Source organism: Chelon labrosus (assembly GCF_963514085.1).
Source record: "Chelon labrosus genome assembly, chromosome: 19".
Lineage (NCBI taxonomy): Eukaryota > Metazoa > Chordata > Actinopteri > Mugiliformes > Mugilidae > Chelon > Chelon labrosus.
This window is the reverse complement of record NC_140352.1, coordinates 25,879,834-26,024,012: the sequence shown is the minus strand read 5'-3', so window position 1 is coordinate 26,024,012 and position 144,179 is coordinate 25,879,834. Positions and strand designations below refer to the sequence as shown.

The 144,179-nt window shown below is 42.3% G+C and overlaps 3 protein-coding genes across 7 annotated transcripts in view; 2 read left to right on the top strand and 1 right to left on the bottom strand.

Annotated features, from left to right (window-relative positions):
* Positions 1–11,694, bottom strand: part of LOC311504542 (NHL repeat-containing protein 3-like) — a 12,234-nt gene extending 540 nt beyond the window's left edge. Inside the window, exons 1-4 of one of the 2 annotated variants that reach the window (XM_084567714.1) lie at positions 11,655–11,694; positions 11,209–11,519; positions 2,626–2,828; positions 1–875 (exon numbers count right to left, since the gene is read on the bottom strand). The exon at positions 1–875 is cut by the window's left edge and continues 540 nt beyond it. In XM_084567714.1, coding sequence (XP_084423840.1) covers positions 276–875; positions 2,626–2,828; positions 11,209–11,452 — 1,047 coding nt within the window. In that variant the 5' untranslated portion in view covers positions 11,453–11,519; positions 11,655–11,694 and the 3' untranslated portion in view covers positions 1–275. Of the gene's footprint in view, positions 876–2,625; positions 2,829–11,208 lie in introns of both variants that reach the window. The other variant, XM_084567713.1, reaches the window with a different exon arrangement.
* Positions 11,695–34,057: 22,363 nt separating this feature from the next.
* nrbf2b (nuclear receptor binding factor 2b) lies at positions 34,058–40,224 on the top strand. The gene is made up of 4 exons (XM_084568103.1): positions 34,058–34,250; positions 37,150–37,234; positions 37,495–37,535; positions 38,353–40,224. Exons 1-4 carry the CDS (start codon positions 34,080–34,082, stop codon positions 39,043–39,045), a joined length of 990 nt encoding a protein of 329 aa, XP_084424229.1. The 5' UTR covers positions 34,058–34,079; the 3' UTR covers positions 39,046–40,224.
* Positions 40,225–40,374: 150 nt separating this feature from the next.
* tmem67 (transmembrane protein 67) lies at positions 40,375–85,305 on the top strand. Of its 4 annotated transcripts, none has more exons than XM_084568101.1 (28): positions 40,375–50,787; positions 64,013–64,101; positions 64,187–64,277; positions 64,407–64,506; positions 65,264–65,327; positions 65,443–65,514; positions 65,600–65,662; positions 65,996–66,150; positions 66,265–66,373; positions 66,522–66,608; positions 66,844–66,909; positions 67,017–67,170; positions 67,243–67,363; positions 67,458–67,563; positions 79,888–79,944; positions 80,043–80,141; positions 80,984–81,082; positions 81,393–81,479; positions 81,587–81,686; positions 81,784–81,923; positions 82,017–82,157; positions 82,256–82,336; positions 82,423–82,539; positions 82,617–82,733; positions 82,837–82,941; positions 84,659–84,761; positions 84,841–84,983; positions 85,065–85,305. In XM_084568101.1, the coding sequence occupies exons 1-28, from the start codon at positions 50,583–50,585 to the stop codon at positions 85,143–85,145; spliced, it is 2,952 nt and encodes a 983-aa protein (XP_084424227.1). In that variant the 5' UTR covers positions 40,375–50,582; the 3' UTR covers positions 85,146–85,305. The 4 variants fall into 4 exon arrangements, with proteins under 4 accessions (XP_084424227.1, XP_084424226.1, XP_084424228.1 ...); XM_084568100.1 differs by having other exon boundaries at positions 82,834–82,941; XM_084568102.1 differs by lacking the exon at positions 80,984–81,082 and having other exon boundaries at positions 82,834–82,941.
* The last annotated feature ends 58,874 nt before the right edge of the window (positions 85,306–144,179 follow it).

Here is a 144,179-nt window from a genome sequence, read left to right as displayed (position 1 = left end):
TTGATTTAAACACCGGATGTGCACAGTGGCATGAAAGGTTAAAATTAGGCTACTGTGTGGAAACATGGCACCAAGGTAAAAGAAACAGGCATCCTGACTTAAATTTCAAGTACAATACAAGACCACTAGCTTTACCTTTTTTTAAAAAAATAAAAAAAATAAATCAATGTGGCATTTACAGTCCATGTTGTATACCTGAAATTGCTTATGATTGGAATAGTTTCTGTCATTTAAATCATGTAATTTAAATTCTTCAGTTAAAACCCAGAGTGGGTTTACAAAAACTTTGCAATCAGATTGAAGGGGATAAATTTCTGAGCCTGTTTAGCTCCAATCTCACCCACGTACAGAGCCCCAGTCTTCAGATCCAGGTCTAATAGGTGTGGCTTCACCTCATCAGCCAGCTGGATCACACTGACCACTCTGCACTGCCCAATCAAACCCACCGGTGGTGCATTCAACAGCAAGATCTGATTAGTGTTGAGCTGGACAACAATAAAGTATTTCTTGTCTGGGGTCAGGCGGATTGAGTAGGGTGCATCCTTTGTGAAGCAGCTTCCCCACATCCCAAGCCATTCACCAGTGATGGAGTTAAAGACCTGGATCCTCTTGTTTCCCCTGTCGGCCACCCACACCCTCTGGGCATTGTCCACAGTCACACTGTGGGGGATGTAGAAGTGTGCCAGGGCTTGTCCTTTTTCTCCGTGCACCCACAGCACCTCCAACTCCTTGGACAGCTTGATTAGGCGGTTGTTTATCCCACCATCACCATCCACAATATACATTTCCCCGGAGTCATGAACAAAGATCTCCGCTGGCTGGTCAAACTGCAGAGGGTCCAATCCAGAGCCTGCTTTCCCTGGTGTACCAATAACCTGACACATAAAAGAAAATATTCAGCTACGTGCACTGTGTAGTAGCAGCAAGCACTGTATAGTAACAAAGCTTTAGGGGGAGGTTTGGGGAGCAGTGCCAGGGTGAATTGAACATCAAGACTGTACAGACACATCAGCCTGTGCAGAATGTCTAAAAAATAGGGTGTTATGTTAACATTGAGTGTTCAAATCAGTGCTCTAAAATTGAGAGCACTGAAAATGAGTGTACAACCTTCGACAACCTTCCAATGCCTCATAGACCAGGGCCAAGGGTACTGGTAAAGTGACTCTTGGGAAGCCAGATACTGTGCATGCATTACTGAATTCAATTGGTTAATAGAACTAATAGGTTATATTAAATAGTGAAGTAGTAGAAGAACTTCAACTTCAGCTACATATTTTTCACTGATGACGGAATGAAAGAAACATAGCTTTAAACACAGTATTCTGCCCAGTGTACTTATTAATTCTCATCCTTTAACTGTAACTTTATGAGCACACTGCATAGTACTGCTACCCAGGTATTGCCCCCACACCGAACTAGTGTTCCAAAAGGAAACAGCTTCTATCTTTATTATGCTGTAGTCCAGTCAACTCACCTTAGAAACAGAACATAGGCACAGAAAGCTGTGCAATATTCCTAAAATTGTTTTATGTAAATGTGATGTGTATGCTCTACGGTGCTGAGAAAGTGTGCCTGGTTTTGTACTTTCAGTTTCTGTGTGGTGAGCCAAATTAAAGCCGAGTGCGGCACCACTACTGTTTGCAGTCGTGTCTGTGATGAGGATAATATATTGTTTTTTGTTCTTGTTTTTACCCTGGAAAGCACCTTGTGCACCATTGGGTGCTGGAAGGTGCTATACAAATAAATATTGATTGATTGATTGATTGATAATTCAATTAAATAAAAACTTATTTAAATAGCACCAATAACAAATTGTCTCAAGAGCTTGAAACTCTAAGTGCGCGCACTAAGATGTTGGAAAATCTCCCTTTCAACAGGAAGAAATCTTGCACAGAACGAATCTTAGGTAGGAGAAATGCCTAGATAAAGCCTACATGCAACATATAAACATGATATAAATTAACATGAACAGAACAGAACAGAACCACAAGATCCATAGGTGTCAGCAGCTTTGTTATACACTGTTTCTTAGGATGCTTTCACATCTACTTTGTTTTTCCGAAGCTGGGAGTGTTTCCCTGCCAGGTAGGTTCATTTAGGCTGGTGTGAACACAACCATTAGGTAAAAAATCAAAACAGCTGAAATGTCATCGCTCCCCCGACATTACACATGGACTGCTTATAATTATATAACCAAGTAGTTTACCTGATCCAGAATAGGCTGTTGTATGCCTCTTGTCCTTCAGCAGCGTTTGATAACATAGCATATAGATGCTCAATCAAACAAGACATGTTCTTCATACTTGTACAATGGTACGTGAATCACAGAACAGCAATAAATGGCAGGGTCCACACATGCTGCACATGTTCCATTTTTTGATTTGATTATTTCCTAAAATCCAATTTTCCATGGCATGTCAGAAGTTTGTCTTGTTTTGTCTCAATTGCACTGTGAACACGAACCGAACCAAAGCTAAATGCAACATTGTAACATAATGTATTACTCACTGAATCTAAACGTAATATAGATGTGAAAGCACCCTCACACAAAATATTTCAAAAGAAACAAAGCTTGTAGAACCAATTTCTGCAGGCACCAAATCAAAACCTTGAAGAAACATTCACCTGCAGAAGCCTCCCTGATGGTGAGTAGCGTTTGATGCAGTGGCCAAACGGGCCGTTCCCCACATCTGTGATCCACACAGTGGGGTTTGATGAGGCTGCATCTGCTAAAAATATTCCATGAGGCATCTCCAGAGTAGTTGTGTTCCAGGAAATGAGAAAATCTCCATCTGTGGTGAACACCATTACCTTGGGCACATTGTCACCTAGAGTAAAGGAAAACACAGATCAAGTTCTGTAATGTAAAACAGGCTCCATCTGTTCATAACATCACAATGTACATTGTGTACATTATGATGTTATCATAATACTATCAATACTGAAAAAGTACTTAAAGGTGCAGTAGGCAAGTCTTATAAAACCAACTTTCTGTCATATTTGCTGAAACTGACCCTATGTTCAAGTATAATTGCATGAAGCAGGTCATTTAAAAAAAAATTCGGCTCCTTTGGCCCCACCTAGAGCCTGTAGCGCGATTTGCAAGACATCCAACGCTCCACATTCAGATGCACCAATCAAGTCCAGGGGTGTATTTAACAGAGTGTCAATCACTGCTCATGGACACGCATTTCATAGTGCCCTCCCCTCCCTCCACCACCTTGCACCACTTGTCCGTGGGCGTGTAGAAGGAGCCGGGATGTAATCCTCGTCTGAGGCCTGTGCCTCAGCTTCACTCTCAAACGTCTAACCACATCAACAGGTAGCAGTCATATATCTACCACATAGCAAATTGATAAATCTAAACTGTGGAATAAAACGCCACAATGAATGCTTCTAACTGTTACTGATAGCAAACATCACCGATGTAGGCTACTTTCAGAAACATCCTAACCTTGGTTTTGTCCTAAAGTTGACTATTGCTAAATATTTTGACCTAAAGTATAACGACTGTATCGTTGTACTTTAGGTCAAATTATTTAGCAATAACGAAGGGTATTATAAAAACTACGTCGGTGTGTTCCATGCTAGTTTGTTTACTCGCTCTCTCTCGGTTCTCTGCTCGTGCACAGTATTCCAGGGCCAATATGCACGCGCTCTATCATGCCCAGCTCTCCCTTGTGGGGGGAGGGGCTTGGGAGACCGTTTTGGGCTTTAGCGGAAAGTGGGGAGGGACTGAGAAGTTGTCGATGTTCAAATTTTTTGGCTAAGTCCTGGATATTCGCAATCCTGCCTACTGCACCTTTAAAGTTAATGAAATTTGAAGGAAAATTAAATGCTATTGAATTGCATTATTATCATTTTAAAAAATTAAAGTGACAGGTAAAAATATATTATGACTGGATTTTTATGACCCTGTCAGTCAAAATGACAGACAACGAAAAAGTCTAGCACAAGCTCTGGACTGTGTGGTAAGTTTTTGGGTGAAGAATGCAGCTGCTTTGGCATGACACTGGCAATGAACAAAATGATGTCAAAAAGTTTTATTTTCTTTCATTGTAGCCTACATTGTCTTTGGCCACTATAGCCCCAAACTCATTGTTTTTCCAGGCCTACAAAGTAGCTTAGTCTAGGCCTACTAGTTAAACAATTAATAGCCTAAAAACAAAATCAGAATACTGCCCGCTGAGTCACTTTTCATGTTGGTGAGTGGTGGCTTTACAATTACATTATTGGATTCTCTTGTAAAGAGGCGCACAGCTGCACTGGGATAACATAGGCAATAGACAAAATTATATAATTTTTAAAAGTGTGATTTTCTGTCATTTATGTACATTGTACGTAACCACCTACACAAAAACTGCCTAACACCTTTTTCCAGGGCCAAAAAGTACTAATTACCCCACAAACAATAATAGTCTAATAATAAAATTAGAATGCTGCACGCTGACGTACTGTTGTTGTTGGTCAAGACTATTTAGTTCAGAATGGAAGACATAAAAGTACTAACCTAGGCTTATTTTCTCATCCAGTCAGTGTACACAATGTCTTATAAATAGCTACTAGTGACAAGGATGCTAGCTAATTTCACCTGCGTTTACAATACAAACTAACTTGGCCATAGAACATTAGCCATAACATTAGTGACTTTTTTGTTGACACCGCCATATTGGCAGGAAAACTCTGAGAAAAAATGAATGGTGCCATTGTACCAGATTAGGGAAAGATTAGGGCCAGCTCTGGTTGCAGTTTGGCTGTGTTATGGGCCTTACGTGGCACACATGTTGGATGCCAGATGTGGGCCACATAAGGGCCGCAATTCATTCATGCATGTGGGCCAAGTGCAAGTGGGTTGTGTAGCCCATCACTGGGCCAGACCAGTTTTGCTGATTACAGGCCATCAGAGTTTACTGCGCACTTTAAACAGATAGAAATTGCAATAACAAGTAACTGTTTAATCCTGAATTTCTTTCTTATTGTGAGTAGTTTTAGTGCTAAATGAGCAACACCCATTTGTAATCCACGTTATAAATATTAGCCTTGCCTTTATAAAAAGAAATCTGTAATCACATCGTGTTAAAAACATGATAAATTAAAGCTGCAAGCAGCTTTGAACGGGCCCTCGCACCCCACGCCCGTCGGCGAACGGCAAGGACGGGGTCACTGCAGTTCTCAGGGGATACAGAGGAGTAACAATGCACCGTGGCACGATAGCTAACAGTTCTCCAATGAGAGGCAAAGTCTTCTTGCTTCAAGGATATATTTTTATTTTATTTTATTTCTCTATCGGTGTACATTACACTTATATTGCTTACCTTGTGTGCAAACTACTGTTTACTGTAGTAGCCTACTTATATATTTTTTTTACTACTGGCTGCTGGTACAACAATACATTTCACTGTGCATTGTACTATGTATAACTGTGCATGTGACAAATACAACCTATCTATCTATCTATCTATCTATCTATCTATAACAACGAAAAATAATCTCCGCTAACTTAATGCTAATGTACAATGCGAAACACCATAGACAGGCTAACGGAACTAGCATCGCCATAGCGGCGGCAACATCAAACGACCGCGACCTTATACAAACTGCGGTTGCAGCAACACACATAACTATGCATTTATAATACTCACGGACATATGTTCTCTTAACTCTTGAACGATCGGTAAGGCTGATATTTAGCTGCAAAACGACTTCTTCTCTTGAAACTACTACAATCGCAATCGCCACACTGCCACCCTCAGGTGGAGACGTGCATGCCAGAAGCGGCAGCACAGATAGTCTCGGCTCTTTTGAATGTATTCTCTCTGTGGCATCAACAAACAGTTGTATAATTATTCTCTCTGTGGCATCAAAGTATTTTAAAACAGCTACACCCATCATTACACGTTTAACCAACACACACACACACTGAAAGCCAGCCACCAGAGAGAAATACTTTGGCTCCATCTGCTGGACAAAGTAGCAAACTACGTGCGCTGATGATAGAATCAGTGAGACGGTGAAAAAATTCACTTTCACTACCATCACTGGCCAAAGTTTAACGAAAACTCACAATTTTCGCAGGGAGTGATCATGAAGCTCATAAGTCTGTCCTGACAAAATGTTACGAGAATCTAAACATCCTGACAGGAACAGCAGCTCATACAACAGACACCAGATAAATCAGACAATCCTGTTCACAATAGGTGGCACTACAATAATCGTATGAATATTGACATATGGATGTGTTCAGTTAGGGACTAGTAACAATACTGTAAAGTTTGATGCACTTTGGACTGAATTTGGACTGAATTAAAGCACGTTTAATGCAACTTCCCTTTTCATGGCGCGTCATGAAAACTTTCAGGGGCCAGGAGACCCACGCCACTTCGACGAAAAGTCAATAAGCCTATTTTCTTTTTCGTTCATCTATCTTTCAACTACCTAATTCCAGATTTTGAAGTCAATCTGATACGGTTTAATGCCTGAATTACAAACTCTAAAAAAACGATTTTTTTGTCCAATTTTCACTGTTTTAATCAAAATAGCAGACTTCCTGTTGGGTTTAGAATATGGCTCCAATTGACTTTTTTGTGCGTCCTGGGATGTTACATATAAGTGACATATTTCCAGATTTTTAGACGCAACGGGCTTCAGGGGCTGGTCCGTAGATGGTCCGTAGGTGGCGCTACAGAGCCATTTTGCCACGCCCATGCTCGAGCCCCTGATACATTAAAGTTTTCGGGCGAATGAATCTTTCTGCAAATTTTCAGGACTTTTCGTGCATGTTTAGACACCGAAAACATTTTTTAAAAATCCAAATAATAATAATAATAATAAAAAGAAACAGTGACTTTTTTGTGCGTCCTGGGATGTTACATATAAGTGACATATTTCCAGATTTTTAGATGCAACGGGCTTCAGGGGCTGGTCCGTAGATGGTCCGTAGGTGGCGCTACAGAGCCATTTTGCCACGCCCATGCTCGAGCCCCTGATACATTAAAGTTTTCGGGCGAACGAATCTTTCTGCAAATTTTCAGGACTTTTCGTGCATGTTTAGACACCGAAAACATTTTTTAAAAATCCAAATAATAATAATAATAATAAAAAGAAACAGTACGAAAACAATAGGGTCCTTGCAACTCCGTTGCATGGCCCCGTTGGGCCCCTGCACTTCGTTGCTCGGGCCCTAATAAAGAGGTTGAAAACGTTACTTATTTCACATGACACAAGTATTTGTAATTACTGTTACATCTGTTAACCTAATAAAGCATACAATACAACTTGGAAATGTGTTGTCTATAATATTGATGTTTCCCTGAATGCATTTGATCCTAACTTGTTAAACCACTGCTTGTATAACAGTAATATTTTTGTTATTAAAATAGAAAAGACTAAATATAATTTAAATTAATAGCAAATGTTGGACTTGCTGACATTCATCAGTTTTCAAAGTTAATATTGTGGTCATTTTAGCACAGTTTTTGTTTGTTACCTTTCTACATAAACTACAATTCTGTATTCTATCTCATGTGTTGAACACCATTGCCTTTTATTTTTTAACTTGTCCATATTTGAAGTATCCGAGTGTGGGCGGAGCCCACTACAGGCTTCATTTTTGAATTCGGAATCCAATGGGTGACGTCACGATGGGTTTGTCCATAGTATATACAGGCAATGACTTCTCCAGGATGTCGATATGCAAATTATATGCAAACCACGCTCTACTTGCCCCCCCCCAACCCCTCCCTCTCGACGCCAAAACAGTGACAGAAAGTTGAAACTGAAAATCAGTGACAATGAAAAAAAACTGACATCTTAAAAAAAATCTGTCTCTGGAAAAAAAAATGACATGAAGAAAAAATCTGAAGATTGTCATTGAAAAATACAATAAAATCCAAATAAAATAAAATAAGATTTTCATATTTGAATTATTTCCGCGACCCGGATAAGCGGAAGACGACGAGTACGAGTACGAGTATTTGAATTATTTTAAAATTATTTTCTTTTTTCAGTGCCAATACTTCACAGAAATACTTCTGGTGACGCATCTTGCTTTGCTATGCACTCGCGGCTGTAGGATCTTCTTTCCTATTGTGACTTCCATAAGTGCACTCAATCATACTCTTGTAGGCAAAAAATTGTTTCAGATATACCAGTCCATTTAATTATTTGTAAAACAAAAGCATAAAGCGGTCAAACAAAGAACTCAAAACTCCCGCCAGCCTGCGATCAAAACACAAAAGACTTCCTGTGCGCCACACCTGCATCAATTAGTGGGCACCTTAAATATGCTTCCACTATCCCCCACAGCGCCACTCAGGTGGATAGTGAGAATGGCTCCTCCAACTTTCATAGGTCCAAGGGTGGACTGGCGTACGGGGACATGAGAAAAAGAAAAAGAAAGGGGGAAAAAAGTCTATCGCAATGGCCAACAGCGTTGTGGTCCGCTGTGGGGCTGGGTCGGACGGCTATTGTTGTGATAGGATATGTGGGCCGAATACTACACTCCACAAGTGGCCCACATCTGTCTGCCAGACTCAAGACAGTGCATTTTTCCATTTAAAAGTGCTTGAGTTTACAATATTCGTGTCTGAATACGCTGGCCGTCTGCATCTATTATTTGATTCAGTCGTCCACGAAAATCCATTTAAGACCAATATTCACAAAGTAATGACACACAAGACAAAAAACAAAAACTGTCGTTGCTGAGTGAGACCGAGTTAGACAATAGTCACAGACGAAGACTCGCACACTAATGACTCACACGACTCAAGACCAAAATTGTCAGTGTGTGAGACTGAGGAAGACGAGGCAGTCACAGATGACGACTCATCGACTAATGGTGAGTCGCAAAACAAAAACTGCCATTACTGAAGAAGCCCAGCCTCAGAATACATTAAAACACCAAAAACTGTGGAAAAATGTTAACCTGCGATCATGTAGAGACCACAGACTGAATAAATATGGACAACATGTCGCCACTTCCTTGCACTGACCAAACTGTCGCTATTGGGGACATGGACAGTATCGATGACCTGACCACACTTCCGCCAGACTCACTCACAGACTTTCAACTCTCACACTTTACGGAGTGGTTAGCATGGCAACTGGTAGTCGCCATCATGTCACATCCTGTTTGTATAGCGTCAAACAACTAACTGGGGAAAAAAAACTGACACTTGAACGTGCATCAACATTAGTAGTTAACATTACATTAACTACCCAAAGTAACAGAAACCATCCGATTATTATTATTATTATTAGTACGTGTATTAAAGTGCTTTAGTTTGGCCCAAGTCCCATCCACTAACATGGAGGAGGTGGAGCTTGTGACCTATACTTCAGCCAGTCACCAGGGGGAGCTCTACCTGCTTTTGGCTTCACTTTTAAATAGCAGCGCTGCAGTCCATTCATACTGTCCATACTTCCACATACTGGAAGAGACAGAAATGACATGTCGACGTCTTCAAAAGGAAATATAACCTTGAATGACTTATGTAGTGATGTGGCGCTGTATAGAAAATAAAATTTACTTGACCTGCAAGGGCACCCACATAATCTAATGGTAGGAGAAACACTGGTGTTTACCTTGTTAGTGTAAAAAATGAAAAGAATAAATGAATGAATACATGAAGTATACAGTGTATCGTTTCTCATCTATATATTACATAAAAAATAATGATGACTTTCCTACTGTCATTCAGTTTGTCAGGGACATTTAATGACTATGACAGCGGTGAAGTTGGAATTTTCAGTAGAAGAGATGTGCATTAGTATTTTGTGGTGAGTATGTCATCAAGCAACATTTGTAACTGTGTAACGTTTTAGATAAATAAGTGTATTACTTTTGCATAGTTGGTGTTGTTGGTGATAGGATATTTAATAATAGCACTACTTAATGTTTCTTTTACGGTTTCTTCATGCCCCTTGAAACAAATTTTGGCTCAAATAACGTGGAGGACTCCAAAAAGGCTGGCTACAGATTTGGGTAATACACACCACTGTGCTGCCCTATGGGTGCTGTAGTTTCTGTTAAATAGAGATAATGAGTGTTGTTCATGGAGAGTATACTTCAGTACTACAAGAGAAGGTATGACATGCAACATTGAGTCACTAATCATTGTGCAGTACAAAATGAACTTACATGAGGTCACAGGCTATGGCTGGCTGTTTAGAATGCTCAGTAGATATCTTGGCCATATACAGTATTATAAAAGGTTACATAAATGCATAGCTGTTACTGCTTCACATGCCGTGGCTAACATCAATTTAGTTTTTAATTTGGTAAGCTTTCATTAAACGCATTCCAGGCTTCCTGCTGTTAACATATTTAGATAGAACACATCTTTATCCTCTTGTAGATTCAATTTGAAACACGTGCAAGATGATATCACACACAGTGCTTTGGAATGACAGCAACACAGACACCTAAACCTAGTACTCCTTGGTATTGTGATTTGTGCAACAGCACAAATCAAAAACAGCTGCAGATTATTCAAAAAAGCTTTTAATAAGTATCTAAGTATCTGGGACTGGTTTAATTGTCTGGTTTGTCTGTGGATGACACTTATTTAACTGTTCAATTAAATATTGATCCCCTTAAAACTAGGACTTGTAATCGACTGATTACAACAAGACATGATACAATGAAAGTAGGGGAAGATTTTTGGTGAACCTCCATTATATAGAATTTTACATAGAGTTAAAAAGTATTAATGTTAATAATCTGTAAAAATAGGATAAAGCAGCATTTTAAAAGATAAGTGTTGTAGTATGACCAGACGGAGTAGTGGATGTGTAAGGTGAGTTTAGTGATCTTACAATGAATATATGTAGATTTATTGATCGATATTAAAAAATATTTTCCAAACAGTGTGCTGGAATATAAGCAGCAAGAGCTTCTTGATGTCTGAGGTCATTTGACACTGCACATTCGTACTGCCAGGTGCTCATAGAGACCAGTGTTGACCAGAAGTCTGAATGTGCCAAGTTGTTTATAACTTTACCGAACTAAGAACTGGTAGACTACTTACATTGTCCACTAAGAGCACTGACAGCAGTTGACCTTTCACGGACCAACCGGCAGTTTTAGGTTTGTTCCGTGTAATGTTGAAATGCTACCAAGGTTTTTTAGCATTGAAATTATGCATTATTTCCCAGTGTACCTAAATCCATTACACAAAGAAAAGGCTTGATATAGCGTAGTTGTTTTACCTCTCTGTGCCACATACACCACACCAGCATATGGGTCGACAGCTACAGCAAACACTTCTCCGGTGAAGAGCTCATTGTTCTTGGGCCAGCTCAAGTCTAGTTTATACAGGGGTCTGCCGTGCAACCGCTGGTCATGTCGAAGGCTGGCGCTGCTTGGCTGATGGGTACCGTACAAGACCATCACGAGCAGGACCAATGAGGCCATACTGGAAGCCACCCACCACGTATGGTCTATCTTTTTCATCAGCGTCGGTGGTAATTTCGCTTTTGACTTGTACTGCGTACTCGTCTGGTTGACCGACGTAATCTGCCTGGAACACCGCAGGAGAGCAGACAATCGCATGCGATAAGCCACTTTTCGATCTAGGTGCTACTGATCTTGTTTTAATGTTTAAATCCAACACATTTGATATTTGTATTATTCGCTGACAACACACAGAAATCACCTCCACTGAAATCCCAACTGAGAAATGAAAGTCTTCTTTTTCTTCCTCCTTTGTTTTAAATGGCGGTTGGCAAACCGGTTTAAAGGTGCATTACCGCCACTAACTGGACTGGAGTGTGGAACATGCGCTTCAACAGAAAAAAAACTAACTAATCTAAATTTGACTCTTTTGAAACTATGATGATGTTACTTCTGTAACATCAATGACTGAAATAGATCATCTCTCTGTGTACTGTACTTGGTGCAATGAAGCATAACATGTTCAATAGTTTCTGGTTGGTTGCAATGTGAACACATGTTCTATTCTATATAAAACGTTATAAGTAAGTAAGTTTACTTTTCTCCCACCCCAGCTTGCTCTTGTATATAGGTGTCTTCCTGTTTCATTATTATCCTGGTGCTCCTGCCAGACTGAATGTGAATATGATATAATTACTGACTTGATCTGTCTACTTGCTCGTTTTTGAACTATGTACCATATAGCTTTTGAGTTGTCCTTTATTTTTTGCTGTAGCTGAAATCTAGAAGTGGCATGAGGAATAACCAGGGAGAGGGTAAAATGACAACCGTGATGCTAAATTGAAATTGACTCAAGCCTACATATCTTGCTTTTCCATCACATATCTTGCTTTTCCAAAACTCATAATGTTCAATTCATTATGCTCCCAGTAGTCATTGTTGAAAGTGAATCATTATGTCCCTTGAGATTAATCCAGTATTCAATCATAAGCTTCACTCTTCTAATCCTGAAAAGCATTTCACCAGTTTTCACCTGCATAGCTGCTACTGGAGATGTTGTAACCTACATTTTCTCAGTGCCTGAGGTTGCAGTTCCAACCGAGCCTATCCCAGCTGTCATCAGGCGGGAGGCGGGGTACACTGGAGGGTGACAATTTTTCAGGACTCCAGTATGGGAGTCAATTTCTACTGTGGCCAAGAGAGCTCAACGAACTGCAATTTTAGAAAACACGTGCAAATAGACTCACAACACCAGAGGTGGCAAAAGTATTCACATTCTGTACTAAAGTAAAAGTACGGATACTTGTGTAAAAAAAAAAAAAATACTCTGGTAAAAGTAAAAGTACGGATTCAACTCCTTTACTCAAGTAAAAGTAAGAAAGTACAGGCTCTGAAATGTACCTAAGTAAAAAGTAACAATTATTTTGCCATTAATGAAACAATTCATCTGTTGATAATTTTGCAAAATGAAAAAGTTCTAGCAGAATAATCTAGACTTAATTGACCAGATGTCCTGCATGAGCATCTGGATAATTTTTAATAATAAACTGAGGGTTACTGGGTTGTTGTTGTTTTTAAACAGCTAGCTTGTGTTAGCTACATCAAAACGGTGTGTTCCCATAGCATTGCTAACGTTGTAAACTAGCTTCCAAAAAATCCTCAAAAAGCTAATGATAGCAACAGAAACCACACCATTCATGAATTTGTTTTTTTCATATAGGACCAGTAGTTCTCAAATAGCGGGGTCAGGTGGACTTTCAGTATTACTGTCTTTATTGATGCTTGAACGATAAACAAGCCTCCAGTCACTAGGTGGCAGCAGAGCTCAAACTAACTAACAGATGCCTCTTCAAAACAGTAGAAGAAAAACACAGGAAGCGCACCGCGACTTTCCATCGACGGGTGCAACTCATGCGACTTTCCTTCTCTATTTTTTTAACAAAACTTTATTAAGAATTGCAAAACAATACAATTCGACACAGCAACAAAGACTACCGTCCGGGGAGTTACATACATAAAGGCATTTTTTACACATTGCATTATAAAAAGACATTGTAGAGAGCACATAGATTCAAGGTCTTGTTAGCTTTTATGTTATTAGATTTTTCAATAGTTTTAATATACTCTTTGCCTTCGTTCTTAAATGTAAGAAAAAAAGGGTTTTGATTTGTGTATCGACATTTATGAATGTGCCATTTGGCCAAAAGGATAATAAAATGAATGATGTAATATTGTCTAACCTTGGTAAATGGAAAGACAGTGGAGCCAAATAGTACATTTTCTAAACAAAGGGAAAAATCTAGGTCAATAGAAAGGGAAATCAAATTACAGACATCTACCCAGAAACGGGTGGAAAAAGGGCAACACCAAAACAAACAACATTCTCTCTATTTCTGTGAGGATGCTCAAATTTAACAGAGCAAATGGCTCAAATGAAAGAGCTGGACTTGCCCTCTAACATGAGAAGCATCATAATAATAATAATAATAATAAATTTTATTTAAAAGCGCTTTTCAAGGTACTCAAAGACACTTTACATAAAAAGAACATCAAATCAGCAAAAACAAATGTGAAATATGACACTAAAAACACAATAAACTGAGCTAAACATTAAAAGCAATTTTAAAAAGGTGTGTTTTTGTCAGAGATTTGAAGGTAGGAAGGTCGGTACAGTCGCGGATGTGTTTGGGGAGATCATCATGAAACTTCCTTACAAGCTAAGGGAAAGATGGAGGAATGTTGCTTGTGACCTACTTGTGATCTAAAAAATGGTTGGAGAGTTTGTTGATCTCGTTACTTTTATTGAAAAGCAAGTCAAAATTGCCTCAGATCCTTTTTGGCAACATTCAAGACCAGGGGTGGGCAATTATTTTTTACAAGGGGCCACATGAGGAACCTGAACTGTGTTGGAGGGCCGAACCAATGATAACATAACTTTATTCTGCTCAGTATTCATTTTCTCCCATTGTAAAAATCAGTAAATCATATATTTTGATTAGCTGCTACTGGTTATCAGAAGAATAAGGATATTCTAGAAATATTTATAAAAATATATGAAACTTTGGTGTAAGTCAAATAGAAAAATACTCCTATAGAAGTAGCAAACGGTAAAGACAAAAACAACCTTTACATCAGTGTTTATTTTTAACTAAGTAAACAAACAATGAAAATATATTTTGCAGTATGCTAAAATATGCAGTTGACCAACTTTATACAAATAGCAATACTTTCAATAACATGACGAAAGGCAGACTGCATAAAATTTGACACATGCAGTCAAGACATGGAGAATGCACTGTATTGAAAACTATCAGCAGTGCTTCAAATAGAAGAGTCAGAAGTCGAAGCGTCAAACTGAGTACAAGAACAGGAGATTATATATATATATATATATATATATATATATATAAAAACAGCAACATATCTGTTCGCTGACACACCATTCTTCATTCAGTTAAAACCACAAACCAGCATGCTCCATCACTGTACTTCCAGGGACTTCTCTGAGCCTGTGTCAGTTAATTCCTTCACAGGAGGGAAGGGAAAAAGTTCACAAATATTAACAATTAGCACACAAATTAATTGCATGTAAGCTGGCTTAGAGTTCATGGCTGAGGATGTCTCTGTTCTCTAATAGCTGCATCCCTGACAACAGCTTTTTATTTATTTAATGAAAATGTATTTTGCAGTATGTTAAAATATGCAATTAACCAACTTTATACAAAAAGTAATACATGTTTTTTTTTCAGTTCATTTTACATGTAGCACTTTACTTCAGTTCAGTGAGAGAAATCCAGTCTGGCTTGAGCTTGAACAAGTGCACTGAAATCTGGCTGAATGTCTGAGGTGGATATGTGAAGGACAGCTGAGAGGTGATCATCAGTGATAGAGGATCTGTATCTGGATTTGTTGAACTTCATCACTGAGAATGTCTGTTCACATACATAAGTAGATCCAAAGAGGACTAGAATTTTCTGAGCATGCCTCCTCAGGTGTGGAAAGTTCTCCTCTTTGATAGAAGAGTAAAAATCCAGTAGTGAGACAGACTTAAAGTGCTGTGCCAGAAGTGTGTCAGACTGCAGGTCAGTGAGTTCCATCTGAACATCACTGGGTGCATTATACACAATGCAGGTGAAGGGAGAGGACATCATGTGCATTTCACTCTCAACTGTTTTAAAGTCTTGAAATCGCCTGGAAAACTCACCATGCAGTGCTTCTAACACTGATGAGTACCTGTGGAAGTGATCAGCTGATGGTGCAGCTTCCTTCAGTGTTGGCAAGTGGGTGATAATGTTGTCCTTCATTTGGCTTGAGAGAAGCTGCGACTTTCTAATGAAAGCTTTCACTGCGCTGTACATTTCATGCACAAAAAGGCCCTTGCATTGCAGCCTGACATTTAGTTCATTCATTAGCGCAGTCACATCAACAGCAAAACCAAAGTCTGCCAGCCAGTCTGTGTCTGAAAGCTGAGGGATGTCATTCCCTTTCTTCACACAGAACTCCCGAATCTCCTATCTCAGGTCCCAGACATTTCTCAGCACTTTGCCCAGGCTGAGCCACCTAACAGCTGTGTGGTAGCTTATGTCACGACGTTCAGTCTCATTTTCCTCCAAAAGTGCAACAAACTGTCTGTGATTCAATGCTCTTGCCCGGATGAAGTTAACTATTTTAGTGACAACATCAACAACATGGTTCATTTTTAACACAGACTTACACAACACCTCCTGATGTATAATACAATGCAAAAATGACAATTTCTGCTCAGCGTTCATTTCTGTCACTTTATCCTGCATTCTCCTCAAAAGTCCAACATTTTTCCCCGTCAGATTTGGACAACCATCTGTTGTCACACCAGCCAGCTTTCCCCATTCGAGTCCCAACTTGTCCATACATGCATTTACCTCCGTGAACAAATTACTTCCAGTTGTTGTCCCTTTTGTGGCATGGGCAAGGAGAGGAGGGTTGCGACAACGCCACCTGCGGTAGTTCCACCCGCAGGAAATCCTAAACTTCTAACTTTTAGGCTACCTTTACACGGAAACTATCTGAACCAAAAGCGCAAAAGTGGCGTTTCGTTTTCACTTTTAACTCCGCATTTAGACGAGCGTTTCTGAAACAATTCTGTGTTCAAACGGAAACGCAAAAGTGTGGGAAATTTCATACACATAGATGCAGTATACCGCCAGATGGCTAGGTGGCAACACTCCCAAGAGTGCCTGCGTAGAGGTATTTACTTTTCTTCTACTTTTCCACGCTTAGCGCGCGAAATACATTAACCAAAACAATCACTTGGATACAAATTATTGCGGCTAGGGCCTGTTGAACCTCCATCGCGGAGCTCGACATGTTTACTTGTTTTTCCGGTCCTGTCGCATGCTTGTCACGTCATTTCTATTCGACGAGAAACGCAGTTTTGCGTTATTCACCCTTTGCACGGTGACGCGAGGGTGGAGCGTTTTTAAGATTTCCACTCTGGAGGGTGGTTTCACTTTTTTGCGTTTTCAACCCCCAAAAACGCCGTCACCATCTAAACGATATAGGACATCCGATAAAATGTTTTGCGCTTTTCACCTCCAATCGTTTCCGTGTAAAGTGCCCCTTAATTGTTTACTTCAGTAGGACACACAGGTTCAACAATACCACATGGGCAAGAGACGGTTTCAAATTAAGAAAACACTTTATTAAACAAAATAAGTAATAATCAAAGTTCCCACACACCAGTTACCCACAATAATACTAATAATCATCAAATAAAATTAGCACCAGGCAAGAGTAAAAGTCAAGGGAGAGGGCTGGGGCTTACCAGGCGGCAGGGATAAATCAAAAGTAGAAGGGTCCTTTACATAAAACACCCGTGACACTGCACTCACACATCAAAAACAAAAAGGGATTCATGAAGGGAACCACCACCAAGGACTGGACTGCCGCCTCTGGGCCACCGCACCTAACCAAAGACAAGCAACCAATTAAAACATGCCGAAAAGTGCTATACAGGACTGGTGCGGAGAAAAACAAACACAAAAATACAACAAAAACACTAAATAATGCAAAATAATCAATTACATCAAACATGTGAAATTAATTAAAACAGTGGAATGCCCCTTAAACAAATCAGCCCTATGAACGTAGCAATGCACTGAGGAGCCAGGCGGGCCAAGCCAAAGGTGGCTCCAATAACTTTTGGTCACGTTAACTCAGGGCAGACATAGTCATTGAAATATCACGTGAACTGAAGTCGCGACAGCGAGCCGGAAGCATCCACAAATTAAATAGAGCCAAAACAGCAGCGCAGATCCAGGGCACAGTGGCTGGATATGGGCCAACGATTTACCAGGGCCTCTACAAAAAGGACATACAGTTTAATGCACAAATTAATACAATTACAATCAACATTTTTAAAATAAACCGATACACCACTCTGAGAGCTACATTAACGCCCCAGAGACAACGGAGGGATAACGAGCCATGCTGCGCGTCAATCGCCCAGCTACACCAAAACACCAGAGAATAATCAGCTAAGAGGCAAGTGACAGAGCCGCTAAACAGCAAGCAATTGAGGACATACCGAAAGGAACAAGCAAGCGCATCCAGGAAGGGCTTCTGGCGAAGCGATACGTCCCCCACGGCCCCAGCAGCGGTCGCGCTATGAAAAGCGGAGATCGCGTCACCAAAATGCCCGTTTTATGCACACTTGAACAATGGCAGACCGGCAAAGTGCGTTACCTGAAGGCGAGGATTGTGCAACCACAACAGCCGCGCCGACACCCACGCTGGTCACGCCGAACAGGCCACAGTCACCGCAACGAAGCGGAAGAAAGAGGAGGGAACAGGTGTGTCTGCACCTCTATAAGGGCGCATTGTGCCGCCCCTCAATCAATACACTCTATGCGTTAGTATAGCGCCATCCAGTGGCAGGGAGGGAGACAACCTGTCACACTTTCATTGGCTGCATGGCTGCCAGCTCCTCCGTGATCTTGAAGTCCGCAGATATTCCACGTAGGAAGATGAGTAGATCACAGCTCTCATCCAAAGCCAGGGAAAAATAGTCAAAGTTGACCGCTCTGTTCTTCAGCTGAAGCTCCAGATTCCCCGCGATGTCCTTAAACCCCCTGTTACCAGTGGCGGTTCTACATTGAATTACGCCCTGGGCGCGAGACCCCCTCCGAGCGCCCCCCCCCCCCCCCCTAGAAGTCCCAGAGAGCAGCCATTTGGCTTTTCTACCTATAAAACCCACAGGGCAGCCGATCGGCTGGAAGGCTTTTAGCTAATATCCTAAATCACCTGTGAACCCTCCTTTGGTTATGTAAACGAGGCAGTTTCCTTGAAGTGGCTCAGCATGTCCCCTCCTGTGGTGCCCCAGTGATTGCCTTGTTTACATAACTAAAGGAGGGTTCACAGGTGATTAGGATATTAGCTAAAAGCCTTCCAGCCGATCGGCTGCCCTCTGGGTTTTATAGGTAGAGCAAAAAATGCTGGGACTTCTAGTGTTAAACCCCCTGTTACCAGTGGCGGTTCTACATTGAATTACGCCCTGGGCGCGAGACCCCCTCCGAGCGCCCCCCCCCCCCCCCCCCCCCCGCGAAAAGAACATTCATGAATTGCAAATTTAAATAAACATGCCCTTACATGCTAAATGTCTGTCATTAGACGCTATATTAATCTATCTTTCAGGGAGGAACAATTAGCTCCTGGGTTACTGGCTCGAATGCTTGGCACACTTTTAGTTATGACTGGTTAAACTACGTTATGACACAAAATAGAGTTTTATTAGAGATTTATTTTTTTCCTTTTTTTTAAAATTTTTTTTTTTGTCCTGTCCAGCATCGAAACAAGCAGAATAATGGTCTGTTCATTATATTGTGCTGAGCAAATTTTGTTTTGCCAAGGGGAGCTTTATGGATGATAAGGCTCCTCTTGATAATCGAAGTTAAACTTATTTAAATTTTATTTTATTATTTATACATGTTGATGGATGGACCTTTACATAATATTGCCGAACCTGACAGGGAGAGAGAAAGTGAAGAGAAGATAGATAGAGTTGAAAGGGGGGGTGGAGAGGAAAAAAAAAAAAAAAAAGCGATACGCCACGCAGCAACTGCTACACCTGTTGAGAAACACAACAAAGGACATCGCCCGGCCTCGGCCGGAGAGCAAGCTGACAATACTGAAAGGCACACAAAAGAGAAAGATTACAGAGAAAGATTACATTGGAGTACATAGCAACCATGGCACAAAAGTTTCATACACTAGTGTTTAAGTCTACACATACATGTTTGTATAACACAGCAGATAACTAAACCACAGTAGTCCTTAATGTTCACGGTTTGTATACACGGTTTAAATGTTCACCGTTTAAATGTTCACCAGAGGATGCAGTGACTGTGTCACCATGCAGAATGAGGGTGAAGAGTGTTTAAAGATGGCTTAAAGATGGCTGTGATGGTGCAACCATTCCCCCAGGGAGAGCAGAGGATTGACAGGAAGCCCCAGGACCCCGACCACCAGCAGCAACCCCAGGGTGCGTGTCCCCATCACCTCACCACAGAGGGACATGCCTCCATCCAGATGGTGGCATAGGAGGCCCCCGGCCAGAACCCCCCCCCAAGCCACGGCGAGCAGGCCCCGGCGGCCCAAGAGAGGCAGCCACCGACCTCCCCAGGCAACCGGCCACCCGGGACAGGCACGAAGCAGGGTCCACGGCCCCCCGAGCCCGAGGGCAGCACCCCCCACCCCCACCAGACACGAGGCCCAGCCGACGCCCACAAGGACCAGGCCGCCCCAGACAGCCGCCCGGGATGGGCCAGCACCCGCCCCCGCGCCCAGGCCACACGCCCAGGGACCCCGGCAGCACCCACCCCCTCCCCCCCTCCCTTCCTCCCACCCACCCAGCCCTCCCCCCGCCAGCTACTTGCACACCCACTCACTCATACACTTCCATCCATCCCACTCATCCCTCCTCTCATTTCCTCACTCATTCGCTCCCTCCACCAGGTTCTCCCACTCATTCCGTGCACTCAGCTTACTCTCAGCCACACCCATCCCCCAGGGCCCTACAACCCCCCGCCAGCACCGGCCAGACAAGCACCAAGACAGAGCCCCACCCCACCGGGCCCCCCCCCCCAAGTAGTCCCCCAACCACCGCACGCTACCACAATACCGGGACCAGGCCACCAAGAGGTGGGTCCGTGGTAACTATCCCCGGCTATCCCCCGCCCGCCCCCCCAGGTCAAGCTCCGCCACCGCCCCCTTCCACCCTACCAGAACGAGGTCCCCACCGGATCCAGCAGATCCCCAGCGATACAGCCGGCAGGTACCGCAGGCCCATGGGAAAGCCGCCAGCCCCCCCCCCCCGACCCCGGCAGGGAACAGGAAAACAGGATGACCCAATCACCCCCCCCACCCCCAACTATAGGTATTTGTAAGATGTGTGTTGTTTGCGATTAAAATTGGGAGGTAGTGACCACACTGCGCTGGAGGCGAGGCCACACAAGCGGTCCTATCCTCCTGAACGGCCCCGCCCACCAGACACTGCATAGCCCACCCCCCATGAGTGATTGTGTGCCGTCAGTGTTCCATATGTTTAATGACTAGGTGTGATTAAAACTGAGGAGCATGTCATCCCAGGGCGCAGCAAACGAGGGCACTTAGATGCCCCCCCCCGGCTGAGCCCCCCATGGTGTGCATGCCCCCAAAGCCCTACATGTGTGAGTGAGTTAAGCTGGAGGAGGGGAGGGGCCCGGGGATGTGTGTCTGGGGTCGGATGACCTCCCCCAGAAGACGAGCCGCTACCGGCTTTAAGGTTCCCCTGTTCCCGGAGGCCGGCACGGGACAGGAGCGGCCTCCCCCACGACCCGAGCCCACACCGACTGCTGCTAGAGGGCCTTGAAGCGTCCCAGTGGGCCTCTGCCCCGTCCGCCCCATATCTCAACACCCCCCAAAGCAACCCAGCCCAACCATAGCGGCAGCACATTGGCCGAGAGACCCAAACCGGGAGGAGGATTGGGGCACGGGGCCCCGCCAGGGCCAGGGGAGCCCCCGTCGCCCACCCGACCGGTACCAGCGGGACAAGGCAGCGCCCCCCCCCCACCCCGAAGTACACACACCATACTTCCCTAAACACACGCTCCCCCCTCTAATCAGCCTATACATACATGTCTACATCTTGCACACCAACCCACCTGCGCCTCACACAGCCCCCACCCAAACTCACCCACACACCCGCACACACCCACCTAGCTCTCGCCTACCTATCCACATACACGTCATGCAGCCCCTCAAACACACACACCTGACTCTCGCCCACCTATCCACATACACCCCCCACCTCCCCCAAACGCACACATACACACCCGTACACATACACAGCTCTCGCACACCAATCCCCATGCACCCCACACAGCACTACCCCCCCCCCCCCCCGCCCTCCTCCCCCCAGCCTCCCTTCCCTACCCCCCCCCCCCCCAATCCCCACCCTTCTGGGTGCGGTCCGGGTCCCGGGGCAGCGACCGACACATGGGCGTGCGCCGGCCCACCCCGGACGCCGCACGACCGGGCCAGCCCCGCCCCCCAAGCCCCGGCCAAGCCCCCCGCCCAGGAAGGGAAGGGGAGCCACCCCCGAGCCACGGGGCCCAAGGCCCCCCCCCCGCCCCGCCCAGGTCAGCCCGGCCACCCAGCCGAGGCCGATGACCGCCCCGATCCCGGCCCCACCAGCAGCGTGCCCGCCACAGCCAACAGGGGGGCCCAACCGCAGACCCCCACAGCCCCCAGCAGGGCAGAACGCACATCCCCCCCTCCTGCTAGGTGACGTAGTTAATCAGCGGGGCCCAGAGAGAGTAGAAGTCGGCCGATTGGAATTTGTTACATGCGGACATGGACTCCAGACTGATATGATCCGACAGGAGATTTTTAAAGTGGTTGATGCTTAGATTGTTTTTAGTCTTCCAGTTCAAGAGGATAGTTTTCTTTGCTATGGATAATGTGGTGAGGACCATGTGTGCCTTGTTAATCTCTATATCGATGTCACTTAGATCACCTAGAATACATAGTTTGGGGCAGGTGGGTATGTTACACTTAAGCCATGTTGATAAGTCCTCACAAACCTTGATCCAGAATTTTTTAACAGGGTCACAGAGCCACAGAGCATGTATGTAGTTATCTGGTAAGTTACTTGTGCACTGCGTGCAGATATTTGATTGGTTAAGACCCATCTTGAACATCCTTTGACCTGTATAATGAGTTCTATGGAGGATTTTGTATTGTATAAGTTGCAGATTTAGGCTGTTGGTCATATTAAAGTTGATTAAGAGTATTTCTGACCAGAACTGGTTATTGGGATTGATGTGTAGATCTGACTCCCATTTTCCTGTTGGTAGGGAAATTGAGTCATCTATTTTGGTAATTAATCTATATATTTTTGATAATAGCTTTGGAGCACCAATACTACTGAGTTCTGTGAAACTTTGTGGAAGTTCCAGGCTGGTTTGATTGAGGGGAAATTTTGTGCTTATTATGGATTTGATTTGTTGATATTCTAGATATCTATTACTGCTAATCCCGTACTGTGAAGAGAGTGCTTGTAAAGGTAAAAAGTTGCTATTATGAATTAAATGCTCTAAGTGTTTAATTCCTTTATTTTTCCACTGGGTAAAATTAATCATATTTTTGTTTAGTAAGATATCGGGATTGTTCCATATAGGGGTGAGCCGACATGGTGTCATTGAAGAGTTCGTTTTTTTTAGAAATTCCCACCAGGCTGTCAAACAAGTGCTGATGTTAATGCTCTTAAAGCACTTATGAGACCTAATATTTGAGCTAAAAAATGGTAAGTTAGAAATTTCCAGATTGTCACAAAGTGTTTGCTCTATGTCCATCCATGTTTCATCTAATGTACTGGGTTTAAGCCATTTTGAGATATACTGTAACTTATTTGCTAGGAAATAGTGATTGAAGTTAGGTAAATCTAGTCCACCCCTGTCTTTAGTTTTCTGTAAAGTTTTCAAGCTGATTCGAGAGGGTTTATTCTTCCAGAGAAATTGGGAAATATGGGAATCTAGTGATCTAAACCACATATAAGAAGGTTTTGTAGGGACCATAGAGAATAGGTAGTTGATTTTAGGCAAGATCTTCATTTTTATGGTGGCAACTCTCCCCATGAGAGAAATGGGTAAGGATTTCCACCGAGCGAGATCGTCTTCAATGGTCTTCAGTAATTGGTTGTGATTTAACTTAATTAAATCTGACAATCTGGAAGAGATGTTTATACCAAGATATCTAATGTTACCCGACTGTAATGCCATATTGGGTGTCCCTTGAAAACTACAGTTAATTGGTAGGATTATACTTTTTGACCAATTGATAGAGTAGTCCGACAGAGATGAGAACTTATTGATTAATGAGAATGTTTTGGAGAGAGATGTACGTGAGTTCTGAAGGAATAATAAAATGTCATCGGCATAAAGACTTATCTTATGTTCTATCTTTTTAGACCCAATACCTTTAATATTCTGATTTTGTCTGATGGCCATTGCTAAAGGTTCAATAAAGATGGCAAAGAGTGATGGGGAAAGAGGACAACCCTGTCTGGTGCCTCTCTGCAGATTAAAGCTAGGCGACGTGTGATCATTTGTTCTGACTCTTGCATTAGGAGAGTCGTATAAGATTCTAATCCAGTTAATAAAGGATGGACCAAAACCAAATTTACTTAAAGTAGCTAGTAGAAATTTCCAGTTAACTCTGTCGAAGGCTTTTTCCGCGTCCAGAGATACTATAAATGTTTCTAGGTTATTAATGTTGGAATAGTCTATTAAATTGAGTAATCTGCGCATGTTAGTAGAGGAATTTCTGCCTTTTATAAAGCCTGTTTGGTCAGGGTGAATTATAAGAGGAGTTATTTTCTCTAACCTTCCAGCTAAAGCTTTACATATTATTTTGAGGTCAGCATTTATCAGTGATATAGGGCGGTAACTAGATGGCAATGTGGGGTCTTTGCCTGGTTTTAACAGTACGATGATACTTGCAGAATTCATGGTTGGTGTTAGATAGTTTACTTCTTTAATTTGTGCAACCATTCTGAAAAATGTTGGCGCCAGTAGTGTCCAAAATTCTTTATAGAATTCTACTGGGAAGCCATCTGGTCCGGGAGCTTTATTGCAGGACATGTGTTTAAGGGCTTCATGTAACTCTTCCACTGTGAGGGGAGAATCTAGAGCCATTACTTGTTCTTCATTTAGTTTTGGAAGGTTAATGTTGTTCAGGAATTGCTGGATGTCACTGTCTGATGGGTCTAGTTGAGATGAATATAGTGTTCTATAGAAGTTTCTAAAAGTATCATTTATTACGTTGGGCTCATGTGTGATATTACCTGCTGGGTCTCTAACTGATTGAATTGTTGATTTTTCTTTGTTAATTTTTAATTGGTTGGCTAAAAATTTCCAGATTTGTCACTGTGTTCAAACTTCTCCAAGCGTAATCGTTGTACTATAAACTGTGTTTTCTTATTGATTATTTCATTTAATTCAAGTCTAGCTTTCCTTATTTGCTTAAGCGTCTGTTCTTCCGGTAATGCGTTGTAGGCATCCTCTAATGCTTTAATTCTTACTTCTAATTCCGATATATTTGCCTTTTCTTTCTTTTTTTTATGTGATGCAAAAGAAATGATTTTTCCTCGCATCACTGCCTTCCCTGCTTCCCATAGAATACCTGCTGAGATGCCTGGTGTGTCGTTGTTTTCTAAATAGTTGGACCATTCTCTGTTAAAATAGCCGATAAAGTCTGGGTCTTTAAGCAATGCGGTATTAAACCTCCAGTTTTTAGAGGGCGGTGTGATTAATTTATTCCTCAAGTTGAAGGAAACTGGAGCATGGTCACTCACCGTTATGGGATGAATCTGAGTATCATAGATCTCGCTTACTAAAGAGCTGCTAACCAGGAAGTAATCTAGTCTAGAGCATGAGTGATGAACTGAAGAAAATAAGGTATGTTCTTTAAGAGTGGGGTGGTAAGAACGCCACACATCACAAAGACCCAGGTCCTCTATGTATTGTTTAACTATGTTAGCTGATTGCCAGTTCCGATAGTTACCTGCATTACTGAACCTATCAACTGTGGGGTCCAGTACCATGTTGAAGTCCCCTCCAATGATCATTGCGGTGTCTGTGTGCTCGGAGAGTGATGTGAAAACGGAGTGATAAAAGGATGAGTTGTCAACATTTGGACCATACAAATTAACTAAGCACAGTTTCATATTCTGAACTGATAGTTTAACTATTATAAATCTCCCTTCAGGATCTGCATCCATGTTGATTACTGTGAATTTTATTTTCCTGTTAATCAGAATGGCAACACCTCTCTGTCTAGAGTTATAGCAGGCTGAGAAAATATGGGGAAACTGAGCTGTAGAGAGGACATCCACTGATGTTTTTGTCATATGAATCTCCTGTAGGAACACAATATCAGCATTTAAGTCTTGTATCTATTGTGAATTTTTAGTCTCTTCTCTCTGGTCCCAGCTCCGTGCACATTCCACGTGATGAATCTAATCATACTCATGCTCATAGTGGTGATGAGTGTTGGATGCTATAGATGTGTGTGTGGGTGTGTGTGTGTGAGTGAGTGAAAGTGAAAGAGTGCATGGTATGAGTGTGTGTCTCTCTGTGTTTGTGTGACCCTATGTGTGTTATGTGTCTGTGTATGTGGATCTTATACAGAGACTGGTATGTTTCTATGTGTATATTGTTTGAGATAGTGAGGTGGCAGCCTGGGGAAAGAAAGTGGGGGAGAGTGTGCAGAGATAGAAAGAAAGTAGTGCAAGAGAGAGAAGAGAAAGAAAGAGAAAAAGAAGTGTATACGGAAACCATAAAGAAAATAAAAATAAAAAAATAGACTAGATAGATAGGCATAGACTAGAGACTGACAGTGTTATTGACAATAAATGTCACCATAGGCCTTGTGTATTGGACCAAAGAATCAGACTAACAAATCTTTCTAATGTAACCTGCGTGAGAAAGGCGAATACATATCTAGTTTAGTAGAGCCAAGGGGTGGTGTTCCGGTCACGGTGTAGCTGCCCATTTACATAAAGTTTGTCCACCGAGATGACAGCGCGGGCTCCTTCCTCCAGGAATCTTCTCCTGATGGGGAACAAGATCTTGCGACGCTCCAGAATTTCTTTGGGGAACTGATCATTCATGCTGAAATTGGTCCCCCGGAGCTCTCTTCCGCATCGCTTCACCTCTTCTTTTCCCTTACATGCTAAATGTCTGTCATTAGACGCTATATTAATCTATCTTTCAGGGAGGAACAATTAGCTCCTGGGTTACTGGCTCGAATGCTTGGCACACTTTTAGTTATGACTGGTTAAACTACGTTATGACACAAAATAGAGTTTTATTAGAGATTTATTTTTTTCCAAGTGCTCGTGCCGCCCCCTTGTGTCATGAAAAAATGCCGCCCCGGGCGGCTGCCCGGTTCGCCCGTGCCTAAAACCGCTACTGCCTGTTACAGTGCGTCGGGAGAGGGACACGTCCCCAAATGCGCCCTTTTTTTTCCCGGGCATATTAGCGCTGCAGAGTCCACCAAACACTCCTTGATAAACTCTCCGTCAGAAAACGGCTTACTATTTCTGGCGATTTTGTGGGATATGACATAACTTGTCTTGACAGCCGCATCTCTGGGTGTGCAAAGATTTGTAAAAAAATCCCTGTTGGTTTTGCAGTTTAGCTAGCAAAGCATTTGACTCCCTCGCGCGCTCTTCATCGGACAAGTTATTGTATTTCTCCTCGTGTTTGGTCACGAAGTGGCGATTCAAATTGTAGTCCTTGAACACAGCGACCTGTGTACCACAAACTAAGCACACCGCTTTACCTTTGACTTCTGTGAATAAGTATTTAGCAGTCCATGTCTTTTGAAAACGCGGCATTCGGTATCGACTTGGCGCTTTTTGGCGTGAGCTGACATTCTGAAGGCCAGCTGGTGTAGTGGAACTACACTGGCCACATCACTCTGTTCACGCACGCAAGTCTTGGATGCATAATAGCCACGCACCACGTCACATAAATAATAAAAAAAAAAAAAAAAAAAAAAAACAACGGCATACTTTTCAAAATAAAAGCAACACGATTGTAAAGCATGAACGGCATAAATTATATAATATTTTTTCAGTCATGTTCGGATTGACCACACCCTTACGCGGGCCGGACAGAGACGCCCAAAGGGCTGGATGTGGCCCGCAGGCCGTAAGATGATCAGGTCTGTTCAAGACTCACTATCTACCAAATCCAAATCTTCCAAGACAAGCCATTTCATACAAAGGAAGAAGGAAAGCAGTTTTGCTACTAATGTCACCACAATAAAGAAAGGAGACATGACTCAATGTACAGGAAATAAAATCAAGCCCTCCTCAATTCACAGTTGTTTGTTTTGTTCACAAAGTAGTCACTCATTGGATAACTGCTCTCAGTTTAATGAAATCACATCGAGATAAGATTAATTTCATCAAGGAAAAAGGAACATGTTTTGGTTGCCTGAAAGTAGGCCACATGAGCAAAGACTGTAGGAGTCGTTTGGATTGCCAATTGCCCCCACCTTTCCACCAAAGATAACTGTTGCATGTGATGCACCTGCCCGGACACCACAGTCTCCCCGCTTTAAAGTGCTTGAGTTCCTTTCTCAGGACATTGAACATTTTGATCCAGACAGCTGTGATTATAATGTCCCCATTGTTGGACAAATAAAGGTTTTCTTATTCTTATTATTTATTCTTATGTCAGGGTTTTAGACCAAGCCCTAATTGATTTGCCCCATGCAACCCAAAGGGAGAAAGTTAAACTTGTATGGAAAACAAGCTCTAAAGCTGTCCATAAGTTTATCCAGTCACAACCTCCCACAGTCAGAGATGACTACACAGAGCTCCGTCAAGCACTGCTAGAAGAATTCTCTTCTACTGCTGATGAGATCGGCTCAACGACACGGAGCATTACAGCCCTGAGCCACGATTTCAAAAAAACTTAAGGCACCACAAATTCAGAGTTCCTTCCTTGCAGTAATACCAATACAGTCCATCCCTGTACTGCCAGTATGTAACTAAGTAGTTTACTTTCTTTGCAGTTAAGTAAGCAAACTTGTTGATTTGTTAGCAACAGCAGCAAACTCCATAGTTTCAACTCACTAATAGTCACACCTGCCACTATTAGCTGAGAAAAGCCTATATTCTGATTGGACCCAGACCCACTGTCTAACTTTGAAAATACACCTGTATCAACTCCTTCATAGTATTTTGCTAGTCATACATGTCCAACACAAATTTTAGGACACATTCAAACAATGTTACAGCCATTAACATGAAAATGTGATGACATCCTTCCACAGCAACGTCTGCATGAAGGACAAAATTGTTATTTCTGTTAAGATCAGACCGAGTACTGCATTGAATAATAAGTACACACGCCCAACAAATGAAAGCTCAGGATTTCCTGACAGGCAGGAGATAGTTGAATGGACCTGAGTTTCTCTCCAAATCAGAGGAGGAATGGCTTAATGTGAAAGGGGATTGTGGGTCTGAAAGGGGTCTGAAATGGGACCTCTGGGTTAGTGGCGTCGTTAGGCCTGTTTTAGGGTGGCTGAAGCCCCCCTAAAATAATCTTAAGCCCCCCTAATTAGTTTTCGTGTTGTTTTATTAATATATATATATATCACAAAAAAATGCATATAATCATATAACCTGTCATTAAGGACTTAAATGTGATCATATATCTGTCAGTTTCCCTTCACTTTGTAGTGTAAGGCAGAGAGCCTCTTTGGTACGTTGTTCTCCAATCCATTCCACTTGTTCAGAACCCCCACATTACTGAAAATCCAGTCCACGTTTTCCCTGCAACCTTGCTTGCGGCTCGGTACCCGCAGCCACACAGAGCCGAATCGAACACCGTTAGGAGAACATGAATGGATGGATGCGCAAATGGATATAAGAAAGTTTTTCAGGAAAGTAAGTATTCATCACTGCTGGTAGTAACAATTAGTTAGCTCCAGCCCCCAGCTAACAGCAGAAAGTCCCATGTAATTGTAACCTTAGTTCTTGTACACATTAATTTTTGGATTATTTTAAGGATACATTTTATTGTGGTAATTTGTGTTGTGTATTCAGATGTGCAGTATTGTTTTGGGACTTCACAGGATTAAGTTTATCTCATAATTAATTCTTTATCTGGCCTTGCACTTTTCTTTTTTTTTATTTTTTACATGTTATCACTTTCTGTTATCTGACGCCTTTAGATTGTAATTTTGGTTCCTATCTTTCAGTTGTTTATGGTGGGAAAATTAAGGGTGTGACGCTCTGGTGGTGCGAGTGGAAAAAGAACGGATTAATAAAGTTTTTGGTACGGACTGTCCTGCAGTGTTGGTGTCAATTTACAGAAGAGTTGAACTGTAACCCGCATTACACCCACAGCCACAGACAATCTCTTCGCACGTCATACCTTTGTTGTTTTGGGTCAAAAGTTACATTCCAGCTGTAAAACAACGCTGCTACTATAGCTAGTTAGTCTGAAATGCACTGTGAAGGTCCTGGTTGTTTATAGAGTTCAGTGTGCACTCTCTGCAAACCTTTGTTTATTGTTACTGTATTAAAAAAACAGACTGATAATAAATACTAATAAATAACTACTTATAACTAATACAGCTAGCTGTTTTTGAAATTTTGTGCTCACGCGCTCATTTACTCACATCCTGTGCATCTCCTTGGGGCTAAGCCCCCCCCCCCACCTAAAACCTAGTGACGCCTCTGGGTCATCTGATGATGATGTACAATTCTCTTCCTGATATCTTGGCTGATTTCTTTTGATTTTCCCATTTTGTCAAACAAGGAAGCAGTGTGTTTGAGGTGTATCCTTAAAATACATCCACAGGTGTGCCTCCAATTAACTCTAATGTTGTCTGTTAACCTATCAGAAGCTTCCAAAGCCATGACATCACCATCAGGGCTTTCCTTCATTGTATAGAGACATAGTAATCTTTGTGTATGTAAACTTCTGACTTCTGACTGAAGAAAGTAATAAAAAATTCTCTTCGAAATTTTCTCTCTCGTTTTTGCTACATTTAGCAAATAGAAATAATTTTGGTAATCCTAACTGACCTAAAACAGGAGAGGTTTAGTATGATTTAACTTCAGACAGTGAGCAAAACAAGTTTATGTGTCTTTTATCACAGTGTATGTAAACGTCTGGTTCAACTGTATTTTGCTGTAAATAAATCATTCAATCGAACACGTTCTTTGGCCCAGTGGAATTTTCCTCGAACCTGTGTCCTTGAGATCTACATACAACTTTATTCATACTAATTTCCTGGGGGCGAAATTCCCCTGGGTGGCACTGTCGCAACAAACCATCCCACCTTCCTGCCACACAATTAATAATGAATGTTTTACACCCACGAAATGCAGCAAATGCAGTGAAATTATCATGTTGTTCTTGTAACAAGCCTACATGTCTCCAATTTGAATTCAATATTTTTGTACAGGAGCCATAGCTGTGAACCGGACAGCTGAGCTGGTGCAAGAGAAGAACATCTCTGTAAACTCGAGTGTTGAGTCGCCCGGAAAAGTACAATGTGATGGTCAAGCAATCAAAATGTAAGTTCATGACAGACAGAGTGGAATATTTAGGGCACATTGTGGACAGTGATGGGCTCCATCCAATTTAGTGAAAGCCATAGTAAGCGCACCGAGTCTCACCAACGTCACAGAGTTACATTCCTTCCTGGGACTACTAAACTACTATGGCAGATTCAGATTCAGATCCACGCAGCTGAAAGCTTTACATGAGCTACTGAAAAAAGAAAGTGTTTGGAAGTGGACATCCGAATGTGAGGCTGTGTTCAAAAGCGCAAAAGATCAACTACTAGAGAGCACCATAGTAGTTTATTAAAAGCCATTGAAACTAGCCTGTGATGCTTCGCCTTATGGTGTTAGAGCTGTCATTTCACATGTGATGGAGAATTGTGAAGAAAAGCCCATAGCATTTGCATCTCGCACATTAACAGAGGCAGATGGAATCTGAATCTGAATCTGAAAGAAAGCAAATATGCTCAAATAGAGAAGGAAGCCCTCTATATTTTGGAGTGAAGAAGTTTCACAAAGTTTTACAAGTTTATTCTCATCACTGACCACAAACCCCTCTTGGGTATTCTTGGGCCGAAGTCAGCTATTCCCACACTAGCTGCTTTGAGAATGCAGCGGTGGGCACTCATATTGATAGCTTAGAGTATCGCCAGTCTGCAGATCATGCAAATGCTGACACACTCTCAAGGTTGCCAAGAAAAGACAAAGGTAACACCGCAAAAGCGGGAAAAATCTTTTATTTCACCGTGATGAAGGATTTACCTGTAAAAGCCAGTGACATCGCGCAGAGCACAAACAAAGATCACGTGCTCAGCCGAGTGCCGGAGCTCACTTTAAACGGTTGGCCAAACCTCGTTAAGGAAGAGACACTGAAATCATTCCTTACACGAAGAACTGAACTATCCATGGAACAAGAATGTGTTCTCTGGGGAATGGGAGTTATAGACATTGAAAAAACTGTACATGAATGCAACACATACCAGACAGTGAGACAACATCCAGCAGCAGCCCCACTGCATTGTGTGAAAAGGTCGGTGTGGCAACGCATACATGTAGATTTTTGTGAGAAAGATAAACAGTATTTTTTAGTCCTGGTTGACAGTCACTCAAAATGGTTGGAGGTGGTTTACATAACAACCACAACATCAGCTAAGACTATTGAAGTTTTGTGTAGCATTTTTGCATCTTATGGACTTCCTGAAGAGGTGGTTTCAGATAATGGGCCACAATTCACATTCAGTGAATTTAGACAGTTTCTGAGAGGAAATGGCATCAAACAAACTTTGGTCCCAGCCTATCATCCCGCTTCTAATGGGGCACCTGAAAGGTCAGTGCAGTCAGTAAAATCTGCACTGATGAAGCAAGTGTTGGCAGATAAGGACGCTGAACTGTCTGTTGCATTGCAGCATAGACTGGTAAATTTCTTGCTGATGTACAGAAGCACGCCACACACAGTAACATGTGTGTTTCCAGCTGAGTTGTTTCTTAAACGTCAGATGAGTACCCGTTTTAGTCTTCTGAATCCAAGCCTCACTGGTGACATCCGACCTGGATTCATCACAACCAAGCAGAGGCATCCCGGAGCCTGAACATAGGATGACTTCTACTCCAGTACCAGGAGGTCTCTCTCCGGTGAAGCCTGCTCCGCTCCCTGCAAGACCCAGCCCTGCTTCCCATCCGCACTCTCCAGCCCTGTGTGGGAATACTGCAGTGAAATCAGCAGAGCTGGTGGTTGTTTCATCTGACATATGTACAACAACCAGGGGACCACTATCCAGATCGCATTTCAGGTTCCTCCTGAAAGACTAAACCTTTGAAGACCAAAGGAAACTCTATCTTCTTTTTTGGTCAAGTGTTCTGATTTTCCCTTGTTGGTTCTGAATAGATGAATATTAGTAAATTCGGGAAAGCTAATTGTTTGGATATTGAGAAACTGGATTGGAATAAGATGAGACAACACAGTTTAAATTCAGAAGAAGACACTTTAAGTTTATGGGAAGTAAATGTTTTGTTTACAATATCCATGCTAACTGCAGTATTTTGAGTTTAGGGGGTTAAAGTTTTAAAGGGGAGGAGGGTAATGGATTGAGAGTGTATTGATGGGAGTGTACAGTCCTCTAGTGGGAATTGTGCATAATGACACTGGCGGAACCTGTTCTAGTAGAGTGTGTTGCGACCGCCCAAGTGCAAACTAAGTCAAGTCTTCGTCTGTTATTATTCCCACATCAATATATTACAATAATAAGGTTACATTCACTTTTATACAGTAGGTCCTGGCCTAGATACGGTCATAGAGAAACAACATTGCTAGGGAGACAGCCTAGAAATCAGCTTGTCATAACAAAGATGACATGGTGTATCTAAAAACTGACTGCGTGCATATGTGCCTTATTTGTGGGACCTTTCCCCTACTATTTAAAGCAAGACCGGAGTGAATATCTTTTTCAGCTGTTTAACTTTTATATTTTTCCCACACTCATCAATAAAATATTTGAAATAAAATCACATTTACCATCAAGCGTACGGAACACCCACTAAATAACAAATTTTAAGCAATGGGCTAATTTATTTTACTTAGCTTCAATACAACCGTGTACTCGAACAGGAATGTGCATGGTGAATCAAATCCCAAACAATCAATGAGCCAATACATTACATCGATTGCACTACAATTACTGACCACTAGATGTCCTACTCGAGCACTGTCATTGAAGCTTCGAGTAGTGAACCATTTTTAAATAGTGTCGAAGTTTTAATAAATCCTCGATTAACCATCACGAATTACGCTCCTGACTCACTCACAACACTTCCTTCTGCCATCTCTTGTCCAGTCACAGTCCAGTGTTGCCAACTAACCACTTTCACTCAACACGTCAAATGAAACGGCGCACAACATTTCCGTTTAAAATACTGCAATACAATAAGACACAAAAGGTGTTGGAACAATTTCGACATTTGAAGATTTTACTTATTAGGACAAGTTCTCTACATTTCCTGTCGATTGGTGCAGCAAAATATCTGACCAAACCCAGTATACAGCGGATGTGACGTCACTACCAGGTTATGCAGCTGGTCTAGATGTGTAGGGGAAGGCTGTTATTTACTGACAGTCATTTTCTTGTCTTTACTTTTTTTCTAGATTTTTATTTTTATTTTTATTTTTTGTCGGTGCATGAGGTGCAGAGACATTCTACATTCAACTATCGAAGAGCTGATTCAATGGAAGTCATAAATAGCCCTCTCAACCTTGTAAGTTTCCTTCTTGACGTTGAAACAACTAGCTAATATTAGTTTAGCCAAAAACACATCGCTAGCTGCTATGGTGAGTTAGCAGCTAACCGCTTTGTTGTTTGATATTTTCGCGTTGATGTCTGCTACCGTTGACTTACTACACAACATTTCGGTGTTCGCCACAGAATGAGTACAAAGACGTTTAGCTTTGGATCACAGCACTGGCATGCCTTATGCTAAGAATACTGTTAAAAGCAGGACTTACGTTAGCCGGTGATCTATTATCATTATTATTCCTTTATACCAGCGGCAATAAACATAAATAGTGAAAACGATTTTTACGAATAATTTAGGGACTACAATAGTAAACTACAGCAGCGCGAGTTGTTTGTTCACAATAATCCCAACAAACAGGATCGGCTGGATGCCATAATGTGACACATGTTGCTTTCAAATAGGGCCATATTTTCTCTACTCATAAGAATAAATATAAACAGTGAAAATTTTCAGGAATATTGGAAGTGGTTGTTTATTTGATATACTGTATCGAATCTACTATTGTTTCTATTTGTTTGTAGTTTTATTTATATTGTCAATCAAGTCAACAAGTCATGACCTCCTGGCTTGACCTCAGGTGCTTGTGGGTCTGGGTTGGGTTTATTTTAACTTAGTTTAACTTACTTAATTACTTATTATTGTACTGTATTATACTGTGTCCAAGCTGTTTCGTCTCGTTTTGTTTTGTTTTGTCTTCTGTTTTTTAAGTGCCACCAAAATTTCGTTGTAGAAATACAATGACAATAAAAATCTTGAATCTTGAATCTTATGGGCACCACAAGGACGAGGACAGGTGCAGCACAGAAATAGTCTATATTGTTTTTTAAATATAAAATATTTATTATTTTATATTATTTATTTATTTCGTCTACCTGCAGTCCAGTAGGAATTGCTCTGCAGACCAGTCCTATTTCTTTGGGCGAGTAAATGGAGACCGGCGGTTCTCAAACTTTTTTGGCCGTGCACCCTCTTCTATGTCCCAAACGGGTTGAAGCACCCCCAATCTCCCACACCTTAAAAAAAATGCAACAAGATTTTTAACAGAAATAAAAACAAGGTGTTCTGATTTACCCTTGTTGGTTCTGAATAGATGAATAATAGTAAATACGGGAAAGCTAATTGTTCGGATATTGAGAAACTGGACTGGAATGGGATGAGACAACACAGTTTAAATTCAGAAGAAGACACTTTAAGTTTATGGGAAATAAATGTTTTGTTTACAGTGTTCATGCTAATTGTAGTATTTTGAGTTTAGGGGGTTAAAGTTTTAAAGGGAGCAGAATTTAGAATGTCAGCAGTTTGAATTAAATTGCAATAAAGTTACACGCGCATACCCACAACATATATATCCTTCATCACTAACTTTGGCTTGAGATATCCTACCTGACAGTTTCCATGATTTCAGTGGAAGTGGGTGGTCTCTTCCTTGGTTTCTTCCTTCTCCCTTGTGGGAAGTTAAGCTTAATCTTCTTGAAAGAACTTATTTCTCTTGAGACGCATAATTAGTGCAGTGAGATTGATTGATTGATTGAAATGTTTATTTCGAATATGCAAACCAAACTAAAAAAGAAAAGTAAGGCAAACATTTAAACATAGAAATACATATTGGAAAAGGAGTGAGAAGAAGAATAACTTATAAACTCCCACCCCTTCTCTTTAAATAATGAATGACAGTACCAGCTTCATTGCAACTAGTTTAGATATGCCTGATAAATAAAATATATTCCTGACTTGAATTACAACAAAAAACAAAAAACAAAACAAACAAACAAAAAAAATACATAATCTACATATACACTTAATACAATATACACACACACACATACACACATGCACAAAGAGAAACAATAAAAGAACAAAGCAAAACAAAAAAAATAAAACCATTGCCATAGTTACAGATTTTCAAGTGGAATATTCAGCTGTTGGACTTTCCATGAAAGGAAATTAGCATCTATCTCAAAAACGTGCAGAGGACGGTGCAGTGTTCTTATCCCATGGCTTTCAATGTGCAGTCACAGAAGACACTTGGCTGTCTGTAGTATTTTTTTTTTTTTTTTTAAATATTTCTATGATCATTCAGTAGTGCTGCTGAAAATACATCCTGGACAAAGCAAATATTTTAGGAGAAACATGAAAACATAAACAATACAGTATTTATTTAGCGTATGGTCTTGTCTGCAAGTGGAGCAGATGATGTGCCTGAGAAAATTATCCTGGACTGGCTGACCTGCACTGCGCTGCTTCAGTTAGGCTGTAGCCTACCTGCATAATTTCAGATCGGGTACTCGAAAAGACCCTGTGTGTAGAGAGGCAACTGGACTTGTGTAAACCCAGGATTCATCATTCCACCTATATCTGAATGACACAGGACACTTCTTTGAGGACATACACGGTTTAGCCAGTGAGGACCGATGTTTTGAAAGATTAGTAAAGGATGCCGTAAGATAAAACAAGACTTAATGGACTGTTTCATACAGTACGCTAGTATGGTGCACACATCGGTTTTTATGTTTTTGCACTTATTTGTCATTTTTTTTCCCCTTATATTTGTCACTCGTCTGTCTCTACATTAAAGTCTTTGAAATCTTGATCATTTAGTGAAGAACCCTTTGATAAATATATTACCCCGAAGTCGATGTAATATTTTTGCTATAAAATATAAAAATCTCCATTATTATTTTTTAGATACACTGCTACCTGTTAACTACTGTTTACTGTAGTACTTATATGTTTTTTTACTACTGGCTGCAGGTACAACAGTACATTTCACTGTGCATTGTACTATGTATAACTGTGCATGTGACAAATAAAACCTATCTATCTGTCTACCTTGTCATCTTCTCTTTCCCCTTCTCTTCAGGCACACCAGCAGTGCAGGAAGGCAGACCGTTTGGTGGCTGCTAGAAAGTATGAAGAGGCCATATCCTGCCACAAAAAAGCAGCAGGTAGGTTCTGTGACACTAAAATTGCCATTAACCAAAAAATATGTGGACCTAACTGTAGAGTAACCCCTTATCTTACAATCACTGTTAAATTGCAGTTCTAGACTACAAAACTAAGACAACAGACACTGTGTCACTGCCCTGAATGTCTGAGCTGCATTTTTTTTTTTTGCATTTTGCATTTTGCTATATGATGCATTGTGTCAGATGAAAGTTATGAATTTTAAATGTTGTTCACATCCCTGTCACTGTCTCTCTCCCAGATCTTTTAACTGATGCAATGACAAAAACAGTGTGTGAGCAGGTGAGTCACTCCATTGTATATGGCTTTCATGATCTGGTGATATTCTTCTCCTCTTCCCCACTATTCATTCATGCTTACTGTGATTAATGAATAGAATCAAAATCTTTGTCCAGGAAGCACAATCACTTTTTGTGGACACGTTAAGGTGGGTAGAACACTGTACACAGTTACAGGTAGTATTACTTTAAAAAAAGTACTCCATCAAAGAAAGATGTATTCAAGTTCTGTACTGCTGCTGCCTTCAAATGGAACTCATCAACTTGTGGTTACGACTTGGGAAGTAATGCACACAGCCTTATCAAAAAGGCTGTGTCGACTTACGAGGTTGTGAAAGCACCGCCATCAAGGAGGTTCATATTGTGTTTACTCATGAACAGAGTGAACATAATACCATTTGAACGAAGCGTTAGTACAGTTTTGAGGAACTTTTACTTCATTTGAGCATTTTTTTAGGTTGTTTTTAAGCAATATTGTTTTTTTGAGTTCACTGCCATAGTTTGATCTGTAGAGGTAATACTTACTTTGCAGAGATTTTCAATTATTTTTAATATGCCTTTACTGTTATGCTTATGCCTTAAGGCATAACATTGAAAATAACTGAAATAGAGTAAAGTACCCAACTCTAAATAAAGAACAGTGGAATCACCTCAAGCAATTGTGATGTAAACAAGCTGCTTTCATTGTGCTCTATGTTACAATATCTTAAAATATATGTAGTTTATAGTAATACTACACCCTAAATGGGGTCAAAGAGTATTTTTATGTCTGTGTCAGTGTTGTATCTTTATGAGTGCCATAAACATTGATGATACTGTAGGCTCGTCTGTCCATGGAGCTGCAGAGAGACAGTCATATCAAACAACAGCAACTGATCCACGAATGCTGGAAGAGAGAAACTCGGCGTGAGGAACCAAGAGTGGTACACCCTCCAAGTGGGCCAGGGCTCATTACCCAAACTCAGTCCCCAGGCCAGACCCAGCCACGCAGCTCCTCGGGCATCTCAGCTACAGAGTGCACAGTGGCAATCAGGGAGAGAGAGTATGACACCTTACTCTACCAGTTTCAGACTCGGCAGACCGGTTACCAGTCTTTGACTCCATCATGTTGTGGATCTAAGACCAACAAAGATGACAAAACTCGCCTGGAAGAACAGCAGACCACCATTGAGGACTTAAGGCATCTAGTTGACCACCTGATCAATGAAAACCAACGGCTTGTGGCAGAGAACGAGCGGCTACAATCAGAAAATGCACGACTTCATGTTGAGGCAGCAGACTTTGTGGAGCGTTCAGAGCTCTGGGTGCTTCCACAAGCAGGAGGCACTGTCGGAACAGAAAGGGAGAAAGATAGAAAGAGCACTGGGAAGGGAATTGAGATTTCAATTCCTCAGCTGCCACCTCTGGAAATGCCGGCTCAGGAAGATCTGTGTCTTGATAACTTACCCCCTCTGGAGCTGCCAGAAGACATCCGAAATGAACTACAGGAGCTATTGGACAGAGATAAACTGTGATATAACAGACATCAGACTCACACCTCATTCAATTGGACCTTTGGTACCAAATTGTTTGAAATTGAAAGTCACAGACTTTGATGACATGTACTGAGGTTAGAGGGGAACACTCTATTTCCCCTATAAACTCTCAGCACTGAAAAGAAGCTGTGATCTATACACCACTAGTTGGAACAACAATAGGAGAGATGTTAGTCTGAAGAAGAGGACTGTTCAGACAGATAAGGTGAAAACATTTCCACTAATACAAGACAAGTCGCAGATAGAAGGATAGTTCTTCCAGATATGTTAGTTGGGACCTCAATGAGGTTTTTGTATGTACTGCTTTAACAATTGGCTCTTTTTTTTTTTTAGCTACAAAGACTCAAACACATGTAGGGTGAAGAAAACTGAAATAGGGAAGTTCAGTGATAGCAGCTACCTTGAAAACGTATTGAAAAAGATTATTCACTTAATTAGATTTTTAAGTAAGTTAATTTACATCCCTTAATTGGAGCAAACACATTTTTTATTTTTTTCAAGAACATATTAAAATATTAAAGTATGTTCATCATTAAGTTATTGTGTGCTGTGAAGACGTTCCTGTCAACTGTAGATATCTTAATGACCTTAGGAGTACATTTGTGATTATTTATGTGATTTGGTGGTCTGTCAGAGCAGTTTGTAGTTTATATGGAGAATGCTTAAAAAAAATGCACATTGTCTCAACTTGCCTCAGGTTTTGTGGAAAATGACTCAATGTTAGTCTTCCATTGTTACACCTATCTCTGCAGTGTTGCGTCAGCACAATTTTCAGTCTGCTACAGGGGGAAAACACACTGGCTTGTTCATGTTTTATATTTCCAGCACAGGTGTTTAAAATGGCGAAGGCCAGGATGCAGCAATGGTTCCCCTTCGAAACACTGTTGGGAATAACTTTCTCTGATGCAACATTTGCACACTGGGATTCAAAGCATGTTGGTTGTGACACGTTTTCTGATTTAAGACAAACATAACTTTGTAATTGGTGTCCTAGTGAAGCTTGCCTATACCATTGCTTATTAAATTGACTCATTGAAATCATAGAGGATTTGCTAGCTATATAGCTGCAGAAATGTATTAAATCGAGATGACAGAAGCTTGTGTGGAGAGGAGTGAATGTGTACATTAGATAAAAACGAATAAATTGACTGATATTGATCATGTAAAAAAATCATTTACAACCAGAACTGCTCCTCAAAGGTGAAGCCAAAGCAAGTAGAGCTCCCCCTGGTGACCGGCTGCAGTTTAGGTCATAAGCGCCCACTCCTCCATGTTGGTGGATGGGACTGGGGCCGAACTGAAACGCTAACATATGCGTCGAATACTTTTTTTTCAAGGAAGGTTTCTGTCATTTTAGGCAGTTACTATAATGTTGATGCATGCTCAAGTGTCTTTTTTTTTTTTCTTCGTTTTAGTAAGTTATTTCACTCTATAAAAATAAGATGTGACATGGCGGCTACCATTTGCCTGTCAACCGCTCTGTAAAGCGGTCCCGTAAGAGCTGTGAAAAAAAATTAATAGGTACAGTGTATAATCCACAATTTCCTTGTAACTGGTGGAGGTAGAGCAGCGTGTAGTATTAATTAAACAAAAACGCAAGTGAGTCTGGCAAAAGTGCGGTCGGGTCATCGATATCACGGCTCCGCGTGGCTCCACTCTTGGATCGTACTGCGCAGACTGACTCCAAACTCGCAACAATTTAAAGCACAAGTGAGCAGCATAACATACATTTTGAGGAGCAAAAATGGAACAAATATAAAGTGTATAGTAAAAGACAGACTGTATGAGTAAAGTGACTAAAATGCAAATGTAAACAGTAAACAGTAGTTACAGGGATTATATTTACAAGTTATTGCCGAGGTATTCTGGTGAGAAACACAGACTGGATGCATTAAATTTCTTTTATGGTTTTATTATAGGAACAGAGAAGGTAAGAGATGGTGAGGGACTCAGAGCCTGCTGTGTAACTTTTAGAGAGAATCAGCAATATTTATAGGTTCATCTAAACAGAGGAAGTGCAAGGTTCAACAGTGCCATTGGGAGTTGTTTTTCAATTGAGATGGTTGCTAGGTGTTAATCAAGTCCTCTTATCTTGTCTATCCTGCCAGTTACAGCGCATGGAACCCATCACACATTCCAAGTGTAACCCTTCTCTGTAGGTTCCCACAGCACTATACTTATCTAAAAGAGAAGGATATATAAGATTATACAGGTTATTTGTAAATTTCCATTACATGACATATCAAGCATGTTGTACAGACTTTATACTGTACCTTGTGATAATTGTGGTACCTTTTAAAGCTGCAGTTAATCCATTATGATGTCAAGTTTGAGTCTGGCTACCTGATCTGACAGTGTTGACTCACTTAGAGTTTTTAGTCTCTACAATCTCCTGAGACAACTTTGGTTGGTGATGTAGTCACCATTTTGTCTAGTGAAAATATCTGCTTGGTTGTTGACAGTTGATGTTAGCACAAAAAAAGGAAAAGGACCTGAAGTGACTTTTTGACTCATGGAGTCTCTATTAGAAAAGAGTTTCCTAATTGGAAAATAAGGAAATGCTGAAGTGACTGCAAACACATAAGTTACTGCATTCACACGTATGCAAAAAAAAAAATAAAAATCCACATATTTCACAGTAAAAGACACACATTATGAAGTGTACTAATGTATAAAATAATGTTCTCATTTTAAATAAATACATCAATCAAAGTCACAATAATCGTGCCTCGTTGCATGTGTATTTTATCAGTATTAGACTTTTTTGCTTTGTAATATTGAAAATATTTAGTTATGGTATACGAAATTTAAAGAGGCAAATAAGGAACTACTTATCTATCATTCATCAACTCTTGACCTGCCATCAGGTTGGTTTGATTATCAATCTCAGCATTACCACATGAGTACAGCATTATCAAAAAGGCAGATCCACTTTACTCTGGAGTTTAAGTATAAAGTAAATACTTTAAATTATTGCTTGCTATTGAAACAGTAACTAAAACAGTTCCAACAGTCTTACAGTCTCAAACAACCTTCTGCAATGCACTGTGGTCTGGATAGAAGCATTTGTCTTTTGACTGTTTGATAGGATGATTTTTCAAACTCCTTAAAAATCAATCTTTCAGTCATACACTATATTGCCAAAAGTATTTGCTCATCTGCCTTTACACACATATGAACTTAAGTGACGTCCCATTCTTAATCCATATTGTTTAATATGACGTCGACCCACCCTTTGCAGCTATAGCAGCTTCACCTTTTCAGCGAAGGCTTTCCACAAGGTTTAGGAGTGTGTTTATCGGAATTTCTCACCATTCTTCCAGAAGCGCATTTGTGAGGTCGGTCACTGATGTTGGACGAAAAGGCCTGGCTCGCAGTCTTCACTCTAATTCATCCCGAAGGCGTTCTGTCGGGTTGAGGTCAGGACTCTGTGCAGGCCAGTCAAGTTCGTCCATACCAAACTCGCTTATCCATGACTTTATGGACCTTGCTTTGTGCACTGGTGCGAAGTCATGTTGGAACAGGAAAGGGCCATCCCCAAACTGTTGTCACAAAGTTGGGTGCATGGAATTGTCCAAAATCTGTATGGCTTGGATGCGGCTGCTCGGCCATGGAAACCCATTCCATGAAGCTCTCTATGCACTGTGGAATATTTCATAGCGAGGAAATTTCATGACTGGACTTGTTGCACAGGAGGCATCCTATCACAGTACCACGCTAGAATTCACTGAGCTCCTGAGATCGACCCATTCTATCACAAATATTTGTAGAAGCAGTCTGCATGCCTGGGTGCTTGATGGAAGTGATTGGAACACCTGAATTCAGTTGTTTGGATGGGTGAGTGAATGCTTCTGGCAATATAGTGTAGCTCTTCATCTGCTATAATGTTTTGTAACCGCTCCGGCTTCACAGCAGGGGATGACTGTGGTCTAATTTTGTAGCAGATGTGACCAGGGCCAAATTGAAAATTCCCCCTAACAGAAATGAAGCTCACAGTATATGCTGAACTGCTGTATCTGAGCTTTCAGGTATTGCTGAATATGTCTTTAGTGGACATTGCATGCTTTCTATATGTCATCATTTATTCACTCAGTCTCAGTATGTTGTTGTCATCGTTGATGGAGTTCATGGTGTAATGTGCAGGGAAAAACTGTCCTTAGGTGGTTCTTTCGTTTTGTTCTTTTATTGCTTATATATTTTCAAACTAAACTTTTGGGGAAGGGGAAACAAAGGAATCTAAACAATCTATGGAGCGTGCGTTTCCATGGCTCAGCTTTAAACACTGGGAACACCCCTCACGTTGAGTGCAACTTCCATATAAGGGAAAATACGTCACCCAAGAGGTGAAGGCGACTCACTTCATCGAAGCTACCAATAGACTCAACACATGGTGACCCAAGATGGACAGCGATCGAGTGATGTCTTGCTGTTTTGTGGCAAACACAAGAGCTGCGTAACGCGGAGTTGTTTGTTCTTTGTTGCTGTTGTCATTGGCGCACCGGACTCAGCTCATCTGAAGTGTTATCATACGTTTATGCAGTTTTTTAGCCTGGACATTCTCTACCTTTATAAGACAGCTTTGAAACAGCGAGAGTTCATTTTTAAGTGCAGACCATGTGGGGGAGGACTTAGCAAATTGACATTTATGTATATAATATTTTGTTGCTATAATTAGATTATTAACCAAAAATTCATCCTTTTTATTTTTGAGGATTACACCCATCTGAATGTTTTGACATGAAAAGAAATCTATGTTTATAAATCTGGAGGACAACAGGTTGTGAAGAGATTTCCATAAATTCTGAACCAATTCACACTCATAAAACAGGTGTTCTGTTGTTTAAACATTAGTGTTACAGATATGACAATTGTCTACCTCCAATTTGAATCTTTTCTTTATAAATTCGTTAGAGGGATATATATTATTTATTGTCTTAAAGTGTACTTCCTTAAATTTAGGGGGAATTGGATATTTTAAGAATTTCGTTCTAACTGAAGATATTTCAGATTTGTTATAACCGAGAAAGAAAAGTGTGCTTCTTGTTCTACCCGGGTACATAATGTTTACAAGAGTTTGATTAAGGAATTTATTATTACATTTTGCATCTACCAGGTCCACATATTCAATTTTAATTTTGTGTAGTCTTGGTGATGCAATGTTCAATAAATTATTCTTTATTGCTTGAATAAGGGCCCTTGGAATGTTCTGTTACTTTGTTGTAATCCACAATTGAGCAGTCAATATTATATTTAGAATTAAATTCCTCCAGTTCAAAAATATTACCATTTTCATCCAATATATGTACAATTGACCATATTTGTTTTTCCCACCAGACTTTCATAAACATAGACTTACTTCTACACAATATAACTCTGTTGTTCCATAATGGAACATTGTGGGGACTGAAGTTATGTTTGAACATCAGTTTCCACTGTAACAAAACCTGTTAATGAAAGGTTGAGAGTTTTATAGGCAGTTTAGATATTTCAAAGTCACATGCTAATAAGAATTCAATACCTCCCACTTTATCAAAGATATATGTCGGTAAGAGAACCATATCTCTTCGCCGTTCCTCAAAAAAGATTGGAGCCATTTAATTTTCAATATCCCATTCATAATTTCAAAGTCGATTGCCTTTATGCCACCTTCCTCATAATTTTTCAACAGATCCCCTTTTCTAATGTAATGATGTTTATTTTTCCAAATAAATTAAAATTGATTCTATTAATTTCTTTGATTAGCTTTGGAGAAATAGCAAGAGAGTGGGATGGATAGATTAGATTCGTTCTTCCAAATAATGTTAAATATCTTTGTAGCCAACTGTTTAATGTTTTTCAATTATCAATATTATCTTGGAAATTCTTTATTTCACTAGTATCCGATGATTTGGTAATCCAAATACCTGTGATCCCTGCATTATTAAAAACAGGAAGGATAGTGGGGAACCATCATCTTCGAGGACGAAATGTGGACGGAAATAAATCCTGATTGATCGAGATTGGCAATCACTTTAACGTGTGGTGAAATCAAGTCTGTTTGAAGGCGAGCCTCGGTGAAAGGATTGCTGGTTGAGGCGGTGGATCATGGACTATGAATTCGGTTAGAGAATCAAGGCACTTGAAAAGAGAGATCTGATTCGTCATCTTCAATGAAGGTTGTTGGGCTTTAACATAACTGTACAACATACGTGTGGTCTAAAAATAAAGAAAGGCTTTAAACTGTATTACAAAAAATGCTCAGCATAGTATTCAGCAGTTAAATCAAATAAACATTCCTGAATAAGATGCTATATGAGTATAGACAGTTAAGGTTCACCAGTAATATCCCTTACTTATGTGCAAACTACTTGCATGTAATAGTAGTAGTGGAACAAACAAATATTCATCACACTGTTCATGCCCTCTCAGGCATCCACATTTATCAGCAGTGCTAGCAAGAGGCAGTGCTAGCTAGAGGCAGAGCTAACAACTCCTGAGACACCGGCTACTTAGCTAACTCAAACTCACACAACATATTTCCCTATAACAACTTAAACTAGAATAATGATCAAATTATCCATAACTAAGAAGTAGAAAGTACTTACATTTCCTCAAGAATGCACACATAATTAAGGAAACACAGAGAAAGTCTATGCATCTTCACACAGTCAGCTCACTATCTGGTGTGCTGCTTGTCAGTGTGGTTGGGCGTTTCCTGACTTGTTCAGACAGTGTTTTCACCTTTTCACTTTTTACCAGTAGATGGTTCTGTTGGATCTGATCTGTGGGCTTTCTTATAAAGTCCAAGAAAAAAACAGCAGAACTCAGGGCTTGGGACTGAACAGCTGTGAAGCCTTAAGAAAACCACTAGTCAGTGAGGCTAACTGGGAAAAAAGGCAATTTTCTTGGGAGCATTTGACTCTGGAGCAATGGAAGAAGGTCATGTAGTCTAATGAGTCCAGATTTACCCTGTTCCAGAGTGATGGGCGTGCCAAGCCTAGTACCTACTGTTCTAGCCTGTGGGGGCAGTGCTGTGATCTGGGGTGGCTGCAGTTGGTCAGGACTAGGTTCAGCCACATTATGTGCCCAAAGAATGAGGTCAGCTGACTACCTGAATGACCAGGTTATTCCATTAAGGGATTTTTTCCTTCCGTGATGGCATATAGTATATACAGAGAAGTTTAATCCTCCTCTAAAGCTGGAGATATTCATTCATTCATTCATCTTCTGTAACCACTTGTTCCTGTGAAGGGTCGCGGGGTCTGCTGGATCCTATCCCAGCTGTCATTGGGCGAGAGGCAGGGTACACCCTGGACAGGTCGCCAGTCTATTGCAGGACTAACGCAGAGAGACAGACAACCATTCACACTCACATGCACACCTACGACCAATTTAGAATCACAAGTTAACCTAATTAGCATGTTTTTGGACAGTGGGGGAAGCCGGAGGACCAGGAGAGAACCCATGCAGACACAGGGAGAACATGCAAACTCCACACAGAAAGGTCCAGTCAGCCCATGGATTCGAACCCGGGACCTTCTTGCTGTGAGGCAAGCTGGAGATATATCAAGAGAATTTTCCACTACTGAAAAGGTGCTCCATATACATGGATAATTACTGCATGGGCAATTATCTTTCAGCTGGCAACAAGTTATTTAACCCCAACTGATGCAATGAGTGCTTCTCATTTCTTAAACAACCATGTCAAAAGACACATCGCGTGGTCGTGGAAAAGATGTCAGTCTGTTTGAGAAGGGTCAAATCATTGCCTTGCATCAAGCAGAGAATACATCTGGCATGATGCTACAAACTTCCTGAATATCATAGTCGCATAATTCACCTTTAACCCAGGATTCATCGGGCTCAAATTGTGAAAGAGTGGTTCAAGGAGCATGAGACATCATTTTCACACATGGATTGGCAAAAAGAGCTCATATGTGACTGGGCCCGGCTTTCTTTTCACAATGTATGGCCCCTGCCACTAAGCAAGGAGACTGCTGTCAGTGGTTGGCAACAGTAGGAGAACTTTCTGGCACCTTCTGGAAAACTCTCCTCCTAGAGGCCAGATGATTACTAGCAAGCTCTTGAAACTGGTCCAGTTTGTCTCTCATTTTCAGGACATATGAGAGCTCACTGCACTGCTGTTGTGGAATAGGACCCTCCCAGGCCTCCTTCAAGACATCCGTGTAGTGGGGGGGAAAAGGGGACCTGACTGCTCAGGGTCCGAGTAGGGAGAGGGCCAATGAAAATGTTTTTATTATTATTTTTTGAATGAATGAATTGGGCCCTCCAATTAATTGGTGTCATAATCAAATATATTGATAACATCAACTGAGAGAATGAACTTTGTGTCACAACCCTCTCAACATATTGGACAGGGGGGCCCCCTCTTGCAGATGCAAAATGGTTTAGTCCGCCCATAGACAGCGGCTGGCGACAAGTACGTCAGTAAGCCCAGGCTGACTGACCTGGAGGCTAGCTGCCATCATGCCGCAAAAGAAAGAGTGGAAAGAAAAATAAAAAAGGCAGAATGAGGGGAAGTAACTGTTAGCTGCTTTCTTTCCGAAAGGTGAACCGAGTTTACTTGCTGTGTAACGGCATCCAATTAACGTTAACGTTGTCGTAGTCCAGAGTCAGTGGGCATTTACTGGGATGTAAATTACATCTTACATCTCGTATAAGGCTTTAGCAAGGCTTTATTTCTTTTTCTGCAAGCTGAAGAACAGTTATTGAAAAATGAGATTTGATTTGATTCTCTGTGTACAGTCGTTGGCTCCTGTTCAAGAATAAATGTTTTTAAATCTAAATGTGTCCTGGATCAAAACGTCAGTACACAAACCAGATGTAGCCTAATGTTTATAGGTGTTTGAGCACAAGTAGGCCAAATGCATCAATTCAGGTGTTGAATGAAAGAACCAGTCATCAGTATAATCTGTTATGATTTTAGCTTAAAACCCTATTTATGCTTGTTTATTATAAATAAATCCCCCCAATTTGTTTTCCTCGCGCACTTCGTGCACTGGCATGGATAGGGGCCCACTGACTAAGAGTGTACAGGGCACAGAATTTGGTGCTACGCCCCTGGCAGGAGGACATACATTACTGAGCTTCTTGGATCACGACCCATAACAAAATGCCAAAAATCCAGTAGTGCTAAGGGTATTGGCCAGTAAAAACAGATGACTGCTGCTTTAAGATTCATTACTGTGATGGAGTGGTGGAGTATACATTTTTGTAGAGTTAATAAATGACACTTTTTGGAAGAATTTAATGTGTCCACTCTCACAGATTCCTGTTAACTCATTGCATTGGTTTTAAAGAGATGCACAGTTGGTATACACATTCAAGAGACCAAAAAGACCCAAAAAGTGTGCGTTATCGATTGTGGTGGGCCGACCTGGTCCAAAATGCCAGGGCCGTTTTTTTGTCCCAGTCCACCCCTGCATACAAATGTCTGCATCCAAACCTCCTCAGATTACCTTAAAGATTCTTTATTGATCCAAACCAGTCAATTCGAAAATTGCAGCAATGGAGAAGCAGCAGGAGATACTAAAGAGAAAACACGCTACCTCCAAGTGGACCAATCACAGCTCTTGGTTTATGTGTCGCCGCGGCAGATAGTTACATTTCTGGGGAGGTGCACGTCAGCTGCGCCGCTAGGCTCTGCATAAGGCCTGCGAAGGTGTCTAGGTTATTGCTGTAGCCTCTGTGTCAACTTAACGCAGAAGCCTAAACTGATTACACATACTGTACATAAACAGTTAGTTTAGTCATAACAAACTAAAATACAGATTGGTTGGGATAAAAAACAAAAAAAAACAAAAACAAATCAAATCCATCTGAAAAAGCTGATATTCTCTTACCACAAAACCTCTTCAGCAGCTAACATGCTCAAGCATTAGCTCAACAAGCCAAGACTGATCACAGTCTTGAGACTGAAAATAACTATGTTTCAGTGATTCAGCATTAACACTCTTTTGTAAAGGGTACAGTTTTATTCAATATTCAAGATTCAAAGAGTTTATTGTCACATGCATACTGTAGAAACATTCTCTGTACAATGAAATTCTTCTTTTGCTGTCCACCCAAATGCCTGACAATATAAAGAAAATCAATAGAATACAAAAACATGCATATAATAGAAAATATAAAATCTAGTGCAAATATCAGTGTGCAAATGAGAGTGTAAACAATGAACTGAAATGTAAACATAAACAAAAATTAACAGTGCACTGTATGACATTAAGTAGTCCATTATTTTAGTCCATGATTATAGACTCCTGTCAGCTGTTAAGGAGACTGATGGCAGTGGGGAAAAAGGACTTCTTCAGTCTTGGGGATGGGTGGGGTTCTTGGTGATGGAGGCAGCGCTCCTGTCCTCTGGTGTCCACAATAGATTATATTACATAGATTAGATAGATACTTTATTTATCCCTTGGGAAATTTGGTGTCCAGTAGCTTCATCACATAGAAAGTGATATAAAGATGTTTAAGTTTTATAATTAATCCACTTTAGGTCTATTTAGGTTTTTCTTTTTTATTATTGTGTGAGAAGAGAGAGAAACGTTTTTTCGATTTTTCTGTATGTTGTGAATGTATTGAAAAATTGACAATAAAGAAATCTTGAATCTTGAATAATTAGATTGATTGGTGATTCTAAATTGGTCGTAGATGTGCATGTGAGTGTGAATGGTTGTCTGTCTCTCTGTGTTAGCCCTGCCATAGACTGGATACCTGTCCAGGGTGTACCCAGCCTCTCGCCCGATGACAGCTGGGATAGGCTCCAATAAATTGAAACACTTAATTACACCGTTTAATTCTAGTTTCTTGCAATAATAGCAGTGGTATTCCTTCTGGATATTAGTTAAGCCGGGCATACACTGTGCGATATTTTAAATCCTTTGATTCAGCTCCATCTCAAACTGCATGACTAGATGGCTGAGTTCAAAAGTTCGCAGCCCACGAATCATGTTCTCACACTATACGGCCCGATGCTCTGATGCGAATTGACTGCTCACACTTTACGTCCATATACCACACGTCGGACTTCTGTATCCGGAACTGCAACGTCAAAAAGAAGTAGAAGAAGAAGAGGAACCCGGAAGTGGGAGACGAACACCTCGCATGCTCTGTGCGAGAGGTTGAGGCAAATCGGATCGTGGCCAGCTCGTTGCACTGCTTCTACTGTGAAATCGGCTCAAAATGAGCCGACAATCGCACAGTGTATGCCCGGCCTCAGCGTTCCATCCTAGGGAGATACTAAGTCGACATTTTGACCAAGTTAGACTGGTATTAATAGATAGTAGTAGTTGGCTAGTGGTAATGTGCGAGGGGTCTTTCGGGTATCATATGTGATTACATAATTAAAGATACATATTTTGGGCTAAATAAATATTATAAAACACTGTACTTCACTTTATGCGTTAGTTGGTGTTCTCTGTTCTCTCGGTCGCATTTGAATTTATTTGTAACGTCATCACGCCGCATGAAGGATTGTGGGTAAAACGGAAGACCTTTGTTTACCACAGTGGTTTACCATGGCGACGGGGACGCTAACATTTTTGGTTAACAAATACAAAGTGTCTTTGATATTATTTATTTTAATATACACGGATCTCCGTCACTGCCAGCAATTTATCATCCCATTTAAGGCTCCTTCAGACTGCAGCGTGGAGGAAGTTTTCGACATCTCGAGTTTGTCGTGTGTGAGGTGCGGTCCAAATCAGCGACGGGGCCCAACAGGTAACGTTGTACCATGAGAAGAGAACGTTACTCTACCAACAGAAAGTGTATTTAGTCTTACTTCAAAAGAGATTAACTTGAGCTAGGAGATGGCCATCCGCGTACGATACAACGAAGCAACAAAGAGCTCGAGAACGGTTAGCTCGGTGCAAGATATTTACATTGCTAGCTAATGGCACTTATACAGTCCACAACTGTCCACCTTTCCACATCATGCACAGGGTCTGTATTGTTAGTAAGTCGCTAAGTCTGAAATTACTATCATTATATATTTTTTAATCAAACACATAATAACGTATTCAGAACAGTTATTTCATTTCCTAACTAAAGAGCCATAAATGTCATGAGTTAGTCTTATTCGTTTTTCCGAGTGACAGTCTAATACCAAAATTAGTAAACTGGAGATTATTAAGTGTTTTAGATAATAAATACGTTTACATCTGTTCATATTTACAAGATTTAACAGTGTTTTTCTCTGCTGACTCTTACAAATGTTCTTGACTTTAAACCAGTCCTTTTTAGCATCTATACTTATACTCCAATATTGTTTTGCAAGTAATAAGTATGCAGTATTGCTATTCCCTAGGTTCTTGTTCTTTAAAGATTTCCCCCGCAGACAAGAAAATTGATTTAAAATCCATAATTAATAAGATAAGATAAGATAGGTTTTTATAATTGCACATTACACACAAGGTAAACAATATAAGTGTATAAGTGTAAACCGAGAAAAATAAAATAAAACATAGACATAAACTCAAGTGTAAACTGAGAGGGGGTAGTTTGTTTATTATATCTGTGTCATTTCTGCATACTGTTGCAAACTGCAATTTCCCCATTGTGGGACAAATAAAGGTTTTTCTTATTCTTATTTACACTATTGAAAGCAGCTATATGAGTAAAGTGCTTTGGTGCAGTGGTATTTAAGTCCGGTTAAGGCTCAGAGTTGAGCAGGCGGATGGCATGTGGATAGAAACTCTTCTTCAGCCTCTCAGTCTTTGTCCTCAGGCATCGGAAACGCCGACCTGATGGCAGTAGAGAGAAGAGAGAGTGTCCGGGGTGACTGGGCTGTTTCAGGATCTTCTTGGCCCTTACCCTGCAACGTTTGGTATAAATGTCCTGCAGATTGGGGAGGGGGGTTCTGATGATCCGCTCCACTGAACAGACCACCCTTTTGAGGGCCAGGAAGTCCTGCCTGGTACAATTTCCCATCCAGGTGGTGATGCTCCCACACAAGATGCTCTCGATGGTGCAGGTGTAAAAGTTCCTGAGCACCATGAGAGGGAACTTAAAGTCTCTGAGGCGTCTGAGGAGGTAAAGACGCTGTCTGGCCTTCCTCACGATGGTGTTCAGATGGTGAATCCATGACAGGTCCTGTAAGATGGTCACTCCCAGGTATCAGATGGTGACCACTCTTTCCACCTCAGAGCCACAGATAATGAGAGGATGGAAGTCCCTCTGCTGTTTCCTGCTGAAGTCCACAATCAGTTCCTTCGTTTTGCTGACGTTCAGCAGAAGGCAGGGACACCTCCCTCCTGTAGGCTGTCTCGTCGTCGTGGGAGATTAGTCCTACAACAGCGGTGTCGTCAGGAAAACTTGATGATGATGTTGGAGTCTGACGTGGCCACGCAGTCATGTGTGTACAGCGAGTACAGCAGAAGGCTGAGCACACAGCCCTGGGAGGATTCAGTGTTGAGAGTCAGGAGGGCTGAAGTGTGGTGACCCACTCGAACCTCCTGTGGTCTGCCGGTCAGGAAGCTGTAGAGCCACCTGCACAGAGAGTCCAGACCCAGGTCATGCAGCTTAGAGGCCAGTCTGGAGGGGACTATGGTATTAAATGCTGAGCTGTAGTCAACAAACAGCACTCTCACATAGTTTCCCATACCAGTGTCCACATGGGAGAGGATCTTGTGGAGGAGGAAGGTTATGGCGTCATCTGTGGATCTGTCCTACTGGTATGCGAACTGTAGTGGATCCAGGGTAGTGGGCAGTGTGGAGGTGATGAATGTCTTGATCAGTCTCTCAAAACATTTCACTGTTTTGTAATCCGTGATGGTGCGTAGTCCCTGCCACAGTCCCCTGGAATTAATTATGAATTAATCAAATTATACTTTATTGGCCCCTCATTAGGAAATGCTTTCCCTGTGGAAATTACTGAGCACACTCGGAGCAGTGTGCAACCACAGGTGCGAAATCAAAGGTAGCGGAAAGCAAAAGCTCACTTTAGTGTGTCTCTGAGAAAGGCATGTGAGGAGTCCCCAGCTATACAATACAACCGAACAGTTTTCCCTTTTCAAGAAAAAAAGTTATTCATCAGAGAGTCAACAGCAAGATTTTCTCATCCTCCTACTCAATCAAACTGACCTGTCACTGTCCAACTGGAGTACGGTCAGAGTCAGATTAGAAACAATGATGAATCTTTTAAAATAAAACTGGGGCCACATGACAGTTTCTCTAGTTTCTTCAATGCAAATACAATACACTAGGGACAAGCTACAGGCAGGCAGGAAGTTCTGGGGATTTCCTGTTCATTCAGATTTAATAACATGTGTTTAGTGACCTTGTATTATGAAGGATTGTCTTCCAGTTTGTTTTCTGCACTTGGTTATAATATTAGAATAGGACCATGTTCATATATTGATCCCAATAATAATAAGCCTATAACAAAATCATGATCATATTAAAGCACCCCTTCTAAGCAGTGTTAGAATTACTAGAGTCCAAATCCTTCTTCTGATCTCTTTTCTCATGTTCTGATCCTGTACTCATAATGTGTTTCTAGAGATGTAACGATATGAAAATTTGATATCACGGTTATTGTGACCAAAATTATCACGGTTATCAATATTATCACGGTATTGTTAGATGTGTTCAAAAAGTACTGAACACACACTGAAATCTTTTAGCCAAGTTTTATTTAAAAAAAGTATACTTTTCTTTACATTCACTGCCCAAGACTAGATCTAGTCTTACAGATTCAAGAATTGGTACAGAAAAGAAAACTCACTGTTTTATGTAGTTGAAAGCAAATATGCATACGAAAGCAACACTACCATTTTAAACAAAGTAATGTGAGGGTAGCTATTGGCTGTCCTAAAAGTCGCTAGAAGTCGCTAAATGGCGTCATCGGCTAATTTGCATAATTTGTCATTTGGATGTAATTGTGATGGACGCTGTAGGAGAGAGGAATAACGTGAAGAGTAAAAAAAAAACTAAATATGTTTAGAACTACAAATGAACATTCTTCTGTTGATTCTTGGTTGTTTTTTGTTTTTGTTTTTTTTTATTTTGCCATTGAAATAGGCCATCACCTCTCAAAATAATTTCATGACTAATGCTTTGCCTAGCCACACAAAATTAATTTTGTCCTGTATTATTAACGCTCCTCCTTTTTCCGCGCTTGGTATTGGCAAAGTGACTCTAAAGAGACACTCTGGCAGAGTTACTTGAGTTTTTTTTTTTTTTAGTTTTAGTTTCCTTAAGTTTGGTTTAGTTTCTAACCTTATGTTCCACTTAGGAGCCTACAACGAGTCACAGTAAAACATGAGCATTTTTTTTGTTGCCATAACTAGAACATTTTTAACATTTTTTGTATAAACGGTTTTAACTTGAGAAAATTAATAATCGAAATGGTACGACGGAGTATTATGACGGAGTATTAGGGTCACATTAAGGGAAAAAAAAAAATCACAGAATAAAGTCGTAATTTATGAGAAGAAAGTCGTAATTTATGAGAAGAAAGTCGTAATTTACGAGAATAAAGTCGTAATTTATGAAAATAAAAACGTAATTTATGAGAATAAAGTCATAATTTACGAGAATAAAGTCGTAATTTATGAAAATAAAGTCGTAATTTACGAGAATAAAGTCATAATTTTATGAGAATAAAGTCGTAATTTATGAGAATAAAGTCATAAGTTTATGAGAAAAAAGTCATAATATTCTAACCTGTTGTTTTAGAGGAAGACAGTTGGTAAAATGAGGGCCGTGGAGGATTTTGTGGAGTTGTACTTTAGGATAGGTTTCACAAACAAGGAGATACTTAATCTTTTGGCACATCAGCATCAAAACAGAGATAATTATTTTTGGTCCACACTGCTCTGTTCCTAAGATAAGAAATGCACTTGGGCCACTGGCTGTAAATTGCCACAGTGAGGTCAGAAATCTAGGTGTTTTCCTAGATTCCTCTTTGAATTTCAATAAGCAAGTCAGTAGTGTGGTTAAGGGAAGCTTTTTTCAACTAAAAACAATAGCTAAATTAAAGCCCTGGCTGTCATATACTGATTTAGAAACTGTAATCCATGCTTTTGTTACATCTAGGCTGGACTATTGTAACTCTCTGTATTTAGGTCTGACCCAATCTACCCTTGCTAGACTTCAATTAGTTCAAAATGCAGCAGCAAGGCTTCTTACTGGAACAAAGAAACATATGCACATAAGTCCTGTGCTGGCCCAACTCCACTGGTTACCTGTCAAATACAGAATTCATTTTAAAGTTTTACTTTTTGTTTTCAAAGCCCTAAATGGAATGGCACCACAGTATATCTGTGACCTTTTAAGTCCCTACTGTCCTTCTAGGCCACTGAGGTCTTCCTCACAACATCTTCTCTCAGTCCCAAATGCAATCCTAAAAACTAAAGGTGATAGGGCTTTTTCTGTTGCTGCCCCCAGAGCCATAGAGAGAGAGAGTTGCGACACTCCCATAGACCTCCGTTGTAAAAAATGGCGGCGCTTTTAACCGCCTACTTCCGGGATTTGAAAATCGGATTAGTTCCAAACACTGTCATTTGGGCGTTGGACCTCATTCACTTACATTGCTGCGCATCGAGTTGTTCCAGAGGTAAGTTGCTGAAATATCGACCTCTTTTGAATTGTCAACTGTCTATATTGTATCAGAGGCCCTTTGCGATGCTTATACTGGTCTTCATTTGTATATGCACAGCGTAATTATTTATATTTTATCTTGGTTGTTTCAGCCAATTTTCTAGCATTGCCTGCTAGCTAATTAGCCAGCGCGACTTCCCCTGCTGTGAAGGTAGTTCGGTAATGAATCGCTACCACCTTTATAGCAACTTTTATTTAATTGAATTTTGGGATATACTAACTTTTCATTATGTGACGTGTTGGCTGTACTTAATTTGTTGTACTGTTCCTGTTCCATGTTCACTTGGCTAGTGTACAATTTGCCCAGCGCTACTTGCTTGATGAGATGCTGATAGATTGCTATCCCATGCCATGAGCTCGTGATCAGGGTATGTCAAGGCATTGTTGTGACTCGTGATTTGAGCGAGGGTTATTTAATTAGGAATGACGGGAATTTTAGGACTGGCGAGTTTGGCGTTGTGGTCCTGGGGGTGACCACTCATCAGAAGAAGTGAGCTAGCTTCTAATAATAATAATAATAATACATTTTATTTATAACGCACTTTACATCAAAGCAATGACCTCAGAGTGCTACAATGCACATAAAACAACATAAAGACTTTAAAACTAGACATTAAAAATAGCAGTTTTAGCCATAGGCTTTTATAAAAAGATGAGTCTTAAGGCCTTTTTTAAAAGAGTCCACAGTCTGTGGTGCCCTTAGATGCACAGGAAGAGTATTCCACAGGCTGGGTGCAGCTGAACAGAAGGCGCGGTCGCCCATGGTTCGAAGCCTTGTCCTTGGAGGCTGGAGGAGGTTGGCCTGTCCAGTGCGGAGATGGCGTGAGGAGGAAAGGGGGGTGATGAGTTGTTTGAGGTAACCGGGGGCAGTGCCATGGAGGCACTGGTGGGTCAGAAGGGAAACTTTGAATTCAATCCTGTACTGGACAGGAAGCCAGTGAAGGGATTTGAGGATGGGTGTGATGTGGTGGTACTTCCGCACCCCCATCAGGATCCTGGCACCACAGTTCTGGATGTACTGCAACTGCTTGATGTTCTTGCCTGGGATCCCGATGAGGAGTGCGTTGCAGTAGTCCAGCCTGGAGGAGACAAAGGCATGGACAAGTTTTTCGGCATCACGGAGAGTGAGTATGGGGCGGAGTTTTGCAATATTCCTGAGGTGAAAGAAGGAGGTTTTGCAAAGGTGTTTAATGTGAGCCTCAAAAGTCAGGTGAGGGTCCATTCTGACACCGAGGTTTGTGACTGAGGATGAGAGGTGGATGTCATGGCCGGAGAAGGTGATGCTGGTGATGGTGGATGACCGGGTCTGGTGTGGAGTGCCAACAAGAATGGCTTCCGTTTTTGAACTGTTAAGTTGCAGGAAGTTAGCCGTCATCCACACCTTTATCTCCTCCAGGCAGGTGGAAAGTGTGGAAAGGGCTGCAGAGGGGTTTGGGTTGGTTTTGATGTAAAGTTGGGTGTCATCAGCGTAGCAATGGAAAGATATTCCATGCTGGCTGATGACATGACCAAGGGGGAGCATGTAGAGCGTGAAGAGGGTGGGGCCAAGGACTGATCCTTGAGGGACACCACAGGTGACAGAGTGTGTGTCCGATTTAGCACCACCCAGGGATACATACTCTGTTCTGTCGGTGAGATATGATGTGAACCAGGCCAGGGTAGTGTCAGAGAGTCCAATGGAGGAGTGGAGGCGGTGTAGAAGGATGTGGTGGTCCACGGTGTCAAAGGCTGCGGTGAGGTCAAGAAGGATGAGAAGTGATGGAGAGCCAGCATCAGCCGTCATCAGTAGGTCATTTGTGACCCTGACCAGGGCAGTTTCTGTACTGTGGCCAGAGCGAAAACCAGACTGGAACTTCTCATAAAGACTGTTAGTTATGAGGTGGTTGTGGAGTTGGGCAGAAACTACCTTTTCCAACACCTTTGACAGGAAAGGGAGGTTGGAGATGGGGCGGTAGTTGGCAGGTACTTCGGGGTCAAGGCTGGGCTTTTTGAGTAGTGGCTTAATGACAGCAGTTTTCAGAGACGTGGGGACATGGCTGGATCGGAGGGACTGATTGATGATTTTGGTGATCATGGGACTTATTGCAGAGGAGTGACTTTTTATCAGGGCTGAGGGAAATGGGTCCAGGTCACAGGTGGAGGGCTTCATCTTCCTTAGGAGGTCCTCAATCTCATGCTGAGTGATGTCCGTGAAACAGCAGAGGAGCTGGGTGGTCCCAGATTGAGGGTCAGTGGAAGTAACTGAGGGGGGAGAGGGGCTAGGGAGAAGAGGGGGCGGGGGCGGGGCAGCAGATACAGCGAGGGGGCTGGAGGACGGGGGGACGGGGGGCCTGGAGAGACAGGAGCGGATGTTTTCCACTTTCATTTTAAAAAAGGAGATGAAGCTGTTACACCGCTCCTGCGTGTTATCTGAGTATAGGGGGGTCTGAGGTTTAAGGAGATGATTTATGGTTGAAAAAAGTTGCTTGGAGTTACCAGGGCTATTGTTGATTATGTGGGAGTAGAACCGGGACCGTGTGTCACTAAGGGACTTGCTGTAGGCCTTCTGATGTTCCCGGTAGGCTAGCTTGTGAACAGCAAGTCCTGAATCCTTGAAACGCCGTTCAAGGACACGTCCTGTTCTCTTCTGTAAACGCAGCTCCCTGGAGTACCAGGGGGCTGAGTGTGTGAAGGTAACGGTTCTGGATTTGAGTGGGGCATGACGGTCCAGAAGGGTGCTGAGTGATGAATTGTAGAGATCCACAGATTCAGTGACTGAAAGTGGTTTGGCAGCAGAGATGACGGAGGTCAGTAGTCAGGGTGACTGAGTTGATGTTCTTAAGGTTCCTGAAACTGATTTGTCTGCTGGGCTTACTGAGGGGGGACAGGGTGGGTAGCTCCATTGAGATGGCCTTATGGTCGGACACGCCCAGATCATGCACCGAGAGATTGCTGATGGTGGTGGAGTTGGTGATCAGCAAATCAAGAGTGTGGCCTTTGGAGTGTGTTGCGACATTGACGTGTTGGGTGAGGTTGAGACTGTCAAGAAGATTAGTGAATTCAGCTACAGAGCAGGAAGGGGGGTCGTTAACATGGATATTAAAATCACCGAGTATGATGATATTCCCTGGGGTTGTGCAGAGTGTGGTGAGGAGATCATGTATCTCGGGAATAAAAGCTGAGTTCGGTTTGGGGGGCCGGTAAATCAGCAACATTGTGGTGGAAAGTGGCGGTTTGCATTTGAATGCAAGGCATTCAAATGAGGAGAGGACTGGCAGAGACAGGGGGGACAACTCAAAGTCTACCCGGTGCACAACGGCAAGGCCACCACCGCGGCCAGTGGTGCGGGCCCTGCTGAGGTAAGTGTAGCCAGGAGGACAGGCTTCATTCAGACTAGAGTAGACTTCAGGTTGTTGCCAGGTTTCAACTAGGCACATGAAGTGTATCTGCTCGTTGATGATGTGGTCATGAATAAAAGATGCCTTGTTATTGAGGGGTTGTGCATTTAAGAGTTAAATTTTAACAGGGGGTGCTGGGTTGGTGGCAGCGGAGTGTCTCTGTAGGGGCCGGAGTAGGCTGTAATCCACTCCACGTTTTCTGTCCTGCTTGGAATGAAATAGCCTCTTGGTGGCAGTGCACTGATGACGTGTCAGTTGTGCGACGGGCGTCCAGATGGAAGGAATGCACTGCTCAGGCTGCTGGTGGTAAACGAAGCTTCTGCTTGTACTCCGGTGGACATAACGGGGGCGACGCAGAAGTCTGAGTTCATTTATGATGGAGATGTTAAGTCCAGGAGTGATTGCAGCGTTTAGTTTGTGGAGTTGTGAGGAGGAATAACTGAACGCCATGCCAACCAAGGGCGGATGCCACCGAGCCTCGCTAGCCGCTGGCCGACAAGGTAGCCAGTATGCCGATAGCCCGCTTTGGTGTGCCAACACCGATAGCAAGCCCCGTGCAAGAGTCTCATAGACGGAAGGCAGACATATGAGGACAGCCCAGACCATGGATCAGCTGCCAGGAAAACCTCTCACGGTGGACTCCAGTCAAGTTCATGGAAGTTCGTGGAGACGGTGATAGAAGGTTTTTTCAGGTTAGTCAAACTTTGATTGGTATAAAACAATCCAAATTGGTATAAAACAATCCAAATGAGGGCTGTAGTCCCAGTGAGCAGCGGCAGCCAAACGCGCCAGCGTACGCTCGTTAATCTCACGCAACGTCACGATTCACCAAGCAGCTGGACAGTCAACCGACCACATGAACCCAGCGCCAGGACGGAAAAGGAGAGAGACACCAGCAAGCTCGAGTCCAACACAGCCTCCACCACACAAGCAGACAGCAAGTCCAGCAGCAGCGAAATATTCCTCGCCGATGGCAATCAGCAGAAAAAACAGTTGATCACCAAAACAGCGCAGGCAGAACGCGGACCAGAGACAGACCCCACAAAACGCAACAAAAGTGTGGAAAAACAAAACAAACAACCAAAACAAAAAAGGCTATCTATAACTGTACAGCTAAAGTAACGAATATACAAGAATTGAAGAAAAATAATCGGGAATAAAATAGTAAAATATAAAAAATCCAAACAAAAACAGGTCAGACAGAGCGGCTTGAGCAGCCAGCGTCCCCGTTGCCAAGCTAGGCGAATTCTGAACGGACCGCCATGGCAGACCTCTTTGCGTTATCACGAAGGTAGGCTAATAGCTGAATCGGAATTTATAAGCAAAATCACGGGAATCAATAGCCTAATACAGCCCAGTTGTGCTCAAATGAATATCATGAGACGTCTACCATCAGATGAATGATATGGAAAAGTTAAGTTAGAGCCTCTAAAGCCAGTGCTACTACCCATGCGAACATGAACACTAAGCTTTTCCATCCAAAAATGTAGCCTATAACTTATCTAAGTAATATAAGTTTTTCGTTGTCACCCTGCCTCTCCAAATGCAAAACTGACATTAACAAAAATGCAATAATGTAATAACAGCTGAAAAAGTACTTGGGTGTGTGTTTTATTTTATATTTACCGTTCAATAATGCAATCGCTGCTGTCTGTCCCATAGAAGAACATGACTGTTTGGGTTTACATGAACCACGTGACAGCCATAGCAGCGACATCAAAGAGTGTTGCAACTCTCTCTCTCTATGGCTCTGGCTGCCCCTAGACTCTGGAATAATCACCCTATAGAAATTAAGTCCTGTCCCACCATCACTAGTTTTAAATCAAATTTAAAGACCCATCTATTTTCTTTGGCCTATAATGTCCATTAATTTCTCCCCTTGTTTGTTTATTTATCTTATTTCTATTTCTTTTCAGTATTATATTAACTGGCATCTTTAACTTTACTGTACATCTTTCTCTAGTAGTAGTAGTTTCAGTAACCATATGTTCTTTTATCTACAATTATAATCTGTTTATTAATATTATTATTATTATTATTATTATTTTGTATTTTCATTTATTTTATGTTTTATTTATTTAATTTTTTGTCATTTATATTTTTGTTTTTATTACTGTATATATTTTATTTCTGTGAGCACCTTGGGTCAATTACATTGCGTTTAAGTGTGCTATATAAATAAACGTGACTTGACTTGACATCATCCTAAGTATTAGGACTATGAATATTTTTTCCTTAATGTGGCCCTAATACTCCGTCGTAGAGTATTAGGGCCACATTGAGGAAAAAAAATAAATCACAAACTTTGAGAATAAAGTCGTAATTTCCGAGAATAAAGTCATAATATTACGAGAATAAAGTCGTAATTTACGAGAATAAAGTCATAATATTACGAGAATGAAGTCGTAATTTATGAGAATAAAGTCGTAATTTATGAGAATAAAGTCGTAATTTTATGAGAAAAAAGTCAAACGGAAGTAGGTCGAGACGAGAAAAGGTGAGCAGGTAAGGTTGCTGTCGGCTAAACATTTATTAAACTGTTCTGCTCACTGAGCAAACCTAGGTTTTAGTTAACCTACAGGTTAACGTTCGTTACATGTTGTTTAAGAAGTCCGGGCAATGCTGTCTGGCTAACGTTACGCCCTCATTTTACCAACTGTCTTCCTCTAAAACAACAGGTTAGAATATTATGACTTTTTTCTCATAAAATTATGACTTTATTCTCATAAATTATGACTTTATTCTCGTAATATTATGACTTTATTCTCGTAAATTACGAGTTTATTTTCATAAATTACGACTTTATTCTCATAAATTACAACTTTATTCTCGAAGTTTGTGATTTTTTTTTCCCTCAATTAACCAGTCATAACTATAAGTGTGCCAAGCATAGAATTCGAGGCAGTAACCAAGGAGCTAATTGTTCCTCCCTGAAAGATAGATTGGTATAGCGTTTAATGAAAGACGCTTAGCGTGTAAGGGCATGTTTGCAATTCATGGATGTTCTTTTCGCTCAGAGGGGGTCTCGCCCGGGGCGTAATTCAATGTAGAACCGCCACTGCATCCACCGATAACCCTGCAGTTGACCAGTTCCAGCCATTTCCCCCTCCATAAAAGCAGCGACTTCCTCCAAGTCCGTCTTGTTCTTTCTCCGGAAAAGATGCATTTTCTTGCATATTCTTTTTAAAGTCCTAATACTTATGATGATGTGATGCTGATGTGCCAAAAGATTAAGTATCTCCTTGTTTGTGAAACCTATCCTAAAGTACAACTCCACAAAATCCTCCACGGCCCTCATTTTACCAACTGTCTTCCTCTAAAACAACAGGTTAGAATATTATGACTTTTTTCTCATAAATTATGACTTTATTCTCATAAATTACGACTTTATTCTCGTAATATTATGACTTTATTCTCGTAAATTACGACTTTATTCTCATAAATTACGACTTTGTTCTCGTAAATTATGACTTTATTCTCATAAATTACGACTTTATTCTCATAAATTACGACTTTATTCTCGTAAATTACGACTTTCTTCTCATAAATTATGAGAAGAAAGTCGTAATTTGTGGCCCTAATACTCCGTCGTACTAATACTCCGTCGTAAAATGGATTAAATTATTTATTTTAGTGTGACAGTGAAGAAACATACATCCCGCTCTGTAAACGAGGGCGCGATCAGCGGCAGCTTTGCGCATGCGCCATTCATTTGCAGTGCCGTGGGTCTCCTCTCTGCTCTGACTGCTGCTGCGCGGGGCTACTGTGAGACTGACCGCCTGTGAGTGCTTTGGCACGGGGGAGGGGCTCACCCGCTGCTTGTTGAGGACAGTAACTGAACCAATATGTGCTTTCACATCAGAGTCTCCAAGAACCAGCATTCAGTAATACACAGGATAAGATGTTATAACCCTTGTGCCAAGATCCCAGGCAAAACACATTTAGAGGCCCTGTTCAACTAAGAAACCCTACCAATCCTACGGTCATGTGATACGACAATTAACCTATAATCTACATAAACTAAGTAAAAGCTGCTGGCTTGTAAGCCCATTGAGCAGCAGAGGATACTTCAAACATTGTAAAACATAAACTAACTAAGCGCTGCTGGCTTGTATGGCCCGTTCAGCAGCTAACCATAGCTACCAAGTAACATGAAGACATCAGGAACCTGGCCTAAACAACAGCAGTATGCAGCATATCATTGGGGTTTTCAAGTGGGCACCTCCTTTCACCGATGTTTCGTTAAGTTAGGCCCACGACACCTCGAGAAGGCTTAACAGTGAATTCCAGCGTCCTGGAGTCACCCCCCTCTACACTGCCACTGCACAACCCTGTTTTCCTCACCATTCGATGTCTATCAACAACTAATATAGCAACTAATAACCACGAGCCAAACAAACAAATCTACCATGATTCGCCCCGTTGATGCGGGCTGAAACACGTAACAAACAAACAAATCTACCATGATTCGCCCCGTTGATGCGGACTGAAACACGTAACAAACAAACAAATCTACCACGATTCGCCAGAAAAGTCTCCAATAACACCAGGAAAAGTCGCTAGATTTGTCGCTAGTTGCTTTTCCAGAGTGCCTTTCAGGTGCCGCTGCTTCAGGAAATGAGCAGTATCACTGAGTTTTTCGGTAATCAGTTGCGGTAATCAATCACGGTTTTAACGATAATTAAAATTTTAAACGATAGTACTAACTGTCGGGAATTTTACCGCGGTTTATCGTCATACCGGTAATCGTTACATCCCTATGTGTTTCTTGCCTGGTATCCTCCTTCTTGCACTGTCATTTGCTTTACTAATGCTATTGCCAAGTATAGAGAGGATTACTTATTATTTTGTAAGTAGGGGTAACTTGTTTTAGGAAAGAGCATGTGAATGGAATTGATTAATAAACTGATATTTCTCTCAAGGCTTTGCTTCATTGCATGCCCCACCTATGTTTCCTTCATTTTCAGGACTGAGCTGCATTTGCCAAAGTGGTTACCAAACTCTCACCACAGACAAAGTGTCCGTTACTTGTCAGCAATGTCCCACCAACAAGCCTGTATGTACCTCTTATACAATATATTTGTATATTTGACACTTGACAGAATTTCTCATATCAGTAGTAATACTTTACATCTTTACAGGCGGTAACAAAAGATGGGTTTGGGTGTATTCGCTGTCCAGACAGTCTCAGTGATGAGGGGAAGTGCCACTGCCCACCAGGCAATGTCCTGGGTGAGAACTAATGAATGAACTGACAGTATGCATTCAACAAACAGTCTGTAATGCTGAATGTGCTTGCTTCAAATTTAATGAGGCAATACAATCAATTGTATATTTTATGTATGTTTTTTTTTTTGTCAGTGGAAAGAGATATCAATGGAAATCTTTTGGATGTGGCCAGCTGTGAACCATGCAATGGGGATAACCCTGCTTATTCTGTACCAAACAGCAGTGCAGACAGGTACGTACAGTATCATGTCAGATAGATAGGTAAGCGATAGATAATGACACCACACAGCAAACCTACCGTTTAATTTACAAAAGAGTTAATAATATGTTATGCTAGTAATATGTTATTGATAAAAAGTCAAAAGTTGACGAAATAATATTGGATTTAAGGAGCATTACTTAAACTCCTACTGTTCATTTGAGAGTGTTGTTCTCTTCTTGCTATTATATCTACTGTGTATTTTCTGTCTTCATTCATCTGTGCCTCTCATAAGCATATGTCCATGATCCTCATCATTGCAAGGACAGATTTTATTCCCTCCTAGTCATATTCGCCTATTGTGTTTGCTCTGACAAATGGCATTCTCTCACTTACTCTCTCATGCCATTATGGTAAATGGTAAATGGCCTTGCTTTTATATAGCGCTTTTCTACCTATTGGCACTCAAAGCGCTTTACAGTCTCAGACACATCTACCCATTCGTTCACACAAGCATACACACATTCACACACCAGTGCCACGCACTGGGAGCAACTGGGGGTTCAGTGTCTTGCTCAAGGACACTTCGGCATGTGGCACGTTCCGGGGATCGAACCGCTAACCCTCTGGTTCGTGGACAACCCGCTCTACCTACTGAGCCACAGCCGCCCACATCCTATTATAGTACCATAAGCTGTGCAATACTGTCATTGTGGATAAAAGCTGACTAGAGTCCAGATTTTCATTGTACTGCATGTGAGAGATAACAATCCCCAAAATTGTTTTCCAGGTGTGAGAGATGTCAGGCTTCCTTCATTAGCACCTCCTGTGTGTGTAAATTTCCTAATATCCTGGTGAGTACAGACATCTATCTACCCTCAAAGCCTCACCATCACATCATACACATATCTTTCATTAACAGGCTCAGGGTGTAAATACATCATCAGTGGTTGTTATGTGATTTTTCAGACCGGAGGATTATGTTTCCCACCGGGCAGCCTCTCCAGCAATGTGAATCCTAGTGTCAATTATGCTCAGTTGGTGAGTCTCCTCCCTAGCTTCTTAATACATTTTTGGTGATTGTTTTATGTGCTAATTTATTTTTCTTGTTATGTTTCCCTTGCAGAAGTTCAGTGTGCAGTCTGCGTGGTTTGTGCAAAACCTTTACTCATCTTCAGCAGCCTGCCTTGTAATTCCAAGACATTTTTTTTTCTTTGAAAAATAGTCATTTCTGTAACAAAGCCACACATGATGTGCTCGTCATGAGGGTGAAGAATATGTAGAATGTTTGGATGTTGTGAAACAGATGCATTAAATATTCCCACATACATTTCAGTTATAAGTGATGTGAAAAGTTTCAAATAATAAGCTCAAAATAGATGAAAGTTTTGCTGAAACAACCATTAAAATAAGCATAATGTGTTGGGCTGTTAGATTGTAGTTCATAATCACTGCTGTAGCCAAGTATTACTTGGATACCGTTAAGATCAGCATTTTGTGTGAACACATCATGTTTTTACAGGTCTTCTCCAACCTGACGGCGTGTCAGGCTCTGGGGAACATGTGTGTGATGAACATGCACTCCTTCAGTGGTGTGTCCACGGATGCCTGTGGTCTTTTTAACACCATCTTCAAATCAAAAGCTGCTCTGAGCTCAACTCAGGATATTTCTTACTGGTAATCATGGATACATTGTGCTAACTTTGCATGATTGTGAATGAAACATTCAGTCCCTCTTGATGTATTTTCATCCAGAGGAAACACTAATAACTTTTATTATTCTGTATCCAGGAGAGCCAATCTACCCTGGCTTTACTATGGAGATAAACCGGGACTTGCCAGTCGAGTGCTTCAGACTAATCCCGTTCCTGCTGTATTCAGTTTCAGAGGAAGAAACAAGGTGAGTGGTTGACTTTAATCATCTTTAAACTGAAAAAATGGAATGTGGAAAATAATATTACTACTGAAACCTATTCATTGAATGATATCCCAAATTGAGGTGGAAACCAGGAAGCATTATTTTGTGTATTTGTTCATTTTTATGTCAGAACACAGACATTACACTGCTGGCTGCTGTCTATAATGTCAGAGGAGAGTTCCTCAGATGGGAAGAAGTAGGAGGAAGTAATCTGCTGGTAAGATTTAAAATGAGCAATGATAAAAATATGATTATTAGTTTGAGAGAACAAGAGCATTGTCACTTACACAATCTACATATACTGTAAATGCCTGATTTTGTTGATGGGATGGCATTAGAGCCAAATCCATTGCTACCCAGTTGTTACTATTTTGCAAAATTTAGTAATATTTCCAGTGATTTATACAAAACATGCAACATACAAAAACCACAACACCTCTCTTCTCTTTTAGATTTGTCCACAATCAACCACTAAACAGGCAGCAGCCTTCAGCTTTGGAACTGCATACCAAGAAAGTGTGAGTATCATTTATTTCTCTGAGCTCAGAGAAGGTATAAAAATTCCCTTGCAATACCCAACTGTATTATAAGCTCTGTATACGTATGTGAATGTGTGTGTGGACAGTGTGATCTTTCAGTAGAAGAGCTGCTTGGTACCTACCCTGAACCATTGTTCTATGATGTGTTTATGGATCTTGGTCGAGGAGAGAATAGAAAACTTCTTCCCCTGCCAACACTAGTCAAAAACCAGCAATACAATGGACGATTCATCAATCAAGGTGGTATTTTATCTTTTAGAGCATATTCATGTGTCTGTGTGCATTGTTCTGATATATTTTCATTTTACATAGAAAGCATCAACAACTGGTACTTGTCTCGACGAATGTTTCTTGTTGACACACTCAGTGGAAGAGAGAAGACCGTGACTTCTGAACCTAAAGTCATCCGTGTAGCAAGCAGTGTCAAAATAAGGTACGTGCATGACACCATGATAAAAATAGTAAAAACATCCCTTTCCCCTTTTGAGTGATGACACTGGTATTTATCAAATCTGTGTGTTTCATAGGTTCCAGCTGGTTCCACGAACACAGGAAGGGCAAGTATTTCCCCCTCTAATGGTTGTGACCTACACAGATGTTCCCATCACTGATATCAAGACTCAAACTGTGTCTGTGAGTAGTACCCACATGCATGCACACATGTACAATACACACACATTTGGCTTTGTAGGATAGATAGATAGATAGATAGATAAAACTATATGTACACTGCCTGGCCAAAAAAATGTCGCCACCAAAAAAAGGTCATACACTCTAATATTTCATTGGACCACCTGTAGCTGGCCAATCCATGTGTGAAAATTATGTTTCATGCTCCCTGAACCACTCTTTCACAATTTGAGCCTGATGAATCCTAGCATTGTCATCATGGAATCGGCCCATGCCATCAGGGAAGAAAGAATCCATTGATGGAATAACCTGGTCATTCAGTATATTCAGGTAGTCAGCTGACCTCATTCTTTGGGCACATACTGTTACTGAACCTAGACCTGACCAATTGCAGCAAACCCAGATCAGAGGACTGTTCTCACTGCTGGCCTCTGGAAGGAGGTTTCGCAGCCTACAGAGCAGAACAGTCAGGTTCAAAAACAGTTTCATCCCATATGCCATAAGACTGCTCAACACACTATAAACAGTACCCCCCTCCACCCACTCCCATTACCCTGTAATTAAAAACGTGCAATAATATTTATCTACATTTCAAGCTTCTTAGATATTTATATTATATTTATTATATTCTGTATATACGTTCCTGGAAATTGTACATACCGTTTCTGTTGTACATACTGTTTCTGTTAAATATTCCTGCTGTACTAAGAGCCATTGTACCGAAATTTCTTTTTGATGAAAATCAAAATGACAAATAAAGTCAGTCTAGTCTAAGCACTGCCCCCACAGTAGAGATGGGCGATATGGACTAAAAAAATTATCCCGATAATTTCTGGTATTCATCACGGTAATGATAAAAATGACGATAAATAAACACCAATTCAGCCTAATCTTTTTGACTATAATGCATCTGCAAGTTTTATCTGAGTTGTTGTTTTTTTACCAGACTCTTTGTCGGTAGTCGACGCTGCTTCTGCATCCTTGCGCATTTTCTTGCTTTCTTCATATTTTGGTTTGTGCTTGTGTTCGAGGTGGTGGAACAAATCAGTGGTGTTACTGTCCTTTTTATGCACTATTTGTTTGCAAACCTTGCATGCCGTAATTTGCTGCTCCGCATCAGACTTTTTAACCCCTTCATACCTAGTGTCGCAAATTCGCGACGCAGCTGTTTCCGTTCAGACTGCAGCCGAAATAACGCATGTAAAACGCCACGAATCTCAAAGAATGTAAAAAATTCCCTCGGAACCTTTTGCAAGCACTAGTTTCTCGCAGGACCGGCCAGAGTGGTAAGCAAAAATACAAATATTTCATTAAGGGGTTAAAACCAAACCAGTTCCAGATAATGGAGGTGGAGCCTCATTTAGGAACGAGCTCCTCGCTGCCCGGCGTATCTGCTCCGCCAGAACAACCGCCAAGACTTCCCTAGTGTCCTGGCGATTGGCAGAGGCAGGAAGTGAAAAATTTCAAAGACCCTGGAAAGAAAACTTGGGAGAGATGTGTCTAAAGACCCCAGAACAACCGCCAAGACACTAGGGAATGACTTAGCCATGTCGGGAATTGTAGTCTCAAAGAAGACAATAACTAGAGTTCTGCACAGGAATGGACTGCGAGGTTGCAGACCAAGAAAGACTCCACTTCTGCAGAAGAGACCTTAAAGGCAGACTGAAGTATGCTAAGGACAACCTGGAAAAAGATGATGCATACTGGAAGCATGTCCTTTGGTCAGATGAGACGAAACTAGAGCTCTTTGGCCACAGAGACGTTGCTTATGTTTGGAGAAAGAAGGGTGAGGCGTATAACCCACAGAACACCATCCCCACAGTGAAACACGGTGGGGATGGGAGTATTATCCTGTGGGGATGCTTTAGTACAGTGGTTCCCAACCTTTTCACAGCCCCGTACCCCTTCAGACATTTGACCTCCAGCCATGTACCCCCTACTCTCACGCACTTGTAGCAGCTAGAAAAAGAAATGACTGTGAGCCCGCCGCCCCCCCCCCCCCCCCCCACACACACACACATTTAGCATGCATAACATAAAATCTCTTAAATTGATTTCTCACAAAATAGATTTATTCACCAGCATTTTCAGTGCGCAACAGCAGTTCACTTTTGAAAAAATAAACCTACCTAACATTTCTTGAAACTGAAATACAAACTCACCACAGCTTTAATGAGAAGGCTGTGCTTGAGAGGACGCACATAATTCTGCAATGTTTGGTTGAATTTGAGAAAGTCTGAGTCTTAAATCGTTCTCCACACAAAGTCTAGTTCTGTATTTTGTTTTCATAGCCGTCAGAGCTGAGAATTAAGATTAAGATTTAAGATTAAGTGTCTATCGGCCAAGTATACTTGTGTATACAAGGAATTTGGTCTCTGCATTTATCCGTGAATTAGTGAACACAAAGCACACAGTGAGGTGAAGCACACACTAACCCGGAGCAGTGAGCTGCCATGCTACAGCGGCGCTCGGGGAGCAGTGAGGGGTTAGGTGCCTTGCTCAAGGGCACTTCAGCCGCCTTCTACCGGTCGGGGGTTCGAACCGGCAACACTCCGGTCACAAGCCCAAAGCAGTAGTAGTAACCAGTAGGCCACGGCTGCCCCACTCTCACATAAATACGTGGTGACAAATGGCATCAAAGTCTTGAGAGCGCGTTTGGCCAGCGCAGGCTGTTCTGTGCGCAGTCCGATCCAGAAATCTGGGAGTGGCTTCTGATTAAATTCCATTTTCAGGGATCCATCTGTTGTGATCTCAATTAAGCTCTCATGTTCAGATGTTGATAAAGAAGCAGGCACAGCTGTAAATGGATGACGTATCCAACTGTCTGATCCGTCTGTTTCAGGGAAATACCTGCACAGCTGTGCAGCCAGCTCACTGAGATGCGTGGTTATGTCATCTTTTACATTGTCTTTCAAGGAGAGCTTATTTGCGCACATGAATTCTTGCAACGACGGAAATACCTCTGTTTTGTCGTTGTCGATGCAGTTTGACCAGAGGTTCAATTTCCTGATCATGGCCTCTACTTTATCTCTCACATTAAATATTGTTACTGAAATTCCCTGTAAACTGAGATTCAGTTCATTCAAACGAGAAAAAACGTCACCAAGATAAGACAGGCGTGTTAGAAACTCTTCATCATGTAAATTCTCAGACACTTGAAAGTTATGGTCACTGAAGAAACTCTTCAGTTCATCTTTCAGTTCAAAGAAACGTGTCAATACTTTACCTCTCGATAGCCAGCTGTGTGAAATAGTAACGTCTCATGATCGCTGCCCATTTCATTGCATAATGCAGTAAATATGCGAGAGTTAAGTGGCCTGGCTTTCACAAAGTTTACCATTTTCACTGTTGTGTCCAAAACATTCTTCAGGCTGGCAGGCATTCCCTTGGCAGCGAGAGCCTCTCGGTGGATGCTGCAGTGTACCCAAGTGGCATCAGGAGCAACCGCTTGCACGCGCGTTACGACTCCGCTGTGTCTCCCGGTCATGGATCTTGCCCCGTCAGTACAGATGCCAACACACTGTGTCCACATAAGTCCATTTGACGTCACAAAGGTGTCCAGCATTTTGAAAATGTCCTCTCCAGTTGTCCTTGTTTCCAGAGGTTTGCAGAAGAGCATGTCCTCCTTAATTGTCCCTTCATGAATGTACCGCACATATACCAGGAGATGTGCCAGGCCGGCTACATCTGTTGACTCGTCCAGCTGTAGGGCGTAAAATTCACTGGCTCGAATGCGATGTAGTAGCCGTTTTAAAACGTCCTCTGCCATGTCACTGATGCGCCGAGAAACTGTGTTGTTTGATGAGGGCATTTACTGTCTAATTTTTTTGGCCTTTTCCCCCAGCATCGTTGCAACCATATCTGTAGCAGCAGGGAGAATCATGTCCTCCACAATAGTGTGTGGCTTGCCAGTTTTAGCCACTCGGTAACTCACCATATAAGATGCTTGTAGCCCGTTCTTATTAACAGTATCTGTCTCCCGTATGCAAGTCTTACTGTTAGAAAGTCTTCTCAGTTCTCGCTCAAAAAACTCCCGTGCCTTACTTTTCAAAGGAGCATGTTTTGTTTCTAAGTGTCTGCGCAACAGTGAAGGTTTCATTGAGTTATGAGACAGTACCTTTGCACATATAACACACTGTGGCCGACTAAATCCACCAGTGCTAATACAAGTAAACCCCAAAGCGATGTAGTTCTCATCATATTTGCGCCTTTTCGACGAAGTAGTCTCCCTGCCTGAGGTTGGCGCTGTATGCTTTCCACATCTGCGCTGTTTCTAGCATCCCGGCCAAACTTAGAAGTTGAGGAATAGCATGGGTTGTTGTCGCTGTCATGTGCATCTTCACCTATGGGCTCACTGGTGGTAGCAGGTGAGTTCTCTGTGGAAGGGCAATTGATCCGTTTTAACCATTTATCCATTTCTGGCGATTAGCCGGGCGACTTTACTCGGACTGATGACTTGACAGCTCAAATGACAGAACGTTATCAGAAAAGACCCAAACAAGAACGAGATTTGCTTGTTTCTGGAGGGAAAATAACTCTAGCAAGTATAGCTATAACATCAGGAGATTTGCACCTGCCCACCAATCACAGACATTTCAGGGAATCAGCGTCTTTCTTATTTAGGTGACCTAGCGCTAGCTACATTAGCAGCAAACTGATACATAGCTTCAAAGTCAGTTATCCTACAATCTATTTATTAACATACTTGACTCACATGAAAAACAGTCTTTTGATTTTTCATTTAGGTGGAGAATCAGAAAATGAGAAAATAGGGCTGCTTGATTATGGCAAAAGTCATAATCACGATTATTAAAGATGATAATTCATTGATTTGAGAACAAGCATTTATTGAACTTTTAACTCTGGTATTTCTTTTAATAAGAACTGAAACAATACAAATAAATAAGAGAAAAATATATTAATAAAGTTAATCAAATAATGTGTAAAAATAAAAAATAAACACTATCCCAGACTTTGGCAGGGCCAGCGTCAGCTCATTGGTCACAGAGCAGGAGACGGCCTGAGAATAAATTTACTGTAAATGATCTGGTTATTCCTTATATCCATTGACATTTTACACAGTAATACGGACAAAGTGTTTCCCGTGACGGCTCAATACGAGACACGTACTTTTGTTTGTAAATACGGGACGATTCCGTTTTTCAAGGGACGGTTGGCAGCCTTAGTAGCGTGACATATCTTGCTTATGCAAGTATCTTCGTTTGTTCCGAGTCAGACTCCTCGAACCCGAAGTGTTTCCACGCCACAGAATTGGCTTTACCTTTCTTCCCGACCAAAGGCTGCCTCTCTGCCATCTTCTATCGTCTTCTTCTACACTTATTTTTTCCGGCGGAGCGGAGCGCACAGGTGGAGATGGAAGGGTTCGCTGCATTTACCACACAAGACACGGCGTGCGGCAGAATGATCGTTTTATTACAATTATCTTATTTACACGATCTAGGGAAGCCAAAATCGAAATCGAAATTCAATTAATCGTCCAGCCCTATGAGAAAACAACCCATTATCCATTTTTTCAGTTTCAAAATGTAATCAGGCTGAGTTCAGAATCAACTCTTTTGCGTACCCCCCTACGTCACTCTGCGTACCCCTGGGGGTACGCGTACCACAGGTTGGGAACCACTGCTTTAGTGCATCTGGAACTGGGAATCTGGTCAAGGTGGAAGGAATCATGAAGAAAGAAGGATATGCGAAGATTTTGAAAGAAAATGTCAAGCAGTCAGCATCAAAACTGGGTCTGGGTCATCGCTTTGTCTTCCAACACGACAACAACCCAAAACACACGTCACTCCTGGTGAAGAACTACCTCCAGAAGACCAAAGTGAATGTTATTGAATGGCCTGCACAAAGCCCTGACTTGAATCCCGTAGAAAATCTGTGGGGTGAACTAAAGACCAAGGTCCATGCCAGAATGCCATCAAATCTGGAAGAGCTGCAGAGATTTGCCAAAGAATTGGCTGGTATTCCTCAGGAGACGTGTCAGAGACTTGTTGAAGACTACAACGAACGACTGCAGTCTGTTATCCAGCAAAAAGGATACACAATTGACAATTAACATCAGGGGGGCTAATAATTTTGACCCTGGTAATTTTTGGTTTTTGTGAAATAATTTAATTTCTGTGTGGAAAGTAAAATAATGTAAGCATCCAAAATAAAAGGAGGATGTTTGAAAGACCTGTGTTAAAAATTCTTTGCTCTGTTTAACAGCACTTGGGAAATATTCAGATTCAGATTCAGAAAACTTTATTTGTCCCCGGGGGGCAATTTAAGGCACAGGTGAGCAGCTTAACGTGCAAGTACAGACATTTTAAGATGCAAAAGAGACAGAAACAGAACAGGATACAAAATACAAAGTATATACAAGTTACCATGCCATAAATGTTAGGACTGTCCAAAATATCCGTAGAGAATGTAAACAGACTGTATAAGTAAAGTGACTAAATTGCAAATGTAAACAGTAAACAGTAGTTACAGGGAGTATATGCCAGTTATAGCCGAGGTAGAATGGGTAATAAATAAAATGGGTAATAATTGAAAACAACCATAGAGTCTCTGGTATGTGAGTATGGGGGTGTGGGGGAGGGGGAGGTTGACTGTACTATGGCGGCGTGTGAGCTGGAGAAGAGTCAGAGAGAGAGAGAGAGAGAGAGAGTGTGTGGGGAGGAGTTGAGGAGGAGGATGACTTTGGGGACGAAGGTGGCTTTTCTCCTCTGAGTTCTGCAGGCGGGGCAGCGGAGCCTTCGTCCGGATGGGAGCCACTGGAATGCTGAGTGGAGGATGTGTGAGGGGTCTTTGGTGATTTTTACTGCCAAGTTGAGTGTCTGTTGGTCATGAATGTGAGTAAGAGTTCTTACAGGCAGGCCGATGATCTTAGAGCAGACTGAAACAGTGCTCTGCAGTCGGTTTCTGTTGTGGAGGCTGATGGAGTGGAACCAGCAGGTTATTGAGAAGGTGATGATGCTCTCAATAAAACTGTAATAAAAAGTCTGTAGAATGTCTCTGCTGACTCCAAAGGAGCTGAGTTTCCTCAGGAGGTAGAGACGTTGCTGGCACCTTCTGAAAGTCTCTTCGGTGTTGGAGGAGAATTTCAGCAGGTTGTCAAAGATGGTTCCCAGATATCTGAACTCCTCAACCAGCTCCACTGGCTTCCCATGGATGATGGTGGTGGCTGCTGTAGTCAGGTCCCTCTGCTTCTTGGAATAAGTCACCACCATCTCCTTGGTTTTACTGACATTCAGTTCCAGGCGTGAGCTGTCGCACCACTCTATGAACTCCTGAAGAGCTGGTCCGTGGTGATGTGAGGATCCCGACATTTTCAAAAGAATCAAATTTCCATAGGGGGGCTAATAATTTCGTCCTCATCTGTATCAGTTTGTCTAGACGCAAAGTTCCCTTCTTCTTAGTGCTTGCCTGTCCAGCACACCACAGCGTATTGGTTCGAAAGCGTAACCAATTTATAACGTACTTGATGTGTCTTTCCATTTTATTTCATCAGAAATGCTTCACTCTCTTCAGTAGCTGAAGGATCCAGCCAACTCCGTGAAGTAGTCATTGACATCGTGTCAAAATGGTGATTCACTAGGTAGCAAGCTAGGTGGAAATTTTGAAAAAAAAAACAACTTCTTAAATCTTTGATTTTAGCAACTTTTTAATTTTTGACTTTTGCAAATGTGTTATTTCTGATAGGTCAGAAGGCAGCCACTGTGTATTTTTTCACTACAGAGTATTGGAGTGTAGTAGTTTTAAACATTCAATACGATTTCAAAAGATGGCTGAAGGATCCTGTGGTCTGCTGTCATTAGTTAGGAGACACTAAATGTGGTTCTAATGGGGCTCAGATTGCTGAAAGGTGAAAACCAGTGTTGTTCTGTTGTATATTTTGTGGCAGTTTTCATGTGGTGTTCTGTGAGTTTTTTGTGATGTGTAAAGTCGCCACCTGGATTTAACTAAGCAAATATGAGCTTCCTATTGGATAATTACTGCATGGGCGATTATCCTTCACCTGGCAACAAGTTATTTAACCCCAACTGTTGCAATGAGTAGCTTCTAATTTCTTAAACAACCATGTCGAAAGACACATCCCGTGGTCGTGGAAAAGATGTCAGTCCGTTTGAGAGGGGTCAAATCATTGGCATGCATCAGGCAGAGAATACATCTAAGGCACAGGTGTCAAACTGATCCGTGAAAGGGCCGCTGTGGCTGCAGGTTTTCATTCCAACCATGCAGCAGCACACCTGACTTGGCTCAGTCAATCAACTGAACTGCCTTCACGCAGTCAATTCAGGTGTCCTCTTGCTTGATTGGAACAAAAACTTGCCAGCCACACCCACTGCATGGGTGCTGCATAGTTGGAATGAAAACCTGCAGCCACAGCAGCCCTTTCACGGATCAGTTTGACACCCCTGATCTAAGGCAAACTTCCTGAATATCTTAGTCGCACAGTTCATCTTTAATAGTAATAATAGTAATACTAGATGATCGCAAGTGATCATAAAGGGGTCCATGCCGTGGCACAATCGTCCTGAGTGGGACGCAGAGGTCATCAGTGGCGCCCCCTATAGACCGTATTGCACCAAACTTGGTGGGCTTGTAAGGAGTCATCCACAGATTATTATTGTCAATTTCAAACAGCTTACTGTGGTGGTTTGTGAGATATAGACATGTGGTTGTTGTAGCGCCCACCCCCCCGAATTTCACGAAACTTGGTGTAGAACTTTCCAGTAGTTTTACCTATTACTTTATTTTTATAAGCTTGATTGTCGGGATGTTTGTTCTTGACCTCTGGGCTGTGGGTGGAGCATGCGCAGTTTGTTGTAGTGCGAAGTCGTCTGGTGTTTTTCTTATTTTAATTGATCATCAGGACTGGTATGTCTTGTCGGTGAATGAAATTATATATAATTCCCTTCGTTTTCGTCTCTGTCAATTTAATTATAAGCCTCAACTGGTTGGATTCATATGATCGATTTATTCCGCTCTGGCAGTTTTACGCCAGCTGGCAGCAGCATAGCCACGGGAACATATTCTCAGCAGGGGGTGCTGAGAAAAAAAAAGCTCTGCGCTGCAACTCGCTTGACCTTACGCAATTTATAGTTATTAGTGTTTCCAGTTTTAACTTTTAGCATTTTCTTTTTTTCCCACTTTTTTCACTTTATTTCGTGTATTTATTTTTGGGTAAATACATTTTTGGGGTGCTGCAGCACCCCCAGCACCCCTACTTCCCGCGGTACTGGGCAGCAGCAGCAGCACCTTACTGCCACTTATGGTCCGTGACGTCACCTGGCAACACCATGGCGGTTGCAGCAAAAGGTGGGAGAAAGCGGCAAAGTCCTGTATGGGACTTTTTTGAATATGACGACGATAAAGATAAAAGCAAGTGTCTTGTGGTGGAAACAGACTGTGACAAAATATGTGGCTTGCTTCTCAAGGGGGGAAACTCCACGAATCTCAAAGTCCGTTAAGAAGCTCGCACAAGGCGGCTAATGTTGAGTACCAAAACAAGCTAGCCTCTGTGAGTCCGCCACCGCCACCGCCCCCCAAAAGAGAAGGATTAAAGGAATAGTTCACCCAAAAATAAAAAGTCAGTCATTATTAACTCACCCTCATTTTTTAAACGTATCTTTTGTTGAATTTTATTATACAATACTCATCCTGACCTTTTTGAATCCTACACCTGACAAATAACCCAAAGTATGAAAAAACTAAAACTAATAGAAACTAAACTAAAGCTAAGTATTTTTGGAAATATAAAAACTAATAAAAACTAGCAACTAGCAAACCCACGCTAAAAACTAATTAAAACTAACTGAATTGGAGGGAAAAAAATAAAACGAAACGAAAAATCCAAAACTATTATAACCATGGTCCGCCGTACTTTTCCTGATAACCCTTCCGGAGGGGAGTTTACTAGAGAAGATAGCAAAATCTGGACACTTGGCATGATTGTGCGCCAGCATATTACAATGATGGTCGCTAAGTTTCATAAGGATTGGGTAAATACTTCCAAAGGTTTAGACCCCAAAGCAAAATCAACGTTCATCCAATTCTCACCAAACTTGGCATGTATCATTTATGGACAAAGATAATGAAAAGTTCTCAAAAGTACTTTAGCAGGGTAATCGATTACATAGTTAATGGCTAATTCATTTTTACGATACATATACAATAGTATATACAGTCAATGGCTATAACGTATAGCTTGCTAGCCGCCACGATCGCAAATAACAGCAAATTTGTACGTTTACAGTTGAACCTGTAAAATCGAGCACAACATAACACAGTTGTATTGCCATAGATTTTATCATTAAAATGATAACTGTTAAGGTTTGATTGACAATGACAGACAGTTATCCACGCTCATATAAACCTATCAGTAGGGGTTGCTGTCTACACTGGGGCTGCATGCGGGAGAAAGGTCGGGTTGGAAGAACCCTGAGAAAGCTCCATCAGCCATACCATGAACTTCTAGCATGTCGGAAATTTAATTGTTCTTAAACTGTTGTAATATTCCTTCTTACAAATTCTTGTAATTCATGCAACAAGTTGCAGGATCCCTAATGATTTAGTTGTGATTTTTATGGGTCCATGCAACGATGTTGCAAGATCCCTATTGATTTTGTTGCGATTTTTCTTCTTCTTCTTCCCCGTTGCTTAGCTAAAAGTGTCTGCTCAGGACAAACTGCAAGGACGAAAGGCATCAAACCTGGTAACTTAGTAGAAGTCCTAGCATGTCACTTTGCCAAGGTGTCAATACACATGCCTGCAGCCAGGTGGCTATAATAAGCCAATTTACATTTTGCCTCATATCTCGAGAACCGTGTGCCCTAGAAACAAAATTCTTTCTCCCTCTGATTCCTTACATAGCCCTGGTTCTAATGGACTTGGACATTCTTTCCGCCATTTTGGAAAAATTGCACCTCAAAGCAAAATTAACTCCTCCTAGCCCGTTCTCTTCTCTTCTCACCAAACTTGGCATGTATCATTTATGGACAAAGATAATGAAAAGTTCTCAAAAGAACTTTAGCAGGGTTATTGATTACAAAGTTAATGGCTAATTAATTTTTACAACGTGCAACAGTTTAATTCAAAAGCTAATTCAAAAGCTCATATTTTGTGAAGTATATACCCAAACTTAATCAAACTTCAGATCATTGATAATAATATGATTCTGTACAAGCACCCCTACTTTTGTGACCCCTGGTCTCTAGGGGGCGCTACAAAGGCAACATTTCAATATCTCAAAAACTGCAATAGCTAACTTCATGAAATTTGGCATTCAATCTGTACAATATGCCCATCAAGTTGCGTGACATTACATCAACAGGGGGCGCTACAGATGACACAGAAACATTTCATATGACTTTAAGGCCTATAACTTTTGAAGCATTCACCCAATCCTTATGAAATTTGGCCGTCATTGTAATTATGCTTGCGTACAATCATGACAAGTTTCGTCGAATTCGGGCTGTAGGCCCGCTACAATGACTAAATGTTTATATCTCACAAACCACCACAGTCACCTGCTTGAAATTTGACAATAATAATCTGTGGATGACTCCTTACAAGCCCACCAAGTTTGGTGCAATACAGTCTATAGGGAGCGGTACTGGTGATTTATGCCTCTGCGTCCCGCTCGGGGACGACTTCACCACAGCATGGACCCCTTTGCGATTGCTTGCGATCTAGTTTTATTTTATTTTCTTTATTTTCGCTAACATGTTCAAAATAAAGTTATCAGATCAAATCATGTGTATATTCCAAGATGACAAGAAGGTCACCGGTTCAAATCCATGGGCCGGCTGGGCCTTTCTGTGTGGAGGCTCCAATTATGAAAGAGTGGTTCAGGGAGCATGAGACATCATTTTCACACATGGATTGGCCACCACAGGGTCCAGACCTTAACCCCATTAAGAATCTTGGGGATGTGCTGGCAAAGGCTTTGCGCAATGGTCAGACTCTCTGATCATCAATACAAGATCTTGGTAAAAAATTAATGCAACACTGGATGGAAATAAATCTTGTGACACTGCAGAAGCTTATCAAAACAATGCCCCAGCGAATGCGTGCTGTAATCAAAGCTAAAGGCGGTCCAACGTAAAATCAGTGTGTGACTTTTTTTTTTTTTTGGTGGCGACTCTTTTTTTTTGACCAGGCAGTGTAACATGCTCTCAGGGATCACAGATAAAAATTGGCTTCTAGCTGTATCTACATGTTTTGTGCATTGTCCCTGCTAAAGAAATAACTATATGGCTGTTTATCTGAAATATCCATGTTTTCTATGTTAATTCATTAAATTCATTCATTTGTTTTTAGACATCCTTCGCTGTGGAATATGACATGGATCAGAGTGAGGCTCACGTAAAAACAAATGTGAGTAGAAGCATGCGTGAAATGGTGGTGAAACATTGAGACTGATGTCACAGTACAAAGTGATACGACATCAGCTTTTCATGTCTTCGTGTGCTCAGACGGCTCTAGGTGTGATGGGTGGGGTGGCTGTGCTCTACTCTCTGCTGAAGACGGTCAGCTGGAAAAGGAGAATTGCTTCCCCCCTCATTGATGTGGAGGTAGTGTCTTCATCATTTAGTCCATTTTAAACATGTGTTGGTGTACAGTGTTGTGGGTAACGCGTTACAAAGTAACGCGTTAGAGTACGTGCGTTAAGTAATCAGTAACTTCGTTATTTTTAAAAAAAAAGTAATCCGTTACTTTAAGAATTTCTCCGGATAAGGAAAGAAAAATTCCGACTACAGCCTGCTTTTTGTCAGGCAGTACTGTGCCACCTGCGGATGTGTCAGCGGAGGCGCAGCGCTATGATGATGCGTCTGTCCCCTGCTGACCTACGTTACCTGTGTGTGTGTGTGTGTGTGTGTGAGTGTTTTCGAAAACTGCCGGCGAGATGGCAGAGAGGACAGCTTTTGAATCGTGGAAGTACGCACATTATTTTCAATTCGCCAGCGAAAAGGACAAGAACAACATAACGGTAAAATGCACACTCTGCGTTGATGAAAAGCTTCTGTCGACCGCAAAAAATTCCACTTCCAATTTAAAAAAACACCTTGTATCCAAGAAGCACCACTCTATCACCCTGGTATTGTTATCCTGCAGAGTTAATTTGGTTGGATGAATGACGTTATTCATTGTCAGGACTTCTCGGTGCATTTAAAGGAGGCTGTGTGTCGCTGAGTTGCAGCATGTGCGAGGCGCTGCAAACGGCTTTTAATTTTTGGTAACGCATGAGTACTCTAACGCGTTACTTTTATTCATAGGTAACGCTGTAACGTAACGGATTACTTTTAATTGATGGTAACTTTGTAACCTAACTAACTTCTTTCCAAAGTAAGTATACCCAACACTGTTGGTGTAAAGCTTGAAAGTAATGTTACTGTCTCCCTTTCTTCGGCTTTAGACAATGCTGAAGTTTCTGTTGTTTTATGCTGGTGATTTGGCAAATGTTTTCTTTGTGGTCACCGTGGGAACTGGACTTTACTGGCTCATCTTTTACAAGGTATGTTTCCGTAACTTGAACTTTGGGTGTTCATTTTATAGAATTATAGATTTTTTAAAATCTTTTTTAATGGGTTGGCTCTTTAATGTTCATGTCAGTTTCTAATCGTTCCTTGTAATCTTTTATTTCTTTTATTTCCTGTATCTTTGCATGGCCTCTTAACAATTATTTCTTTCTCTCCACTGTTTAGACATTAAAGGCAAGTCTTTTACCTCCTCTACCTTCCATGATGAACTTTTTGACTGTGTAGATTTAGGTGTGATTATTATTTCCTTCTTTCTGGGATTAATTTCTATATGTGACTGTTTAGACGCAGCAGTTTGTATCAGTGCTGCTGCCACTGCCTGCTCAGGAGGAGCAGTTTGTGACGTACATCGGTTGTGCTTTCGCTCTTAAGGTTAGACACCTGCTGAACAACAAATGAAAGCAACAGTATGGTTTATGAAAGCTAGAATATATACTTCTAGCAGGAATAAATTGTATTATTTTTGTATTTTTATGCAGGCTGTCCAGATTATCCACAAGCTGATCTTTCAGGTGTCCGTCGATATATTTCTAATTGACTGGGAGAGGCCAAGAAATAAAACTAGCAGAGCAGTACAAGGTACAAATATATTTGACCTGAGTTTATGTTCTTCGGTCTTCCAAGAGGTAATAATCCAACAATTTTATTCCATTCACTATATTCATTAATGTTTCAGCAACTGGTGAGCCAAAACGTGAGCCCACTCCAGTCAGCATCTGGAGGACCATCTTTGTGGCCAATGAATGGAATGAGATTCAGACCACCCGCAAGATCAACCCGACCTTTCAGATCATGGCCGTGCTCTTCTTTCTTGAAGTACTTCTGCTCCAACACATACCCTTCTGCTCTTTTTGCAGCACTGTTATGTCTCTTTTCTTATTGCTGATATGTCTCTGTGTATTGTAAAAGGTGATGGGTTTCTCTAACCTGGCACTAAGGGACCCCTGGACAACTTTACAGCGCTCCTCACAGACATACACCCCTTCATATAGCCTGACGCTGCGCTATGGTCTGGCAGCCACATTGTGGCTCTGTGTTGGGCTTCTGCAGGTAAATAACATCCTTTCACTTACCTCCTCCTATTTCTCTTAAGGACATGAAATGCAAAGTGCAAGCTCATAGGAAAATATATGCTTTTGTCTCTACAGAGGATGTTCTTCAGTGTGTTTTATGAGCACTTTGTGAAGGACAAAATCCATCACTTTGTAGATCTGTGCTCCATCAGTAATGTAAGTGGCAATGGGCATATAGTATTCAACAGTTTTTTCTGTCTGTAATGTTTACTTAATTGTGCTATGGCTGTGTTTCTATTCAGATTTCTGTGTTGCTCTTATCCCATCGCTGTTTTGGCTACTATATCCATGGACGCTCAGTGCATGGCCACGCAGACACAAACATGGAGGAAATTATCAACAATCTGAAGAGAGAAGGAGTATGTACACCAGCACCTTATCTTCATCCCCTTTATGTCTTTACTGTTTTTTTGTGTTTTTTTTTTTCCATTGCAAGGAGTCTCTGTGTGGTCAGAGGGGTCTTCTTCCCAACACAGACATCCAGACCTTTCAGGTGTCTCTTACTAACCGTCTGAGGTCACAGTATGACAGGATACGGGATTCATTCGGCAGGGTATGTGCTTACATCTGTCATGTTTGACCCTCTTCTTTCTATAAATTGAAAACAAAATAGTTCCCACTCCGTCAATAGTTGATTGTCTCTTGTCCTCCAGAAGAACAGGCCATCACGACTGATGGACTCATCTACAGCTAAGCCATCTGAGCCAAACCCAAAAGGCTACCATTCCATGAACCACTTCCTAGGATCCATTATAGACCATGTTAGTACAAATAGCTGTAGAAAAACTCACACAAGCAAACTGAAACTAGATGTGAAACCTGATTTTAAATTTATTGTTTGGTATACACAGTTATGTTCATAATAATAGCAGTGTGTTTAAACCTCAAAATTTTTCAAATAAATTGTATTTTAATGAACACAAATGCATTGGGGACACTGCACATTCTATTTCAAAGCAAGAAAATTGGAAAAAGTAATTGTATTTGATAATATTGTACAGAAAGTCAAGAAATATAATGTTCAAAAAAATAGCAGTGTTGACATCTTTCTTTACAAACTCAAAAATGTACTGTATAAACTAAGAGATGCTTGAAGATTCAACTTTCCTGAGAATCATAAACTGATATTTAGTTGCATAACCACGGTTTCTGATAACTGCTTCATATCTGTGGGACATGGAGTCGACCAACTTCTGGCACTGGTCAACAGGTATTGCAGCCCAGGACAATTGTACTACGTTCCACAGTTCCCCTGCATTTCTTGGTTTTGCCTCATGAACAGCATTTATTATGTCAGCCCACAAATTTTCTATGGGATTAAGGTCCAGGATTGTGCTGGCCACTCCATTACTTGAATTCTGTTTGTCTGGACCCATGATTATGCTCGCTTGCTGGTGTGTTTGGGGTCATTGTCTTGTTGAAACACCCATTTCAAGGGCACTTCCTCTTCAGCATACAGCAACATGACTTCTTCCAGTATTCTGATGTACTCAAACTGATCCATGATCCCTGGTATGCGATAAATAGGACCAACACCATAGTACGAGAAACATCCCCATATCATGATGCTTGCACCACCATGCTTCACCGTCTTCACTGTGTGCTGTGGCTTGAATTCAGTGTTTGCAGGACGTCTGACAAACTGCCTGTGGCCCTTAGACCCAAAAATAACAATCTTAATCTCATCAGTCCACAAAATATTACGCCATTTCTTTTTAGGCCAGTCAATGTGTTCTTGGGCAAATTGTAACTGGGCTTCTTGCTGGTTGCTCGGCTTCACATAGACGTCGTCTGATTGTTACAGTACTCACAGGCAATCTTTGATCTTCTTTGATCCTCCTGGAGCTGATCATTGGCTGAGTCTTTGCCATTTTGGTTATTCTCCGATCCATCGAATAGTCGTTTTTCTTTTTCTTCCTCTCCATTCTGGTTTTGGCTGCCATTTTAAAGCATTTGATATCATTATAGCTGAACAGCCTATCATTTTCTGCACTTCTTTATAGGTTTTCCCCTCTTTTATTAATTTCTTAATCAAAGAACGCTCTTCTTCTGAACAGTGTCTTGAACGACCCATTTTACTCCGTTTTTCAAGGACAAATTCACAGCCAGCATATGCAGCGTCAGTTGCCTTGATCCATAAATAAGGGCCACCTGTTTAAAACCTGTTTTTTTTCACATAATCAATGACCTCGCTAATTGAAATCAGCACTGCTATTTTTTTGAACACGCCCCTTTCAGTAAATGATTCAGTTTCACAGAATCAGCAGCATGCACATCATGCCTGTTGGGTCTGTTGGTTCTCTATACCTTTACTAAACCTTCTAGAAACTTACTTGCAGTGTAGAAGTTGAAATTCTAACAAAAACAGTGATTTATCTTGCTAGTGATGTGGGACTGCTATTATTTTGAACACAACTGTATGCGTGGTATTGTACTGAGGACATGGTTTTGTCTCCCATGTTGTATTTTTTACCTTAGGCCAACCCTGACATGGACTATATAGTGAAGGACAAACTGATGTTTGAGCAGGTCATAGGGATGGAGTTCCTTGAACCCAGCGAGAAAAGCATCTTTTACAACGGTAACAAACATCACCCAGACAGCTCTGTATGATCTGTCATTGTGTATATGTATTATGTCTGTTTGTATGCTCACTGCAGATGAGGCCCACTCCTTCAGTGATGTGCTTTTTTATGGAAACGAGGCCACACTGCTGATCTTTGACACACTGTTCTTCTGTGTTGTCGACCTCGGATCCCAGAGCTTTGTACTTGCAGCTATTCTTACATACGTACAGCAAATGGTCAGTATTTGGTATGTGTGTACAGTGTCCTCTCTTTATTGTGCTAAGTTAGTCCATTAATTAAACACTCATTTATTACAGGTATTTCGCTTTATCCGTAACATTCTCGGAAGGAAGAACCTCGTCAACAAGACGTTTGTGGATGAGAGGTTCCTGATATGAAATTCATTACTAAGTATTTTACATTTTTACTGATCACAGCTTGGGCAACTCTTTTTTTTTTTCCCTTACAAAAACCCTGTTTTCACTGCTGTTTCATGATGTAAATATTTTTTGTAAAGAGTTTGATGTTTCTACTCATATTAAAGTGTTCTGATGTGAAGACATTTTTGTATTGTTTTATTTCTAAATTTGTAATCACTTTCATGGAATTCACTTTCATGGAATTCACAGTTCATGGAATTCACTTTCATGGAATTCACAGTTACGGAAACATCTTCTGATGTACAACCTTGGACTCATCATCAGTGTTGTTTCCTGGACTCACGGGTCTTGCAACAGACACCCTCCTCCAGGTGACCCAATCGAGGCTGATCAGACCCCAGCCTGCGTCCAAGTGGCATACTACTGCCCCCACTGTTCTCCCCTCTTCTTCCCCTCTTCTGATTGCTGATTGCCTCTGCATTGGATTTAAGGACCTGATCGTGCCTCCATCGATACTGGACCTCGCCTAGTGCCTTGGAGCAGCTGCTCAAGATGTGTTCTAGTGTCCCTGGCTTGGAACACAGAGGGCATGCAGGTGTCTCTATTCTGCCCCATGTGCACAGGTTAGATGGGCTCGGAAGGATGTCGTAGACCCCTTGGATCAAGAACCTGATTCTCGGGGAGTTCCACGTCCAGATGTCCTTCCAGGTGACACTCCGCTCCATCGCCTGCTCCCACTTCATCCAGCCTTGCGCTACTGTCCCAAGGATGGCCTTGTGCTTCAGCCGAGTTTCAGCTTGTTGGACTGCCTCTGCTGCCCTCCACTTCCCCCTGTCCTGATGACAATCCCTGCCCCGGACACTTTTGCATCTCTGGATCCAGAGTATTGCAGATGTTCCCGTGCCCGTGCCAAGATGAACTCCTCGTGACTGAGCTAAAAGGAAGTCTGAGCTTGTTGGTCTTCCCATACAGACTGATGTTGCTTAGGCTGCTTGGCAATCCCAGCCATCTCCGTAGATAGCTGCTCACCTTTTACTCAAAACCTTCAACCACAGTTATGGGGACCTCGTAGATGAGCAGAGGTTAGAGGAGTCACATGATAACACAAAGATAATTTCTGTTAAAGCTGTTTTTATACTTTTATCACCTCTGTGTATACTGGTCTGTTGGGATAATATTAACAATGAGCAATGATTGTCACAATGACAGCACAGGATTTTCATATGGACTTTGCTTATAGTTAATGTTTTATGAATTTGCCAAAACAGTCTGCTTATTACAAACAAGATTTTCAATTTAAAATTAGAATTGCAAGCAATTATAAAGGGTCCAAGCACCCCAACGCAAGTCAGACCAAATGCCAACCCAGCCCCAGAAAATAAAAACATGGGCCCCTTCTCTTAATGCACTTCACTGTGGAGAAGACAAAAACAGTTGTATCTGTCCTGTTACAAACTGTTTGGAGCTCTTCCTCTCATTTCATTCCTTTGACAACCAAGGAGCAAGATGAAGAGCTTCTTCTCTGTGTAAAAGGGTCAGAAGGAAAACATGTGACCTGTAACTTCCAGAAAGATGCAGGAAAGTGAGTCTGATGTGGACTTTGTGGTGAAGTCAGATCATTCTGCTTCCTCTTCTTCCTCACACAGGAGAAGGGTCAGAATCCTGAACAGAATGGACTTCAAAAAGTGGACGCACTTGGTTTCCTACTAATGCAGAGATTACTCACTATGTTCCTGTTTCATTCACCAGTACATGCCACCCTGGTGACAGCGTATGGTGTCGGCCTGGAATGCAACCTCTGGCAACATGAGCATAGTTGGGATAAAGAGGAAATTTTGCCCAAATGGCCCTAATCATGAATGAAGGTTGACCACAGAAATAACACGCATAAATGTACAATCTTATTTCATGAGCCATTGTACCAAACCAGTGACACCAACAGAGGGAGCTACAGGATAAGGCGTGAACCATCACATCTCTCAATGGGGTAATTTAAAAGTTTAAAATATTCATAAAAAATACATGGTTTGGCCTACTTACATAAAAAATCATCTGATGCTGTACAATGCATGGAACCAATAGAACCCACTCTTTTAATCTGGAAAAGTACAGACGCCCCTTAGTGCCCCTTCGAGGGACAATTCTGTAACACTGGGCCTGTATTCCTAAAGATTCTGAGAATCCTCTCAGAGAGCTCCTAACTTAGCCTAAGTCTTAGCTTAGGAGTGATTCCAGAAAATTCTCAGAGAACTCTGAGCAAGGAATGGTATGGACAGAAACTCTTATCTTAGTGAAGAGGTGTGGTTGACCCCGTTGCTAGGTATGAGTCATCATTTCAAGAGGTGTGGATTGGTTGATCCCTAAAGCTAGATAAAAATACACTTTTGGTGATAATTGGCCTAGACTGGACCGTCAAATCAATAGACTTAATAATAGAATCTAATCTCTATGAAGACTGTGTAATTATAAATAATATTTTACATAAAAATAAATAAGTAGTAAGTAAGCTATACTATAAATTATCCTACAAAATGTGTGAAAACTCCCACTTGCACAGTATTCACATGCTGATAGTTCTATTTATTTGCTTCCATTCATTTACTATGCTGGTCATTTTTGCCCTTCATCCATTTGGTATTAACGAGGGTAAAATGGCTCAGCTTTCATCAATTTCTGTGATTGCTAACCGGCCTTGAAGAAGCAGTGTTGGTTGGCGTTCAAATCTTCCACAAACCGAACAGCAGTGGAGTAGAAATGGTAAATGGTAAATGGCCTTGCTTTTATATAGCGCTTTTCTACCTATTGGTACTCAAAGCGCTTTACAGTCATAGACACATCTACCCATTCGTTCACACAAGCACACACACATTCACACACCAGTGCCACGCACTGGGAGCAACTGGGGGTTCAGTGTCTTGCTCAAGGACATTTCGGCATGTGGCACATTCCGGGGATCGAACCGCTAACCCTCTGGTTCGTGGACAACCCGCTCTACCTACTGAAATGAAGTAGGAAACCCAACTGTTTGCTTCTGGCTCAACTGGTTAATGAGAAAAAAAGTATTTTGAGATGTAGATTTGGCCCCAAGTCATTACTGCTGCATTGTTGCATTTTTGCATCTTTCCTGTTGCTAAATACATCAGTGTTGTGATGACTTTCATTTCCGGTGATATTGCGATTGTATCAAGCTTGATTGTCATCCAGCGTTTGGAGAATATCTCTCCTGCCTCTTCTTTCAGCCATTTTCTCCTCTGCTTAAGAAACTCTTAAGCCTCCTAAAAGTCCTCCTCCCTGCTCTTAACAGATCTCACCTTAAGAGCACTCTTAAGAGCTAAGATTCTTTAGGAATACCTTTTATCTTTGCTAGGATCTACTCCTAACTTTGAGGGGAAATTCTTAGAAAACATCATGATTCTAAGAATTTTCTTAGAATTTGGCCACTAGGAGCAACTCTTTGCGCTAAGAATCTTTAGGAATACGGGCCCTGGTTTCTAACAGTGTCCTCCTCCAGATTGTTGGCTGTGAGTGTAAAAACATAAATTATTGCAATAAAAATGTATTCTTAAAATAATCCAAAACTAATATGTGCAATAACTAAGGTTGAGTAGAAATGTCCTCGTTTCAAGAAACTATTGGAGGAAACAGGAAACGCATATAAATCCATACCGTGAGGACAACATCAACAAATGAAGCAGAATAGTATGCAGAAATGGTGCATCTGTAACACAAGAACAAATCCACAAATCCTCACAGGAAAATCATTGATGGCAAAGAACACCTCAATATAAGAATGCAAGTATATACAGTTGAAACCAGATGTTTACATACACTGTGTTAAAAGACACAAACATTTTTTCCTCACTGTCTGAAGTTAAATCTACAGAGCCCCTAAAGGGACATGGGGGGATGAAACGTTTCTAGTGCTCACGAGATACTTTTCTGGTGCGCACGAGAAAGTATCTCGTGAGCACCAGAAACCTTAGGTTAAGCACAGGTAGTTGTGCTTCCTGTGCGTATGCCTATAGGCTCATTAAGATCATTAACCTCAAAGAATGGCTGCAGAAGTGGACTTATTCTCTTTCCTGAAAACGCGAAATATACCTGATAGTGTCATCAACCAACTAAAAGATGATAAGGTAAAGATAAATGTTAACTTTAGTGACATAAAGTAAGCAATAATGACGCTAGCTTTCTCTACCTGCTATGTTAATGTAATTTTTCAAACGTTTTTGACTTACCTTGCTTATTACAGATCGACATTAACGTCATAGGTGTTATGACAGATGAGGAATTAGGACAGTATATTGAACGATATGGGGAAAGACTAGCACTCGGAGCATTTTGTCGTCAAAGAACTGTGACAAACAAAAAGTCAGGAGGAGTGGAGACAGTGAAGTCCGCTCTCATGCAGAGAGTAAGAGAACAAGCCCTCCAACTTATACGACCACAGTGGTCGTTTGTATGCTCTGGAAAACGACCCATGGGGCTTGCACTAGCGCTCCTACCGGTAACAGGAGAGTATTGCGGATTGCGGGGATTAATCAGCGACATCGATATGTCATAGTTGGACGAATTAAGGTAAGTATAGCAAATGTGTTTAATTAACATTTGAGAACAATATAACATGTTGTCAACGCGTTTTAATGTTGATTCGCCTTCTAGTATGCTATCTAGCATTCAGTAATACACAGGATAAGATGTTATAATCCCTTGTGCCAAAATCCCAGGCAAAACACATTTAGAGGCCCTGTTCAGCTAAGAGACCCTACCAAACCTATGGTCATATAATATGACAGTTAACCTATAATCTACATTAGAGCCCGACCGATAAAGGATTTTGAAGGCCGATACCGATACAAATATTTGTTGGTTTTAAAAACCGATATTCCGATATATCGGCCGATATTTTTTTTTTTCAGAGACGTGCAACAAAACATTAACTTATTTCCCTAACATTAGTTATTTGTAGTTATTTATGAGTTTTAACTAAAATAATATGATAATGCATCCCTTTACCTGCACTTTTTAAATTCTTTCCATCAAGCTACATCAAACCATTTTCAATCATCAGTTGTTGCCTGCCTTCTAAAACCTGCTATTCAGCGATCTAAATCCATTATGTGACTCGTTAATGCTGCGGCTGAACGACAGTCTGCAACGCACACTTTGCGTCATTGGATTTCACACACGTGTAAAAGAAAAGCTAACTTTTATGCACAAGCTACGTTTGATACTTTTTCTCTATGTCTAAATGTTCACTCCTCGCAAGTCTAACTTACATTTTACAATGCAGGGACTGTAACCAGAGATATGCTAGTTATAAATACAGTAATCGTTACAGTACTTTATTTAGGCAGAATAAGTTCGTTGTGGTTTCCAAGCTCATTAATGTTAACGTTAGCGGTCTTCCACTGATAGTGGCATTAGCTAGCTTTGTGGTTAGCTAGTCTATGATGAGTCATAATTTAGCAATGGATAACGTCATACTGCAAATTGAAAACATACATTTTCAATACAACAGGCCAAGGAGAGATGATACGTCTCATTGCTATAACTGTCACGCTATTAAAGAAATACTTCAGTCACATTGTCAAAAGTTAAAAGGACAGTCAGTCAACTACACTGTAACAACGTAACGTAATTAGCTAATTCCGCTTCACTCTCGGCTTATTTAACAGCAGCAAAACTGGACATGATAGTCACGAATTTTGTCATGCTTATTTGAGTTAAGAGAACTGATGGGGATGTTCTTTTAATTGTTATTCAAGCAATGTATGTCTCGTGACCAACTCACCATGAACACACTTCACCGATGATCTTACTCGCGGATAACTGGTTCTCTCTGCCCGACTCTGGCTGGAGTGTTGCCAACAGGGACGGTGTAGAGTGCCCTCTGGTGGACAAACTAAACTATACAACGCCAATACTCATGACATGGTTGAAGGGTGTTTCGTTTTTATTTTATTTTTGAAATATTCATTTATCGGCCATTATAAATGCCGATACCGATAGTTTTGAAAATGCCGAATATCGGCCGATATATCGGCCGGCCGATAATATCGGTCGGGCTCTAATCTACATAAACTAAGTAAAAGCTGCTGGCTTGTCATCCCATTGAGCAGCATAGTTCAGACATTGTAAAACATAAACTAACTAAACGCTGCTGGCTTGTATGGCCCGCTCAGCAGCTAACCATAGCTACCACGTAACAAGAAGACAACAGCAGTATGCAGCATATCATTGGGGTTTTCAAGTGGGCACCTCCCTTCACCGATGTTTCGTTAAGTTAGGCCCACGACACCTCGAGAAGGCTTAACAGTGACTTCCAGCGTCCTGGAGTCACCCCCCTCCACACTGCCACTGCACAACCCTGTTTCCCTCACCATTCGTTGTCTATCAACAGCTAATATAGTAACTAATAACCACGAGCCAAACAAACAAATCTACCATGATTCGCCCCGTTAACATGGGCTGAAACGCGTAACAAACAAACAAATCTACCATGATTCACCCCGTTGATGCAGACTGAACCACGTAACAAACAAACAAATCTACCGTGATTCGCCCCGTTGATGCGGACTGAACCACGTAACAAACAAACAAATCTACCGTGATTCGCCCCGTTGATGCGGACTGAACCACGTAACAAACAAACAAATCTACCGTGATTCGCCCCGATGATGCGGACTGAACCACGTAACACAAATCTACCGTGATTCGCCCCGTTGATGCGGACTGAACCACGTAACAAACAAACAAATCTACCGTGATTCGCCCCGTTGATGCGGACTGAACCACGTAACAAACAAACAAATCTACCATGATTCGCCCCGTTGCTGCGGGCCAAAAACATGTAACAAACAAACAAATTGCGTAACAAACACATCCACCGTGGCCTACATGCGGCCATCCTTATCTTAGCTAGTTCCCCAGCTAGCATGCTTCCTGCGCACCCATAACCAGTCGCTGGCTCTCTCTGCTGCCTGGGACATATTGCTAACCGCAGTCCTCTGGCTCCTTCCCCGTATGCCCAGCTCACTCAGCAGAGCAATCACCGACTTTGCCACAAATCCACGGCAGCCCACTTCTACCGGGCGGACATAAGCCTTCCATCCATTCTGCTCTGCATCTGCTGCTAACTCTGCATACTTAGCTCTTTTTCGCTCATTAGCCTCCTCAACTCTATCTTCCCACGGGACAGTCAGCTCTATGAAATAGACTACTTTCTCTGGCTCAGACCACAACAGCAGATCTGGCCTTAGTCGAGTGCTAACTATCTCAGCTGGAATAACCAGTTGTCCAATTAAATCTGCTCTCATCTGCCAGGCTCCTCCTACTCTTAGCTGTCCCGTGTTATGCCTGATGCCTGATAGTCTAGCCTTTTCTCCCTCCCGTACAAACTTAATACATCTATTCTCTCTGTTAACGGCCATGGAATTTACATTCACCCGTTTTTCCTCAATTGCAGCTGCTAAACATTTCGGTACCTGATTGTGACGCCAGGTATAACGTCCTTGGGAAAGACTAACCTTACAACCTGTCAGAATATGGCTAAGCGTGCAGATACACGTGCACAGTGGACAGGCATTATCCTCACATACCCACTGGTTTAGGTTTTGGGGAGTTGGCAGCACATCATAAGTAGCCCCTAATATAAATCTAATCCTGCTAGCCTCCATGGTCCAAAGCTCTCTCCACTTCACCTTCCTTTTCTCCACACTCTCCCAGTTCACCCACTGACCCTGCTTAGCCTGCGACACTGCCTTCGAGCATCTACCTGCTTCCTCTTGCTTCTGTACTTCTTCCACTACCATCTTTCTCCTTTCCACTGCTGATGCCTTGCTCCACAGAGGTTTCCCTGCACACAGCCCTAGGCCTCCACGCCCTTGCTGTACATGACCTATGACATCCCTATGCTTAGGAGCTGCCTGTGCTTGCTGCACTGCCTCTTTTGCCTTCCACTTCCTCCCTGTCTTAATAGTAGGCGCTGCACTCCTAACCACTGGATCCTTTGACTGAGTAAGAGTCATTTCCAGTCTAACTTTAGCACACTTAAACTCCTCTGTTAAGCTGGTAACTGGGAGCTCCAGAATGCCTTTCCCATACAAGGCTGTGTCACTTAAGCAGCGTGGGACACCAAGCCACTTTCTGATAAATGAATTAATCATTCTTTCCAACTTTTCTACCTTTGAAAGGGCAACCTCATACACCGTCAGCGGCCACATAAGCCGAGGCAGTAAACCAAATTGCCAGCACCACAATTTTAACTTCCCTGGTAGCCCTGACTGGTCTATGCTTGAAATGCCTTGAATCATTTCCTGCCTCAACCCTTCAAACTGCGCCTTATCACTAAGACTTGAATCATACCATCTTCCCAAGCTCTTCACTGGCTTCTCCAGCACTGTGGGAACTACCTCATCATTTATAACAAACTTCTTATCTACTACCTTTCCTTTAACAATAGAAATACTCCTGGATTTAATAGGCTTCACTTTCATCCTAGCCCACTGCAGGTTGCTATTTAGCTTATCCAGCAATCTTCTGGTACAAGGAGCGGTTGACGTTGCTGTCGTCATGTCGTCCATGTAGGCCCTAATTGGGGGGAGGCGAAGCCCTCCTTGCAGCCTTTCTCCACCTACTACCCATTTGGAAGCCCTAATAATGACCTCCATTGCCATTGTAAAGGCTAGTGGAGAGATTGTACACCCTGCCATAATGCCTACCTCCAGCTGCTGCCATGCTGTAGAGTACTCTGCTGTGGTAAAGCAGAGTTGAATGTCTAAAATGTCTAGAATAACTACGGGGGATAATTAACGTTATAATAGCTAACGTTAAATTAAAACAACTAGCCAAAAGTCAGCTGGCTAGCTAGCATAATGTAAATATGACTTTTAGAAGACGTCAGGACATGCACAGGTGAATATTATAGAGCTGTAATCATGTTTGTAACCATGTTGCTAAAGCTAAATAAAGTTGTTAAAAAGTGAAAACCTGGAATGGAAAAGGACAGACAGATAAGACAGGCGTCCATAGGTGTCTGTAAGCCGATTTTCAAATGTTATTATCATACTTTACATACTTAATTTACCAATCACAGTATCTATTGTTCTGAAGAGAAAGCGTGTGTTGAAGTAGTTAAGTAATATATTAATTTAAAACTGCCCTATGCCTGAAATCAGGCATGGTCCCTGAGAACTTGAGGCCCTCTTGACAGGTCAGAGTGATCATTGGATTTAAAAGTGTGTAGTAGTACACAATGTACATACTACATTGTGTACTACATGCATACTGTGTTACATAATGCACCTTTTTATCTAACTTGGCTACACTAATTTATTGCGTCATCTTCAGATATAGGCTGTTGTATACATATACAGAATGTGGATAATTTTACCAGGTATTCCAATTACAAAATGCCTGCATACCTGAGGAATCAATGTGTCATTGGAAATTGTACATTTTCCAATAATCTTAAAGCAATTTAACAGTAATACTTAATGCTGTCTATCTATCTGTCTTGCAGTGGGACAAAGTGGAAAAACTCCTGGGAGCAAAAAGACAACATTCAAAGCTCACATCCTGAAATAGCCAATAAATTGTTTGACACTGTTACTGTGTCATAGTGATTTTGTTATTGTTGCTGTGTTGTATGCCAGTTGGAGACTGACAGTTATTATATATTCTTTGATATAACTGCTTTATGATCTGTTTTGCTTGATCTTTGAGGAGACAGGCTACATAAATTAATTAATTAATTCATCTTCTATACCCGCTTATTCCTGTTAAGGGTCGCGGGGTCTGCTCGAGCCTATCCCGGCTGTCATCGGGCACGAGGCGGGGTACACCCTGGTCAGGTCGCCAGTCTATCGCAGGGCTAACATAGAGAGACAGACAACCATTCACAGTCACGTGCACACCTACGGCCAATTTAGAATCACCAATTAACCTAATGAGCATGTCTTTGGACAATTCAATTCAATTTTCAATTCAATTTTATTTATATAGCGTCAATAACAATACAAATCGTCTCAAGACGCTTTACAAAAACCCGGCCTGAAACCCCCAGAGCAAGCCTGAAGGCAACGGTGGCAAGGAAAAACTCCCTTTTAACAGGAAGAAACCTCGAGCAGAACCCAGCTCATATGGAGGGACCCATCTGCCTAAGGCCAGCCGGGTACAGACAGAAGAAAGAGAGAAGAGAACAGCAAAGAGAGAAGAGAAGAGAACAGCAAGATAAACATACATCTGTCATAGATACACATATCTGACTAAAGTGTACATGTGGAATCTTATGATACAAACTGATGATGTTACATGACAGTTTGAAAATGTAAGAGGAATCATAGGCAGGTTGGAGAATTGTTCATTCAGGTAGGAGTGGATAACTGCAGGATTCCATGAAGACTGGGCAGGCTGATGAGACCACGACAACAGATGTAGTATAGAGCTCCACAGGAAACACACCACTCCAGGCCAGAGATACTCACAAGAAGAGGGGGGAAGAGGGGGGGGGGGGGGTGGGACACACACAGCAGTAAACATTCTACATAGTAATAGCACAGAATTGTATGACTAGTAGTATATAGGAAATTAGAGGGCAAGAGCTCTGTGCCAGAGAAAAGAAAGTGGAGGATGCGAGAGAGGAGAGAGAAGAAAGAAGGAGGACATGTGTTTGGTGCATCGTCCCCCAGCAGCCTAGGCCTATAGCAGCATAACTAAGGGATGGTTTAGTCCAGCCCTAACTATAAGCCTGATCAAAAAGGAAAGTCTTAAGCCTGACCTTAAAAATAGAGAGTGTCTGCCTCCCGAACCCAAACTGGGAGCTGGTTCCACAGGAGAGGAGCCTGATAGCTGAAAGCTCTACCTCCCATTCTACTTTTTGAAATTCTAGGAACCACAAGTAGGCCTGCACTTTCAGACCGAAGTGATCTGCTGGGATGATATGGTACAATAAGGTCTTTAAGATACGATGGAGCTTGGCCTTTAAGGGCCTTGTATGTAAGGAGGAGGATTTTAAATTCTATTGTAGACTTTAAAGGGAGCCAGTGAAGAGAAGCTAAAACTGGAGTAATATGATCTCTCTTGCTTATTCCTGTCAATGCTCTTGCTGCGGCATTTTGAATCAACTGGAGGCTTTTTAAAGAGCTATTTGGACAGCCAGACAGTAATGAATTACAATAATCCAGTCTGGACGACACAAATGCATGAACTAGTTTTTCAGCATCACTCTGAGACAGGATGTTCCTAATTTTGACGATATTACGCAGGTGAAAGAAGGCAGTCCTGGTCACTTGCTTTATGTGACATTTAAAGGACATATCCTCATCAAATATAACACCAAGGTTTTTTACAGTAGTACTGGAGGCCAAGGTAATGCCATCCAAAGACACCATGTGATTAGATAATGAATCTCTGAGATGCTTAGGACCGAATACAATAACTTCTGTTTTGTCTGAGTTTAAGAGTAGGAAGTTACAGGTCATCCAAGCCTTTATGTCTTTAAGGCATGCTTGGAGTTTAACCAACTGATTAGTTTCATCTGGTTTCATAGATAAATATAGCTGGGTGTCGTCTGCATAGCAATGAAAATTTATGCCATGTTTTCTAATAATCTTGCCTAATGGCAACATGTATAACGTGAAGAGTATTGGTCCTAGCACAGAACCCTGAGGAACTCCATAACTTACTTTTGTATAAGTAGAGGAATCATTATTGACATGAACAAACTGGAATCTGTCAGATAGATAGGATTCAAACCAGTCTAATGCAGTTCCTTTAATCTTGACCTCACTTTCAAGTCTCTGTAGTAAAATATTATGATCAATAGTGTCAAATGCAGCACTAAGATCTAGCAGAACAAGTATAGAGACAAGTCCACTGTCTGAAGCCATGAGGAGATCATTGGTAACTTTAACCAAAGCTGTTTCTGTACTATGATGAACTCTAAAACCTGACTGAAACTCTTCAAACAGACCATTCTTGTTTAAGTGGTCACACAACTGATTAGCAACAACTTTTTCTAGAATTTTGGAAATAAAAGGAAGGTTGGAGATTGGTCTATAGTTGGCTAAAACATCTGGATCTAGAGTGGCTTTCTTGAGTAAGGGCTTAATTACAGCAATCTTAAAAGACTGAGGCACATATCCTGTTAATAAAGATAAATTTATCTGGTTCAATATGGAGGTGTTAATTAATGGAAAAACTTCTTTGAGCAATTTAGTTGGGATTGGATCTAGAAGACAGGTTGATGGTTTAGATGCTGTAATTGTTGAAGAGAGCTCAAGAAGATCTACTGGGGAGAAGGATTCCAGATATTGATAAGGTCTTACAAAAGTTTCTAATGTCGCTGTACTTGCATCTTTAACAGCTGTTGGAAGGATGCCTTGAATATTTTCTCTAATGCCGACAATTTTATTAGTAAAGAAGCTCATGAAGTCATTACTACTGAGGGCTAAAGGAATAGATGGCTCAACAGAGCTGTGGCTCTTTGTCAGCCTGGCTACAGTGCTGAAAAGAAATCTGGGGTTGTTCTTGTTTTCTTCTATTAATGATGAATAATATGCTGTTCTAATACTACTGAGAGCTTTTTTATAAGTTGTTAAACTATCTTTCCAGGCTATGCGAGCTTCTTCAGAATTAGTGGAATGCCAAATTCTTTCTAGCTTTCGGACTGCCTGTTTTAAACAGCGCAACTGTGAATTATACCATGGAGCTAGCCTCCTCCTATTTATGACCTTCTTTTTCAGAGGAGCAACTAAGTTTAGAGTTGAACTAAGCGATGCTGCAGTGCCATCGACAAAATAATCTATTAGTGCAGGGGTTAAATTGTGGTTGCTGTCGTCCACAACATTGGTACATGGCACTGAGGTAAATAAAGAAGGAATTAATTCTTTATATCTAGTTACAGCATTGTCAGATAAACATCTGCTGTAATGAAATGTCTTTTCAGTTCCTGTGTAATCCATTATTGCAAATTCAAAGGTTATGAGGAAATGATTAGACAAAAGAGGGTTATGAGTAAATACTGTTAAACCTTCAGTTTCTATGCCATATGTTAGGACAAGATCTAAGGTGTGATTAAAACTGTGAGTTGATCCGTTTACATTCTGAGAAAAGCCAATTGAATCTAATAATGATGTAAATGAGGAGCTAAGGCTGTCACTGACAACATCAACATGGATGTTAAAGTCACCTACTATAATGACTTTATCTGTTCTAAGAACTAAATCACATAAAAACTCAGAGAATTCAGCTAAAAACTCAGAATAAGGAGCAGGTGGGCGATACACCACAACAAAAAGAATTGGTTTTTGTATTTTCTGGTCTGGATGGGGAAGACTAAGAGTAAGACTTTAAAATGAATTAAAGCTCTCCTTAGGTCTAGGATTAATAGATAAATCAGAGTGGAAGATTGCTGCCACTCCTCCTCCTCTACCTGTGCTTCTAGGAATATGATAATTACAGTGGGAGGAAGCGGGAGTACCCGGAGAGAACCCACGCAGACACAGAGAGAATATGCAAACTCCACACAGAAAGAAACCAGTCGGCCCATGGATTCGAACCGGTTACCTTCTCGCTGTGAGGCATCAGTGATAACCACCCTGGCTTCATGAATGATAAATGTTAAAGGAACAGTATGTAAGAAATGTATTTCAATTAATCATAAAATGGCCCTGATATGTCACTAGACATGAAGAAATCATGTTCATTTCAAATACTTATATCACTGACAACAGTGGTCCGGCCAGGATATTGTCATTTAAAAGTGAGAGTTGCAGCCCTCAACTGATGTTATTGTTGTCATGTTGTGTTTTGGTCTGAGGCGCCACCCTCCAGCTATCTACTAATCACAAAGTCAGTAGAGTTTCGTCATCCAGGTTGCCAGCTCTGCTCTAGTTACCGCAGCTGCAGCTACGAACGTGTCAGATAAAACATGTATAACGTTACGAAACCTAAGACCTCGTTATGAATCCGAACTACGTCGTGACAAAGTCCGAAATAAAACAAGGATTTGTATAGGAGATGCCTTTGAAAGACGGAGAAGAATTTGAAGACAGACGCCAACGTTGCTAATTTTCTCCTGGCTAACTTACTTGTACATAATGTAAATGGACATTTAAAATATTCACGACAGTCGAACAAAGTTATGCATGTTCGTGCAAAGTAACGTTACGTTAGCGCATACAGAGGATGTGGGTCATCGAATTGAAAAGGTAAGGAATTGTTTGGGAAATAAAAACGGCGAGTCGTCATTGCTAACATTAGCAATGCATTATGAGCCCGTTTCTCTGTCATTATGCTGAAACGCCGAGGAAAACAACATTAGCACGTCGATTATGGCAATGTGAAACGTAATTGAGACGTATTGAGTAGCCTAACGTTACCTCGGTAACCTGGCAACCTCGAGTCAGGGGGGAGTTTGGAGGGGATACACCGTTCTACAGTATTTTGAAAGTGAATGCAGTACCAGTTTTGGCCAGTTTTTGCCACAATCTTACATACTGTTCCTTTAATGTCTGGTAATGTTTAAAAATAAAATACCTGCCACCTGTCTCTGTAGATAGTAGATAAGAAGTTTGTTATAAATGATGAGGTAGTTCCCACAGTGCTGGAGAAGCCAGTGAAGAGCTTGGGAAGATGGTATGATGCAAGTCTTAGTGATAAGGCGCAGTTTGAAGGGTTGAGGCAGGAAATGATTCAAAGCATTTCAAGCATAGACCGGTCAGGGCTACCAGGGAAGTTAAAATTGTGGTGCTGGCAATTTGGTTTACTGTCCCGGCTAATGTGGCCACTGACGGTGTATGAGGTTGCCCTTTCAAAGGTAGAAAAGTTGGAAAGAATGATTAATTCATTTATCAGAAAGTGGCTTGGTGTCCCACGCTGCTTAAGTGACACAGCCTTGTATGGGAAAGGCATTCTGGAGCTCCCAGTTACCAGCCTAACAGAGGAGTTTAAGTGCGCTAAAGTTAGACTGGAAATTACTCTTACTCAGTCGAAGGATCCAGTGGTTAGGAGTGTAGTGCCCACTATTAAGACAGGGAGGAAGTGGAAGGCAAAAGAGGCAGTGCAGCAAGCACAGGCAGCTCTTAAGCATAGGGATATCATAGGCCATGTACAGCAAGGGCGTGGAGGCCTAGGGCTGTGTGCAGGGAAACCTCTGTGGAGCAAGGCATCAGCAGTAGAAAGGAGAAAGATTGTAGTGGAAGAGGTACAGAAGCAAGAGGAAGCAATTAGATGCTCTAAGGCAGTGTCGCAGGCTAAGCAAGGTCAATGGGTGAACTGGGAGAGTGTGGAGAAAAGGAAGGTGAAGTGGAGAGAGCTTTGGAGCATGGAGGCCAGTAGGATTAGATTCATGATAGGGGCTACTTATGATGTGCTGCCAACTCCCCAGAACCTAAACCAGTGGGTAGGTGAGAATGCTGCCCGCCCACTGTGCACTTGTGTCTGCACGCTTAGCCATATTCTGACAGGTTGTAAGGTTAGTCTTTCCCAAGGACGTTACACCTGGTGTCACAATCAGGTACTGAGATGTTTAGCAGCTGCAACTGAGGAAAAACGGGTGAATGTAAATTCCATGGCCGTTAACAGAGAGAATAGATGCATTAAGTTTGTACGGGAGGGAGAAAAGGCTAGACTATCAGGCATCAGGCATAACACGGGACAGCTAAGAGTAGGAGGAGCCTGGGAGATAAGAGCGGATTTAAATGGACAACTGGTTATCCCAGCTGAGATAGCTAGCACCCGACGGCCAGATCTGCTGTTGTGGTCTGAACCAGAGAAAGTAGTCTATTTCATAGAGCTGACTGTCCCGTGGGAAGATAGAGATGAGGAGGCTAATGAGCGAAAAAGAGCTAAATATGCAGAGTTAGCAGCAGATGCAGAGCAGAATGGATGGAAGGCTTATGTCCGCCCGGTAGAAGTGGGCTGCCGTGGATTTGTGGCAAAGTCGGTGATTGCTCTGCTGAGTGAGCTGGGCATACGAGGAAGAAGCCAGAGGACTGCGGTTAGCAATATATCCCGGGCAGCAGAGAGAGCAAGCGACTGGTTATGGGTACGTAGGAAGCATGCTAGCTAGGGAACTAGCTAAGGTAAGGATGGCGGCATGTAGGCCTCGATTTGTTTGCTACGCGATTTGTTTGTTTGTTACGTGTTTCGGCCCGCATCAACGGGGCGAATCATGGTAGATTTGTTTGTTTGTTACGTGTTTCAGCCCGCATCAACGGGGCGAATCATGGTAGATTTGTTTGTTACGTGTTTCAGCCCGCATCATCGGGGTGAATCATGGTAGATTTGTTTGTTTGGCTCATGGTTATTAGTTGCTATATTAGTTGTTGATAGACATCGAATGGTGAGGAAAACAGGGTTGTGCAGTGGCGGTGTGGAGGGGGGTGACTCCAGGACGCTGGAAGTTACTGTTAAGCCTTCTCGAGGTGTCGTGGGCCTAACTTAACGAAACATCGGTGAAAGGAGGTGCCCACTTGAAAACCCCAATGACACGCTGCATACTGCTGTTGTTTAGGCCAGGTTCCTGTTGTCTTCATGTTGCTTTGTAGCTATGGTTAGCTGCTGAGCGGGCCATACAAGCCAGCAGCGTTTAGTTAATGTTTTACATTGTTTGAAGTATCCTCTGCTGCTCAATGGGCTTACAAGCCAGCAGCTTTTACTTAGTTCATGTAGATTATAGGTTAATTGTCAAATCACATGACCATAGGTTTGGTAGGGCCTCTTAGTTGAACAGGGCCTCTAAATGCGTTTTGCCTGGGATCTTGGCACAAGGGACTGTAACATCTTATCCTGTGTATTACTGAATGTTAGAGCACACCAGTATGATTTGGCCCCAAATTCAGTTAGCAAAGTAAGAGAAGAGAGACCTGCATGTTTTATTCTTAGACCTTACTAATGCTTTTGGGTCAGTACCATATAGTCTGTTAAGGGAAGCATTTGACTTCTTTAGAGTCCCAGGTAGTATAAAAAGCTTCGTCAAAGTCTACTTTTTAGACATACAACCCTGCTATACCACAGCAGAGTACACTATAGCATGACAGCAGCTGGAGGTAGGCATCATTGTGTAGGAGACGTAAAAATGTAGTTAAAACAAACAAATAACAACAAAAAGACATCTGTTGTGTTGTGTTAGTGTTAGTGTTCATTTTTCTTATTTTAAATATTAGTAACTGTATCATTTTTACTAATTAACTGTCATACTACCATTTTAGAACATTACGTAGTTCTTGTGGGGCGCGAGGCAGAGTGGGCTTCTGTTACCATGGAGCTGTACAGTAGCGACATGAAAGCAAGAAGTTGTCACTCTGTATCTCTCCGCCCTAATACAGGTAATCAAAGTTAAATAATTGTTGTTTATCTTGGTTGTGTTTCTTGTTAAATGTGTTTGAGTGCTAGTCTTACAGTTTTGAGCCGTAGTTTTGCCGTGCGAGTGGAATTAATTAATGTTTAATGTTTCGTTGTTGTAGTCATGATGAACGTTATATGTAGAGTAGCTGTTGTAACTGTTTTCTTCACTGTAACCGTCAGTATCGTTGTCGTTGTGTTGTTAATTGATCATATGTATGAAATAAATGTTACCATGGAGCTACAGTAGCGACATGAAAGCAAGAAGTTGTCACTCTGTATCTCTCCGCCCCTAATACAGAGGCGTAACAATGGCAGGGAGTACAATCTCTCCACTCGCCTTTACAATGGCAATGGAGGTCATTATTATGGCTTCCAAATGGATGGTAGGTGAAGAAAAGCTGTAGAGAGGGATTTGCATCCCCCCAATTAGGGCCTACATGGACGACATGACGACTACAACGTCAAACGCTCCAGCAGATTGCTGGATAAGTCAAACAGCAACCTGCAGTGGGTTAGGATGAAAGTGAAGCCTAGTAAATTTAGGAGTATTTCAATTATTAAAGGAAAGGTAGTAGATAAGAAGTTTGTTATAAATGATGATGTGGTGCCCACAGTGCTAGAGAAGCCAGTGAAGAATTTGGGAAGATGGTATGATGCAAGTCTCAGTGATAAGGCGCAGTTTGAAGGGTTGAGGCAGGAAATGATTCCAGGCATTTTGATTGTGGGGAACCTCAGGGGAAGGTTGTGAACGCAACCCAGGTAGTCTCTTCCCTTAGCTCCACCCCCTGCCAGGTTCAGTATAAAAAGGCTTCAAGTGGCTCAGTTCAGCTCTCTCTTGCTGGTTCCTGGTGGTGGTAGTTGGAGGGTGGCTCCAGGGCCGTAGCAGCAAATTCTGGGCCCTGTACACTCTTCATGTCAGTAGGCCCCTATCCATGCCAGTGCACGAAGCGTGTGAGCAAAATAAAAAAAAATGAAAAAATGGGGCATTTATTTATAAATAACCATGCATACGTAGGGTTTTAAGCTAAAATCAAATCAGATTATATTGATGACTGGTTCTTTCATTCAACACCTGAATTGATGCATTTAGCCTACTTGTGCTCAAACATCTATAAACATTAGGCTACATCTGGTTTGGGTACTAATGTTTTGATCCATGACACATTTTGATTTAAAAACATTTATTCTTGAACAAGAGCCAGCAACTGTACACAGAGAAATCAAATCAAATAAACTATTTTTCAATAAAATTGTTCTTCAGCTTGCAGAAAAATAAATAAAGCCTTGCTAAAGCCTTACACGAGATGTAAGGATGTAATTTACATCCCAGTAAATGCTTTCTGAAACTGGTTAATGTTGACAACTAACGTTAGCTGGCCCATAATCGTCTTTACTTGTAACAGCAAGCAACCTGGTTGGCAAACTTCAGCATACAAACATCGGCAACTGACCAACTGCATGCTGTCCGGACTACGACGATGTTAACGTTAATTGGATGCAGTTACACAACAAGTAACCTCAGTTCACCTTTCGGAAATAAAGCAGTTAACAGTTGCTTCCCCTCATTCTGTCTTATTTCTTTTTCTTTCTGCTCTTTCTTTTTCTGGTACCCTGATTTGTGTTTTTTGTGCGGCATGATGACAGCAAGCCTCCAGGTCATTCAATCTGGGCTCACTGACGTACTTGTCGCCAGCCGCTGTCTATGGGCAGACTAAACCATTTTGCGTCTCCAAGAGCGGGCCCCCAGAATGTCCAATATGTTGAGAGGGCTGTGACACAAAGTTCATTCTCTCAGTTGATGTTATCAATATATTTGAAATACATTATGACACCAATTAATTGCAGGGCCCAATTCATTCATTCAAATAAATAAATAAATAAATAAAAATAAAAATTCAGGATTTTCATGGGCCCTCTCCCTACTTGGGCCCTGGGTAGTCAGGTCCCCCTTTTCCCCCACTACCACGCCCATGGGTGGCTCATCTGCTGTTCTCTCTCCTTCTGGCTCATCTTCTGTTCTTTCCTTTTCCGTTTGCTAGGTTTGCTTTTCTTTTTGGACCAGCCTTTCCATTTGTTTTGTCCTTATTGGTCCAGGTTTATTAAGTTTGTTTGGTTAAACTACCCTTTTTCCAGTTTTCTTAGGTTCATCCCCGATTTATTTAAATTCAATCAAAAGATTGTTTGCTTTATCTACTGCCTCCTCAGTCACGAACCTGTGTCCTTATCTTTGCATCACACTAGTTACGTTTTCTGCTTTTTATATCCTGGGGTGTAAGTCCCCAGGTGGCGTTGTCGGTCTCCCTTTTTATTTAACGTAGTAAACCCCGCTCCTCGCCACACTAGGCATTGTCAGCAGGATGTCTGAAGGCAGAGGCTTGTAGTTTTATTTTATTTTTTCCACAACACAATTGATTTGTATTGTACAGGTTTGTTTTGCAGAACAGCAGTAGGTGCCAGGTGACTCCTGGCTGCTCCAATTGTCTTATCTGTTCCTCATGGAGGAGATTGCCCAGTTAAGAGACTTGGTCACTCAGCTACAAGCTGAGAACCAACGGATGTGTCAGGAATGGGAAGCTAACCAGCCTGGGCCTAGCACTTCATCAGCTCCTGGTCCCTCCTCAGCTCCAGCTCCTGGACCCTCCTCAGCTCCAGCCCCAGTAACTGAAAGACTGATTTATCTCCCCAGGGACAGGAAGTGCCCACTGTTTAGGGGCAGGACAGGACTAAGCACTGGGGAGTGGATTGAAGAGGTCCAGGCATGCATACAGGCTCGTCACCTGTCACCAGCAGACCAAGCACTTTTCATCTACGATCACCTGGAGGGCGAAGCAAGGGAAGAAATCAAGTATCGGTCTCCTGAGGAAAGGGAAGATCCAAACAGGGTCCTGTTTATATTGAAAGAACTCTGTGGGTGAACAAAATCATATGTGTCTCTGCAGGAATACTCCAGGAAGCAACAAGATAGTGAAACATTACAAGAGTTCTCTCATGCATTAATGTGTTTGATGGCAAAGATTGTGCAAAGATCCCCTCATGCTTCACTTAATAGGGAGGTGTTGTTGAGAGATCAATTTGTTGAACACGTGTCTGATTGTTCCCTTCTCAGAGAGCTCAAGCAGTTTGTCCGGGGCCACCCTACCGCCACCTTGATAGATGTCCGTACTGAGGCAATTAGAAGGGAACAAGAAGGGATGCCTGGGGGCACAAGGGGCAGAAGTTGTTCTGTTCCCAATACATTTGGTTACCAGCACACCGTACAAGGCAATCACTCCAACCACCAGGGGGCAGGTAACTCCTCTTTCAGTTCTGAGTTAGGTGAACAGAAGGAATCCTCAGGAACCAGCAAGAGCAGCTGAACCACCTCACTAAAAGCCTTACAGCCCTTCAGGAGGGCCCTAGAATTCAATCAGGGTATGGTAAGAGAACAGTGATTTGTAGGCGGTGTCACAAGCCAGGTCACTTTTCTAAGGAGTGTAGGGGAGACTGTGCAGCCACCCAGCCACAGCTTGCTCCTGTTGCTACTCAACCCCACTCTGATAAATACAGCATCCACAACCAGGGAAACTGGCACCTCCTGAGCCATTGAGCCAAAGTTCAGGTGGGGGCTTATCTGGGTCAAATTTAACTGCTAGACATGAAAGGTTGGTCTCTGTGTGTCCAAATATTTATGTGTTAATGGGAGGGGTGCAGATTCCCTGCTTAGTGGACCCTGGATCAATGGTGTCAGCAATGACCGATAACTTCTTTTTGCAGCATTTTGAGCCTTGGGGCCCAGAAAAACTCCAGTCTTCTAATTGGCTACAATTAAGTACTGCTAATGGGTTAGCAATTCCATACATGTGCTGTTTAGAACTTGATGTGCAGCTTTATGGCAAAATTATCACAAGGCGGGGAGTGTTGGTTGTCAGACACTCCACATAGTGGGTCCTCAGTCCCTGGTGTATTGGGAATGAACATTATTAAAGAGTGTTACTGGGAGTTGTTTGTGCAACATGAGCCTGCTCTCTTTGACTTACACTCTGTGTTGCAGGCTCCCACACCCATTCAGCAGGCCCTTCAGCAGTGTCATCAGGCCCAAACTAAAGCCCCTTCTGAACAGTCAAGTCAGGTATCGGTAAAAGGGGGGAGGGTTTGCAGAGTCCCAGGAGGTACTATAAAAATGGTGGCTGCCACCGGTCCCCAGTATCTGACAGCTCAGATTATGTTTGAGCCCCTTAGCAGTGGCTTGCCTGCTGGGCTTTTAGTATCTCGTGCTCTGGTCCGCATGATTAAAGGTACTTTGTATATTCCCATTGTCAATGTGGGAGCTCAGGATGTTGTACTGTACAGTTGTACAGTCCTAGGTACTGTAAGTGAAGCTTACATTGTCAACCCACCTGATAACCTTGTCGAGGAGGGAGTAGCAGCTACTGTCTCTTCACAGACTGCAGGTGTAGTGCAGGATAAGATTGCTGCAGTTGATTCAACTGCACTCCCTCAGGAAGATCAGTGCCAAGTTACGACACTATTGCAGAAATATAGTGGTACCTTTTCTGCCTATGAGGGAGATTTAGGTTGCACTAACCTCATTTGTCACGATATCCCTTTATTAGATGACGTGCCAGTGCGCCAGCGATATCGGCGTATTACACCTTCAGAGTATGAGGTGGCAAAGGCCCACATTCGCCAACTTCTGGATGCACAGGTCATCAGAGAAAGCAGTAGCCCCTTTGCCTCTCCCATTGTGCTTGTGAGAAAGAAAGGTGGCAGCCTTCAGTTGTGTGTGGATTATCGGCTTTTGAACAGCAAGACTTGCAAGGATACATTTCCCTTGCCCCGTATCGAAGAATCCCTTGATGCTTTACCAGGGGACCTGGCTGCTGGATACAACCAAGTACCTGTCACCGAGAAGGACAAGGCAAACGGCATTCTGCACTCCTTTCGGGTTGTTCGAGTGGAATCGGATGCCTTTGGGTTGTGCAACGCCCCCAGCACATTCCAAAGACTGATGGAAAGGATTTTTAGGGACCAGCATGGTCAGTCTTTGTTGCTGTATTTGGATGACGTTGTTGTGTTTTCTGTTACTGTGACAGAGCATATTCAATGCCTGAATGCTATGTTGGGTCACCTGCAACGAGAAGGACTCAAAGTCAAGTTGGAGAAGTGCTCGTTCTTCAGGCCAGAGGTGAGCTACCTGGGTCACGTAATTTCTAGAGAAAGTGGCCGAGGCCTAACCAGGTGTCAGAGCTGTGCTCTATCCTAGGATTCGCCAGCTATTACAGACCCTTTGTTGAGGGGTTTGTCAAGCTGGCAGCCCCTTTGCATCGCCTGGTTGCTCGGCTCACTGGCCCGTAACCACCAGAAGCAAGAAGCCTGAAACGAAGGTTGGTGTCGACTCCAGTCCCAGAATTGCTACAACAAACTGAGGATAATCTAGTCCTGTGTTTATGCCATGGCAGTGAGTGCCAATCATCGCACCGACGATTGAAAACCTGGGGGTAGATTGTAGTGAACCTCATGGGAAGGTTGCGAACGCAACCCAGGTAGTGTCCTCCCTTAGCTCCGCCCCCTGCCAGGTGCAGTATAAAAGGCTTCAGGTGGCTCAGTTCAGCTCTCTCTTGCTGGTTCCTGGTGGTGGTAGTTGGAGGGTGGCTAATTTGCTGTTCTCTCTCCTTTCTGGCTCATCTGCTGTTCTTTCCTTGTTTCTTCCCCTGTTCTGTTCTGTTCTTTTCCGTTTGTTAGGTTTGCTTTTCTTTTTGGACCAGCCTTTCCATTTGTTTTGTCCTTATTGGTCCAGGTTTGTTTAGTTAAAGTACCCTTTTGTTTCTTGGTTTTTGAGATATTTAATTATCAATTGGGCTGTGAACTTTTGTTGACTTTTTAACCTTTGTATCTTGTGTTTCAGGGAGTTTTTGTTCCTTTTGATTTTCAGTGCAGCCTGGGTGTCGTCAGGCGGGAGGCTCGGCACCGTGGTGAGGACCTCACTCTCGTTGCATGCAAGTAGGCACTGGTGCACTTTTAATGCATGTTTGAGTGATTATTTTAGTGTTGTACCGCAGGTCATTGGGAAGGGGCACCTAACTAGTAGTCTGCCTCTCACTGAGGCCCCAGCCAACTGATTTTAGCTATTGGTTATAGTTATCCGAGTTTTAGCCTTGTTGTAGCCGGGCTTTTAGATTAGTATTGTTAATAAATTGCCAATATTGCAATTTGGTTTACTGTTGACTTCCAAGGGAAGTTAGATAGATAGATGATAGATAGTTTCTTTATTAATCCCAAACTGGGAAATTTCTCTGTTGCAGCAGCAATGTACAGGCACTCAACACCATATATAAATATAACAAAAAGCTACAATCAACAATAAAAAACTAGAACTAAAAAAGAACAAAAATCTATACACAATATTTACAAAAATTATAAGATAAGTCTCGTCTCGTCTTCTTCCGCTTATCCGGGTCCAGGTCACGGGGGCAGCAGCTTCAGCAGGGAAGCCCAGACAGCCCTCTCCCCAGCCACTTCAGCCAGCTCCTCTGGAGGAACCCCCAGGCGTTCCCAGGCCAGACGAGAGATATAATCCCTCCATCGTGTCCTGGGTCGGCCTCGAGGTCTCCTACCGGTGGGACATGCCCGAAACACCTCTCCCGGGAGGCATCCGGGAGGCATCCTTACCAGATGCCCAAGCCACCTCAACTGACTCCTCTTGACGTGGAGGAGCAGCGGCTCTACTCTGAGCTCCTCCTGTATGTCCGAGCTCCTTACCCTATCTCTAAGGCTGAGCCCGGCCACCCTGCGAAGGAAACTCATTTCGGCCGCTTGTATTCGCGATCTTGTTCTTTCGGTCATTACCCAAAGTTCATGACCATAGGTGAGGATTGGAACGTAGATCGACCGGTAAATTGAGAGCTTCGCCTTTCGGCTTAGCTCTCTCTTCACCACGACCGACCGGTTAAGCATCTACATCACTGCAGATGCCGCTCCGATCCGCCTGTCGATCTCCCGCTCACTCTTACCCTCACTCACTTACCCCGAGATACTTGAACTCCTCCACTTGAGGCAGGACCTCCTCCCCGACCCGGAGTGGGCAATCCACCCTTTTCCGACTGAGGACCATGGCCTCAGACTTGGAGGTGCTGATCCTCATCCCAGCCGCTTCACACTCGGCTGCGAACCACCCCAGCAGGAGCTGGAGGTCGTTGTTCGATGAAGCTAAGAGGACCACGTCATCCGCGAAAAGCAGGGACGAGATCCTCCGATCACCGAACACGACACCCTCCCCCACCCGGCTGCGCCTAGAAAGTCTGTCCATAAAAATTATGAACAGAACCGGTGACAAAGGGCAGCCCTGGCGGAGTCCAACCCTCACTGGGAACAGGTCCGACATACTACCGGCTACACGGACCAAACTCGCACTCCTTTGGTACAGGGACTGAATGGCCTTTTGTAAGGGGCCATCCACCCCATACTCACGGAGCACCCCCCACAGGATGCTCCTGGGGACACGGTCGTAAGCCTTCTCCAGATCCACAAAACACATGTGGACTAGTTGGGCAAACTCCCATTTCCCCTCCAGCACCCTAGTGAGGGTAAAGAGCTGGTCCGGGACGAAAACTGCATTGTTCCTCCTCGATCTGAGGTTCAACAATCGACCGGACCCTCTTTTCCAGCACCCTGGCATAGACCTTGCCGGGGAGGCTGAGGAGTGTGATCCCCCTATAGTTGGAACACACCCTCTGATCCCCCTTTTTAAAAATGGGGACCACCACCCCGGTCTGCCACTCCAGAGGTACTGCCCCCGATGTCCACACAATGTTGCAGAGGCGTGTCGACCAAGACAGCCCTACAACATCCAGAGCCTTGAGATACCCAGGGCGGATCTCATCCGCTCCCGGAGCTCCGCCGCCAAGGAGTTGTTTCACTATCTCAGCGACTTCTGTCCCAGAGATTGGATGGTCCAACCCCAGGCCCCCCGGCTCTGTATCCTCTATGGAATACGTGTTGGTGGGATTGAGGAGCTCCTCAAAGTATTCCTTCCACCACCCGACGATATCCTCAGTTGATGTCAGCAGCTCACCACCTCCACTGAGAACAGTGTGAGCGTGTTGCCGCCTACCACCCCTGAGGTGCCGGACGGTTTGCCAGAACCTCTTCGGAACCGATCGATAGTCTTCTTCCATAGCCTCACCAAACTCCTCCCACGCCCGAGTTTTTGCCTCAGTGACTGCCCTCGCCGCAGACCGCCTGGCCATCAGGTACCGGTCAGCTGCTTCAGGAGACCCACAGACCAGCCATGCCCTGTAGGCGAACTGAACTGCTGTTTGACGCATATGCGCAGACAACAGTCAGGACCCGTTCCCCGACCCAAAGGCGCAGGGAAGCAACCCTTTCGTCCACCCAGGAGAAACCCAACGACAGGCCGATAGTCCAGGGGCAAGCAAAAAGCCCACCCCGGCCTTCCGCCTCTCACCCGGAGCAACTCCAGCAAAGAAGAGAGTCCAACCCCTCTCGAGGACTTGGGTTCCAGACCTGACGCTATGTGTCGAGGTGAGGCCGACTATATCTAGTTGATAGCGCTCAACCTCTTCCACAAGCTCCAGTTCCTTCCCCGCCAGAGAGGTGACGTTTCATGTTCCAAAAGCCAGCTTCCATAACCGAGGATCAGACCGCCAAGGCCCCCGCCTTGGTCTGCTGCCCGATCCACAATGCACCAGACCCTTCATAATCCTGCGGGTGGTGGGCCTACAGGGAGGCGAGCCCATGTCTCCCATTCGGGCTGGGCCCGGCCGGACCCCATGGGCGAAAGCCCGGCCACCAGGCGCTCGCCCACAAGCCCCAGCCCCAGGCCTGGCTCCAGGGTGGGGCCCCGGTAACCCTCCGGGCCGGGTACACAGTCTCCTGTTGTTTTCCCCTATGAAAGGTCTTCTGAACCGTTCTTTGTCTGGCCCTTCGCCTAAGACCAGTCTGCCTTGGGAGACCCTACCAGGGGCAAATTGCCCCGGACAGCATAGCTCCTAGGGTCATTAGGACACTCAAACTCCTCCACCACGATAAGGTGACGGTTCAAGGAGGAGTATAAGATAAGTGAATAAGTGAATATTAAAAAAAAAAATAACGTTAAATTACATTGCAATGAAATGTAATGAATTTACAGCCAATAACCAAACAAGCATCTGCACATGTGCAAGGAAAACAGAAGTCCAGAGAGTCATCTGTCACACACAGGGGAGGAGTTGTACAGACTGATGGCTTGGGGCAGAAAAGATTTCCTGTAGCGTTCTTTGAGACAACGAAGTTGTCTGAGCCTTCTGGAGAAGGTGCTCCGTTGTCTGTCTATTGTGTGGTGGAGAGGGTGGTCAGGGTTATCCATGATTGATAACAGTTTGTTCAGAGTCCTCTTCTCCACCACTGATTCAAATGTTTCCTGTCTGCAGCCAATGATGGAGTCAGCCTTCCTGATCAGTTTGTTCAGTCTGTTGGCATCACTGGCTGTAATGCTGTTCCTCCATCAGACCACAGCAGAGAAAAGTGTGCTGGCCACAACAGACTGGTAGAAAATTTCCAGCATCTTGCTGCACACATTGAAGGACCTCAATTTCCTTAGGAAATAGAGTCTGCTGCAGCCCTTCTTGTACATAGCTGTACTGTTGGTCCTCTAGTTCAGTCTGTTATCGATGGTCACTCTCAGGTATTTGTAATCCTCCACCATCTCCACATCCCTACCAAGGATGCTGAGGGGCAGAGGAGCTGTTCCTTTCCTCCTGAAGTCGATCACCATCTATTTGGTCTTGTCCACGTTAAGCAGCAGGTGATTCCTTCCAGCCCACCTCACAAATCCGTCCACCAACCTTCTATACTCCTCCTCATCCCGTCCACCGCTTATACACCCAGAAAATTTCTGTATATGACATGACTCTGTTGACTCCTCCTAGCGTCACGTGAGTAAGCGTATTGCGTCATTTCCTGCTTCTGCACCCTGTGGTATTGCTGTTTACAGACTGTTAGCTTCGCTCAAATTCCAAAAAACGTTGTTGATAGCGGGGAATTCTTACGTATCTTCAAACCACCTGTCCTCTTATAGCTACTTCTTGAACCACACACAATCTCTCTTCTAACCAACTTTGTCTGCTAATCGTTAGCGATTTAACCATGGCTTCTCCCTCTGCTTCCCCTTCTCTCTCCTGCATCTCGTGCCACATGTTTAGTTACTCCTCTGCCTCCTTTAGTGGTAATGATATGTGTAACAAATGTAGTTTATTCGTAGCACTGGAGGCGAGGCTTTCCGAATTGGAAGCACGGCTCCGCACCGTTGAAAACAAACCAGCAGCTAGCCAGGGCCCTGTAGCCGGTGCGGACCAACCAAGAGTAGCTCCTGTTAGCATAGCTCCAGTTAGCTGTCCCCCAGCAGCTCCCGAGCAGCCGGGAAACCAGGGTGGCTGGGTGATGGTTTGAAGGAAGCATCGTCCCACTCGGCCCGTGGATCACCACCAACCCCTTCACGTCTCCAACCGATTTTCCCCACTCAGCGACACACCCGCTGAGAAACCAACTCTGGTGATTGGCGACTCTATTTTGCGGAACGTGAAGATAGAGAAACCAGCGACCATAGTTAGATGCATTCCAGGGGCCAGAGCGGGCGACACTGAATCTTACATTAAACTGCTGGCTAAGGCTAAGGTTAAATATAGTAAAATTGTTATTCACGTTGGCAGTAACGACACCCGGTTACGTCAATCGGAGGTCACAAAACTTAATGTGGAATCGGTGTGTAAGTTTGCTAAAACTATGTCGGACTCCGTAGTTTTCTCTGGTCCCCTGCCCAACCTGACCAATGATGACATGTTTAGTCGCACGTCATCATTCCATCGCTGGTTATCTAGGTGGTGTCCAGCAAACAACGTGGCCTTCATTGACAATTGGCACACTTTCTGGGGAAAGCCTGGTCTGATTAGGTGAGATGGCATCCACCCCACTTTAGCGGGTGCTGCGCTTATCTCTAGGAATATGGCCGATTTTATTAACTTTTCTCAGAATGTAAATAGATCAACTCACAGTTTTAATCACACCTTAGATCTTATCCTAACATATGGCATAGAAACTGAAGGTTTAACAGTATTTACTCATAACCCTCTTTTGTCTGATCATTTCCTCATAACTTTTGAATTTGCAATAATGGATTACACAGGAACTGAAAAGACATTTCATTACAGTAGATGTTTATCTGACAATGCTGTAACTAGATATAAAGAATTAATTCCTTCTTTATTTACCTCAGTGCCATGTACCAATGTTGTGGACGACAGCAACCACAATTTAACCCCTGCACTAATAGATTATTTTGTCGATGGCACTGCAGCATCGCTTAGTTCAACTCTAAACTTAGTTGCTTCTCTGAAAAAGAAGGTCATGAATCGGAGGAGGCTAGCTCCCTGGTGTAATTCACGGTTGCGCTGTTTGAAACAGGCAGTCCGAAAGCTAGAAAGAATTTGGCATTCCACTAATTCTGAAGAAGCTCGCATAGCCTGGAAAGATAATTTAACAACTTATAAAAAAGCTCTCAGTAGTATTAGAACAGCATATTATTCATCATTAATAGAAGAAAACAAGAACAACCCCAGATTTCTTTTCAGCACTGTAGCCAGGCTGAAAAAGAGCCACAGCACTGTCGAGCCATCTATTCCTTTAGCCCTCAGTAGTAATGACTTCATGAGCTTCTTTACTAATAAAATTGTTGGCATTAGGGAAAACATTCAAGGCATCCTTCCAACAGCTGTCAAAGATGTAAGTACAGTGACATTAGAAACTTTTGTAAGACCTTGTCAATATCTGGAATCCTTCTCCCCAGTAGATCTTCTTGAGCTCTCTTCAACAATTACAGCATCTAAACCATCAACCTGTCTTCTAGATCCAATCCCAACTAAATTGCTCAAAGAAGTTTTTCCATTAATTAACACCTCCATATTGAACCAGATAAATTTATCTTTATTAACAGGATATGTGCCTCAGTCTTTTAAGATTGCTGTAATTAAGCCCTTACTCAAGAAAGCCACTCTAGATCCAGATGTTTTAGCCAACTATAGACCAATCTCCAACCTTCCTTTTATTTCCAAAATTCTAGAAAAAGTTGTTGCTAATCAGTTGTGTGACCACTTAAACAAGAATGGTCTGTTTGAAGAGTTTCAGTCAGGTTTTAGAGTTCATCATAGTACAGAAACAGCTTTGGTTAAAGTTACCAATGATCTCCTCATGGCTTCAGACAGTGGACTTGTCTCTATACTTGTTCTGCTAGATCTTAGTGCTGCATTTGACACTATTGATCATAATATTTTACTACAGAGACTTGAAAGTGAGGTCAAGATTAAAGGAACTGCATTAGACTGGTTTGAATCCTATCTGTCTGACAAATTCCAGTTTGTCCATGTCAACAATGATTCTTCAACTTATACAAAAGTAAGTTACGGAGTTCCTCAGGGTTCTGTGCTAGGACCAATACTCTTCACGTTATACATGTTGCCATTAGGCAAGATTATTAGAAAACATGGCATAAATTTTCATTGCTATGCAGATGATACCCAGCTATATTTATCTATGAAACCAGATGAAACTAATCAGCTGGTTAAACTCCAAGCATGCCTTAAAGACATAAAGGCTTGGATGACCTGTAACTTCCTACTCTTAAACTCAGACAAAACAGAAGTTATTGTATTCGGTCCTAAGCATCTCAGAGATTCATTATCTAATCATGTGGTGTCTTTGGATGGCATTACCTTGGCCTCCAGTACTACTGTGAAAAACCTTGGTGTTATATTTGATGAGGATATGTCCTTTAAATGTCACATAAAGCAAGTGACTAGGACTGCCTTTTTTCACCTGCGTAATATTGTCAAAATTAGGAACATCCTGTCTCAGAGTGATGCTGAAAAACTAGTTCATGCATTTGTGTCGTCCAGACTGGATTACTGTAATTCATTACTGTCTGGCTGTCCATATAGCTATTTAAAAAGCCTCCAATTGATTCAAAATGCCGCAGCAAGAGCATTGACAGGAATTAGCAAGAGAGATCATATTACTCCAGTTTTAGCTTCTCTTCACTGGCTCCCTTTAAAGTCTAGAATAGAATTTAAAATCCTCCTCCTTACATACAAGGCCCTTAAAGGCCTAGCTCCATTGTATCTCAAAGACCTCATTATACCATATCATCCCAACAGATCACTTCGGTCTGAAAGGGCAGGCCTACTTGTGGTTCCTAGAATTTCAAAAAGTAGAATGGGAGGTAGAGCTTTTAGCTATCAGGCTCCTCTCCTGTGGAACCAGCTCCCAGTTTGGGTTCAGGAGGCAGACACTCTCTCTATTTTTAAGGTCAGGCTTAAGACTTTCCTTTTTGATCAAGCTTATATGGTTGGACTAAACCATCCCTTAGTTATGCTGCTATAGGCCTAGGCTGCTGGGGGACGATGCACCAAACACATGTCCTCCTTCTTTCTTCTCTCTCCTTTCTCGCATCCTCCATTTTCTTTTCTCTGGCACAGAGCTCTTGCCCTCTAATTTCCTATCTACTACTAGTCATGCTATTCTGTGCTATTACTATGTAGAATGTTTACTGCTGTGTGTCACTCCCCCCCTCCCCTCCCCTCCCCTCCTCCCTCTTCTTGTGAGTATCTCTGGCCTGGAGTTGTGCGTTTCCTGTGGAGCTCCATACTACATCTGTTGTCGTGGTCTCATCAGCCTGCCCAGTCTTCATGGAATCCTGCAGTTATCCACTCCTACCTGAATGAACAATTCTCCAACCTGCCTGTGATTCCTCTTACATTTTCAAACTGTCATGTAACATCATCAGTTTGTATCATAAGATTCCACATGTATGCTTTAGTCAGATATGTGTATCTATGACAGATGTATGTTTATCTTGCTGTTCTCTTCTCCTCTCTCTTTGCTATTCTCTTCTCTCTTTCTTCTGTCTGTACCCGGCTGGCCTTAGGCAGATGGGTCCCTCCATATGAGCTGGGTTCTGCTCAAGGTGTCTTCCTGTTAAAAGGGAGTTTTTCCTTGCCACCGTTGCCTTCAGGCTTGCTCTGGGGGTTTCAGGCCGGGTTTTTGTAAAGCGTCTTGAGACGATTTGTATTGTTATTGACGCTATATAAATAAAATTTAATTGAAAAAAAATTGACTCTGAGCTGTGCTGGAAGTCAGTGGTGTATAAGGTGAACAGGAACGCAGAGAGCACAGTACCCTGTGGCACTCCCACACCATTCACCACCACATCAGACAGGACATGACCCAGACGCACGAACTGTGGCCTGTCTGTCAGGTAGTCAGTGATCCAGGAGACAGTGGACACACCAACACCCATCGACCACTGCTTCTCACCCAGCAACAAATGGTGATGGTGTTGAAGGCACTGGAGAAATCAAAGAATGTGATTCTCACCAAGCCTCCACCACCGTCCAGGTGTGATTGAGTGAGCTGTAGAAGATAGATGACAGCGTTATCCACCCCCTGACATGGCTGGTAGGCAAACTGTAGGGGGTCTAAAGAAGATCGCACCCGTGGCTTTAGGTGGGCCAACACCAACCTCTCCGACACCTTCATCACATGGGATGTAAGGGCGACTGGACGGTAATCACTGAGGCCAGATGGAGATGACTTCTTCGGCACAGGAACCAGGCAGGAGGTCTTCCAGAGAAGTGGCACCCTCTCCAGGCTGAGGCTCAGATTGAAGAGACGTTGGAGAAAAGCAGACATCTGGCTGGCACAGGTCCTCAATATCCTGGGGCTGATGCCATCAGGGCCTGCTGCCTTGTGCTGGTTCAGTCTCTCCAGCTGTCTCCTCACCCGGCCGGTTGACTGGAAATGACTCTCACTCAGTCGAAGGATCCAGTGGTTAGGAGTGCAGCGCCCACGGTTAAGACAGGGAGCAAGTGGAACCCAAATGAGGCAGTACAGCAATTACAGGCAGCCCTTAGGCATAGGGATATCAATGGGTGAACTGGGAGAGCGTGGAGAAAAGGAAGTTGAAGTGGAGAGAGCTGTGGACCATGGAGGCCAGCAGGATTAGATTTATGATAGGTGCTACATATATGCCGCCAACTCCCTAGAACCTAAACCAGTGGGTAGGTGAGGATGCTGCCTGCCCACTGTGCACTTGTGTATGTACACTTAGCCATATTCTGGAAGGTTGTAGGGTTAGTCTTTCCCAAGGACCTTATACCTGGCGTCACAACCAGGTAATGAAATGTTTAGCAGCTGCAATTGAGGAAAAACGGGTGAATGTGAATTCCATGGCCGTTAACAGAGAAAATAGATGCATCAAGTTTGTACGGGAGGAAGAAAAGGCTAGACTAGGAAGCATCAGGCATAACACGGGACAGCGAAGAGTAGGAGGAGCTTGGGAGATAAGGGCAGACTTAAATGAATAGCTGGTTATTCCAACCGAGATAACTAGCACCTGACTATGGCCAGATCTGCTGTTGTGGTCTGAACCAGAGAAAGTAGTCCATTTCATAGAACTTACTGTCCCGTGGGAAGGTAGAGTTGAAGAGGCTAACGAGCACAAGAGAGCCAAATATGCAGCATTACCAGCAGAACCAGAGCAGAATGTCTGGAGGGCTCATGTCCGCCCAGTAGAAGTGGGCTGCTGTGGATTTGTGGCAAAATCGCCGATTGCTCTTCTGAGCAAGCTGGGCATACGCAGAAAGAACCAGAGGACTGCGATATTTCACATGTCCCAGGCAGCAGAGAGAGCAAGCGAGTGGCTTTGGGCACATCGGAAGCATGCTAGCTGGGGAGCTCACTAAACTTTAGTGTTTGCAAATCATGATAGATTTGGTCAATTAGTTCGTGGTTCACTCCGCATCAACGGGGCGACCCAAAGTAGATTTGTTTGTGTGGTTCGTGATTCAGTCCGCATCAACAGGGCTACCCAAGGTAGATTTGTTTGTTTGGTTCGTGGTTCAATTCAGTTCAGTTCAATTCAATTTTATTTATATAGCGTCGATAACAATACAAATCGTCTCAAGACGCTTTACAAAACCCGGCCTGAAACCCCCAGAGCAAGCCTGAAGGCGACGGTGGCAAGGAAAAACTCCCTTTTAACAGGAAGAAACCTTGAGCAGAACCCAGCTCATATGGAGGGACACATCTGCCTAAGCCCAGCCGGGTACAGACAGAAGAAAGAGAGAAGAGAACAGCAAGATAAACATACATCTGTCATAGATACACATATTTGACTAAAGCGTACATGTGGAATCTTATGATACAAACTGATGATGTTACATGACAGTTTGAAAATGTAAGAGGAATCATAGGCAGTTTGAAGAACTGTTCATTCAGGTAGGAGTGGACAACTGCAGGATTCCATGAAGACCGGGCAGGCTGATGAGACCACGACAACAGATGTAGTATAGAGCTCCACAGGAAACGCACAACTCCAGGCTAGAGATACTCACAAGAAGGAGGAGGAGGGGAGGGGAGGGGAGGGACACACAGCAGTAAACATTCTATACAGTAATAGCACAGAATTGCATGACTAGTAGAAGATAGGAAACTAGAAAATTCCCGCGGAAATTTTTGAAGTGCCGAGTGGGTTGTTGCCGGGGTTCTGTATTGAAAAAGCACACCTCAAATAGCCACAAATGTTAGCAATTAGCATGTCTTTACATGCAGTCAAGCATTAGCCGCTAATGTTAGCAATTAGCATGTCTTTACTACCATGAGCAGCTGGCACGCTGGATGCTCTTGGTAGTAAAGCATTAGCCACTAATGTTAGCAATTAGCATGTCTTTACTAAGTAGCATGTCTTTACTACCATGAGCAGCAGCTATAACAAAAAGCACAACTCAAATAGTCATTTAAGGCCTGGTTCCTACTGACAGGATGGGTGTGAGTTTGATGTCATGCAGGGTACAACAAACCAAACAGGATGAGGAGGATGCAGTAGGCCTGGCTGAGAGAGAGAGACACTGAGAAGGGTCGTCCTTTATGCTTCGCCTTCTACAAACTGAAGGACAGGTACAGGCAGCAGACCCCTCCCAGCTCCACCTGAAAGCCAGCATCAAATAAGGAAGAGAGCGAGACGGATCGTCACACCCCCACCTTTAAGAGGGGTGTCCTCACTAGGATCCCCAGACAAAGAACAGCAAATCGTGATAATTGATCGTTAATCATAATAATTTTAACAATAAAACTCATTACTCCTGCCTGAGCAATAGTTTAACAGTTCACGGCACAGTCTTACAGTTAGAAAAACATCAATATTAAACTTAACACATCCAGGCTGTAACAAGGAATCAGCGATGAAGTGAAGACCTTCAAATTGTCCTGTGAGTCCAGCTCTTCGTCTCACGTTGGACGTCACTGCAGTCTGTCTGGATCAGCTGGAGGAATACTATACGCAGACAAATAGACCTGTCAAATAATGTTATGTAACATACTAAATATAACTCTTATGAGTGTTCAACAGCTCATTATTTATTTAATTAAAAACATCATATATTAAATTACTCCAATTATATATATATACTGTCATTAATGTTGTTGCAAGCCATAAATGTTTCCTACTTTATGTGGTGGAATAATATATTTTTCAGTTTGACACAGTTTAATTTAAAAATATCTTCCCTTTAAATTGTAAAACGTCAACATTATTACTGTGATAAGCTCCCGCGAGCAACGCGGCGAATTAGCCGGCGGCTAACCCCACTAGCCTCCGCATTAGCTCACGGCTAACCACCGCGGCTAATTCGTGTTTAACTCCCGCGGGTCTGCGGTTAAATCCCGGTTAGCTAGCGGTTAGCTAGCGGTTAGCTCGAGGCTAACTCCGCGGTTGAGTCCGCGGCGTTAAGGTAGCGGCTAGCTAGCTCCGTTAGCTCCGCTAGCTCGCTAACATACATGAGCTATGGTGGACGGCTAGTCGTTAGCGTCTGTTAGCAGTTTAGCTATTCACTGACCTAATAAGATGAAGGAAACGGGTCAGGGATGTTGTGTCAGGAGTTTCAGCAAAGCAGCCAGATATAATTTGTGTTTAAAATAAAGAAAAAAGGTCAAACATGACTGAGAAGTTGTCATTCAGTCAATGAGAAGAGCAATAGCTAAGAGGCCCAGCAGCTGTGTGAAAGCACCAAGGGAGACACGGATGGTTTGGGGGGTTTTAATGTTTTGGCAGATCCTGTTTTCCACTGGGAGCTTAAATAGTGGCTAGCGCTGACGCGCTAGCTGCTCTGCTTTCTCTGTCTGTCATTTTACACACGCAGATTCAAATTAAGTGCTAAGAACTACTAAAATGGCTGCCTAATGTTAGCATTAGGTTAATGCATGTCTTTAATTTTTAGTGGCAAGAAATTAGTGGCTAGCTATTCGCTAACATGCTAATGGTGCCACTAATGCCACCACCAATTTCTACCACTAAAAATTAGCATTAGCCGCTAATGGTAACAATTAACATGACGCGCTAGCCACTAATTTTAACATTGGTTTAGTGTTAGCATGTCTTTTAAGCCACTAAAAATTAAATACATGCTAATTGCTAACATGCTAATTGCTAATATGCTATTCGCTAACATGCTAATGCTGCCACTAATGCTACCACCAATTTCTTGCCACTAAAAAGTAGCATTAGCCGCTAATGGTAACAATTAACATGACGCGCTAGCCACTAATTTTAACATTGGTTTAGTGTTAGCATGTCTTTTAAGCCACTAAAAATTAAATACATGCTAATTGCTAACATGCTAATTGCTAATATGCTATTCGCTAACATGCTAATGCTGCCACTAATGCTACCACCAATTTCTTGCCACTAAAAAGTAGAATTAGCCGCTAATGTTAGCAATTAACATGACGCGCTAGCCAATGACAGACAGACACCTGTCATTGTTCAACTTAGGTGCCAAAAGCCAAAATGGCTGCCCCACATACCAGTTACTTATGTCAGTTGGAAGTTTCCCGCCTCTTTCTGTGGAGACCCTCCTCTTCTGCTGCGTGTGAGCGTGTGTATGCCCGTTGGGGCCTTGTTGTCACGGTTACCAGTTTGAATTTCAGTTAGAAGATGGCTAGAGGGAGAGAAAATGCTGAAACAAACCTCCTCGAACAGGAAGGCCTTGTGGCCAAACCGTGTTTCCAATCATTGAACCGACTTCACTTTGGGCATCTTGAGTCTTTCCTGAACGTCTAGATATGCAGTTTGTGGGTAAAATGAAGAAATGTGAGCTATAAAGAGCGATTCAAAGAAAGGATTGCTTCTGCTTTGCTCCAGAAATTTAACATGGCAGTCTATGAAGCTGTGGATGGGTGTTGCTGGCGCATCTTTGCGTCTCACGCCAAAACTATAAGACTTTACAGCTTTAGCAGACGAATTTGAGCGAGAAGACAAATTTTCCTACGTTTCTATGTATAAATTATGTCTGAGGTGTGAAATTTGTGGCCAGGGGAGCAGTTTCTGTTTTATTTTTTGCCTATTTTCTTCTCTCCTCCTCACTCTACCTGCCACTCTAGCACCAACATTCCGCGCAATACACACCCATTATAAACCCTGAAATTTGAGTAAAAACCTACACAACTCTGAGGCTTCATAGTTTAAAAACGGTAAAAGTTGTCGATAAGTGAAGTGAATCGCTGAAGAGAAGGCAAGAGTACCTACGTTTTAAAATTTAAATGGAGTCTCTCGGTGAAAGTATGCCAGAGCAGTTCATTGTTGAAAATGTCTGTTGATTTTTTTTTTTTTTTCGGGCTTCTCCATTCATTTCAATGGGAAATTTCTCGCGGTTTTTCGCGAAAAACTCGTCAATCCCTTATAAAAGTAATAGCACGGGATTCGGGATCAAAACACACGTTTTGATATATCATGTGTTGGGGTCCTCTCGCCGGTTCGGGCCGCATTAATCGGCGAAAAAGGGCGGAAAATGAATAATAAGTAAAAAAAAAAAAAAAAAACTGCAAAGAAACACGCAGAAGATCAATAGTGGCCTCGTGCCTATGGCACGAGGCCACTCCTCCCATAGCTTGCTATGGGAGGAGTGGCCTCGTGTCATAGGCACTCGGCACTAATTAGAGGGCAAGAGCTCTGTGCCAGAGAAAAGAAAGTGGAGGATGTGAGAGAGGAGTGTAGGATATTCTACACTTTTAAATGTCTCGTGAGCAGTGGTGGACAGTAACGAAGTAAATTTACTTGAGTACTGTACTTAAGTACCGTTTTTGAGTATCTGTACTTTACTTGAGTATTATTTTTGGGGGATACTTTTACTTTCACTCCACTACATTTGAAGGACAAATATTGTACTTTTTACTCCACTACATTTCTGATGATGCTCTCGTTACTCGCTACTTTTGAGCTTACGTCAGCTGATTATTAGTGCCGAGTGCCTATGACACGAGGCCACTCCTGGGAGGAGTGGCCTCGTGCCATAGGCACGAGGCCACTATTGATCTTCTGCGTGTTTCTTTGCAGTTTTATTTTTTTTTTTACTTATTATTCATTTTCCGCCCTTTTTCGCCGATTAATGCGGCCCGAACCGGCGAGAGGACCCCAACACATGATATATCAAAACGTGTGTTTTGATCCCGAATCCCGTGCTATTACTTTTATAAGGGATTGACGAGTTTTTCGCGAATTTATTCGCGAAAAACCGCGAGAAATTTCCCATTGAAATGAATGGAGAAGCCCGAAAAAAAAAAAAAATCAACAGACATTTTCAACAATGAACTGCTCTGGCATACTTTCACCGAGAGACTCCATTTAAATTTTAAAACGTAGGTACTCTTGCCTTCTCTTCAGCGATTCACTTCACTTATCGACAACTTTTACCGTTTTTAAACTATGAAGCCTCAGAGTTGTGTAGGTTTTTACTCAAATTTCAGGGTTTATAATGGGTGTGTATTGCGCGGAATGTTGGTGCTAGAGTGGCAGGTAGAGTGAGGAGGAGAGAAGAAAATAGGCAAAAAATAAAACAGAAACTGCTCCCGTGGCCACAAATTTCACACCTCAGACATAATTTATACATAGAAACGTAGGAAAATTTGTCTTCTCGCTCAAATTCGTCTGCTAAAGCTGTAAAGTCTTATAGTTTTGGCGTGAGACGCAAAGATGCGCCAGCAACACCCATCCACAGCTTCATAGACTGCCATGTTAAATTTCTGGAGCAAAGCAGAAGCAATCCTTTCTTTGAATCGCTCTTTATAGCTCACATTTCTTCATTTTACCCACAAACTGCATATCTAGACGTTCAGGAAAGACTCAAGATGCCCAAAGTGAAGTCGGTTCAATGATTGGAAACACGGTTTGGCCACAAGGCCTTCCTGTTCGAGGAGGTTTGTTTCAGCATTTTCTCTCCCTCTAGCCATCTTCTAACTGAAATTCAAACTGGTAACCGTGACAACAAGGCCCCAACGGGCATACACACGCTCACACGCAGCAGAAGAGGAGGGTCTCCACAGAAAGAGGCGGGAAACTTCCAACTGACATAAGTAACTGGTATGTGGGGCAGCCATTTTGGCTTTTGGCACCTAAGTTGAACAATGACAGGTGTCTGTCTGTCATTGGCTAGCGCGTCATGTTAATTGCTAACATTAGCGGCTAATTCTACTTTTTAGTGGCAAGAAATTGGTGGTAGCATTAGTGGCAGCATTAGCATGTTAGCGAATAGCATATTAGCAATTAGCATGTTAGCAATTAGCATGTATTTAATTTTTAGTGGCTTAAAAGACATGCTAACACTAAACCAATGTTAAAATTAGTGGCTGGCGCGTCATGTTAATTGTTACCATTAGCGGCTAATGCTACTTTTTAGTGGCAAGAAATTGGTGGTAGCATTAGTGGCAGCATTAGCATGTTAGCGAATAGCATATTAGCAATTAGCATGTTAGCAATTAGCATGTATTTAATTTTTAGTGGCTTAAAAGACATGCTAACACTAAACCAATGTTAAAATTAGTGGCTAGCGCGTCATGTTAATTGTTACCATTAGCGGCTAATGCTAATTTTTAGTGGTAGAAATTGGTGGTGGCATTAGTGGCACCATTAGCATGTTAGCGAATAGCTAGCCACTAATTTCTTGCCACTAAAAATTAAAGACATGCATTAACCTAATGCTAACATTAGGCAGCCATTTTAGTAGTTCTTAGCACTTAATTTGAATCTGATAGTGTAAAATGACACTATTTAAGCTCCCAGTGGAAAACAGGATCTGCCAAAACATTAAAACCCCCCAAACCATCCGTGTCTCCCTTGGTGCTTTCACACAGCTGCTGGGCCTCTTAGCTATTGCTCTTCTCATTGACTGAATGACAACTTCTCAGTCATGTTTGACCTTTTTTCTTTATTTTAAACACAAATTATATCTGGCTGCTTTGCTGAAACTCCTGACACAACATCCCTGACCCGTTTCCTTCATCTTATTAGGTCAGTGAATAGCTAAACTGCTAACAGACGCTAACGACTAGCCGTCCACCATAGCTCATGTATGTTAGCGAGCTAGCGGAGCTAACGGAGCTAGCTAGCCGCTACCTTAACGCCGCGGACTCAACCGCGGAGTTAGCCTCGAGCTAACCGCTAGCTAACCGCTAGCTAACCGGGATTTAACCGCAGACCCGCGGGAGTTAAACACGAATTAGCCGCGGTGGTTAGCCGTGAGCTAATGCGGAGGCTAGTGGGGTTAGCCGCCGGCTAATTCGCCGCGTTGCTCGCGGGAGCTTATCACAGTAATAATGTTGACGTTTTACAATTTAAAGGGAAGATATTTTTAAATTAAACTGTGTCAAACTGAAAAATATATTATTCCACCACATAAAGTAGGAAACATTTATGGCTTGCAACAACATTAATGACAGTATATATATATAATTGGAGTAATTTAATATATGATGTTTTTAATTAAATAAATAATGAGCTGTTGAACACTCATAAGAGTTATATTAAGTATGTTACATAACATTATTTGACAGGTCTATTTGTCTGCGTATAGTATTCCTCCAGCTGATCCAGACAGACTGCAGTGACGTCCAACGTGAGACGAAGAGCTGGACTCACAGGACAATTTGAAGGTCTTCACTTCATCGCTGATTCCTTGTTACAGCCTGGATGTGTTAAGTTTAATATTGATGTTTTTCTAACTGTAAGACTGTGCCGTGAACTGTTAAACTATTGCTCAGGCAGGAGTAATGAGTTTTATTGTTAAAATTATTATGATTAACGATCAATTATCACGATTTGCTGTTCTTTGTCTGGGGATCCTAGTGAGGACACCCCTCTTAAAGGTGGGGGTGTGACGATCCGTCTCGCTCTCTTCCTTATTTGATGCTGGCTTTCAGGTGGAGCTGGGAGGGGTCTGCTGCCTGTACCTGTCCTTCAGTTTGTAGAAGGCGAAGCATAAAGGACGACCCTTCTCAGTGTCTCTCTCTCTCAGCCAGGCCTACTGCATCCTCCTCATCCTGTTTGGTTTGTTGTACCCTGCATGACATCAAACTCACACCCATCCTGTCAGTAGGAACCAGGCCTTAAATGACTATTTGAGTTGTGCTTTTTGTTATAGCTGCTGCTCATGGTAGTAAAGACATGCTACTTAGTAAAGACATGCTAATTGCTAACATTAGTGGCTAATGCTTTACTACCAAGAGCATCCAGCGTGCCAGCTGCTCATGGTAGTAAAGACATGCTAATTGCTAACATTAGCGGCTAATGCTTGACTGCATGTAAAGACATGCTAATTGCTAACATTTGTGGCTATTTGAGGTGTGCTTTTTCAATACAGAACCCCGGCAACAGCCCACTCGGCACTTCAAAAATTTCCGCGGGAATTTTCTAGTTATTATTTTTTTTTTCAAAATTCTGAGAAAATAAACTGTTTCTGCTGATTCGCATATGGCTTGTTTTAGTCGTACGTCATGCCATACAATCCATACAATGGACGAAGAAACTGGAGAAACACCTGGAGAAACTCCCACCGAGCACCCGTGGCCTTATCTCAAACCCATGTTTGAGATTTTTGCCACAAAAACTGATTCGTTTCAGTTTAAATGTTTGTTGTGCTTACCGCGAACAAACTATATCACGGCCTACAAGAACTCGTCTTCCAACCTGAAAAAGCACGTTGGCGGTATGGAGAGAGAGAGAGAGAGAGAGGCAGACTGGGTGGGTGTGCGCGTGCGTTAGAATCGCATCAGTGGATTGTATAATGACAATAAAGCTACTTTCCTTTCCTGTATTTCCTGAGATACTTTTTAAATACTTAAGTATTTTTTTTAATAATAATAATAATAATAATAATAATCAATTTTATTTGTATTGCACTTTACATTTAAAGCAATCTCAAAGTGCTACAGGGCAAACAGTTTAAAAATAATGTAAGTTAAATAATCCAGGGTCAAAAATTTAAAATTAAGGTTAAAAAATAAAAATAGAAGAAAGAAAAAAATACAATTTAGTTGTAGGCTTTTTTAAAAAGATATGTTTTTAAGTCCTTTTTAAAAGTATCTGTAGTCTGTGGGGCCCTCAGGTGGTCAGGGAGGGCGTTCCACAGCCTGGGGGCAGCAGAAGCAAAGGCCCTATCACCCATGCTGCAGAGCTTGGTTCTGGGGGTTTGAAGGGTGTTTGAGGTTGCAGACCGGGTGCATGAGGAAGTGTGGGGGGTAAGGAGTTCCTGTAGGTAAAGGGGGGCATGTCCATGAATGCACTGGTGAGTGAGGAGGGAGACATTGTACTCAATCCTGAGTGGGACAGGGAGCCAGTGAAGGGATTTCAGAATGGGGGTGATGTGGTCATGCTTGCGTACCCTCATCAGGATCCTGGCAGCGCTGTTCTGAATGTACTGGAGTCTCTGGATGCTCTTGCCAGAGATCCCAATGAGGAGTGCATTACAGTAGTCCAGCCTGGAGGAGACAAAGGCATGGACGAGCTTCTCTGCATCTGCTAGGGTGAGTGTTGGACGGAGTTTGGCGATGTTCTTGAGGTGGTAAAAAGCTGTCTTACAGAGGTGTTTGATGTGGGTGTCAAAGGTGAGTTGTGGGTCCATTTTAACACCCAAGTTGGTGACAGATGTGGAGAGGGAGATGGTTTGGCCAGAGAAAGTGATATTGGTGATGGTAGAAGAGAGGAGCAGATGTGGTGTGCCAACCAGGATGGCCTCCGTTTTGGAACTGTTTAGCTGAAGAAAATTGAACCTCATCCACGCCTCTATCTCCTCCAGGCAGGTGGTCAATGTGGAAGTTGGTAGGGGAGCAGAAGTAGTGGGGGTTGTCCTGAGGTAGAGCTGCGTGTCATCCGCATAGCAGTGAAATGTTATGCCATGTCTGCTAATAATATTGCCAAGGGGAAGCATGTAGAGAGAAAAGAGGGTGGGGCCCAGCACAGAGCCCTGAGGAACACCGCAGGTGACGTTGTGGGTGTGTGACTTGGCTTTGCCCAGGGCGACATACTCAGTTCTGTCGGTCAGGTAAGAGGTGAACCAGTTGTGAACATTTTCTGAGAGTCCAATGGTGCATCGCAGGCGGTGGAGAAGGATATTGTGGTCTACTGTATCAAAGGCACCTGTGAGGTCCAGGAGGATGAGTAGTGATGGGGAACCAGTATCTGCTGCCATCAGGAGGTCGTTGGTGACCCTGACCAAGGCTGTTTCTGTGCTATGGCCAGGGCGAAAACCAGACTGAAACTTCTCATACAGGTTATTGAGTCTGAGGTGATCATGGAGTTGTGCTGCAACTATTTTTTCCAGAACCTTTGATAGGAATGGAAGATTGGAAATGGGCCTGTAGTTGGAGAGAACTTCTGGATCTAGGGTGGGTTTTTTCAGTAGAGGTCTGATGACCGCAGTTTTTAATGCAGATGGGATATGGCCGGCCAGGAGGGAGTAGTTAATGATCTTGGTGATGAATGGAGAGATGGCAGAGATATTTGCCTTCAGCATGGCTGAAGGGAAAGGGTCAAGGGCACAGGTGGACGGCTTCATTTTTTTCATGATGTCCTCTACTTCCTCCTGTGTGGCATCAGAGAAAGTGCAGAGCGGCTGGACAATCTCAAGCGGTGGTTCAGCAGTTGGGAGGGGCAGGGCCGCAGTGGTGGAGAGGTGAGAGAGGATGGTGTTAACTTTTTGTTTAAAGAAAGTGATGTGCATGTTGCACCTCTCTTCGGTGGTCTCAGAGTGGGAGGGTGAGGGGGGTTTGAGACGGTGATTTATTGTTGAAAAAAGTTGTTTGGAGTCACCGGGGCTGTTGTTGATGATGTTGGAATAGAACCTGGAACGTGCATCCCTCAGAGCTTCTGCATACGCCCTCCTATGTTCCCTGTATGCCTGTTTGTGGACAGTCAATCCAGAGGCCTTGAGCCGTCGCTCAAGGACACGCCCAGCCGCCTTCATCTTTCGCAGCTCGCAGGTGTACCAGGGTACTGAGCGCGAGAATGAGACTGTCCTGGATGTTAAGGGGGCGTGGAGGTCCAGGAGATTACTCAGGGACTGGTTGTAGAAGTCCACAGAGTCATCAACAGAAAGGAAGTCAGTAGAGCCAGAGGAGAGAAGTTAAAGGTCCAGGGCCAGGGCATCCGCATTAATGTTTTTCATTTTTCTGAAATGGATCTGTCGCTTTGGTTTGGTGTGGGTGGGGGGGAAAGGCAGCTCCATTGACACGACTTTTTGATCTGAAACCCCAAGATCGTAGACCTGTAGGTTGCTGATGGGTGCGGAGTTAGAGATGACCAGATCAAGTGTGTGTCCCCTGCAATGTGTGGGGACATCAACATGTTGTTGTAGGTTGATGGAGTCTAGCAATTGAAGAAAATCAGCAGCTGGACGACATGAGGGGGTGTCGACATGAATGTTTACATCACCCAGGATTATGGTATTGGCAGAGGTAGTACAGAGTGTTGTGAGGAGATCAGACATTTCTGGGATGAAGGCAGAATTTGGTTTTGGGGGTTGATAGATAAGGAGAACAGTCATGGGAAAGGCGGGCTTACATTTAAATGCAAGACATTCACAGGAAGATGTTGTAGGCAGCGAGATGGGGGATAACTCCAGGTCCTGTCGGTAAATGACAGCTAGGCCACCACCGTGGCCAGTGCTGCGAGCTGCCTCCAAGTAACTGTAGCCGGGGGGACAGGCTTCATTTAGGGAAGAGTAAACTTCGGGTTGGTGCCAGGTTTCTGTCAGACACATGAAGTCAAGTCCTTTCTCCCTGATGTGTTCTTCAATCAGTGTGGATTTATTGTTGATAGATTGAGTGTTAAAAAGTTCGAATTTGACCAGTGACTGTGAGGTGAATCTCTGTACAGAGCGCAAAACATTAAAATCCACTCCACGCATCTGGCAGGGATTTGCCTCCCCACCGGAGTCCACAGTGTGGTATGCAGAGTTGCAAACAGGAGTGGACCGTCCAGGAGAGCCGCACCGAGACTGCAGAGTCGGGATGGCATCCTCCGACGCTCGATGATGGATGGTGAGAGAGCGACGCGACCCTCTATGCATATAGCGCTTCCTCCGAAGGATCCCCGCAGCCTGGCAAATGTGGAGCACATCTTCATCGATGGAAGTGATGGCATGCTGTCGGAGTTGCTCGGCGGTGTAGACATGCTGTCGGAGTTGTTCGGCGGTGTAGACAAATCTGCCCATGTAACGTTAACGTTACAAGACAAACACTGTGGAAAATGGAAGCACGAACACAGCACAAAGCCTCGATCTCCCTGGAAGGTAGTCAACCAACTGACCTAGCAGCTGGTCAAAAAACAAACTCGCCGACAGGATGGAAAGAGAGACACTGTGTAGCCAAAAGTCCAAAAACCACCAGCTCAGTAACAGTGGAGCGCAGCACACTTATCAGCAGTGAGTAACGTCAGCCTTCAACTCAGTCCAGGCCAGTAAACTTAGTCCTCCAAAAAAATAAAACCCACGATGGGGTAAAGTGCAAGAAAATTACAGCAATGTCAGGATAAAAAATTAAACTTAAATTGCGAAAAAAAATGAAAAACCCAAACAAAAACAAAGACAAATACTTTAGTACTTTACTTAAGTAATATTTTGACTAAGCTTCTTTTACTTGTATTGGAGTAATATTTGACAAGGAGTATCTGTACTTTTACTCAAGTAGTGAAGGTGTGTACTCTGTCCACCTCTGCTCGTTAGGGCACCACCTCCAGTTATCGTAGGAAGAACACGGTTTAAATCAATTTATCAGTCTCAGTTAAATAATTTGCATATCTGAAGGAGTTAATCCCTTTCTACAATTTGTACCATTCATTCTCTGCCGTAAAACAACGTCACAAACAACTTCTTAAGTGTGAACAAATATTTATTTAATGAAGTGACAACTATGAATAAATGAGGGACTAATAGAATATAGGAGTGTAATCAAATAAAACAAATATGATGAGGTATGAAATAAATAATTTCTGGAGCGATGGTGAGAGATGGAGATTCTTTAAGGTTTAACTAAAGGGAATAGATTTGATATCGAATCTGATCAATCTTCTCTAAAATATGTTAATAAGGAGTTTGAAAGTAGTGACACCAACTCTTTGTCTTAAGCAGTAGGAACGATTCAGCCTACTTTTCCGTTGAGCACGGTGATGGCGGAGCGTCGGTGTGACGAGGTGGTGACGAAATGGCACAGCTGATGCAGGTCTCTCTTGGACCCAGACTGTCCTCCTCTACAGAACGACCACAGTTGTCGTTTTTCCTGCACCCAAATTACGACCCAGTGTTACGTTTAGGGGTGACTAGCCGCGCTGGTGCCCTCTAGCGGCATCGTAATAAGCAGGCTAAAAGCTGTTTTAATTCCCGCTCTATAGCTGTTAATACGTCACTTTATTAAGTTTTAATATTTTTTCATGCTAGAAAGTAACGGTGCAGATCCCCAATATGTGATCAGTTTATCCAAATAACGCCTGGTTGGAAGTTTGCTCCGATGTTTTCGGAGAAGTGAAGCGCCACCTGTGGAACCGGGGGCGGCGGGTCATCTCAGAGACGAACGGCCGGCCTCCTGATGTGATCCGCCGGTCAACCTCCGTCGTCATCCCGGGGTAGAAAACAAGCCGATTAGTGTAAAAATACTACCCACATCCTCAAAGTGAATGCTAGTAATGCCATATTACTCAATGCATTCGTTAAACCTGGTCCACATGTGCATTTTGAACAGTATTATTAAAAGAATCTTATGAGGTCGGCAGAAAGCCTAGTGACGTAGTTGGACTCATTCCAATCCTGTCTATAGCTGTCTGCCGTGGATTGGCTGCGTTCGGTTTCTGCCGCTCAACCAAGCTACAGCAAAGCTTCATAATATTTTCAAATAAACGACTCAAATGCAGTGTTGTGTGTCATTTCTTAACTTAAAGCAACTATAATCACTGCCGTTACAAGTTCGGCTGTAGTAAATATTTCATGTGTTCAGCAGATAAACCAATCCAAACCCTGCCTACTGTAAGCCTACTGAAGCGGGAGAACCAAACTGCAATGCTGTTTGGCGTAAATCTATATTGCGCGGTTCTAAACACATCCTAAATAAACTCTCTTTACTTTTTCTTTACATATATCGACTTAAAGCAATGTCATCGCTAGTTCGGCAATACTAGATATTCGATGTAATCAGTATATATATCTTTTTACAACCCTATTTTAACATATATGTTTGAAAACTGAAAAAGCTACAAATATCACGTGACTTGGTATCAAGCTATATGTCGCAGCTCAAGGGATTTGTAGTTTCTACCACGATTAGTGATTTCCTTGAATAGGAGGTTATAAATAATCAAATGAATACATAGCCGGGGGTTTAAGGGTGTGGGAAACACATTTCTTACCAGAATTTAAGCATATAATTGTCAAGTGGGTGAAAAGATACCATTTTGGACAGCGCTCCCACTTTCTGTCTATATCCACTAGGTATAGTCACACAGGCACAAAAGGAAGAGTTCATAAGCTTTCTACAGCACTTTGTCCCATGTCTATAGCCCCTTTTGATGCAGAATTACGAGTCTTCAAAAATTCTCAGAAGTCAGGGTTCAAAGGTCAATAGTTCAAAGAAGGAGTCAGTTACAACCCCTAAACTAACATATGTTATTCCCCACGTTGAGACCTTTCAAACAATATCTTTATTATAGTCCTACAACAAAGTATGGATTTTCACATTTCATGAACACAGCTGTGCACAGGCTTAGATTCAGAGAGCCTTTTGAGGGCTCAGCCCATGATATAAGTATTTTTTTTTAACAATGAGAAAAAATCATGTAAGGTAATCATATCTGACAGATTTACAACTGAATTAGTAATTTATATTGTATCTGCTCATTTGTTTTTGCCAATTAATTCCACCAGACATCTTGAACCTGTGTGAAAACTAACATCACAACAGCTATTTGTCAAGGGACTTTGAGTAAATCAGTTACACATACCGTTGTTATGATGTCCAATAGGTCATTTCTGACATCTGTGTGTTTCAATGAAAAAACAGCATCTCAACAAAACACTAATGAGGATATGCGACAGGGGGCATTCCTTGATTTCAGAATATTGTAACTTCTATCCTCACCTATAGTGTAACTACTGGTTCACAGCTTATGCCTTTAACAATAAATGTTAATCAAAACTAAATCAATTCTGAGTAATTAACAAGCAATATGCACAAAAATTCAGCTGATGGGTAAGAATGTACTTCTCGATGACATGGGCTTGTCTTTTATGCTGGCTAAGCTACTGTAATGGGTGTGATTGGATGAAGTTGTCTGTTAACCCCTCACCCTTTTTTAGTGAAAACAAACCTATTCAGGCTGCTAATTTATAAACTGTAAACAATCGTGAAACTGAATTGAATGGAAATGAACACAGACAGAGACAGGTGGCAGGTATTTTATTTTAAAACATTACCAGACATTAACATTTATCATTCACGTAGCCAGGGTGGTTAGCACTGATGCCTCACAGCGAGAAAGTCACCGGTTCGAATCCATGGGCCGACTGGGCCTTTCTGTGTGGAGTTTGCATGTTCTCCCTGTGTCTGCGTGGGTTCTCTCCGGGTACTCCCGCTTCTTCCCGCCGTCCAGAGACATGCTGGTTACGTTCATTGGTGATTCTAATTGGTCATAGGTGTGCACGTGAGTGTGAATGGTTGTCTGTCTCTCTATGTTAGCCCTGCGATATACTGGCGACCTGTCCAGGGTGTACCCCACCTCTCGCCCGATGACAGCTGGGATAGGCTCCAGCAGACCGCGGGTATAGGAGATGAATGAATTAATTAATTCATGTAGCCTGTCTCCTCAAAGATCAAGCAAAACAGATCATAAAGCAAATATATCAAAGAATATATAATAACTGTCAGTCTCCATAACTGGCATACAACACAGCAACAATAACAAAATCACTATGACACAGTAACAGTCTATTTCAGGATGTTACCTTTGAATGTTGTCTTTTGGCTCCCAGGAGTTTTTCCACTTTGTCCCACTGCAAGACAGACAGATAGACAGCATTAAGTATTACTGTTAAATTGCTTTAAGATTATTGGAAAATGTACAACGACACATTCCTCAGGTATGCAGATATTTTGTAATCAGAATACCTGGCTATGTATGCAACAGCCTGTATTTGAAGATGCTGCGATAAATTAGTGTAGCCAAGTTAGATAAAAAGGTGCATTATGTAACACAGTATGCATGTAGTACACAATCTAGTACATTGTGTACTACTTCACACTTTAAATGATCCAATGATCACTCTGACCTGTCAAGAGGGCCTCAGGTTCTCAGGGACCATGCCTGATTTCAGACATAGGGCAGTTATATATTAATATATTACTTAACGACTTCAACACACGCTTTCTCTTCAGAACAATAGATACTGTGATTGGTAAATTAAGTATGTAAAGTATGATAATAACATTTGAAAATGTGCTTACAGGCACCAATGGACACCTGTCTTATCTGTCTGTCCTTTTCCATTCCAGGTTTTCACTTTTTAAACAACTTTATTTAGCTTTAGCAACATGGTTACAAACATGATATTCACCTGTGCATGTCCTGACGTCTTCTAAAAGTCATATTTACGTAACTGTTATCATGCTAGCTAGCTAGCTACCTTTAAAAAAATAACTTTTGGCTCGTTGTTTTAATTTAACGTTAGCTCTTATAACGTTAATTATCCCCCGTAGTAATTCTAGATAGTATACTAGAAGGTGAATCAACATTAAAACGAGCTGACAACATGTTATATTGTTCTCAAATGTTAATTAAACACATTTGCTGTACTGACCTTAATTCGTCCAACTATGACATACCGATGTGGTCGTATAAGTTGAGGACTTGTTGCTTGGACCGGTAGACAGGACTCGTTGCTTGATCTGCAACTCCAACACCCAGCGTCGCTTGAGAGCATTGTAGGTGTTCAGTCAAAGGCAGTAGATGACACTTTGCAATGTCTTTGTGTTTGAAGAAAGAAGCCGGATCGTCGCGTCTTCTCTGTGTCGTTGCTACGGCAACAGCTTCTTGGTTTCTTGATCCGTCGAAGACATTGGGTCTTTCTCTGATATCTCAGCTGACTACGCTGGCTAACTTATAAACGATGTTGGTTAGTACTTCGGTTCGTATAGTATAAAAATGAATAAACTAGAAAAATATTTAAGTCACTATAAAAATTGTACGTCGGGAAAAACTTCCAACGAGAAACAAACAGAGCTTGAAATATTCAAGTTGTTCTTAAAACAAAGTTACTAAGTATAAACGTGACTAAATACGTAAAGAAGAAGACTAAAAGAAGAGCAAGTAAAAGTAAAACGGAAACGGAAAGTGGAAAGTTAAAAGTGCGAGAAAGTGGAGCGTCCCTCTGGTTTTATGTGTTAATTATTCAGGGCGTGTTTTGATCGGGTTCAGAAGTCTTCGCGCAGAAGGAGAAGAGAACGCCTACTTCTTTGTCTCGAGATGTCTTATTGCCTGATCTTCTTAACCTACTTTATATTACTAAATTTAATCATTCCATCACTCATCATGGCTTGTTCGCAATGTTTTTCTATGCAACAACATTCAACATTACAACATGACAAGATGACGTATCCGAATGACAAAATCAAAATAACTCAAAAGCATCAGTGAATTAATAAACTCAGGTTCTTCAAGATATTTTGCTAATAATAAAAGGTTGGGGTTTCTAAAATAACAATTCCAATAGTTATGATTTCAACTAATAGCTACTATTAATATAAGAACATATCTAAGGTTCTACATGCTTTAACTTCAACAATGATTAAAAAGAAAGAAAATACTTTTAAAGATGTTGATCCATCCTTACTGTGACAAATTATGTGAATTTGGGCTAGCTTTATCGTACAAGGATCAAAATCGTCTCATTGTGATCCTAAGCACCTCCCGAACAACAATATATAACTTACCAGGTTATTACAATTTTGATAGTCATATTATCAAACTTAGGCTCTTTTTAGAGAGGAGAATGCAGATCAGAGTCTGGTTCTGGGGAAAGAATGTCATTTACGACCTGCTTATCTGTGTTTCACTCCCTGGTCACTCTCGGAGAGGGGGGAGAATAGAAAGAAGTCTTTGATATGTTTGCATGTGTGTCTCTGAAAAAGGAGAATTAATGAATCACAAACTTAAAACAATGAATATAACATTAAGGTTTCTAGACTTTGTCCATACGAAGTAGAAGAGTCAATTCATTCTTTATAGTTCCTGATATTGTGTTGATGTTCTTTCGATTCAGGACTAATTAGTCCAGAAACAAGAGTGGGAAATTCCACATAAGTGTAAATCTGTCCTTTTTTGCTCAGATGACGTCCTCAGCATTAGGGAGGTCCGATAGCATGGGTCTGTCCAGCATCTGGACATGGCACATTTATGGCTAAGGTGTAAAAGGTTGATCTGTTAGAAGAGTTCTTCTGCAAAACAACTTCGTAAATTTAAATTCCAGAGAGGGGGAGAATAGAGAGGACGACAGATTCCCCTACAGGAGAGAGAAGAAAGAAGGAGGACATGTGTTTGGTGCATCGTCCCCCAGCAGCCTAGGCCTATAGCAGCATAACTAAGGGATGGTTCAGTCCAGCCCTAACTATAAGCTTGATCAAAAAGGCAAGTCTTAAGCCTAACCTTAAAATAGAGAGGGTGTCTGCCTCCTGAACCCAGTCCGCATCAACGGGGCAAACCACAGTAGTTTTGTTTGTTTGGTTCGTGGTTCAGTCCGCATCAACGGGGCGAACCACGAGAGATTTGTTTGTTTTGGGACAAGGCTAAATTATTGAAAGATTAGTTGTTGATAGTCACTAAATGGTGAGAAAAATGGGGTTGTGAGGTGGCAGCATGGGAGTGCGGGGTGGGGGGGGGGGGGGGGGGCTACTTGAGTAGCTGTTAAGCTTTCTTGAGGTGTCATGGGTCTAAATTAATGAAACATCGGTGAAGGGAGGTGCCCACTTGAAAACCCCAATGAGCCAGGAACAGTTACAGGTGCAATGGAAAAAATCACAATGCAAATGAGTGCCTTTTCAAAGAGACTAAATGCCATAATTGTCGAAAGGTTGGACACATTAAAATGGCATGTCGTGCAAAGGCAAGGGCTGAAGATACAAAATCAAGAGACAAGAGACAGCAAATGAACAACAAAATATGTTACCGCTGAAGAAGATTCTGACCTTGAAATGTTTACTGTTTTGACTGTCACAAGTGAAGATACTGAGCTGTATAAAGCAACATTCTCAGTTAATAATGTAGACTTAGAGATGGAAATTGATACTGGTGCCAGGAAACGCATAATTTCAGAGAGTGCTAACATGCAGAGTGCTAACATGAAGCTTAGAGCTTACAATGTAGGTCGCATTCCCTGTTTTGGGTCCGATCACAGCCGCAGTCGGGTATCAGGGTTAGAGAGTGGTTTCACCACTTCTAGTTGTTAAAGGGTTTGGAGCAACTTTATGTGTTAGAAACTGGCTAAGGCAACTTAGACTAAACTGGGCAGAGATCAGTTATTTGCATGAAACAAAATGTAGCTCAGTTTCATGAGGAGTTAGGGACACTCAAAGACATTAAAGCCTCAATCATAGTCAAACTGGATGTGCCTCCAAAATTCTGCAAACACAGGCCCCTCCCATTGACAATGAAAGAAAGAGTAGAGATAGAGCTCAAAAGGCTGAAGGAAGCTAACATTATATTTCCAGGTAAGCATAGTGACTGGGCCGCGCCAATAGTTCGGGTGGTAAAAAAGGATCAGTCACTTCGCCTGTGTGGTGATTATAAAGTGTCAGTTAACCAGGCACTTGAAACAGACACCTACCCCTTACCACGTTTAGAAGAGCTTTTAGCTACCCTTAGTGGAGGTAAGATTTTCTCTAAGATTGACTTAGCTTATCAGCAACTTTTGCTAGATGATGACTCCAAGAAAAACACTACCATCAACACCCACAGAGGGCTGTTTGTGTATAACACACTTCCTTTCGGGATCAGTTCCGCTCCCTCGATCTTTCAGCGGATTATGGAAAACATGATGAAAGCCTTACCAGTGGTAGTTTTTCTTGATGATCTTCTCATTATGGGATGCTCAAAGGAGGATCACCCCCACAACCTTCACAGGGTCCTGCAACGCTGCAGGAAAATGGACTACGAAATGCTCAAAGTGTGAGTTTGGCAAAACTCAGCTGGAGTGTTTGGGTCACATACTGGATGAGTGTGGCATTCATCCATCATCAATAGAAGAGGCTCCTGCTCCTACCAATGTTAAGGAGCTCCAGGCTTTCTTGGGACTTGTAAACTGTTATGGGAGATTTTTGCCCCAGCAGAGCACAGCGTTGGCCCCATTGTTCAGACTTCTTAGAGGAAATGCAGTTTGGAAATGGACTGAGGTAGAACAGTCTACTTTTATGACGTGCAAGGACCTGTTGACAAGTGACCAAGTTTTAACACACTATGATCCCAGTCTACCACTCACTTTAGCATGTGATGCCTCTGCATATGGCATTGAAGCAGTGATTCAATACACCATGTCAAATGGGGAGGAGAGACCAATTGCTTATGCTTCCCGCACATTGTCTCCAGCAAGAGCCAAGTAGAAGAAACACCGAAAGTATTCTTCACCAAGAGAAATGAATTATCCACCGAGCAAGGTTGTGTCCTTTGGGTGACTCATTGTACCCTCAAAAATGAGAAAAGCAGTTTTAAAGGAAATTCACTCAGGACCAAGGTATAGTGAAGACTGAAGCTCTTGCTCGTAAACTTGTATGGTGGCCAATCTTGACTCAGATGTGGAGCAAATGTGTAAAAAATGTGAAACATGTCAGCTGGAGCAAAAAAGGCCTCAGCACGTTCCATTAAACACCTGGGAATTTCCAGGTGAGTCCTGGAAAAGACTTAATTTAGACTTTGCCGGACCTTTCCTGAACAACATGTTCATGATTGTGGTCGATGCTTATGTAGGGGATCCTGTTGTCTTCTCTATAAATACCCCTCTCTGGAATGTAAATTTAAGAAGTTGCCCTGCGGAAGAACCCTTCTAATGGATCAACCTTTACACCTTAGCCATAAAAGGTGCATGTTCAGATGCTGGACGTCTGTCCAGCAAAGGGCCCCTTAAGGGGCCTCTCTGAATGCTGAGGACGTCAACTAAGCCAAAAAGACAGATTTACACTTCTGTGGAATTTCACACTCTTGCTTCTGATCTAATTAGTCCTGAATCAAAAGAACATCAACACGATATCAGGAACTACAAAGAATGAGTTGCCTCTCCTATTTTATAAGGACAGAATCTAGAAGCCTCAATGTTATATTCATTATGTTAAGTCTGTGATTCACTAATTCTTCCTTTTCAGAGACACACACATGCAAACATACTGGACACTTTCTTCCTCCCCCTCTCCCAGAATGACCAGGGGAGTGAAAACGGATAAGCAGGTCGTAAATACCCCTCTCCCAGAGCAAGACTCTGATGTTCATTCCTCTGTAAAAAGAACCTGAGTTTGATACTATGTCTATCGAAATTGTAATAACCTGGTAAGTTATATATTATTCTTCGGGTGGTGCTAAGGATCAAAATGAGACGATTTTGATCCTTGTACGATAAAGCTAGCCCAAATTCACATTAATTTGTCACAGTAAGGATGGATCAACAGTGCCCTCAAGTGGCAATTCTTTAAAACATTTTCTTTCTTTTTAAACCACTGTTAAAATTAAAGTGTGTATATGTTCTTATACGAGTAGTAGCTATAACTGTTGAAATTGTTATTTTAGAAACCCCAACCTTTTATACCGCAAAATATCCTGAAGAACCTGATGTTATTAATTCACTGATGCTTTTGAGCTATTTTGATTTTGTCATTCAGATATGTCATCTTGTCATGTTGTAATGTTGAATGTTGCTGCATAGGAAAAACATTGTTAACACGCCATTGTGAGTGATGGAATGATTAAATTAAATAATATAAAGTAGGTTAAGAAGATCAGGCAATAAGATACTGTATCTTGATCTCGGTCGCTCTTCTCCGCACTTTTACTTCTTACTTCTAATCTTTCTCCTTTTACTTTTACTCCTCTCTTCTTTCCGTACTCTCTTCTTTCCGTATTTAGTCACGTTTATACTTAGTAACTTTGTTTTAAGAACAACTTGAATATTGTTCCGCGGCAGTTTCCAATGTACAATTTTTATATTGACTTAAATATTTTTCTAGCTTTATTCATTTTTCTACTCTACGAACCGAAGTACTAATTAAGAAAACCAACGTCATTTATAAGTTAGCTGGTGTAGTCAGCTGGGATATCAGAGCAAGACCCAATCTCTTCCACGATCAAGACACCGAAAGGCTGTCCCCATAGCAACGAGCCGAGAAGACGTGATGATCTGGCTTCCTTCTTCGAACACAAAGACATTGCAAAGTGTCATCTACTGCCTTCGATTGAACACCTACAATGCTCTCAAGCGATGCTGGGTGTTGGAGTTGCAGACCAAGCAACAAGTACCCGTCTACCGGTCCAAGAGAGACCTGCATCTACGCCGTTTCGTCACCACCATCATCGGGCCGAGAAGACTCTACGGAAAAGTAGGCTGAATCGTCCCTATCGCTTAAGATAACGAGCTGGTGTCACTGTTTTGAAATTCCCTACTAACCTCTTTTGTTGATGATTTGCTGGAGGCCAAAAACCACCTGGTGAAGAACTGTGACCTCAGAACTGAAAACAGCAAACCTATCGTGGGGTGAAGCACAGCATGCTGCACAGGATAGGACAAGATGGAAGCAGATAGTCGCAGCCTTATGTTCCACCAGGAACGAAGAGGATTAAGTAAGTAAGTACTAACCTCTTTTAGAGAAGATTGATTAGATTAGATATCAAATCCATTCCTGTTAGTTTAAACCATAAAACATCTCTCACCATCGCTCCGCAAATTAGTTATTTCAGGTCTTATCATATTCGTTTTATTTGATTACACACCTATATGCATATATTCTACTAGTCCCTCAATTATTCATAGCTGTCACTTCACTAAATAAATATTTATTCACACTTAAGAAGTTGTTTGTGATGTTGATACGGCAGAGAATGAACGGTACAAATTGTGGAAAAGGATTCATGTCTTCAGATATAAAAATTATTTAATCGAGACTGATAAATTGATTTAAACCATGTTCTTCCTATGATAAAAGGAGGTGGTTCCCTAACGAGACATTTAAAAAGTGTAGTAAACGCTACACTTATACGAAGTGGCTGGAAGTCTTTCGGATGTTACAAATCACATCGCAGGCTACTGTTACAAGGCTGAGGAGACTGTTTGCCTCCTATGGACTGCCTGAGCAAATTGTAACTGATAACGCCACCACTTTCACTTCTGAGGAATTCCAGACGTTTGTCAAGCAAAATGGGATTCTGCACACAACAACATCCCTGGACATCCAGCAACTAATGGTCTGGCTGAAAGATATGTTCAGACATTTAAAGCAGGTATGAAAAAACTTGAACATTGATGACAGACTGTCCCTGTTCTTGTTGCAATATCAGACCACACCAAACTGCACAACATGACAGTCTCCAGCTGATCTGTTTTTACACAGACACATCCGTACAAGGCTGGATTTCCTGAAGCCTTGCACCAAAGAGACAGTGCACAGTACCAACAGAAAGACCTCCACGACCGCAGTGCTGCAGACCGATCATTTGAGGTGGACGACGCTGTGTACCTGTGGTGAGACAGACCAACCCTGTGTCATATGAGATCAGAAAGCAGGATTCTGACACAGTACACAGACGCCATGGAGATCAGCTGAGAGCTTGGGTCATGGCTGAACCTGACAATGTGGTAACTGACTCTCAGGTTGAACAGTTAGATGGTAAGGACGGTAGTAGTTCTCAGGACATTGTTGACTCCACTGTGCAGTCACCGGAGCTCCTGGAGCCTGAACCTGTGGCTCTGAGGTGCTCAACACGAGTTAGTAAACCAGCCAAGAGATTTATGCAGTGAGACTGTATATCTACACTGTGTTTATGGTCATATACTGTACCTGGTTACTGCCAATATGCCTGAGTACTTATACTGTATGATGTAAATCAGAAATGATAGAATGATTTGATGTCAGTATAGTACATAATGTTATGGTGTGAGTACCTGTCCTGGAGTTCAATTGTAACCATTTCTTGTTACTTGTCACTAGACAATTACTCCTACTAAGAAAGGAAAATTACTGTTGTTAACATTCAAGTGGTTATTACCTATGGCTGTGTGAATTTCTTTTGTGGAATTATTAATTATTAAGTATTATTCTCAGCTAAAAGGAAATGTGGTGTGTTGATTTACCACCTGTTCAATTTACCAGCTAGTATTTATATGGTAACTGTGTTCATGATCTATGTTAGCTGGATCTATGTGTAACCTGACCAGGTCAAGGTGCAGCATGCATGCGCAGTGTGATAAACAAGCAGCATGGCTTAGCAAAGCGATAAACAGTCTCGTTTACTGGATCTATGTGTATAAGGGCATATAAGGGATGTAACAAAGATAGGTACAGATAAACATTTTATTTCTCCTCAGATGAGAATGAACATGCAGCTTTGGGGCCCCCTAGTGGTTTGGGGGCTCTAAGCATTCGCCTAGTTCGCCTATAGCAAGAAACGGCTCTGCTGAGCTCCTCCCGTGTGTCCAAGCTTCCAAGGGAAAAAAAAATGGGGCATTTATTTATAAATAAACAAGCATGAATAGGGTTTTAAGCTAAAATCAGATCAGATTATATTGATGACTGGTTCTTTCATTCAGCACCTGAATTGATGCATTTAGACTACTTGTGCTCAAACACCTATAAACATTAGGCTACATCTGGTTTGTGTACTAAATGATCCATGACACATTTTATGAACAACTGTTTTATTGAAATTATGCTTTCATATGACAAAGTCAAATAGCGCAAACATTTTTAACATATCCCTCCCTCCCTCCCTCCCTCCCCCTGGTGGCATCCCCCCTCCCTCCCACCTCCCCTCTCGGTCTAGTGTCTTACCATCCTATTGAGCGCTTTTATTCCGAACTGAGCAGGCCCGTTATAGACGAAGCGGCTCTCTTCCATGAGTCCAGTGTATATCTTTTGGCTTTGTTCACCCGTGCTGTAGACAGTTCTATCATGACCACATCCTGAAAGTATTCCAGCCATTTCCTAGCGTACAGTTTGTGAGGGGGTAGCCAGCGTTGTACTATCAGTTTTCTGGCAGCCATCAAGCCAGCCAACCAAACCTTGCGTTGTTTCTCGTTCAGCCCCAAATGTGAATCATCATTGAGCAAAAGGAGAGTCGGCTCCAGAGGCACAGGCTTATATTAGATAAAGTCAGTTACCTTCCTCCAAAAGCCATAAACCTCTGGGCAGTCCCATATCATATGCTTAAATGTTCCCGGTGTGTTCAGGGAGCACAAGTCACAGTTTGGGTTGGTTGACAGCTTCATATGAAATCTCAGAAGTGGTGTCAGATAGGCCTTCTGACACAACTTATAGTGAATCAACTGTTGGTTGGTATTCTTGGACGCGTGAAACGTGTTCTCCCAGACAGTTTCCCAGGTTATGTCCTCCTCCGCAACAGCTAAGTCTCTAGACTATGCCTTGGCCAGGGGCAGCTCTTTCTGTGTGTGTGTTTGAAGTTGTGAATACACAACTGATACAAGTCCTCTAGTGTTCGTTGTGAATAGCCAGTCTACAACAGGATGTGTCTGCAGCTTAGAGTTCTTCCGCACACCATAGGCGCAAAGAGCTGACCGTAGTCGGAGGTACAGAAAGTGAGATGTCATTGGCAGATTGAAACGAGAACACAATGCCTGGAAGCTAAGCATACCCCCTGGGCCAAATACATCTCCGAGATTGTATACTCCTTTTGAGGACCATGATGCTGATTCAAACGGCTTATTCCCTGATATAATATTCTTGTTCCCCCACAGTGGAGTATTCAGATGCCATTTCCAATTCCCCCCCCAGACTTTTCTCAACCGCCTTGAAATTTCGTATCGAATTTGTAATAACAGGCCCGAAGTGTAACATGCATTGGTTGATAGTTAGTCCAGAAAATAAGACCCCTTCAAGTTTATATGGAAGCACTAGCACATCTTCTATATCTCTCCAGGCTACCTGAGAAGAGTGGTCAAGCCATGTCTTAAGAGGGCGTAACTGAAAGGCCTGATGGTACCTCATAAAATTTGGGAAGGCCAGCCCACCCTCTCGCTTTGATCGCTGTTAGGTGGAGAGTTTAATTTTGGGATGCCCACTATTCCAGATATATTTTCGTAGCAGGGAGTCAAGTCTCTTCCAATATCC

Coding starts and splice junctions, on each gene's coding strand:
- nrbf2b (XM_084568103.1), top strand. CDS start 34,080: ATGTGTAGGGGAAGGCTGTTATTTACTGACAGTCATTTTCTTGTCTTT. Junction 34,251..37,149: donor TAAATAGCCCTCTCAACCTT/GTAAGTTTCCTT, acceptor CCTTCTCTTCAG/GCACACCAGCAGTGCAGGAA. Junction 37,235..37,494: donor CTGCCACAAAAAAGCAGCAG/GTAGGTTCTGTG, acceptor TCTCTCTCCCAG/ATCTTTTAACTGATGCAATG.
- tmem67 (XM_084568099.1), top strand. CDS start 50,583: ATGGCGACGGGGACGCTAACATTTTTGGTTAACAAATACAAAGTGTCT. Junction 65,328..65,442: donor GTAAATTTCCTAATATCCTG/GTGAGTACAGAC, acceptor GTGATTTTTCAG/ACCGGAGGATTATGTTTCCC. Junction 66,151..66,264: donor ACTCAGGATATTTCTTACTG/GTAATCATGGAT, acceptor TTCTGTATCCAG/GAGAGCCAATCTACCCTGGC.